This window comes from Oryzias latipes, chromosome 1 (assembly GCF_002234675.1).
Source record: "Oryzias latipes chromosome 1, ASM223467v1".
Taxonomy (NCBI): domain Eukaryota; kingdom Metazoa; phylum Chordata; class Actinopteri; order Beloniformes; family Adrianichthyidae; genus Oryzias; species Oryzias latipes.
In genome coordinates, this window is record NC_019859.2 from 5,311,870 (window position 1) to 5,451,551 (window position 139,682).

Here is a 139,682-nt window from a genome sequence, read left to right on the forward strand (position 1 = left end):
TCGACTCTTCCTTATACAATGGTCCCAGTGAATATTTGATCCTGATTGGCTGCGTGATACGTAATAATGGACACCTAGAAAAGAAATACTTTGGTCATGCAACCTCAGTGTTTTATATCATTGTGCTGGACGCCATCATTTAAAATATCTCTGTCAAATGTCTCTGTGGGGGACATTCCAGGATCTCTATCAAATGTCACCATCCATTTCAAATAAAAATTTCATTTTAAACCGTTTGTTGTCTGTCTCATCTCATTTGTAAATTTGTAAATCTAACAAAACTGAAATTATCTGACCGTCTAGCACACCTTAACTCTTCATAATATTGTCCAATAAGAGACAGTGTGCCTTAAGCATGAATTCTGGTTGTGCTTACTGACTTCAAACTGATTTTCTCTGATACATGGCACTCCAAAATTTGTCAATTTGACGTTTAATGGATTTTTGGCACATTATTGCTGTCGTAGTCAGGAGCCTGGCGGAGTGCTACTAACTTTGTTTCAACTCTATAAATGAGTTGAAAATGGTTTGACTTATCTGACCGTTGTTTCCCTTGATGTCCCGTATAGGCTAAAAAATATATGTTACTTTTTAAAATGAAAAACCTTTTTCTTCAACCAAAGAACCACAAAGGAAGGGTCAAAGAGCTCCGGAGCCCCAGGTTGCAGACCCCCGCCTGAATAACCAGGAGGAACTGGAGTGGGACCAAACCATGAAAACCAGAGACCAACTCCTTATCCCGTTTGCAACTGGTTTTACCTTGAACCAATTCCAGACCCGACTGTGGGAAGTCTGATCATGCCGGCAGACTCCAGTGGCCTCCTCACACTGGAAAACCTATAGATTTGACTCCAAAGTTGGGTTTATTTGACTGGGATTACACTGTTTTGTGCTCAGGCATGATCAAGCGAATTGTGAGTCACAGATGAATTTATGCTGCGAGTGATTTATATCTTGTTGGGAGTGTGCCATATAATCATCACCGCTTGAGGTGTCAACATCAAACAAACCGAAGGGCCCATTAAGACGGAGCCTCCACAACTACAGGCACTAAAACAAATTCTCCTCCCTCTTAGGATCCTGGGAACAGGAAACCTGAAACAGTGGAATTGACAGTTGCACACGGAAAAACAATGGAAGTGTAATGATGCAATCCATCAAGCACGGATGGTAACAAGGGGGCAGCCCCTATGCAAAGTGATACTGCTGGGTGTCAAGGCTCTCAGAATCCACCTGCTTGTTTCCACAAGTCATTTTGTTTTACAAGCTCACCCCGCCGGCTCCCTGCAGCTGCGGTCACCCTTGAGGGAAAAAGACATTTGCCATAAATGTTTTTATGTATTTGTTGGACTTGCCTCTGAGATTACAGGAACTGTAATTTAATCTCTCCTAATGAGACGAAGCCTGTCCCAGAATAACCCAAGAGCAAACAGAAGAAAAAAAAGAAAAAAATTGCTTCAAGTCTGCTGCCAGTTGTCATAACAGGTGACAGACCGCTTCTGAATGCCTGAACAACACGACACGTCCAGAACCCTGAAAGCAACCCACACGTCAGTGGAGGATTAAGTAGCCCCGACATGCACCGAGTCCTTCCAACCACATGAAACGGCCTGCATCAGCAGCAGAAAGGGTACGGCGGCTCTGCCAGTTCTCACCCAGTCCGCTTTTGAGCCACACATGCACAGATTAAAAGCCTAGCAACATTAAAGGGGGTGACCACCTGTCGCAGCCCCGTCCATCAGGCCTGAATGAGACCACAGGGAGATCCTCTTCTTCCAGAACACCACCTGCTACCCCTGGTTCTTTTTAGTGCTGGGCAGCTCTTTTGAGATCCTGCAATGCTACTTTGTAAGAGTGCCCGGTTTGACACAGAGGTGGATGCAAAACCACATCACACTGAGCTGAAGCTACAAAAGAAATGATGCTGAATGAGCTGAAACGTCCAGCAAATTACCAGGAAAAGACCTGCTCAAGTGTTTGTGTCTCTGCAGCACGCCAATAAATTCTCATAGGGACACCCTTCATTAAGAAAACCATTAAAGCTACAGTAACAATATTTACAAGGATACAAAAAAAAAATCTGCCTACTTGTGGTGACTCGACCCACAGAAGTGTGGATGACAGACATGGGCGGGTGCAACTGTTGCACAAGAATTTCCACAAAACCGTTTAAAATAATCCAGCTACTGAGCCTCATCACCATGTCTACAGCAGAACACGGTGAGGGTAGCCTCATTATGTGGGACCTTAATGTTCTGTGGAGAAGACAAAGTAGTACGTTCAAGGAACAGAAATATTTTATATAATGGCACATGTGTGCCATGCTTTGAAACAACACAAACAACCCCAGAAACAATACCAGAGAAATGAAATACAAAGAACATTTGACTGTTATGCGCCTGATTTTATTTTCAATTATAGTAAAAAATCTTTCCGCATTTGCTGAATCAAGTGGAGTCCTGGATTCAATGATTTATTGCAAATTAGACAAATGGTGTGAAGGGGTTACGTTTTTTTTTTTAAATCAGTTAAATCATCAACTTCAAAAAACGAAAATTATTTCTTACAGGTGTTTTTGTTCTCTGTCTTTTTCCCAATTTTGTTTCCAAATGCCTTAAGATTTGGCAAAGTTTGAAGTCTGAACAAACAGCAGTGGAGCTGCCACCAGTGTGTGTTTGTGTGCAGGACTGTGATTGTAAAGCGCTTTCAGCCTTAATGCAAGCAGAAAAACTCTACATTAGTACACGCCATCTATGCCATACAACTCAGACATGAGGAAGCCCTGATTGACCTTCATCAGCCTTTAGTTCTTATTAAATTTACATTTAATTATGAAGATAATGTGGGAAACTTCATCCGTAACAATATGGAGAAATTCTTATTTTTCTTTTTTTTTAAAGTGGCAAGACACTAACATTTTCCACCAAAAAGGGACTAATGTAACTGGAGTAAACCGCAATTTTAATCAAAGTTTTGATTTCCAATCAAAGGATTTAAGTAAATTACCTTTTTTTAATTTCTATTACTAAAGAATAAGAGACACATGAGACCATAAAATGGATATAATGAAACCAGACTTTCTGTAAAAGGAAAACTAAAAGTGGCTGCTTTTTGTTGACAAAGACAATAGGTTAGTGTTTTAAATCCTATGGCTGCTGGAATCCTACAGCTGTCAATAAGGAAGTTTTTCTGCAAGATTTAATCTGCATTTACACTTTAAGGTTTAGACAGAGAACAACAACATAAACTGCAAAATTATGTTAATAACTATTTGCAACTTTCAGATTCAGGACGATCTAAGACTGTGATAATTCACTGTTCTTTAAATGTGTGTTTGCAGCCAACTAAGATGCAGTAAAAAAGAAATACCGTATTGTCTGGGCTATGCAGCTTACACAAAGGTGTGGCTGTTCTGTGGATTTTCTTCCACCACTAGGGGCGCTCTAACCAGAATTAGAATCAAAAATAAGGTAGACGAAAAATCAATGCAAAGAAGAATAGACTATGCTACATTTTCTTTTGTAGATAGAATACGCACGACAAATTACTAACTGGTAATTATTTTGACAAGTGACTTGTGGATTCAAACCACAAGTCACTTGTCAAATGAAGGTAAATAAATACCAATTATTTTCTTCTTCTCCTTGGTTTTGTTTTGTTTTAATAAGCAAAGTTGCAGCAGTGTTAAAAGTCACTGTTTGGGAAGAATGTGTTTAGGTACATGCATGTACATATACAGTACAAAATCATTCTGTACATGTAGGAAATATCTAATTTTTCAACATAGATATCTGCAACTTACAGCCTGGTGATGCTTGTAAACATATGTATAAAAATCTTCTGTAGTCCAGAAAATACAGTAAATAAAAACCAAACTGTTGCCTGTCTTTTATTTTGCATTTAGTTAATGTTATTCTTCCAGTTGTTTTTTTTCCCTTAAACTATTAAACAAAAAACAATTTAATTCCACATTTCACTGAAAATATTGCATATTCTAGTTTTTAACACATTTCATTGGTTATTTACAAACACAGTTGGAGAAATAATACCTCATCTGTTTGTTAACAGGAAAAATAAATCATGTTGGATGGCCTGTTCTGCTTCTCTGCAGCATTTGCCTCTGAGTTTTCAACTTCATCTCAGGTGATATCTGCCCTCTAGTGGTACCTTTGGTCATTACGTCATCATCCTGAACACCAACTACGTTGAGCGTTGTGTTCAACCAGTCATGACCTAAAATTGCATAGGTGAATCAATGGTGATCTGTTATTTTTAAGTCTGTTTTAAACTCTATTAAAGTTGGTCACTATGGAATAAGGACTGGAAAAATGAGAACAGTAGACAGTTTTATGGTTTTTAATTCATTCACTGTGCTTTTATACACAGTTAGATGGACATTTGCTGCATGTGTTGTTCCACATTTTCATTCAAGGCCGTAGAGTCTTCCTCCATGTACACCTGCCTGTTTTGTTTTGATGCCCTGGGACTCCTGGCAGAGAAGGAACCTGGCTTGTTTTCCTGATTAGGTCTTTTCCTCCCAGTCTTTGCTTTGTTCTGCCACAATCCCCATGTTTGCCTTTGGTCCAGGCGGAGAAACATCTGGTGTTACTTTCCTGCTTTTTCCTCTCGCTCATCCCCACCACAAGTATCAAATTTTCCCCCTTTTTTCCCCCCCATTTGAGCCTCCTTCTCAAATAGCTTGCAGTTTTTGTTGTGTCTTAAAATTTCCTTTTGAAATGGAAATGCTCGAGCGGACAGAGCTGTTTTTAGGCTTTAATAGGAAGAAAAAAAAGGGGGGATAGCTGCTTTCATCCAAAGCAAACAACTCTTGCTGCTGCACACAAGTCGATTTAAACTGCTGAAGTTATTATGTAACACATCAGATGCGATCTACAGTGGAAGTTTATCAAATTCACCACAGAGCAAACAAGGCAAAGAGTAAAATGCAACGGTGCAAGTCCGAACGGCTGCTCTGCACGAGAGGCCGCTTTTAACAGGCGTCACTTTTTTTCCTGCTCAAATAAAAGACAAACTCTCGTCATCGACCGTTACGCTTGCCCGCCGAGTGTTTTGGAATCACACAAAAAGGTTTGTTTATCTCTCCTTCCTCCCATTGCCATGTAGGTCAGTGTCAGTGAATCAGTTCTAACATGCGTTGGGAGAAAAAAATGCGGCGCTGCTGCCAAACCCAGACTGACCATCTGGCAAAGTTGGCACCGATCTGAGGAGACAGCCCACTTTTGAACTATCACTTACAGAAATGATTTGTTTTAGTGTGAATCTGTCGTGCGCGGCGAACACAAAGAGAACGCTTTTTTACTCACAGTTTGTTGTGAAACCAAAACGCTGCAGGAAGCTGCAGTCTTGGACCATTTTAAGTAGGAAACAAATAATTGGAATTTACCAGATCCAAAGCTTAAACAAGTCATTTGAAGAATTTAATTTCCTCTTTGGAAACTGTAAAGTTTGTTTGAAGTCAATTTGATTTGAAAAGGAAAGTCTAAATCTAATTTAAAACAGACAAACAAAGAGATGAGGAAACGGATGTGGTTCCAGCTGAAAATGAAACTTTTGACCGAAATCTTCACACCCCTGCAAACCTAATTTGACCCAAAGTTGGACATTTCAGCAGCTCTCTTGAGTTATTGTGAGGTTTGAACTTGGTGTTTGTTCTGAAATGTTGTGAGTTTTTGGCCATGTTCTGTTTTGAATTGTCCTTCAGTCACACCACTTGCAGTTTTGTCATAATTCACAGCTGTCTTCATTTCAGATAACTACCCTCAGCCTATAAAACTGTCTGCTTTTCAGCTCTTCCTTGCTGCTTTTTTGTTTTCTCCATGGGTTTTTGTCAGATTTCAGTTTATTTATTAAATGTCTTGGTTTCTGCCACCAATGGTTTCCTGCATTTTAGGTCCCACACCACCAGTTCCAGACAGTTATCTACTCTAACTGTTCAAAAAGAGCTGAAAATGTGACAGTATGTGTGTTTTAACTGCGCTTAACGAAAAGTCTGGACTCTTTTAGTAAAAACAAAACAGTTTTTGTTTATATTAGGTTTTCATTTAATATTACTTTTGTTAATGAAATTTAAATTCACTGATTCCTGTGGACTTATTTTCTTTTAAATAAAACAACATGGCTGGTTATTACCTTCAAATCAATTCCATCTTTATTTATAAAGCACATTTCATCCCAGAGCAGGAGGCTCCTGAGCCATGCAACTCCGTAATTTCTCTCCAAAATTGATTGGAGAGATTGATTTTAGAGATTGCCTTTATTTTTCATTCAAAGTTTGAACGAGATGATCACCACTCACCACCGCAACGTTTTGGAGCTGCAGCCTTTTTCCCTTTGGTCCATTCAAAATAAGATCAGGTTAAGTGATCAAAGGTCTGAATCTCCATTTCATCAAAGGCTGTTAACCTCCTCTACCTCATGGTGCAGTAATACAAAACTATGCCTGCCCTGTAAATACTGTTTGCGCCTTTTGCAGTGGGAAAGAGGATATAATGGCAACAAATGGCAGCTTCTTTTCTTGCATTCCTGCAGCCGGGACAACAAAGGCACCTGTCCCTTTTATCTGGGAAATAACAATACAAGCACCCTTCAAAAGCACATCCGGCTGACACTTGCTTTTCCTCTGCCCAGAGTGCTTATCAGACTGGCGTATACCAGGCCGCTGCGGGGCATTGTGCTGCCAGTAACCCGCTTCCTCCTGCCCCCTGCTTTATTGTCACGACATGCGTCCTTCTAAGCTGCAACTTGGGAGCCATTAGTGCCACTTTCCTGTGAGGAACTAATCACACGGAACTGCATTTTCCAGCTTTCCGTGACCAACAACAAGTTGACTTGATTAAAAAACATCATGTCAAAAGGGATGAAATCTAGCCACAGGGGTTGCAAGCCAGTTACTTCTGTGCCGGTCCCAAGCCCGGATAAATAGAGAGGGTTGCGTCAGGGAGGGCATCCGGCGTAAAATCATCCACAATACTTTAGACATACCGGATCGGTCGAGGCCCGGGTTAACAACGACCGCCACCGATGCTTTTAACCTACAGGGTGTCGGTGGAAATTTGACTACTGTTGGCTGTTAAAGAGGGGAGGCAGAAGGGTCCGTAGCCAGAGAGAGAAGGGAAAAGGCAGGAACATAGGTTTGAGAATAGGGACTCTTAACGTTGGCACAATGACAGGGAAAGGCAGAGAGCTGGCAGACATGATGGAGAGAAGGAAGGTAGATGTACTGTGTGTGCAGGAGACAAGGTGGAAGGGCAGCAAGGCACGTAGTATTGGAGGAGGATACAAACTGTTCTATCATGGTGTTGATAGGAAGAGAAACGGGGTAGGAGTGATTCTGAAGGGGGAGTTTGTAAACAGTGTTCTAGAGGTGAAAAGAGTCTCAGACAGGATCATGAGCCTAAAGTTAGAAATTGAAGGGGTGATGGTGAATGTAGTCAGTGGGTATGCGCCACAGGTTGGCTGTGAGTTAGAAGTGAAGGAGAGATTCTGGAGTGAGTTGGATGAGGTCATAGAGAGTTTCCCCAGAGGAGAGAGAGTTGTTATTGGAGCAGACTTTAATGGGCATGTTGGTGAGGGCAACACAGGTGATGAGGAGGTGATGGGCAGGTTTGGTGTGAAGGAAAGGAATCTGGAGGGACAGATGGTGGTGGACTTTGCGAAGAGGATGGAAATGGCTGTAGTCAACACTTACTTCCAGAAGAGAGAGGAACATAGAGTGACATACAGAAGTGGAGGTAGGAGTACTCAGGTGGACTACATCCTATGTAGACGAGGTCATTTGAGAGAGGTTAATGACTGCAAAGTGGTGGTAGGAGAGAGTGTAGCCAGACAGCACCTCATAGTGGTGTGTAAGATGACTCTGGAGGTCAGGAAGAAAATGAGAGGGAAAACAGAAAAGAAGACCAAGTGGTGGAAGCTACAGAATGAAGAAACTTGTGAGGAATTTAGGCAGAAGTTGAGACAGGTCCTGGGTGGTCAGGATGAGCTTCCAGATGACTGGGAAACTACAGCAGAGATTATCAGGGAAACAGGTAGGAAGGTGCTAGGTGTGTCATCTGGAAAGAGGAAAGACGGTAAAGACACTTGGTGGTGGAATGAGGAAGTACAGGACTGCGTCCAGAGGAAGAGGTTGGCTAAAAGGAAGTGGGATGTAGAAAGGACTGAGGAAGGTAGACAGGAGTACAAGGAAGCGCAGCGTAGAGTGAAGAGAGAGGTGGCAAAGGCCAAACAGAAAGCTTACGATGAGCTATATGACATGTTAGACACAAAGGAAGGAGAGAAGGACTTGTTCAGGCTAGCCAGACAGAGAGACAGAGATGGGAAGGACGTGCAACAGATAAGGGTGATTAAGGACAGAGATGGAAAGGTGCTAACAACCCAGGAGAGTGTACAGAAAAGATGGAAGGAGTATTTTGAGGAGCTGATGAACGAGGAAAATGACAGGGAAAGAAGGGAGGAAGATGTGGTTGTTGTGGAGCAGGAAGTAGCAGAGATTGGAAAGGAGGAGGTTAGGAAGGCTCTGAAAAGGATGAAGAGCGGAAAGGCCGTTGGTCCTGATGACGTACCTGTGGAGGTATGGAAGTGCTTAGGAGAGACAGCAGTGGAATTTCTAACGAGGTTGTTCAATAGGATTCTAGAGAGTGAGAAAATGCCTGAGGAATGGAGGAGAAGCGTTCTGGTTCCGATCTTTAAGAACAAGGGTGACACGCAGAACTGCAGCAACTATAGAGGAATAAAGCTGATGAGCCACACAATGAAGCTGTGGGAAAGAGTAGTGGAATCCAGGCTTAGGAAGAAGGTGGAGATTTGTGAGCAGCAGTATGGTTTCATGCCCCGTAAGAGCACCACTGATGCCATTTTTGCTTTGAGAATGTTGATGGAAAAGTACAGAGATGGTCAGAAGGAGCTGCATTGTGTGTTCGTAGATTTAGAGAAGGCGTATGACAGGGTGCCGAGGGAGGAGCTGTGGTACTGTATGAGGTCGTCTGGAGTGGCAGAGAAGTATGTCAAAGTAGTTCAGGGCATGTATGAGAGAAGTATGACGGTGGTGAGATGTGCTGTAGGTCAGACAGAGGAGTTCAAGGTGGAGGTGGGACTACACCAAGGATCAGCTTTGAGTCCCTTTTTGTTTGCTATGCTGATGGACAGGCTGACAGACGAGGTAAGACAGGAATCTCCCTGGACAATGATGTTTGCCGATGACATCGTAATTTGCAGTGAGAGTAGAGAGCAGGTGGAGGAACAGCTAGAGAGGTGGAGGTTTGCTCTGGAAAGAAGAGGCATGAAGGTCAGTCGTAGTAAGACAGAATACATGTGTCTGAACGAGAGGGATCAAGGTAGAAGCGTTAGGTTACAGGGGGCTGAGGTGAAGAAGGTGCAGGAGTTTAAGTACTTGGGGTCAACAGTTCAGTGTGATGGGGAGTGTGGAAAAGAGGTGAAGAGGCGAGTGCAGGCAGGTTGGAGCAGTTGGAGGAAAGTGTCAGGAGTGTTGTGTGACAGAAGAGTGTCAGCAAGACTCAAAGGAAAGGTGTACAAGACAGTGGTTAGACCAGCTCTGCTCTATGGGTTAGAGACGGTAGCAGTGAGACAGAGACAAGAGGCTGATATGGAGGTAGCGGAGATGAAGATGTTGAGGTTCTCCTTAGGAGTGACCAGGTTAGACAGGATAAGGAACGAGTACATCAGAGGGACGGCTCATGTTGCCTGTGTTAGCGACAAAGTCAGAGAAGCCAGACTGAGATGGTTTGGACATGTTCAGAGGAGGGACAGTGGATTTATTGGTAGAAGGATGTTGGAGATAGAACTGCCTGGCCCAAGGGCAAGAGGACGGCCAAAGAGGAGATATATGCATGTCTTAACAGAGGACATGAAGTTGGCTGATGTTAGGGTAGAAGATGTCCATGATAGAGTGAAGTGGAAAGCGATGATTCGCTGTGGCGACCCCTGATGGGAAAAGCCGAAAGAGAAAGAAGATGTCAAAAGGGATGAACAGGATTAAATGTAGAAATGTATTGATTACAGATAAACACAAAGGGCAACAACACACGCGCTGAGTTGAGGCTAGAGAATAAAACCATTAAAAGTTGTTTTAAATTTGGGCGGCAGATTGTGGACATTTTGGAGCGTTTAGCCACCAAGCCCCTGTTTTATGGAATAAGCTCCCAGCTCATGAAAAGGGAGGCCGACACAGTTTCTACATTCAAAGTTAGACTGAAAACATTCCTCTTTGGACAGGCTTATTGTCAGACTAGTTAGCTTTCAGAGATTATTGAACTTAATGTTAATGTGATTAAATTAAACTTAACAACAAGAACAATTAGTTGTTAATAGCCTGGTAGAAGTTTGAAGCTGGGGTAACTATGGTGCACTGGGGTTCTGTCCTCTTTTCTCATCTACTTCTACTCTCCTTCTCTTCTCTATTTTTGATCATTATTCATCATTTAGTTCTCCATTCCTCTGTTTGGTGCAGTGCGATTCATGTGCTGTCCCTCTTTCCCTCTCCCCTCCTGGGGGAGTGGGAATGCTTCCAGATTCCAGTTGGCTCATCTGTGCTCCTGTTCCTGAACGTGTACCTTGTTTCTGACTCGCATCTACTGCTCCTACACCGGGCTGTAGATCCTGCCTCTGGCTCATCTCTGACTCGTCTCTGCTCTGTACCTGAACGAGGACCTTGTCTCTGCTCCTGCTCCTACACCTGGCTGTGGTTCCTGTCTCTTATGCTCGACTCGCAGCCCCGACTGTCCCCCCAACCACGGCTGGATGAAGCTCGTCTGCTGGACTTTTATATATGTAGTTGTAGATTTAGATAAGTTAATTCTTCTCTAAGAGTTCTGGTAAATCGCGTGTCCGTCCTGGGGGAGGATCCCTCCTTCATGTGGACACCCCTGATGTTTTTCATTTTTCCGGAATCCGTTTTTTTTTAGAACTTTTTCCTTACTGGGGAGGGAGGTCTAAGGGCAGGGATGTCCAGTTTAGTTTAGTCATTTTGTTAGTTCTATTTAGTATTTTCCTATTGAATTCTATGTATTCATGATCCTTATATTTTTTATGTTTAACTTTTTCAATTACCGATACGAAGCCCATCAAGACGACTGTTGTTGTGAATTTGGGCTATACAAATAAAATTGAATGGAATTGAATTGAATTGAACTGAATTGAATTGAATTGAATTGGACACAGAAGACGTGAGGTCTAACCTGAACTGGAGCTCATCATCAGACCCTTTGCAGGGGTCAGAAACATTTAAGGAGTTCAGTCTAAGGTCTGGTTTTTTACTTAGTAGCAATTTGTACGCGTTGGTCGCAGGGCCATCAGAGCGGAATCGCTGGCAAATATGAAACCTGTTGATGACATCATCCGCAACTGGAATGTTTTTGCAATCGCATGCAAAACGCGTCATTTTAACCTGAATTTATTTTGAGCGATTAGATTACGTAATGACGGAGCCGAACTCTGTCCAGAAAACTGTCTTTCTAACACTTAAGATGATGATACTTAGCTGAAGGAGGTAGGACAAATAAACATACACAAAGAGAGCGAACAGCTAGATGGAAAATAGAACGAGTTACTGGTAAGATATGTCTAATATCTCAAATCTGGCAGCACTACAGAATGCAATGGACCTAATTTCTTTTTCTCCTCTTCCTCATCGTATACCTGTGTGTTCACTGACGCAGCAAATGTATGATGAAAATGTCTTTAGTGTAAAAAATGAACACTGGAGACAATCGTGCCACTTTAAAAGTATAAACGTCACTCCGGAGTTCATCCCAATTAATTGCAGACAGTCCATAGCAAAACTAGCCTGCATTAGTACAAACTAGACCCCACGATTGTGGATACAAATGATTCGAATGGCTGATCGCTGTGAAGTATTAACTCAGCTTAACAAGTCCAGAGCAAACAGGAAACCAGAATGTGGGTTACATGTTCTAGTTTTCTTGTTCCTGTTTAAAGCCAAGCAGCAGGGTTCTGTAGTTCTGCAGCTTGACAGGTTCCAGACAGTGATAGTAGATCAGATGCAGTCAAATAAAGTCAAGTTTTACTTGTTCGAAGATTTTAAAGACCCACTCTGATTATCTTTAGATCTATTTTCAAAGTATTCCCAATGGTTTTTTAATTATGAATATGCAGTTTTAAGCCAAAACCTAAAAACCTTTCATTTGCCTGTGAGTTTGGTGCAGAGTAAGCTCTGCTTCCCATCATGCTAGCTTGCAGCCCCTCACACCCCACGCCCACCATCACCGGTGCGACAAAAATGGCGAGCAATGTTGGAGTTATTCCGTAATGTTTTGAGCCAGATGCCAGCTCAGATGTGGAAAACAAAGACGCACGCGGATTTATTTGTGTACAAGTGGATGCATCAGGATGAAGAACAGCAGGGAGCTTGCGGCCTGCTGTGATAGCTTATGCGTCCCACTTAAAAGTCCTTTCAAGCGGCATTTTTGTTTTTGTCTGCTCCTAATTCACAACTATTTGAATAATAAAATACTCAAAAATGCAATTTTGAGCTTAATTACGTCCCCCATCATGGGAATAGTATCCCAAGAACATGTTAAAAACACCAAAGACACGATTTTCATCCGAGTGAGTCTTTACAGAAACTTCTGCTATGAATCTAAAGCTGGAAAATGTGTGTCAAAAATATCTTTCTTGGACTTTAAGCAGAACTTTCAATACATTTTCTTGAGTTTCCCTCCATGCATTTCTGCTTTATCTGCATTTTGATGCTACCTGGCTTCCATAGTAATGAGTGGATCCCAACAACACAATCTTAACCATCATGACATCACTTAGTATTATTTACATAAAATACAGCAGAGTTTACTCCACTTCGGACTGTTTGATACCTTTTCTCTTTGGTTTGCTTCAACCATTTGCATGCATGCTGGATCTGGAACAGATGGGAAGGAAAAAGGAATTATTTTCAGCCTTTGTCTGCCGTTTTTTTTTAGTTTGAACCAGGCGCACTGAAGACAGCCGTTCTCTGAGACATCAGGCCAGCACATGTTGGCGCAGACCAGGCCAGGCCAGGCTCCAGACCTCTGTGTGTCCCGCTCCAGCCTCTCTGGCCGGCACGGCAGCCACATAATCAGCCTGATAACAAACAGAACGGGCCCTGCTTTGCCACAAGTAAATAACATCGACACCTTCAAAACTCACATCACTTGGCAAAATCATCCACTCCCTGAAGCAAACGGGGATTGCAAAATGTACTTTAACTTTTCCTGTCTGCTCTTCCCAGAGAAAATTGCACCATTACAGCGTTGGAAACTTGTCAGCACTGGAACGTCTTTGGGTCAGAGCCTCAGTCTGTTTGAACCTTGGCCAAAAAAACTCAAGCAGAAACTCATACTTTGGTGTTGTTGCTCAATTGAGGCGTTCATCCGCCGGCCAACTGACTATTAAAACTCACAGGTGGAAAAAACGATGAGTGTACTAAACTTTTCCATTAAATGAAGGTTACTGCAGTTGAAAATTTGTTTTGTGTCTTTAAACATAAATTATTTGCATTTAACCATATCAGGCAATAAATATGACCAAAAAAAAACTATGACAGGTTTCAGCTTTTGAACAAATAAACAGGATTTTTGAATGTGTGCGGCGTGCTTCCTCTGCGCTAATGAGCACGTTATTTCCCTCAGAGAAGTTCTGTGCCTTAACTTAAAACATACTTTGTTTTCAGCTCAATCACAACAGCCTCTTTCGTGTATTATTCAGCCAACTGGCTGCCAACCCTAAAACTTTTTCTCTGTAAATATTCCATACAACAGTTTGGCCCCACTTCATCCAGACTGCATCTTTACAGCGTTAACCAAAAATCCTTTGAAAGAGTTCACTTTATAGCTGATAACAAATAACGTGAACCTTTATGACTTGCAAAGCTAATATTTGCCACCTAATCCTTTGAAATGTGTCTTCATCCATGCTGCGAGTGCGTAGATTCACTCCCTCCCCGTTCCTCACCCCTCTCTACAATCTATTCCCCACAAACAATATTCTCTCTCATTCCAAAAGTGGGATTTTTCAATGGTTTCCGTGACTTATGAAGGAAGGATTAAGGTAAAAAAGGTGGTCCCCAACCCCTGGGCCACAGACCTGTGCCGGGCAGAAGAGAAAAAAAACAGCAATTTTTTCCCTCCATTTTATTTCTAATCAGATTTGAAAATGACTGGATTCTCCTTTTCCACATCTGACTCAATCTTGACGAATGACAAGTTGCTCGGTCAAAAATCCTTTCCTAGAGCAGCTGCACCGACCGCTCATTTGAAGCACCTGAGCTAACAGAGTTAACAAAAAGAAAAAAAAATATATGGAAAATGTATTTTTGCAGAAACGAGCCAATGAGGAAACAGAGGAATAAAAACTTCAAAATAAAAGTAAGCTGCATTTAACATATGAATGGAGTCTTTACTCCAAATATAGATTCATTGTGATAGTTGTTTCCACAGTTCATAGCAATAATGCAGTTTTATTAACAACCAACTGTCTAATGTTACAAGGATGCTGCTAATAAAGTTGCTCAATCGGTGGATGCCTGTTGATTTTTTGATTTAGAAAATACAAGTTTATTTTTTTTTTTTCTGTATTCGTCCATAGCAGCGTAAAGGGCCCAAATCATGCAAAATCAACTTTTATTGAAATTTTGAGAATATTATAATGTTCATTCCTCACGAAAAACAACCCCAAAGCGTTTTTTTTTTTTTTTTTTGCTCAATTCACTTGTCTCTGAGCCTTCCTCTTTCGGCTTCTCCCATCAGGGGGCGCCACAGCGAACAAGTCGCATGGTAAACTTGGCAATGTTTTACGCCGGATGCCCTTCCTGACGCAACCTTCTCAAACCGGGCTTGGAACCGGCACAGGGGTTGAGAAGGGAACAGGGAGCAGCCCGGAGTCGAACCCTGGTTTCACGGACGGAAGGCGCCGCGAACCAGCACGAGCTAAACCGGCTTCACTTGTCTCTGAGCATTACTCCAAAACACTGTTCTGTCCTCTTTTCTTATCTATTCTTGATCATTATTTATCCTTTAGGTCTCCATGCCTCTGTTTGGTGCAGTGCAATTCATGTACTGTCCCTTGTGAATTTGGGCTATACAATTGAATTGAATTGAATTGATCTCTGTTACGTACAATATGCACGTCCATCTTTTGAAAAGTCCGGATGTTGTTTGTTTTCATGGTGGACACGCTGCTGACTCTAAGTTGACGTCATGAAATAAGCAAAAGGCGGTGCCTCCAAGATCGAGTCGTCTTTCTTCTGAGTAGGAAAAATAATTTGCAAAAATGCCTCAAACTAAACAAAAATGTTGTTCTTTTGTGTGCCATAAGTAATATATATTATCATATATATGGATATAGTGTACTCCAAAAAACTTTTGAAAAGCATCATATAGGCCCTTTAAAAGTCGGACGAGGCTGAAGCTGGCGTCTGATTTTTTAGCTTCCAACTTGACGGTTAGGGGTTAAGAGAAAATCTATATCACATTTTAGTGGTTCCTACAGGAAATCTAGAGTACAAATAAAGTTTAAACCAGCTGCTGATATTTTACAGGGGATGAAGATAAACTTTACCCTTAAAAGCTCAGGCTAAGAAAGAGAAAAAAATACAATCTGACGCCCACTTTAGTTTCGCACTGGCTGGTCCGGAATAATGTTGTCTGACATTAAACCGGACTGCGGCCTGAAAAAGGTTGGGAACATTGGTCTAACTAGTGTCTAGAAGGGCTGCATGGTGTGTAGTGGTTAACGCTCCTCCTGCCTCATGGCTCCTTGTTTAGACCTTTGTGTGGAGTTGATTTTCCAAGAAAAGTTCACCTGGGGAGGGGGAGCACAGGTGGTGCGACTGGGTCAAATAAAACTGAAGTTCACTAAGTTTAAATCTGGTGTTTTATTGATATCTTCCATAAACAGTACCATCCACTTCTCATGCAAAAACAGGGAAACAAGAATTCTGTGGTTCAAGTATTCATGTATTACTTAAAAATGTTGAATTAGCAGTGAATCTTCATTTGGCACATGTGTTAGAGAAACTGTGTTCTCATCAAATGCATATGACCTGGACCTTTCACTGATAAAATATGCTAATGTTTGCTGATGGAAAAAAAATGTACACAGTGCATGCTTTGTGAAGGTTAATGCTCCTTTTGAGGGATGCGTTGGCTGCTCTGGCCATCATCTAAACCCCTACATCTCATGAATTCTTTCAACATTTATGTATTTTAGGGGGGGTTCCTTTGTCTTATGGTGGAAAATCTAGATCCAATGGCTCTTCATAAATGACACACACACAAAAAATCTAAGAAAAAACGTATAACTTTCTTTGTATTTATTGTCGGGTTGTTTCTGCCTCTTTTTTTAAACTTTTTTTTATTTTTGCTGTCAGCTGTTCCAAAGTCCTACAGCCAGACGTTGTAAGGAGCTTTAGCAGAAGAGATTAGATGTGTTCAGTTTACCCCCTCTTTATTGGCTGCCATAGCAAAAACGCTTTACATCTCTACATATACAATTTCCGTCTGTCATGACTTGTGGTTTGTGGTTGAACCCAAGTGCAGAAAAGCAGAGGAAGGCATTTTATGATAACAGATATGAAAAAACACATAAAAACTTAAACATTATTATGAGGAAGATGAGGAGGATGAAAACCATTTTTATTTTACAATCTACAGAGATTCATTACTTGAATAAATGCAGGTGTGAGTACCGGTAATTATCTACACAACAGAAGCCAGTTTAAACAAAAGTGACAATAAAAACATGTATCCAAGAAAACAAACCAGGGTTATTAAAGGCCACATTTCTGAAACTTAATCTTTCATTTCGAAAACCAAAAAAATCCTTCTCAGTCTGCAGAGGTTGTTCTTAGCATTTTCAAAACTTTCATTTTTCATTTTCTGAACCCTTTAACCCTTTTCAGCTCCAGTGTTGATGTTCTTTGAACTACTGTGACTCTTTTATGCAGTTGATGCGATTCCAACAGATCCCAAAGCGGAGAAAAGCAGCCGTGCACCAGAACACAACACTAAGGATACTGGATAAAGGTGGAAAGATTTCATGTTATCCATGGACACCAGTGAAGATCACAAATCGTTGAAGAAAAAAGGTTCAGCACTGTCTAGTGGGTCTAGATCAGTGTTTTTCAACCTTTTTTGAACCACGGCACACTTTAACCTTGACAAAAATCCTGCGGCACACCAGCATCCAAGGAAAAAAAAAAAAAACAGAGATTCATGGTCTGTATTGATCGACAGCCCCCCGCCGCAATCTCACGTTGATTTTTGTGATAATTGTGGCAGAAAAAGCAGGAAGTTGCGGCTGTTTTTTCTAAAAGATGAAATAAAAGTTAAATTAGAAAATTTAGAAACTGTTTGTTGTGGTTTCAAGACGTTTCACAAGGTCGACTCATTATGCGCTGTCCCTTTAAGCCAATGCATCATGGGAGATGTAGTGTAAAAACGGCCGAAAAGGGCAGACAGACTAGCGTCTCTGAGCTTCATTGTTTTGTTCACTTGTTCCACGGTCTGACACCGGACTCTGTGGAAAGCTACACCGCTAAAGACGAGCTTTAGCTGGTATTTCTGTCGGAAATGAGAGACTTTATCAGCAGAATTAAGAACAAGGAAGTGAAGACTTTAACCACTTCTGATTGGTCAGACTGATGACATGTGATTAAGCCTTCAAGAATGATTGGCGGAGACAGTTAAAGGGGCGGGACTTTTCCGAAAACTGCTATAGCTGCAGGTAAATCGCGGTACCATCATTCTTATCAAAATGTCTTTAATAGAATTAAATAAACACAAAGAAAAAGTAATTTTAAGATCTTTTATATTCCTAACTACTCAGTGTTTTATCAGGGCCTGTTTGGATGAACAAAGAGCTGAAATCCTGGAGATGGAAAATGTTGTTAGAGCAGTTCATGAGGGGAATTTCCCACGGCACACTTGATCATCTCCCACGGCACACTAGTGTGCCGCGGCACACTGGTTGAAATACACTGGTCTAGATGACCCAACTCCCAATGTTAAAATGCCTAGGATAGCACAAGGGTGACCCTTCCCTTCTACATAGACAATGTACGCCTGCATGTTTTGTTTTTGTTTATCTCTTTTGTTTCCTCAGTCAAGTCAGATCAGGACTTACTGAGTCTGAGCCAGCTTTTCCTTGTCATCTATACGTTTTCTCAACTATACCTTCTTATTTGTCTGTTGGTATCTTGTCTAGACTATGATTTAAAATACATTTGTGTGATACAAGTTTGAATGTGTTCTGTGAACCGATAAACACAACGGTACAGCTTCACAGCATCATGGGGGGCTACAAATTGCAGCCGATTTGATTGCATGTCAATCTGTTCTTTGGGAAGAAGTCTTGTTGTGAGGTAGGTTAGGTAGCTGCTCCTCCATTTATGTTTGTGGGCCTTTTTGGTTTAGTCTTCTTGTTTTGTGCTGATTCATTCATTGCTGATTATGTTTAGGTCATGTTTTCTTTGACATCTTCTTTAGTGTTAAAGTTGACCCGCCTTCACTGGCTGAGCGGCAGCTGCATGCACCTGTATGTCCCCCGCTGCCAGCTTGGTCAAGTTAAAAAAATGGCAGCTCTTCTGTTGGTTTTATTCCATAGCCACCATTATATGTTTTGGTGAACCGGGGGACAAACAGGTCTATGTAGTTTTTAGGAGAATCAGCCATTTTGGAATTCCTTGCCAGCTGAGGTTTTTTGTTAACCACGCCCACGTTCCTAATATAGTCATCGGCTGTGTCGAAATTCCTCCACTACTCACCATATTGTGCGTTTACAATTTTGTAGTGTTTTCCGAATCTACAATTCAAAAATCAAGCACCCAAGAAATTTCCCAGAGGGCTCTGCGAAAAACTAATGTGCATTGATGCTCACTAGATCGGCGAATATAGACCACAATGCATTGCGTCTGAACAAGTTTTGCCAAAAAAATGTTTTTAAATATATTTTTTTTAATGAAATATCAACATTTTTATCTTCAGAACACAGTGGATTCATAAATGAAAAACGCTCATATCAATTAGATTTTAACTTTGTGAAATCGGTGACCTCATTGTTAACGTTTTTAAAAAAAGGGGAAAAAATAGTGAGCATGGAGTCCAAATTGCTTTTTAAAGTCAGGGCACTACATAGTTTTTTAGTAGTTAGGGGTTAGGGTGGGAATTCAGACATAATGTACGTTATATCCTGTCAATTAGCTCGAGCAAACAATTCATGCATCACATTTTCATGATCTTCTGTTCAAAAAATGTGTGAGAAAAAAAAAGTTTGCTAACTTGCTACACTAACACTGTTCAAAATCTGCCAACTTAATATTCAGATTTTTTTCCCCCAATGATGCTGAAAGAGTTAGGAAGTGATAGATCAAAATCCCTATAAGAGGTTTATATTTATAGGTACTAAAGGTGTTTTTTTTTCTGAAAACTTCAAGATGGTCGCCTCTTATAAGGTCAACAAAGCTAAATCACTGATTCATTACTATGATTTAAGCCATTTATATGTTTATGTACATTTATCTCCTTTAGTGATTCCCTAAAGAGTCTGGATGCCCCTGTTCAAAGGAAGAGTGCATTCATCCCCTACGGATGTTAGTGTGATGCACAGTGACCATCGCTGCACTTTCATCCTCAAAACCCATGAGGGCCGTGCTGGTGACGCGTCCCCTCTCGGAGACGCCAGCACGGCACCGCCGTCGCAAACAATACCAGGGCTCGCTGCCACGTCCAGCTGCTTCCTCTCCTCAAAGGCCCTCGCCAGAAATGCTTATTTATTCCTGTTTAATACGGCGGGCATGAAAGCTGTTTATTGTGAGGAAGACTCCCTCGGAGAATCAAAGTGCAGCTTTGCGTTTGATGTTGGAGTCAAGTGGTCAAAAAAGCTGGGATCAGCTGGTTGCCTTGGGTTCCTATATTGTGTTTACACCTCAGCATGACGCAGCAGAAACCTCCGTTGTTTTTCCTTTTTTTTTTTTTCTTCTCTGGACCGACTCAGCTGCGACGCTGAGAACTCTTTACATGAAAGTGACAAAGTGTTGCAGCGCTCTGAGTACTGCCCCCCCCCCCCCCCCCCGCCCCGTGGGGAATGGCAGAGGCTCACGTCTGCAGTCGATTAGGAAGAAAGATTAAGGCCTGCCAGGAGAAACCAGGCCATGGTGGAGGTGTGGGCACTGGGAGAGATGGAATGAATAAAAGGCGAGTTCAAACCAAATCAGGCCTGCTGGCTTATCTACCATCAAGTGCAGAGGGGGCAGAGGATCCTGATAAAAATAAAAGAAACTATAAAGAGGAAAAGAAGACAGGAAAAAAAAAACCTTCTAAGTTTACAGAGCCTTCAACGCCTACCACCACTGGATCATGTGCCAGCCAAAATACATTTACAATTTTTTACTCCCTTTTAACTTTATCTCATCTTTCACCCGGTGAGAGCGCCCCTTTGATTCAGATCATGCTGGTGCTTGGAGTTCTCACCCATCCAGAGGAGAGCCCTGTGTTCTCCTCCTCATTTACAGTAACACACCGCTCTGTTTGTGCCCACCTCCCGATGAGAGAAAGCATGAATTAGACATGCCCCTGACTCCTTCACTGAGAACATTTTCATCCCTATTCAAAACAAAGATGTCAAATGTTCGCTGTGCGCTGAGAAATTCACCGTTTTATGAATCCTTTTTAATTGAAGATATCTGACTCACATTTTTGTCAAGGCTTGCAGATGGAATTAGGTTATGTTTTATTTCTCTGTGGTTTCCAGCAGGGATTGGGGGATTTGTGAAAAATAGTTCATAAAACACCCATTGACTGTATATGAGAACTGGACTGAGTGGCCCCTCCCCCCTTGCATTTCAAACAGGAGGTGCCCCCTGTCAGAAGCCAAAATTCCACTTTTTTTTAGCATGTTCTTGATAATCCGCCTTTTTTCATATTTTTTTCTTTATGGCAGGTTATAAACTGGCCAATCAGATGCCTCAATAAAAGTAGAAGGTCTAATGTACAACATTAAAAAGGTTTATTTGAAAGATTCCCCCGACCACGCTTTCAAGTTTAGGGGTGTGGCCTTTTGACAAGCTCACTCCTGATTGGTGAAAGTGGTTGCCAAAGAAATGTTGACTCAGATCGACTCGGACCAATCACAGCTTACCATTGACTGTATGAGAACTGGACTGAGCGATGCCTCCCTCCTCGAGTTCCAGACAGGAAGTACCCGCTGGCTTTTGTTCAATGAAGTAAACAAAAAGCAATAGACTTTTATTGAGAAACAAACAGCTATTACTAAGTTATTTTATTGTTGAGTGTAACCATTCATTCATTCATTTTCTATGCCGCTTTATCCCTTTCGGGGTCACGGGGCTGCCGGAGCCTATCCCGGCCACTTGTGGGCGAAGGCAGGGGGGACACCCTGAACAAGTCGCCAGTTTGTTGCAGGGTAGAATGTCCTCACTCACACACCCATTCACTCCTGCACTCACACCTATGGTCAATTTTGAGTTGCCAATTAACCTATGAAGCATGTTTTTGGATGGTGGGAGGAAGCCGGAGACCCCGGAGAGAACCCACGCATGCATGGGGAGAACATGCAAACTCCAAACAGAAAGGTCCCCCATTGATGTTGTGTTTTTCATGTCCCCCAGCCGGGACTTGAACCGGGGGCCTTCTTGCTGTGAGGCAAGAGCGCTAACCACTGCGCCACCGTGCAGCCCATGATACCTTTTTCTTAGCATGTTCTTGATCATCGTACTTTTTTTCATGATATCTTTTCTTTATCTCTTTATCGTACGTTATTCAAGTTATACAGTCAGTTGCCTCAATAAAAGCATGTGGTGTCCACCATCCCCCACCTCGAACGTCTGATGGACAGATTCTACCGAACCAGCTTTCAGTCCCGCACAGCCCAAACAAACTTACTCCTGATTGGCAACAGATGTTGGCATGGCAACATTGACTCAGACCAATCACTATCGACTGCCTCCAATGTCAGTAACGCGGAAAAATGGCAACTGAATTGGCTTAATTTTGTTGGAGCCGGAGGTAAGGCCTTTTTCTATGGGTGTCGTCACTCTCACTCAGTCCACTTCTTATATACAGTCAATGCTGCTTACAGACATCGTTTGGCTCCAACATGGAGATGGTAGATTCGTGGGACAATGGCGACTGAATTGGCTTCATTATGTTGGAGCCGGAGGTAAGGCCTTTTTCTATGGGTGTCGTCACTCTCACTCAGTCCACTTCTTATATACAGTCAATGCTGCTTACAAACATCGTCTGGCTCCAACCTGGAGACGGCAGATTCGTGGGCAAATGGCGACTGAATTGGCTTCATTCGATTGGAGTTGGAGGTGACATTTTCTATGGGTGACATCACAGGTATTTTCTTTTTAAAGATTTAGCAAGTTTTCTGTTAGTAATGGCCATACAGAAAGAAAAGTGACAGATTTAACTCACTGTAATGTGTTTCCTCATCCCACATAAATTCTATTAACTCCAGCTCTCCTTTCCTGCTCCGTCCTTCTCATTCTGAACCAGGAGTCGCTCCACCACCTAGCGGCTGCATCTCAAATAGGTCAAACTCATCAACAGCATGAGAAGCCTGGTGAAAACCGCACTCATGCATGGAAACACAAATAACTCGCAGCCAATCATTTGAAGTTCATCCATTCTGCGCTAATGATGCTAATAAGGCTAATGACAAAAAGGATGCTGTGTTCTTCTTTCATGTCAGACATGTAACAAGGACAACATCTCTCTTCCTTAGGACGGCATTGAATGGGTTTTGGCTTCAGAGAGGAACTCAATTCGCTTTGAAAATCTGTTTTTTTGGTTTTGTTTTTTTTGATCATGAGGGAGGAGGCGACTGTAGCAACGGAGAGAAAGCAGGAAAAGGATTGTTTGGAGTCAGAAACACATTTCAAAGGCTTCCCCAAAACCAGCCTGTGAAATCTGAGATGAAACCAGCTAATAAAGCGCCACACAGCAATAAATAATGCAACAAGAGGAAACAACATGAAAGATCTTTTCATCTCCTTATAGAGAGGAAACGGGAAGAGAAGACAAGAATGCCTGCGCGCTCCGTTCTGTTGTTGATCCAATTGTTTGTTGGACTTTCCTTTGAAACTCCGCAGCATTTGGTCAAGAGAACAAACTTATTTCTGGTTTACAAGCTTAAATATGTGTTCAATTAAACTTGTGGCAACAACTAACAAGAAGTGAGGCATGTTTTTAATGACATTCGGTAATAAATTATTGACTTGTGTCTTTTTCCTCCTTTGAATCATCCGAAGTGTTTATGAATCATCTGTTGTGGCTTGAATTTTCCATGCAGCCTTGCAAGAACGGTTTTATTTTATTATTCCTCCTTTTAGCAGCAGCGGCGGCTGACGGCCAAAGACGGGGATCAAACTGACCACAAGGAGAGTGAGCCAAGGCAAGAGCGGCAAAAAGGTTTTGTTCTGCTCGCTTTGTGGAGGTGGGGGTTCCTGCAGAGGATAGAGGGCATGACAGCAGGGAGGAGTACAGCTGTGCAACACTGACATCTTGTGGTCACAAAGTCAAATGACAGCTTCCACATGCACTGCTACAGTGAATGTGGAAAGATTCTGAACATTCAGCTGTGCAAACATTCATTTGTGCATCCCCTTTAATCCTTCACCGTTGTTGTCATTGTAAAAATGTATTAAGAAACCATTTTAAAAACTTTTATTACAGAGCCAGTCATGATGAAAATCATCCTGCTGCTCTGAAGAAATTATACGTCCTAGAAAACAACAGTTTTTTTTTATTTAAGCCAAAAAGGCATAATTATAATTAAAAGACCACTGGGAATGCCTTTAAAGTATACCTTCAGATGCTTCCACACAATGTTTTAAAATGTTTTTGTTTGTTTGTTTTACTGTGTCATAGTTTCTAATAAACAATCTTTACAGAGAAAGAAAATATGGACAATAAGTTCCCCAGCTAACTTCAGCTTCAGAAACATAAAACAGTCTTTCATGAATAATTAAATGCTATTTTGCAGCATTTAACTAATTGAGCTAAAGCTAAATTTGACTAATTGATTTAATGTATATATATTCTGTGTTTTAGTTGAGGATTTGTGGACAAATTGACCTAAGTTAGCCTCTAAAACAGAGCTAAAAATCTGTAAGATACCATTGGTGGATGGTACCTTACAGATTGTGTTTTAACAAAGACAGGGTGGTTATACATAGCAGAGGTCTGTTAAAACACTTGAGTTGTTAAAAAATAAATAAAAAAAGCCCTAAAAAAAAGCCACCATTGTTTACTTCATGTTTTACAGTTATGTCCTTATTAGGTAAAAGTAAATATATTTTCAACAATTTTGTTTACTCTATATACAGCAAAGTTATTTTTTTAATTAAGGTTGCACAATAGAAAATGTTTTACACATATAAACATTTATCCCATCCCATGCATTTTATAAACAGTGTTGGGACTCATTACAAACAAAAAGACATTCTCGTAACTGATTACTGCTAAATATTACATTTAAGTAACATTATCCATAACATGTTCATTATTGTATTACAACAGCGTTTCCACCCAAAATGATTTGTTTACAGCAGTAAGATGTGACATTATGACACAAACAGCCACAAACACACAACTTTTTTTGGTTTTAATGTGGATTTTAAGCTTTTTTTTAGGTTTACTTGGACTTTAATAACTTGGATTCAGTTACTTTTAGCCCTAGGACCAAAAAGCTTTACTTTGCAGACTTGACCTGTTTCAACATGTGTCTATCTGGTTGTTGAAAGTAGGTGCATTCATTTTGCACCTTTTTTTAAATTAGGCAGCATTGTTGGGGGTATTTGGTCTTTTTTCAGGCACACAGGTTTCCTGTTGATCTGTTTCCCCTTTTTTCAAAGCAGATGGCCTGTATTTTTTTATGGTCTAACTTACCAACGTTAAAAGGTCAAAGAACTTCACTTGATTAAAAATAAGCTTATCATTATTACTCATAATTAAAGCATTTTGCAGCTCATATGAATTTGAAATCCATTCTTCACTTGTAAAAATAAGTTTGTGTGGCGTGTTGTTTTCTTTATTGTTTTCTGATAATCAAATAGAAAAGGGAAAAGTGGCGTGCAAAAATAAAATTCTTTTTTTAAATTATAGTAGTGAGTGAGAGAGTAACATTACAACAACGGTTAAAAAACCATAGTCCTCGTATCAAATGGATTTTGCTGGTTTGTAAGAGCGGCAGTAACGCAGTTTCCCCAGCAGGAGGCGATAAACATCTAAATATGTTCTACATTTAATTATTAGTTTTAACTTTTCATTATTCTCTGTCAGCCTTTCTTTTCCTTTTGGTTTCTCTGTGTACTCACGTGCGTGGGCACGCGCGCGCGTGCTGTGAGGATACAGTTGTATAATGCTGAGTGTTTTGCATCACATAAATATCAATAAACAGATTCATAATGCAGGTGTTTCGACAATAGAGCGCTCGCGCCGTGGCTCCATCTCCACGTTTTTATTTTCTGTGGACTGAATCATTGAAAGTTGAAGTGCGCGCGCGCACAGGTCAGTGAGAGGGGGAGGGAGAGCGAAGGAGGGAGGGGTAGGGACCGGATGGATGGATGAGTTAGAAGATTATCGACGTTTAAGCCACGCATCCCGCAGCTCACGCGCTCACCTGCTCGCGGGACGGCGTCCGGTGGCTCGCCTTGGTCTCGAGCCCCGCTCCCCGTGGACTCCAGGTGTTTTGGATTAACGGACTTCCCCTTGCATCCCACGAAGGAGCGGCTGTTTCTTTTTCTGCGGACCTTTTTCCAAGTTCCTCCGGGACCACGGCGCGCGGGTTGACCCGCCCTGAGCTCACGAGGGGATTACACGAGTGACGAGAAAGAAACCCGCGAGCTCACCGGTAAGGTGTTATAGCTTATGGTCAGACTGAAACGGACAAACTGGTTTATTATAAGGAACGATGCTGACGTTCTGTATTTTATCTCCTAACGTGACACAACAGTCCTGCGATTTAATTACATTTTTAGGAGTTTTGGATAAAAAAATATCAACATTTTAGCCCGAAATTGATTTTCTGTAAAAAAAACTCAAACGAGTCAGAAAGTTCGTTTTGAGTACGCGCTCGTGGCTCTACCTGGTCGTTACCTGTGATGATGACGCAAGAAAAGGGGAGGAGTCTCAATTCAGATTGACAAATAACCTGATTCATGGAACCCACTGGAAAGTGTCAGCGCTGAGTCGCTGCTAAAGAATAGATGAACATTCCGTGCATGAAATGTGTGTGCTTTACTAATGCATCAGTACAGGCAGCAGCGCGCACCGCTTCAGCCCTGACGCGCGCGCGCGCGCCCTGCTCCTCCTGCCTTTTTGCTGTTTCATGCTTCCACATTTCCAAACATCTCAGAAGGATCAGACTCTGGTCTGCAGCGCGTGGACTCCTCGGTCGTGGGAGGAGCGTCCTGTGTGCCTCCGTCTGTTCTGTCCTGTCAGGCTGGATTCAAGCAGAAGAATGAGGCTGACTGCATTGTGCAGGCCTCCCAGCCTTTACTCATTTATGAGGCTATTTTTAGAATCAGCCAAGTGTTTTATATTTTTGATTGTTGATTGTTATGTCTAGAACAGATGTCTGTCAAATTCTTAGTGTTAAAGCTTTCGGAGAGAGAAAAAAAATATCTCTTAAACAGTTTATTACAAAATATGAGGTAAATGGGTTTTTAAAAAATACATTTGAATATCATTTTTTTTACTGGAAGTGAATAAAAATCTAACTTGTTTTGTTTTGATTTAATGTTTCATTAAGGCCACCGTCCAAATATAATATTAATCCAGCTAATTCTTTCAACAGACTGTAATTTAATCACGTTTTGTTTCTGTTTAGGTTGTTTAGAGGCCTTTTTTCCCTCAAAAGTTTGAATATTTGACCTTGTTTCTCTGCAGTTTGCTGTACTTAATAACATCCACGTACATAATGACGACACATAACAGCCAAAAGTTAAAACTGGTCATTTCTGAATCAGAAAACAGACTGAAAATAAAAGTGATATCTGCACATCTGTGTATTTATCAATATTATTTTATAAAGCTTCCATAGAGAAATCATGTGTATCTGCATTGTTTCTGGGCATAAAACAGAGAAAGATTTAAATTGCTAAATATTTTGTCAATAAGTTATTGCCCTGCCCTTTTCTTTGGAATTCCACAAGACATTTAAAGGTGCCTAGATTCTGCTAAATCAACCTTTTGAACTCTTAAGTGTAATATAATGTTAATTCCTCACTATAAACAACTGAAAAGCTATAGTTTGATCCATTCACGCATTTCTGAGTATTGCTTTAAAACCTGCGATCTGACCACCAGCCCCTCCCAATCCCCGAAAATCAGAGGTTCCTCACATTGTGACATCATAAATTGAGGAACAGCCCCTTCCAGGAAGAGTCTGCGCTGCAGCACCGCCCCCAGGCTAACACAGAGACACACTTTCTCCACAGAGCTAGCAGTGATGGCTAAAACACTTTCATTTTAAATTCCCATCCATCTTTGCAAAAGTTTGGATGTCGTTTGTTTTCATGAGCAAAACGCAGACACGCTGCTGAGGCCGGCTCTAGGTCCAAGAGTCTTTTCAAGTTGAGTTGGATCACTGAAAGTTCAGCAGTCTCTCCCCTTTCTCAGGTCCTCCCTTAGCTTGGTTTCTCTCGGATGTCTCTGTTAAAGTTTTCTGTTCTTCTCATGCAGAGATTTTATGCTGAATAGAAGTATACGGGTCAGTGAATCAAATACAATATTTCCTTTTGAATCTGTGCCTTTAAATAAAGGTTAAAGCAAAATTCACCTATTTGAAATGAAAAGGAACAAAGACAATTTTTGTGGCTTTCAGAACAAAAGTTAAATATGACGTGAAGTAAGTATTAATTATAGAAATGACAAAAAATGTGATGAATTTCAGTCAAATCCTCTTCAGGGTGAATGAGAGACTCCACAGATGTGTTTCATTCCCTTCAGCTGGTCCGACAATTGGAGAACTTGCAAACAAAACCTCGTCAGAACTGAAAAAGCCTCTTGAATTGGAAGTGAAACATCTTCAGCCTTGAAAAGACTTAATTCCAGATGAGCCAAATAATCTTAAAATCATGATAATAATAATCCTTAATTACTTTTTAGGTAAAATAAATAAAGAAAATAATAACAAAAATTATGTGGCAGAGTAAATTAATAACACAAAAGAAATAATTATTTGTTTGGTAACCCTAAAGGGAGACCAGTTCATCCTTTGTGTTCTTCGAAGGTGGAGATCACAGCGATGAGACAGGGACAGATAGCAGAAAATAAATGTTGAAAAACTGGAAAAAAAGTTTAGGAAAATATGTTGAGGGTCAGCTGAATAAAAAAAGAGAAAGAAAACAACGAGGCCTCCTAAAACAAAGCATTCATATAAGATGAAAAAACATGAAATCATTTTCCCTTTTTTAGCTGTATTCAGACTGGAAAATCCATCGGTCCAGAGCGAGTCCTGAGCCTCTGAGGTCTGCTGTAAAATCTTTTCTTAGAATTTAAGCCTAAACTACATTTCTGAGTATTTTTTTATTCAAATCAACGTGAATCAGAGGCAGGTTAAAAAAGCTCTCAGTTGTGACGCAACCACTGAAATGGACGGGCTAAAGTCTCCCTGCTGTGCTCTAGGCCTGCACAATTAATCCCAAATGTATCGTTATCGCGTTATCAAGCTGTGCAATATCCATATCGCTATAGTCAGCGAAAATCGCAATCAGTGGTAAACCGTAAATGTGCTAAAACAATCTTATGGCAACTTGAACTATTTAATGAATTAAATAAATCCCTTTAGCCATTTGACCAATCAGATGGAGCTTTTACGTTAGATGTTGCCCTCCTATTAGACGACGGTCATTTGGACAATAATTTAAGGAATTTTGACTCTTATTTAAAACTCTTATTTAACTTTTGCAGTGAAATGGAAATGTTTTTGTTGTTTTTGCTAGTTGTTCATTTATCGCAAGTTATATCGCAATATTGATCACTAATATTGCATATCGCAAGTTTTCCTTGTATCGTGTAGCCCTACTGTGCTCCATTCTGATGCATCCACCTGCGTACGAAACGATCCATGACTGTCTTTGTTTTCCTCGTCTGAGCTGGCATCTGGGTGGCTCCAATATTGTTCACCATTTTTGTGGCACCGGTAATGTTAGGTTGTGGTTGTGAGGGGCTGCAAGCTAGTGGGAGAGAGGATGATGGGACATCAGCGCGCCAACATTACCGTGATCAGAGGTGAATTCCTGATAGACTTCTGCTGCTCTGCAGAAAACATGTCTTCCAAACGACATAAGTGTTTTAGTTTTGGCTAAAAACTATTTAATCATTATTAAAAGACTATTGGGAACAATTTTACAATAGTTATAAATATAGCTGGAGGGGGATTTTAAAATGATTTTTATTAGTAGCATCATTTAAAATGTATATATTTTTAAACAATTATTACAAAAATATAGGCAGTGTGCTGCATTTATGAATATTTCACTGGTGGCAGCTCCGTGGGCTACAAAGAGGGAAACAGCTGAGCTTCATAGAAATGACATAGAACTGCAGTAGTTTATCTCCCTGTTATTCTGTGTTGTATTTATGTTAAGCACTGTTTGATTCTAATTAGTGAAAAGTGAATAGATTTCAAATGTACGTACCGTACTTCCATCCTCTGGTTCCTCTGTCAGACCAACGGGGCGCATAGCCTCACATGCATTCACCTTTGCCCGGCAGAAGCCTGTCTGCCTGTCTGTCTGTCTACCCGTCTGTCTGTTTGTCTGTCTCAATTAACTGTCAGGGTCATGAGGTGACCTGGATTATGCGTTTCCATGTGTGAGCTTACGTGTTTGTGTCCATGAGGTGAACTCCTAACTGGATTGTTTTCCCTGCGCTTCCTCTTTAGGAGCAAACAAACAAGACTCAGACAGACTGTCCATAAATTAAAAAATAAAATAAAACACAAGCCCTGGGCAAAACAGCATTTTTTTTTAGTTTAAAGATTGTAAACTAAAATGATAAAAATGACAGAATTTTACCAACGTTGGGCCGGCAGCAGTGTTATCAGTCAAGTGGTTCTAAGCGAAGTGTGGATGTGATTTCAATAACAAATAAAGGACTTAATTATAGTTATGAAAAACATAAACAGGCTAAAACTGGTGTGAGAAAAGCTATATTAAAAAAAAGTATAGAAAAGTTGCAAGTAATAGAAAAAACATTAATCAGAAAAAAATGTTATAGTTAAAAACTAAGGGATCATTGAGACTGGACACATTTGTCTCTCTTGAAGTGAACCAAGTTTTCTGCCTGATTACAGCCAAGCGGACCCTGGTCCAGGACCAGGACTAGATAAAATAGCATTTCTCTGATAAAGAAAGCTAAGCAAAACCAGTTATAGTTCACAAAGTACCTATTAAGACATTTGCATTTTATTTTAAAAAAAGTCAGACTTAAGATGCTTTGATTTAGTAAACTTCTGTTAGTTATGTATCATTTTGAACAACAGTTTTATTTTGGTTTTATTACAGACTGCTGATTAACAGGTATTTGAATAAAGCGGTCCCTCCTTACATTGCAGTTCACTTTTCGCTGTTTCACTGTTTAGTGGATTTTTTCAGGGCAATATTGCATGCTGTATTTTTTTTCACATTGCTCCGTGTCCCGCGTCCTGGTTGGCTGTACAATCTCCTCTGTGCCATGTCTCCTGTACAGAATGCATTTAGTTTGCCAAACTTACAAACATCTTTGATTGCCATGAGATCTTTATTTTCATTCCATAAGTCTGGACTTTTTTTTTCATGAATGTTTGAAGTTTAAACAAGAGAGAAGTCCACATCTGTCTAAGAAAAGTGTTTAGTGAGGGGTCTTACAGCCTTAAGACATCTATAATCCGAGTTTCTAGGTTCCTTTTAGACCTTAACATATGGTCTGTGCAAAATTGTGAGTTTTCCTCATAAGTTTATGAACCCTCACATTTTCATCAACTGTTGGGGTCATAGTTTGAACAAACTCCCTTCTGATGATGAGGAGAATCCCAGTTTCTCTTCTGACATTGACATTTCAGCTTAGTTAGACAAAAATAACTGCTCGTTTACCTGAGATGGAACTTAAATGTCACTCCCTGGATAATTGGAGTTTCATAGTGCCATGATCGCAGGGCTCAAGTTTCCCTTTCTCACCTTTTTTTTTCCAGTTTTGCAAATGCATGCATTCTTGCCCCCTTCCCTCCTTTCCTCTGTCCCTCCTTCTCTGCGACTCGCTGTCTTCCTCGGTGTGCGCTGGTATGCCTGTAAGTTGTTGGTAGAACGAAGCGGCTGCATTATCTGGATGCATTATTGATGCCGGCAGCACTCCCACTAACAGGCGCACAAGTTCTGAGCGCTCGCTCGCTCACTGAATGAAAACATACATCCAGTTGTGGAAACCAAACACGTCGCCCCACAACCGCAACAAGAAAGACGTGTCTCAGTGTCGAAAAAAGAGGGAATGACGGCGATCTTTGGGACAGAACCGCTCTTTCTTTGAACCCTGAAACAAGTGGAGAGCAAAGGTTGTCCACACGCTGCCCAGAGGAGTCCTGAAAAAGAGTTAAACTGATATCAAAACAAAAGGAGGCGGGCAGGAAGAAAGAGCGAAAGTTCTAACAGAAACCAGAAGCAGGAGGAGCAGAAGAGTTCCCAGCATCTCTTTTCCCAAGGCTTTGTAAAGGCCTCATTAAATATGGATGGGTTTGGAGCAGAGCGGGGAGATGTGGGACCTCGCAACAGAACAGGCAGGCAGGCAGGCCCTGTTCTGCTCTTCTATTCTACTTCTTCAGCTAACTGTGGTCTTCAGCTGTCAGTCATCCATCCTTCAGCTGTGCAATCATCTGCCTCACCGGGGAAAAGTGTGTCTTTTTTCACGAGTGCTTTTCTTTTCTTCCTGACTACCTCCTTCCTGTTACAACTCCTGCGCCGTCTCACTTTTAGACGTTTCAGTTTTTCCCTCCTTATTTCTTAACAACAATCTCATGCTTTATTTATGTCATTAGGAGATGAAGAAGCATGGTCCTCCTCAGGAGAAGCATGGGCGGAGCAGAACAGCACTGTAACAGCTGCCTCCATGGAGCCCTGACCCTCAGGGCAGAGAGCAGGTGAGTTTTTCTGTTAAAGAAAAAGGTTTTGCAGTTGATGGAGTCAGTGAACGCTGAGCTGCAGCCTCTCTGTCACCTTAAACACAAGCGTAAGGCTGAAGTGAGGCTCAGTCTAATCTGGCTCAGCAGGAGTGACGCACAAAGTCTCTGCCGCTGTCTGCAGACCAAACTCTGTACCGGTAATCTCATTTGCCTGCTCCATCCATGTCTCTGCATGTGCGCATGCTGTGTGCAACAAATGCTCCAATTGGTTTCTTGTTTCAGCACAACATAAACTTCACCACATCTTAAGAAGAACACTCGTTTTTCCTCTGGTTAATGGGACATTTCCAAGTAGAAGGACATTTCTGAGGGCTGTCTTAATTAGAGGAGACATCTAGTTATTGCTCCTCGGTTGAAATCCACTTGTCTGAAGCAGATGTAAAACACGGCATTCATTTAAAAATATTCATTGTTTTTGCATATTTGAGGTGTTGAAATATCTCATTTGCAAGTATTGCATGTTCCCGTGTTGTCGTCTGCGTGACCTAACTTCTAAAGCCTTTTTGCCGCTCAGGCGCCATGTTGTCACCTATGCAACGTGCACAAAACAAGCTACGCAATGCGCGTGGTGACTTCATTCACAGCGGCTGGAATCGATAAAGGAATCGTTTGAAAAAAATGGTAAATTAACCCAAGGATTTGAAATAGTGGGAACTGGTTTCAAGATTCATTTTTTTATCAGTGAAAACAAGGAAAATGCATTTGGAGCATCAACAACAACAACAGTCACTCAGTTCAGTTCACCAAATAAATACCCAATAAATAAATAACCAAAAGTGCAGCATCAGTACACATAGGAACACAGCAAGGACTAAACAAAAAAATAAATATATAATAAATATATAAGACATTCAGCGTACACAGATGTTGAGTCAGTAGCAGCTTGATGTTGATTGTGCTCCGGTTGAGATGGTTGGAGAGGGGTGGGGGGCAGTCGGTGGGCGGGACTGTTCAACAGCCGCACAGCCTGTACCTGGTTCCCGGTAAATTCATAAAAATATAGTTCTGTCTGTATAGTTCAGTACTATTTTGACTTTTTTTTAAACGATTATCAAGTGTTTTTGGATTTTAAGTTATGATCTGATCTTTGAAATTGCTGTTGTGGTCCTGGGACACAGTTTAGTTTATGAGTTTGGACGTTCACTCTTATTGCTGTCATTCTGTCTGAATTGCTTTGCTGCCATATTGCCATATTCTGGTTTTATTTGTATTTTAATACAATATGTTTACATATGTTTCTAATGTTGCTTCTTTTTATTTAAAATAGCAATAGCACTTTGCAGGAGTTTAAAAGGGAACTAATCCCCACAAGTTTCCAAACTTTTTGGCTGCAAATGTGCTGAAGGTCTTCAAAATAAAAGCTGTAATTTTGTCAAAATCTGATTATCTGCTAACCTGAAAAAACATTTGATCTCATTTTAACATTTGATTTAACATAACATAAAGTCAGACAACTAAATAAAACATGAATTCAAAGTTCTGTAAATGTGAAAGGCGTTACAATGGTTGCAGTTTACGTTTGGTCCATGTTTTCTGATAGCATTTGAACACCTTTCACTGCTATGTAGCTCGCTTCAGTGACATATAGTATAGCCCTGTGACACAAAAACATGAAATGACCCAATGACCTTTTCGAGGGGAACTCATTTTCAAAATTAATCATAAAGGGGGGCCAAGTGAAGCTTTAAAAGTAACCACAGTGTTTTTAGTAATGCCAGTATGGAGTAATCCAACCATCCATCCGTTTTCTTTAGCCGCTGTATCACGGGGCTGCTGGAGCCTTACCTGGAGCCTAACCAGGCCTCTGGTTTCCAAAGGTGGGGTTCTGTCACACTATGACACACCCATACACACTCACAATCACACCTTGGGGCAATTTAAAGTAAGTAATTAGCCTATGAAGCATGTCTTTGTGGGAGGAAGCCCGGAGGAAACTCACACATGCACGGGGGAGAACATGCAAACTCCACAGAGGAAGGACCCAGCTGGGATTTGAACCAGCCTCTTTTTGCTATGAGGCAGAGGTGCTAACCACTGTGCATTCTTGTGAAAAAAGATTTTTTTTAAATCCAAATTTAAATTTGATCTTTTGGAAGCTATTTTAATTTTTAGAACAAGTGGTGAGTAATTAATTACAGTTTGAGGTAACATTGTTCTGAAAGTCAGTCCAAAGTAAAATGGACCAGGATTTACAGCATATATAAACATGATCTAATCAGGATCTTTTATTTAAGTCAAGTTGTAGATTCATTTTAATCCCTGTCTTTTTGCTGACAGGCTGCCAGTACATTTTCTGGGATTTTATATAACGGGAATGTTTGCATCTCACTTTATAGAATTTTTACAGGACTACTTTTTAATATTTGACCTAAGAATGAGCTAAATCCTGCATCAATTCCCTGCTTTCTTATTTTCCTCATGTTCTTTGCTTTGACCCTGCAAACATCATGGGTCAAAGGAGGAGAACAGAGAGCCCTTGTAGAATTCAGCTAAGCCTTCCCCTTTAGCAAAGACGTGACCATAAAGTGTGGTAGAATATTCTAATAATGTTCCGTTTAGATTGTTTGGATGTGGAAAAACAAGAGAGGGCAGAACTTTATGAAACTATTTCTTTTTTACTTGTTTTTTTTTTACTTGTTTGTTTACATATTTAATTTAGACTTGATTATCTTTCGAGAAATACAAGGAATCTGGAAAACTTCACTCGCACTGTTCAGTAGCAGGTATTTATCTCTGAGTCAAACTGGTTGAAGTTTTAGCTAAAGATCCATTATAGGTCAGTGAATCAGATCGTTCGTATAAGTCCGTATTTTAGGAGTTGGTATTGGAGCCTCGTCACGGCATGACTGCTCCTGAACCATCTTGACTCTTCATCGTATCGTCAACCACAAATTATTATATGAAGCGTTGAAATGAACCGTTACACCCCAACTGTTTTCAGATACATGTGATCAACGTGACATCAAAATATCAGTCACAGTCAGAGTTAGAAGTCAGGCAAGCAAAGAGCACAATGACCTCTAGATTTAGCTGCATTCTCAGACTCTCAGGGGCTCAGCGTCTTTAGCTAATAAAAAAGGAAAGCAGCCACCCCAGCAGTGTGGTGACTTTCAGACCTTCAACGTTTCAATGACCTCCCAATGTTTCAAAAATCTCTTAAAACTCATCTTTTTAAAATTGCTTTTAATCTTTCATTTCTATCTTTTTATTTTTATTCTATTTGTTCTTGTTTTGTATTGACTGTTTTTACTCACGTGATGTAAAGCATCTTTGTGTGCAATCAAAAGCGCTATACAAATGTATGTAGTCAAGTTAGAAACTGGCCAATCAGATGTTTCAGTAAAAGTATGTGGTCTCACATCAAACATTCAAAGTGTCTGATTGACAGATTCTCCAGAGCACGCTTTCAAATGGTAGTGCAGATTTCCAACAAGCTCACTCCTGATTGGCGAGAGTGGTTACCATAGAAATGTTGACATACAAATGACCGACTTGGACCAATCACTGCTTACTGACGATGCCTGGTTCCAACATGGTGACGTCCGTTTCATTAAAAAAATGGTGACTGAACTGACTTCATTTGGTTGAAATCGGTAGCAAGTCATTTTCTATGGAAAACGTCACACGCTCCAGTTCTGTTGATTGAGACTGTAAGTCGAGAACTGAGAGCGAAGAAGAAGAGAAACGAAAAGACAAAAGAAAGAAAAAACTAAATAGCAGCTAATAAAAATAAACACTTTTTTGATTTTATTTGGTAACAGTTTTAAGTTTAGAGTTTTATTTTTTAATTCAAGTTTCTAATTTACAGTTATATTTTTGATTAAAATATAAATACAATAAAAGTGGACGGGATAGAAGATGAAAAAAAAAGTTTACAATATTTCCTTCACCTTTACAAATTTCTTTTTTTTTTACTAATTTACAATCTGAAATTTCCTCCACTTTAAACTCCTGATTGGAGCCCATAGACTCTGCCAGCTTTGAAAAAAATCAAGCGGTTGTGTTTCTTCGGCTGGGAGGAAAGATGTAATCGCTTATGTCTCTGACCTGGTTAGTCATGGCTATAACTCCTTGCTTGGAGCCATCCAGACCAGATGTCTATTTAAAGCAACTCCCTTCTTCTTTATGGTGTCCAGCCACAAGCTAAATTTAGCAGGACGATCTTAATCTTGGTCGCAGCTCTTCGCCATAATAAAAAAATCATTGTAAATCAATCAGAAAGGTGTGGTCTCTCCTTTTGTCTGCGTTTTCCCTGCAAAGGACAGCGATTGCGGAACTGCAGAGATAGTAGCAATCTCTGTTATCGCATCAATATTTAGTGTTGGCGGGTTAATGGACAACGACAGATGATGATGCGTTGTTTTATCAATGTCTGCTTCAACCTTTGACCCTAAATAGCTGAGGCATTTGTCTAGAGCTGCCAATCTAACCAATCTACGTCTAGACAAAACCCAATTAAGGGAGCTTATCATCAGGTCCACGCATTTCTCTTTGTTAGAAGCAGCTATGCTGTGGAACATCATTTTTCTGTGCAAGAGGAAGTTGGAGTTTCACAACAGCAACGTCCATGAAGGCCAACCGGAACGGGACAGCCCACAGCGCCACCTTCAAGCGTCACCACACCACTATGAACTCAAAACGGGTTTTGAGATTTGCTGAATTGGGGTCACACATTGCATCTCAAGGGGAAACGCTTGGGTTTCTACTGAGATAAGATAAAAGCTGCTCCATATCAGTTTCACTTTGTCTCAAACGTGTTGCTTGTCTGTAGAAGCAGATTCTTGCATTTATCATTTCTGGATCACAAGGAAACGTTTTCCACAACAAAACATGCATTTTGTTTGTAACTTGATTTGTAGCATAAATAATACAACAGTTAAAGGGGGGGGGGGTTAATTTACATAAACATTTCTGCTGTTTTTGACACAGAGAGATGGATCCTACGGCAGAATCGAAACTTTGTTTGATTGGAAGCCCTTTTGTTCCTAAAATTTTTAGATTTGCTTCCAGAGTTCTTAGCAAACACACTTGTAACAGGCTGTCTAAATTTATTCTATGGTAGAGCACAAAATTAATCACTTATGCATTGCAGTTCCAGACTATTACATCACCACTACCGTGTCTGACTGCTGCTGCCTAGTTCCTCACTTGTGGGAGGATTTTAAAAACTTCCCCAACAAATACAAGTATTTCCCATTTAGGGAAAAAAAATCTCATGGGTTTTCTAGAGTCTCAAATACGGAAATTGCCTTGTAAACCTTTCAGGATGATTGGAGTCGAGACCACAAATCCTTTTAAAGACCCACTCCGATCATCTTTGAGCCATTGGCCTTTTAATTATGATTATGTGGTTTCTAGACAAAAATCCAAAAATCCTGTGTCATTTTCCAAGACAGTTTCTGTAGAGCAGTGTTTTTCAACCAGTGTGCCGCGGCACACTAGTGTGCCGTGGGAGATGGTCAAGTGTGCCGTGGGAAATTGTCCTCATTAACTGATCTAAAAACATTTCCCATCTCCAGGATTTCAGCTCTGTGTTCATCCAAACAGGCCCTGATAAAACACTGAGGAGTTAGGAATATAAAAGATTGTAAAATAATTTTTCTTTGCGTTTTTTTTATTTTATTAAAGACATTTTGATAAGAAGGACGCGATTCAGCTGCACCTTCGGCTGTATTTTGGAAACGTCCCGTCCCTTTACTGTCTCCACCAATCATCTCTGGGGGGCTTAATCACACGTCATCAGTCTGACCAATCAGAAGTGCTTAAAGTCTTCACTTCCTTGTCCCGATTTAGCTCGTAAAGTCGCTCAGTTCTAACAAAAATACCAGCTAAAGCTCGTCTTTAGTGGTGTAGCTATCCACAGAATCCGGTATCAGACCGTGGAACAAGTGAACAAAAGAATGAAGCTCCGAAAAGCGATCTTCGGCCGTTTTATGCACCACATCTCCCATGATGCATTGGGTTGTGAGAGTGACAGTGCACAAGGAGATCTGTTGTTAAACGTCTTGAAACCAACAAACACACATCAAACTGTTTTTAAATCTTCTAACTTAACTTTTATCGCATCTTTTAGAAGAAAAAAAACAGCTGCAGTTTCCAGCTTTTTCTGCAACAATTATCTCAAAAATGCATGTGAGATTGTGGAGGGGCTGTAGATCAATACAGACTATGAGTTTCTCCCTTTTTTTTTAAATTTTTGGATGCTGGTGTGCCGCGGGATTTTTTTTAACGTTAAAGTGTGCCGTGGCTCAGAAAAGGTTGAAAAACACTGCTGTAGAGTGACAGTAATTCATTAAACATGAAATGGTAGCATATTTTTTGTCGCAAAAATTCTCTCTTTAAAATTCCATTTTTTCTTTGTTCCTGTTTCACAATAATTTAAATAAAGAAGTACTCAGAAATGCAACTTTGAGCTTTTTTTTTTCATTCATGTCCTCCATCAGGAGAGGAATGCCCCAAGAACATGTTAAAAATACCAAAAAGACCATTTTCATTGACCTGGGTCTTTAAATAATTGCAGTTTTAAAGAAAAACATGTTATCAGCTGTCCTTAAAGAAGCCTAAATAGTGTTAGTTGTTGTTGTGCTTTTCAAATTTACATAATTCAATCAAATAATAGGGGTGGGTGGATTATATGCATTCGCTTCCTTCCACTCCCTTTCAAGCAATCTTTGATGTAACATCTAATTATCCTAAGTTTGATAGTTCTTTGAATGAATGTATGAATGCTTATTGCATTGTTTTGTGCATTATTCCTTGATTGCTTAAAATAAACTGTTTAAAAAATAACAATAATTTATTTACAGGCCCAAAAAATACTCGAGAAGAATCAACTCCTTCCACACAGAACTTAAGAATGGAGAAGATGAATAGAGAGAGAGCAGATGACAGTATGGATTTCTCACAGTCTCCAGAGGTCTCAATTGTAGGCAGCGGGGAAACACTGAGTGCTGCCGCAGCCCCATTAATCACGTTACGTGTATTTCCCTGCAGCATTGTTTCCTCTGCCTGTCCTGGTCTGAGCAATAAGGAACACAGGCAACAGTTTCATGCTGCAGTTTGATCCAGACCATGTGTTCTGACTAAAAAAAAAGTTAAGTAAAAGAAAAATGTGTCAATTTGTGGAAATTGCTATCACAGGCACAGAAAATATGCATTTTCTTAACCATAGTTATTCCTTCTAATTATGTCCTGTAACCCACCAGAGCTGTGTGGTGCTTCATCATTTATTTTACATGTTAAAGCTTCTTTATTTTATATTTATTTTGTATGATTTCAGTTATATCAGAAAAATTAACAGTATTTGTGTGAATAGTGCAGAAATTAGCAAAACACATCTGCAGATTCTTTTGTGTTCAGAAAGCTCATAAATGTGGCAAACGGATCCTTTTTGCTCCTCTCCTGTTTCCCCGGATGAAACCGGAGAGGATTGTGACATACTCAGTATGCATGGTTTTTTCTTGGCTGCTGCATCTTTTTGGCCACTTTGAAGTGACACGTAATCCAAAAAGGACGGTATTTATACTGGCATAATTTAAATGTGTATGTGAGTATGCAGACATGTATGTAAATACATATGTATGTGTGTATATTTCTTTATTTTCATTTATTTTTTAATTTTATTGTTTAATGAAATTATGACTATCCGAAGTTTGATATACTTGTGCATATAAATACATGTCTTTTCTTTGTTTGCTTTGTCTGATTGCTTGAAATAAATCAAATCCAAAATTTCTGTTTAAAAGTAAATACATAAAATAAAGGACAGGGATTTTTTTTATACATATGTAAAAATACATTTCTGAAATCCTTTTGTTTTCCATTTTAGTCTTTACATCAGACGTTCTTGACAGCAGAAATGAAAACCACAGTCAGGTCAGTAGAGGGAAACTATGGTGGTACTTATTTGATTGTTGACCTTTTGGTGATTTTTATGACAAATTTGTAATATTGCTGCAAGATTCTCAGCTTAAACATCAGGTCAGATTGTTTTTAAGATATTGCAGTTTGCTTGTTATCAAAACAGTGTACTATACCTGAAGTATTTATCTGTGTAAACACTGAAACCTACTTTGCCTTCCAATTGTTTCCTTAACTGAAGTTTGTTCTCAAAGACATGAGAGTGTGCGACTGCGTTTGAGACTCCTCTTCCTGTCCTTCATCAGCACCACATCAACACAACCAGATTAATTGAGTTGGAAAATTCTGGATGGATCCCTTAATCTGAGCTAATGCTGCATCTCAGATTGAAGGGAGTAAACAGCCCTACGGCGCTTCACCCAAACACAAAATCTGATGACCCGTCGGTTTTCTGCCAAGCCTTCTTCTTCTTCTTCTTTATTTGTATTTGAGACGACACAGGCTGGGAAAAACACTCGCTAAATGTTTTATCTCCCTGATTTACCGTCTGTTTTACTGCTGTTCTTCTCAGCTGCAGTACAGGACGGGAGAAGTTGGACTGCTGAGTTAGCAAACATCAAGCACTTAGAGTACTGTTCCTTTTAGCAGGCAACACTGCAGGTGGAGGAAATACATTTAGCAGAAGCTAGAACTCTAAAAATACAGGAACCTACTAATACTGTGAAAAGGTAATGCATTCAATGATTCAAATGCCCATTTGACTCACTGTTTTTGCATTAAAGGAACTGAGAACAAACTTTTTCCTTGAGCTTGTTTTCTGTATTTATGTTCAGCTGCTGAGAGGATGAGAGAAACCAGATTCCCTCCACTTAAGACATAATCTAATGTACGCAGAGGGGACGGACACACGAGTGGGTGATTACATGGTCAATAGTGGGATGGCAGGAAAACATTGCATGAGGCAGGAAGGACCAGAGTATCATGCTAGAGTCAGAAAAAAAAAACAGATAAATGTTCCAAACTAAAGAGAAAAAATACTCGTCTTCTAAACGCTTTGTTTTTTTAAATCCTAGGCATCTGTCATCACTTTGCTAGCATTAATATTTAACTATTAGATGTCTTGAAAGAACAAAAAAGTCAAATTTTAATTTCTCCCACTTTAAAAATGTCAAAAATAGAGTTGCAATTATTTGAGACTTAAAAAAATCTTTTTCTTTTTCTGATGAAAATTGTGTTTTTAACATGGGCTTGTGGTTTTTTTTTTTCTCTCTTTTTTTTTCTTCTTTCTTTTTTCTAAACTTGTTCTGTCCAACAGCTGAGCAAACAGATGAGAGCTGAAGGCTTTTTGTGTTGGACAGGTTTTGGGCTTGTGGCTTTCTTATGATGGAGGACACATGTAAAGAGATTTTGAGATTAAAACTGCGTTTTTGAGAACTGACTCTTGTAGCACTAAGTGCTAGAAAACAACATGCTTTTTTCACTTTGACAATCATAATTAAAAATCCACTGGAAACGCCTCTAAAAGAGCTCGAAAGATGATCAGAGCGGGTTTTTAGGGTTTTCTGTGTGCTCGGCATAAAACAGAATGAGATGAGATTGTGTGTTGCAAGAATGACAGTATGAGGCTCCTGCAGCTTCTATTATTACACCGGTTCTGAGAAAAAAAGCTGCTACGCTGTGGCTGTTTGTCGTGGCAGACTTGATTAGCTCTGCTCCAGTGTCATTCCCACGATCAGTCCGGATTGGGAAGCCCTGGTGGTGAATGAGCTGGAAACCAGACCAAATCTTTCAGAAAGAAGCAACGTTTGTGGAAATCAATGATTTTCAGAGCTTCACTGCCTTGGTGTGTGGATCAGTTTCACCAGTGAGGACACAGCGTGGTGGGATGTCTCTGACCCTCGGAAACCTAAGAAGCCCTCTGCATTGTGTCTGCCACCTGAGAAGAGAATGAGGCCAGATGCAGAGTGAAAATATGGAACAAGGAGGACTGACGGCCCAATGGGACGAAAGAACAGAAGGAGAGGTGCGCATGCAGACAGATGGACGGATAATGTGCCCATGACTCAAGATCCCCCAGGAGACACCGGTGTCTGGCACTCGACACCTTCGTCACTAAGCCCTCACCATCGTTCACTTTTTATCAATCCTGACGTTCTCCTTCCTCTCCCTCAGTTACATCTGTCTTTTTCTGCTCTTGTCATCCGCCACTCTTCTGTTTTCTTGTAACGCTTTAAGCTAATGTCCATCATTAACAGCATCGGCTGCAGCTGCTCTTTGGAGGACGGAACAGGCCCTCTGAGATCATTCTCTCCTTTACCTCATCCAGCTGTCGTCGTGGACTGCCGTACTCCTCACTGCATCAAAATCTGATTTGGATGCATCTGTTTGTCGGTTATTACTTTGTCAGCATCATTCATGCTTCTGGTTACTCCCTTTAATTTGTATGGAATCACCTGCTTCATCCGGCTTTGTTGCACCAAATGAAGGATTCCTTTAAAGAACACCGGCAGCAGTGCAGGATGGCAACACGCAATTCTTCTTTCTGAGTCCACAACTGAGCGAAAAATTTCGCCCCTGCCGCATACTCGAAAACTCACCAAAATTTGCACACACATAGTACCAGGTGAAAACCAGGTGGACATAAACCCCTTAAAAGAAAGATGATGTCACAGCAGGAGAAACCATTCAAAAACTGAAAAATCCTCTAATGACATCAAAACACTCATGTCTAAAGGATATCCAAAGAAAGTAAAAATTGCCATTTTGCTACAAAATGGCAATTTTTACTTTTCTCACATTTCCGCACAAAAATTCATTTTCATTCTTACTGTGTGCCTAAATAATCTTCCACTGCTTATATCTGGCAGAACCCATTAGATCACAAGTTTACCGGAAGGCATTGTGATGATCAATGACGCTTTTTTTTTTTTTTAAACTGAGCATATTTTTGCTGCTGTCCTTCAGAAGCTTTCTGTTCAGGCATATTTAAAGCCCACTTCCATCAGACAATCCATACTGAGTCTGAGTTTGGTGGACTTCAGTGCAGATCCATGCAGATTACCTGGTATATTACGCCTTTTAGATAATCGGACTTGTCTCCGCTCCAACAGTTCTGCAGAATAAACTCCTTTGTGACCCGTCTGAAATCAAAAGCTAGTGTAGAACAAGTCAGTCGCTGCTTTCGCTCGGTGCTGCCTCCACGCCGCACAGTGGTGTCCGCAGTGGTCTCTGCTTTGTCTCAGTGTGTGAAAAAGAGCTTATTTGTGATTATTTCTTTTCTCCAAGCTCACATGGAGAGGAAGGCGGGGCTTAGCACTAACAGACCCGCCAACAACTCAGAGGTGAATTTTCAAGGAATTCCTGCCGCTCTGCAGAAACTATGTCCTGGAAAACAACACAGGTTTTTTGATTTTTGGCTTAAAATGACAAAATCGTAATTAAAAGACCACTTGGAACACTTTGAAAGTTTTGACAGAGTAAAATACTCAGCTGGTGTGTTTTCTTTTATTTCCTTTTTTGCTTCTATTAGTGTTTTTGTTTTACTTAGTCACTTGTTTTGTATTTTACTTTTTAATTGTTTTAACCTTTTAGTCGCTGTTTTTCATGGTTTGAGTTTTTAATGTACAGCACATTGTTTGTCTGCGGTCATGTCAAAGCGCCATTTAATTAAACGGGATTTGATATGATGCAAATTGTGCAAATATTTGCATCTTTATTTCGTTTCATACACATTTAAGTGGAATAAACTGTCTTGAGAATTTTAATACCATGCTTCTAGTTCTACATACATGTTAAGTTCACTTTGAAGTTTATGTTTTCTTTCCGCCGAATCAGGACTGGAAGCACCAAATCTGACTGCTCCGCTCTGTGAGTTACAGCCACTTATGCACATGTAAGCCGATCCGGCATTACCTCAAATATTGCAGAGTCCAGAATGGCCCATTAATGAAGCCCCACTGGCACAGAGGAGACATGAGTCCATTACATGTGTCTCCACAAACACATGGCCTGTCAGCAGCCGTTTGTAACAACCACCTGCTTCTCTGCTGCACAACAGGGACCCATTTCATGCAGTGTGATTGTTTGATATCATGGACCACTGATGAAGATGGTTTTTGGGGCTTGAAGACGATACCACATCTCAGGCTAAGAGCCTGTCTGGCTGCATGTTGCCATCATTTATGGCTTCATCTGAGAACCCACTGGGTCATTTTGAACCCACAGACAACAATTTAGCTTTTTTACAACCAACTTTTTTTTTCTACATAAGTGTACTTACTCTTCTCTATGCAAGTTAGAAATGTTTCAACACATTTATTGACATTTATTTTTGTTACCTAATTAATTCATGTCTAAAATAAAAACTATAGCACAACTGAAATGCTAAGAATAATAAATGCATTTCCATTAGAAAAGCCTCTGGATCACATTAAACATATTTATTGAGATGATTCTGTCTGTACTTGCTCTGTGAGGCATCACCAGTGTTGTTATCAAAGCAGTTTTCTTCTGAGCCACTGCAATATTATTAATGGACATTTCTGAATTTGGATTTCTTTCCTCATCAAGAAAGAAGCTTTCCAGTTTCTGTGACAGTTACAATTATTTTCAGGTTTGGAATTCTAAATAAAAGTTTTTTTTAAATCTTAACAAAAAATCCTAACTTGTTTTGTTTGCAGCTTGTTTAAATTCAGCTAAATTTAAAAATAATGAGAAACAAATAAAGTCTAACATTGAATAACTCTTATGGGAAACTTAAATGAAGCTAAAAAAAAAAAGCATTGGGTTAATTTATCCACCAACCTGGGAATTATTGATCGTGGTTTAATTAAAAGGGAAAAATGGCTGTTTCGTTAGAAAAATGGCTGTGGTTGTTTCTTTTATTATTGTTTTGATTCAGTCCATCCGCTTCAAGTTTGAATGTTTCTACAAAAGTTACAGATGATTTATTCATTACTATAAAGTGCAACTTTATTCTTTTTGTTTTCCTTAAAATGGCTGTTGATCAGTCTGTTTTATTCAGACACATTCTGACTGGGGGGTAAATGGAGCATACAAATACAAATGTTGTTATTAGAGCATGCATTTTGAGAAAAAGTGTTTATATTTTGTGATCAGCCACATTTAATTCCCCTCCCAGACACAGTGCATGTTTACAGGCGTCTGTGATGACTTAGGAGGACTCTGTCTTGGAGCCCACATGAGCACATGCTAAGTGTGTTTATGGGACATCTCTGTTCCTCACTGAGCTGTTTGCTTTCACTTCCTCTCCCTGATGTTTGGAGTCTTACTTTGCTCCTCTGCTTTTATACCATTTTGTTTTTTAAATGACTCTTTCGTGGGTTTGTTCCTGTCAGGTAAATGGAGGTGCAGGATCGGAGCCGCTCCCCCTCCCGCAGGACCAGCCGGGTGGAGCAGGTGGTGGGACGATGGCTGAGACGCTCCCGAGACTTAGGAAGCAGGTCCCACTCTCTGAGCAGGTAAACATCTGATGTGTCTTCTGTGAGACGCATGAAGAGACATAGTACTGTCTTTGTGGCCAATATTGATGGAGGGCAGGGTGCTGAACTCCAGTAGGCTATGTATGCATAGTCACCATCAATGTGACAGAGTATATCATTTATCGAGCAAAAACATACTGTTTGATTAAAATATTTATTTTTATTCTAAGCAAAAAGATGCTTTCAAGTCCTGTTTTAACCAATCCCCGCCTTCTTGCTGGACTTGATGCCTCCATGCGATATGTCACTAAATCACATCGTACCATTAAATCCAGGACACGACTTAGCATCAACTTGAACAGCAAAAACATTCAAGTATATTTTTATGTATAACTGGAAAAAACGTTAGGCATAAAGGGATTCAATCAAACCCTGATGTACCAACGTTTGCTGTTCCTCAAATAACCACCAGAGACTAATTTTTGAGATTTTCCATTGGCTTTTATGTTAAAAGTAATGATTTTACTACATAAATATATACAGATCCATGTTAGTTTAGACTACGGTCACATATCCCAAAATGCTACAGTGCAGCCACCTAAATGCAAGTTTTTCCTCAGCAGGTGACCAGGCGGAAGCATTTGAATCCGTTAGTTCAAAAGGGGCGCAAGTCCACAATTGTTCAAAATAGAGATATTATATGTTCTATGGTCTTCAAGGGAAAACCTATCTGATTATGTGCAAAAAAAGTCCCAAGTCCGTTGTAATGTATTGACTATGCTTGACATTTAAAATGCATTTAATGCAAATTTCCTGGACTTGGGCCTCTCTTGCCTGGGTTTTGCTTTATCCCATGGATGGCAGCACTAGTTATCCAATATGGCAGCGTCCCTGTTTAATTCAAGAAGGGCCCAAGTCCAGAGATTTTAGTTTGCTAGTCCTCTGAAATTATAAAAGTGAGGGGCTTCATATTATAGCATTTGTAAGCTATAATATGAAGCACCTAATGCCATCAATATTTAGTAGATCCTCCTTTTGCAGAAATGACACCTGGCTATTTTTGTTTAAGTAAATATTGCATAGTTTCTTTAAATCCAATAAACTTTATCTCACTTCTCAAATATCACTGTGTTCATCTGCTATATGATATCTTTAGCTGAAACTGATGATCCTAACAACCAATGATTTATGAAGAAAAATCTTGGAAATGATCAGGGGTGTCCAAACTTTCTCATACCACTGTATATTGTCATATATATGGATATACACTACAATCATATATCCATGTATATGATAATGTATCACCTTTGGCACACTAAAGAACAATTTCCTGATGAAATATGAGTTATTTTTGCAGCTTATTTTCTTACCCAGAAGTAAGATGACTTGATCTCTGAGGCACTGGCTTTATATGCCCCATATACCCCCCCGGGCTACCAGGCAGCTGGCGGCTGATGGAACTTGATATGGATCTGAGCTGTCCAGGGACAGCCGTTGCATATGATAGCGTAAAATTAAAAAGCAGTGTGTTTTTATGGTGTTTTTTAATGCAATTTCTGTTCATTAAAACTGAGAAGGGTGAAGTGGGGGGATATTTTTTGGATGAACTTATTTGGATTTTTTTGTTACTTAAATTTGTGCATTAGGGTGTATAGAGACTGGACACGTTTGATTCGCTTAAAGTGACCCAGAGTTAATTTCCCCTGATAATATGGAACAAATTAAATTCAGTAACAAAGGATTTTCCCAGCCTGGAAACAGCCTAAATGTGTTTTTTAAGTTTAATGTTTTTTTCTAGAAACATTTCTGCTAGCCTTAGTCTGTTAACCTGACAATCCAGAGACGAGACCCGGGCGCAGAGCAGCAGTGTAAAACGCTCCTCTGAGCCTCCCTTAGGGTTAGTGCCGGTGCAAAACCCATGCAGGGAAAGTCAAGCAGGTCCTAGCTTTAGCTTATGTGCTGAAAGACAAATGAAAGGAGCGCGTCATAGAAACCTTACAGTGACAGACAGCAGTTCTCACAAGCAGAATTATGATGTATTTAAATGCGGTTTATTAAACATTCGATCCATTTCCTCCAAGTCCCTCTTAGTCAACGAGTTAATTACTGATAACAATCTTAGTCTTTTAGCCTTAACAGAAACTTGGCTCCATCAGGATGACTATGTTAGATTGAATGAAGCAACCCCCCCCACTTATGCTAACTATCAGAAATCCAGGATTTCAGGTAAAGGAGGTGGTTTGGCAGTAATATCACAGTCTAGCTTACTTCTCAGCCCTAAAGTTAAAAATGCTTATAATTCATTTGAAAGCATCATATTGTCTTTAAGTCACCCAAACAGGAAAACTCGAAAACCTGTTTTACTCATAATTATTTATCGCCCCCCCGGCCCATATTCAGAATTTTTAACTGAGTTTTCCGACTTCCTATCGACTATTGTCTTAGATTCTGATCAAACTATAATATTAGGGGATTTTAATATTCATGTTGATGACCCCAGTGACTGCCTAGGTAAGGCTTTTGCAGCTTTATTAGATGATGTTGGTTTCACCCAAAGTGTGAATGAACCCACTCACTGTCATAAGCACACCCTGGACCTTGTTCTAACCCATGGGATAGAGATCAGCCAGCTGAGTGTCCTTCCTCTTAACCCCATCATTTCTGATCACTTTCTGATTACCTTCCAGTTTACACTGGAACATCCTTCTGCCCCAGTGAATAAGAAACAGCTTAGAAGAACCTTAACTGACCGTTCTGTGTCTGAGTTTAAACACACAGTTCAGCCAGTACTTAGTGATATTCTGAGAAAATACTCTGAGACCAGCTCCCATATTATCAGTCCTAGTATAAATGACCACTTTGTTAATGATGCCTTACAAGCCCTCAGGAGTACACTCGATGTTGTTGCCCCCTTGAAACCTAAGTTCGTCAGACAAAACCGAGTAGCACCGTGGTTTAACGCTCAAACTCGTTCTCTTAAACGAGAAACCCGTAAGTTGGAAAGAGAATGGCGCCGCTCCGGTTCAGAGCAGTCTCTGGATATCTGGAAACATAGCCTATTAAATTATAAAAAAGCTCTGCGTAGAGCTAGAAGCCAGTACTATTCAACCTTAATATCAGAGAATGGAAACAATCCAAGATTTCTTTTTAGCACTATAGCTAAATTAACTCGCAGTCAGAGCTCAGTAGAACCACATGTTCCTGTTTCTCTCAGCTCTGATGATTTTCTTACATTTTTCGATAGTAAAATCTCAAATATTAGACATAAGTTAAATCAAGTTATTCCTACTATCAGCCCAGAACAGGCTGAAGCGGTAGAAATGGAGACATCCATAGAAACCTCTGTAACATTAGACTGCTTCACTGCTGTGGATCAAGCGGAAATAACATCAATTATTACGTCCTCCAAATCCTCAACGTGTCTGTTAGACCCAATTCCCACTAGACTTTTTAAAGAAACTTTTCCCCTAATTAATGATCCCATATTAACAATGATAAATGCCTCTCTGGAAACGGGTTACGTGCCGCAGTCTTTTAAATATGCAGTTGTTAAACCTCTTCTGAAAAAGCCCAGTTTGGATCCTAGCATCTTGGCCAACTATAGACCGATATCAAACCTGCCCTTTATTTCTAAAATCCTAGAAAGAGTTGTAGTTAAGCAGCTTTACTGCCACCTACAGGACAACAGCCACTTTGAAGACTTTCAGTCGGGGTTTAGACCTCACCACAGTACGGAAACTGCACTAGTTAGAGTCTCTAATGACTTGTTATTGGCCTCAGAAAAGGGACTACTTTCTATTCTGGTCCTGTTGGACCTCAGTGCTGCCTTTGACACTATCGACCACGGTATTTTACTCCATAGATTAGAGCAGGACATAGGGATCAGAGGATCTGCTCTCCAGTGGTTTAAATCCTATCTGTCTGATAGGTATCAGTTCGTTAATGTAAATGGCCATTCCTCTCAGTGCACTCGAGTCAACTATGGAGTCCCACAGGGCTCAGTCTTGGGACCGATCCTGTTTACGCTTTATATGTTACCCCTAGGAAACATAATCAGGAAACACAGCATTAATTTTCATTGTTATGCCGACGATACGCAGTTGTATTTATCCATGAAGCCTGACCAGAATGACCAGATAGAGAAACTGAACGCCTGCATCAGTGACATCAAGACCTGGATGACAATTAATTACCTCCTCTTGAACCCAGAAAAAACTGAGGTCATTATACTTGGTCCTAAAAACCTCAGAGATGCTCTGTCTGCTCAGATAGTCTCCCTGGATGGTATAAGTATAGCCCCCAATTCCACAGTTAGAAACCTTGGGGTTTTATTTGACCAGGATTTATCATTTAAGGCTCACATATCTCAGGCATGTAGAACTGCCTTTTTTCACCTGCGGAATATTGCTAAGATCAGAAATATACTTTCTAAGAGTGATGCTGAAAAACTCATCCATGCATTTGTTACGTCGAGGCTGGATTACTGTAACTCCTTGTTAGCAGCGTGTCCTAAGAGTTCCTTAAGAAGTCTCCAGCTTGTTCAGAACGCAGCTGCTAGATTGTTAGCTGGAACCAGCAGAAGAGATCACATCACTCCTGTGTTAGTTTCGCTCCATTGGCTCCCAGTTGATTCTAGAATTAAGTTCAAGATCCTCCTGTTAACCTATAAGGCCTTACATGGAATGGCCCCGTCCTATATTAAGGACCTCATAGTCCCTTACCAACCAATCAGAACACTTCGCTCGCAAAATGCAGGACTGCTTGTGGTTCCTAGAATTAGTAAAAGTACGGTTGGAGGTAGAGCGTTTAGCCACCAAGCCCCTGTTTTATGGAATAAACTCCCAGCTCATGTAAGAGAGGCCGACTCAGTTTCTACATTCAAAGCTAGACTGAAAACATTCCTCTTTGGACAGGCTTATTGTCAGACTAGTTAGTATTCAGAGATTATTTAACTTAATGTTAGTTTGTTTAAATTAAACTTAATAATAACTATTTCTTTTAAAAGGCTGCTAGAAGTTGAAGCTGGGGTAACTATGGTACACTGGGGTTCTGTCCTCTTTCCTTTTTTACTTCTACCCTTCCTCTCCTCTATTCTTGATCATAATTTATCATTTAGTTCTCCATGCCTCTGTTTGGTGCAGTGCGATTCATGTATTGTCCCTCTTTTCCTCTCCCCTCCTGGGGAGTGGGAGTGCTTCCAGACTCCAGTTGGCTCATCCGTGCTCCAGTTCCTGACCGTTTACCTCGCCTTTGCTCCTGCTCCTACACCTGGCTGTGGATCCTGCCTCTGGCTCATCTCTGGCTCGTCTCTGCTCCTGCTCCTACACCTGGCTGTGGTTCCTGTCTCCGGCTCGACTCGCGCCTTTGACTGTCCCGATAACCACGGCTGGATGAAGCTCGTCTGCTGGACTTTTATATATGTAGTTGTAGATTTAGATAAGTTAATTCTTCTCTAAGATTTCTGGTAAATCGCCTGTCCGTCCTGGGGGAGGATCCCTCCTTCATGTGGGCACCCCTGAGGTTTCTTCGTTTTTTCCGGAATCCGGTTTTTTTGGGAGTTTTTCCTTACCGCGAAGGGGGGTCTAAGGGCAGGGATGCCAGTATAGCTTAGTCAGTTTGTTAGTTCATTTTAGTATTTTTCTATTGAACTCTTTGTATTCGTGATCCTTTTGATTTCATGTTTTACTTCGAAGCCCATCGAGACGACTGTTGTTGTGATTTTGGGCTATACAAATAAAATTGAATTGAATTGAATTGAATATGGTCCCATCCTAACACATTTCTTACTTTACTTTGTACCTCCCACTAGGCCACTTTTGGACAGATGGGCCAAGTAAACAAAAGCCAATATGTCCGTTCCATTTCAGGGTGGATTTTTGCTTTTCAGAATCCTAACTCATAAAAACCAGAAAAATAAATTATGTGTATTTTACCACAAACCAAGTGGAGCACAGAATCAATTTCTGTTATTTTTCTGTTACACTGATGTCACCATGGGTAATTATGGGTTAAAGATCACCTCAGACATTATCTGTCCAGTGTCCATGGGCCTGTGGTTTTAACCTGTGGCGGAACGATTTGTTCCAGAGATCGAGCTGCAGCTGATGGGAAGCCAGCAGGGTCCAGCGGCTGTGATCACAGGAATTACCCTTTCCGCTTCAACGTTCAGATCCAAAGGGACCCAAACCTAAACTCTCATGGCTTCACACTCTCCTCGCAGACCCCCATCCTGGTGGAGGACGTCACCCCAGGTAGGACACGCCCCCTGTGTGTTACCAGCAGATCTTTTGGGATCTTTGAAACTTTTAATGACCACTTTTGACGATTAAATGGTCAATTTCAAGAAATACTCATCTGCAAAACTTTCAAGAAAGCAATGATAAGATCTCTGTAAGTGCAATGATGTAGAATAATGGAGCATCAGTGGTTTTGATGGGATGGCTGCTTGGTGATTTTGACCACAGTTGGTGCTAAAAACAACACAGCACTCTTAGTTGAGCAGCTCGGGGAGGGATAACAGCACCACTCTTGTTAGGGAGAATTGATGTGGAGCTGATACTGCATGTCTGTTCAGATCAGTTTGGTCTGCACAACTCTCTGCTAACACATCCTGTCATAACTCATTTATCCTGATGTGCAGTGCTTTGAAAAAGTAGTTGAGCCATCATACACATTTTTTCCACATGGCTATTATGCTGATAGAATTCTGACCATCAAACTAAATTCAACATAAAACAATCTCGTCAATTAACAATGAATGCCGTAATCCCAAAAAGGGTCAATTCTGTATAAAATAATATTCTGAACATGTTTTGAAAAAGCAGTTTTAATTCTGCTTTAATGTTCAGGGCAAATAGTATGCACCTTAAACATTAACCCTGGCTGATTCTTTTTCATTGTAATTTTGCATGCTTTAATATTTTATTTTTATTTTTTAATAGTGTCTGTGTTCTGCGTCCTGATTGGCTGGAGACCTTGTCAATTAACCTCCTCTGTACCGTGTCCCCTGTACAGAAAACGTGCAGCTCTCCAAATCTGCATAAATCTTTAGTTCAAATCTTTTTCATTCTCTAATATTGGATTTTTTCTTCTATAAAGGTCTGAACTTTAAATATGAGAGAAAAGTGTGAAATTTTAATGTCTGTCTGAAAAAATGTACTGTGTAGTGAAAGATTTTACAGCATTAAATCTGCCTTTCTACTTCTCACTCCAAAGTGAACTTATTGCTGCTAGGATGATGGAGTGTCTTTTCCAGGATATGGTGGATATGGAAATATGTCTGAATTCAGAAACGTTGGAAGGTTTTTAAGCAAGAACACATTGTTTAAAGTCAAAATATAGCATGTTCATTGATGTACACAGGCTGTATCCCAAACCCGCACTGCTCCCTAACCCCTAACAGACCATAATGCGGTACTATCTGTGCCCTGGATTTAATGCAATTCGGACACATGTTCAATAAACGCTATGAATGATCTCCCGTTTCCCAAAGCAAAACTCTAATAAATATAAAAGTTTATGGAAGACTAGTTATGAATAAAAATTTTGAGATTTTTTTTAAATGCCAAACAGTTTAAACATAATGCATTGTGGTCTATATCCGTCAATCTAGTGACATCGATGCACACTGTTTTTTTTGCAGACACTTTGCAGGCTCTGGATTTTGGAATTTTAGATTTGGACACTGCCGAAGAGAGTTTGAAGGAATCCCTCAACTTTTTATAGCTTTTGATTGGAACTTGCTGGTCTGTTTGCATATATAATAACTTTCACCGTATTCTCCGGAGCTCCAAAACTGACCTTATCTGTAGTTCCTACAGTTATTAAGATATCATTGTGATGTGTTTTTTTTTTTAGATCTTTTGTTACTGTCAGACACACTTCTAGTAAAAAAAAAAATTCATTCAGTGTATCTGACAGTAAAAATAATTATAAAGTAGATATAACTCAACCTTTCACAAAATGTGGAATTTTTTTTGTTTTTTTTAATTAAATGTGAGCATTTTAGATAGAGTTGGGGCAACGTAAACACATTTTTAAAACATTTTGAAATAAAACTTTATTTTAAATCAGTATATTTCAGTTACTGTGAGTACATGACACAGAAACCCTCTGCTTTCTTATACAAACCACATAAATTGGTTGTAATAAGTTGATAATGATTAATAGATGAAAAACCTCAGACAATATTAACGGCTCAATAAGATCAAAGACACTGAGTTCCAGTTTGAGTCTTTTCCACAGAACGCTGTTCTTGTTTTGCATAAAGACTCCTCAGCAAATGAAGGAGTGGAGCCGTGCCAGACCACTGCAGACCTCTGGCCGACTCACAGTACAAACTGACAAAAGTGAAACCTCCAAGGGACGCTGCATGCTGATACTGCAGACCTGCACTCAAAATTGCTTCTGCAAAGGAAATTGCTCTTTGGTTTCAGTCTTTTTGGTGTACGTGTGCATGTTTGTGGGCGCTTAACACATTATCAGTTCACAGAAGAGGCTAAACAATCGTGTATGCTTTAAGGAGGATGGATGGTTTTTTTAATTCATAATAAATACAACTCTTTATCCATGGGCAAATGAATTTCTTTATTATAAAAGTGAAAAGAGGTTGGAGTCAGAAGTTGAGGTGTGACACACAAACCCTAAGCTGTGCCTGTGAAGCACAACGATGTCCTCATAATGAAATGCTTTCATTCGAACAAAACTGTGTCAGCACAATATTGAAGGACTTTAAGAGAGTTTTCCTGTGTCCGTTTTTTTTATGTAAAGTCAACAAAACCTAAATTCATTAATTTTTGAATAAAGGGGAACTTACAGCTTCATTCAAAAAATTCAAACTAAGTGTGTTTTCACTTTGGGCTGCTTGATCTGCACCAGAGTTTGTTTTCCTGTACAGTAGGGACGTCCCGATCCAACTTTTTGGTCCTGATTGTTCTGATTCGTTTGATTCTTATTTTTTTCCGTATCTGCCGATGTTGAATCTTGATCGCACACTTTTCTAACACTTAAAAAAAGGAACAAATTTGATGAACAGATCCAGGTTTTACCCTATTTTTATTTTTCCTTCTTTCCTTCTTTTACCACTCAACACTATTATATTAACTCGTAAAAATAGGTAATAATTACTCATGTGAAAAGTTTGGTGACTGTAGCTTTAAGATCGTCAGAGATAATGATTTTTTTTAATCAGATGTGATTCATGTCTCCATTACATATTCATAAAAGTTAAATACAAGGATTTTGTGAAACTTTTTTTTAGTTTTGGTTGTTTCTGAGAGGTTGTGGATTTATTTTTCTTTATTCACTTTTACCTGTAGTTTGCACTTTGTAGACGGTCCCTTGGCACCCGCCGTCTTTCCATTTAATTCTCATTAAAAAGAAAAAAATATACCTTTTTTTAATGCCTTTGAAAGTTGTTGCTAACGTTAAGACAAACCAATAGAGACTATTGCTGTTACTGAGACTGGAATTCAAATCTGTGAATATCCATGGCCGTAAAATAGGATGCAGACTTCTACTTAAACATTTATTTGAAATAATAAGCTTGAAATATACTGCACCGATCAAAATAAAGAGACTGAAATAGATATCTGATCCCACATCAGGTTGCAACATCTGATTCCGATGGAATAAGAACCTATGTGATTGGACCCGATTTGCGATCACATGAATCATAACAGGATAGCCCTACTGTACAATCCTCTTCATTCAGCAGGCGTAAAAACTCATTTGACCAAACCAAAAATACTAGTTTTTCACCTGAAAAACCGAGATCCTTGTTTTATCTTTGGTTTCTTGCTAAGTTAAAAAAGAACTGTTTTTATTTAATGTATAGGATATCTCCCTAATAGTGACTGAAGGTGTTTAGATGGCATCTGTCTTCTTGTGTGCACTTTGCTGAAACACTCATTTCAAATTCTATCTTGGGGTTCTTTTAACATCTGTTTGCTTCAGAGTTTCCTCCACATGCACACACACAGACGTGCACACATACTAAATTGTCCTGATGGTCCCTCCGTGCTTTGGCCAACATACCCCTCCCCTTCTTGTCTGTGGCAGTGCCAGCATCGTTTGTCAGTGAAATGTGAGGCCCTCATTTAAAAGCATTTTCAGAGCGATCAGTGTCACCTGCATCTGCCTGTGGTCTTCATGAATAAAACATCAAGTCATGTTCGCCATCACAAACTGTAAATTTCAGGGTTAGCTGTCCTCACTGGCTGCAGGATGAAGACGATGCTGATGAAGATCTTGAAATGTTTGATGAGAAATCTCACTGCAAGTCTGGAGACTTTTAAAATAGCCATAATATTAGTTTAGATTATCAAAAATAATACATATGATTGCAGACAAAAATGAGAATCTAACTTTGCAGTTGCTTGTGTTTATGCTAGTTTCAGATTTTGGGGGCTCGTCCGGGAAGACTGCCTGCACAGATTTACAAACCTCTAAATCTACTAACTGGGGATGTTAAGTTTTCCACAAAACTATTGTGATAACTTAATAGCATAATGTTATTTTTTTTCTTAAATTACAGTCTATATTGTGTTTTGCAGCTGGACTTAAGAGTTCATTTCACTGTGGAACTCGAAACATTTTTTTACACATTTTTCTACTTTCACACTTTCACAATCATCTGCATTCATATCTACCTGACAAATGAGACTGATAGTGTCACAAGAACAGGCAGATGATTGGATCCAAATCCAGTAGGTTTATTAAGCTCAGCTAAAAGTACACCAAGCTAAATCAGGGTCAGGCAGGCAGGGGTCTGTAACAGGCATGAGATCATCAAAGGAGAGACAGTGTAGTCAGAATCCAGGCGAGAGTCGGGGGCAGGCAGCAGGTAAACAGAGTCAGAAGAGGGTCACGTCCTAATAAGACCCTCTGTAATGAAAGCAGAGTAGCACAAACGATACTTCGTGCTTACGTATGCTGTGGTTGATTCAATGAATGAGAGCCAGGGGTGTGGCAAGCAGGAAGTGCACACTGGGTGTGCTGGGAGATGAAGTGCCGTCAGTACCCTGGAGACTTCTCCTGTCGGTGACCAGAGGGGGAGAGTTCTGACTTCTGACAGATTGGTTGCATATCTTACCAGGAGTTCATCAGCTGAGGTGTACCGCAGGGTACTGTACTGTCACCCTTCTTTTTCATTGTGTACTGTAGACTTCAGACTTGTAGTTTTAGAAAGTTAGTTTAGTGCAATTGTCAGATGAGATAAGATTTGATATTCTAGAAGCTGGTGGTGGAAAAGAAGCTGAAAAGTTTTTTTCCAGATGAGAATTGCCAAAGGCCAGGTTTTATGAGGTTTTTTTTCTGGAGAAGTGATGTCTTTCTGTAAGTCGCAACAGAGCACAGTGTCCAGTGGAGCGTATCCCATGAGATGTTACGTTACCACAAGCAGAGCCTAGATTCACAAAGATAGTCTTGGTGGTGATCTTTACATTTTTTTCACCCTTCTTACCATCCTCTTGGCCAGTATAGGCATCACTTTTCGACTTACCACTTCATCCTCTGAGCACTTGTAACTTAAAAAGATATAGGAACGCCACCTAAAGCCCTTTGTGACTTGTGAGCCGTAACAAAGTACAGAAGGAAGGCTCTTTTGTCTTACCCATAACTTTCCAACTGCAGAGCTTCTGTTTTTCAGTAGTTAAATTCATTAAAACTCTTGTTCTCAAATAATCCTGGTAATTGGGATGACTTGGGATGTTATCGAACGCATAGATTTTCCTACAGTGTAACCGTTTGCTAAGAGTATAAATAATTCTAGAGATGTCATTTATGTTTAGATGTAAGTAGAAGCTGAGAACTACTTCTATCGATCGTAATGCCTCTTGTACATCTTATAATGTTTAAATGTCATTTCTGGCAGGTGAATGAATAAAAAGGATTGTATCTGTCAACTCATAAATGTGCTTCAGCCATCCAGTTCTGGAAGCAGACTTTTCAAATAATAAATAATAATACATGATGTCAATGGGAGGCTAAGCTTTGCAGATTAGTATCAGTAAGTAAATCTCCGGAAAAGGAGCCTGTCATCGCTGTTTGCTCATTGGGGGTGCAACTCGGCTGAACGCCTTCAGGCATGACAACACAAGGACGTATTGTGTGTCCAGGTGGTCCTGCAGATGGTCGGCTCGTCCCCGGCGACCAGTTGGTGAAGATCAATAATGTTGCAGCCGATGACCTGACCCCAGAGCAAGCGGCTGAAATAATCAGGTATACAGATATTTACACAAACATGATGCGCACTCGCACAAACAACAGAGTTGTATGACATGAACTCTTTCTGTTCTTCAGGGAGCATCAGGAGACCATGAGTGTGACAGTACTCAGAATAATGCTGGTGAGTCTGCTGTATCTATCCGACACTAACACAATTAAAGGCCTCTAAGTCAAAGTTTTTAGATTTATGAGCAACTCGTATGCGGAAAAGATTGATATATTTCTAAACGAGTTTACACCTTGTTGAGAAACAAATAATTCTATACATTATTTAATGTGTTAAATTCTGAAAAATTAAAAATAAGTAGGTATTTAAGTTTTATTTTTGAATTTGGTTTGAGTAAAAGCACCATACCAAGCGCTAATTCCGATTCAAATGTAGAGGGACAGTGTGTTTTTGGTTGTTAGTAGGTATCAGTACATGGTTCACAAATCGACACATAAAGATTCAACAAACTTTGTGGCAAAACGATGCAGCCCCTTTTTTTTTTACCTAAACGGATACAATCTAGATATTTATTATTCATTACATAACATGACATGACATTTAAAACTTTAAATTAAAAAGCTTTTTAACGGACAACCTTTATTTCTTACTGTCTCTTTTTATGTTAAGAATCAAAAACAAAATATCTTTAACACAACAACTTCAAGTAGTAAAACCTGTTATTTTGGGCCTTTTAGACTGTTTTGTTGGCTGTGTGTCATGTTAACTTATTCGGGTTTTTTCTGCAGTGCTCTGGGTTGAGAGCACACAACGCACATCCCTCACCTCACCTTCAGCCAATTATAATTGACCTGACTTGGTAGAAACAAGCTTGTGATTGGACACTTTTATGTTTGCATCACATGTACATAAAAAAGGCAAAGACAGTTGAGACACAACAGCAAGAGAAATTGTTTGACAGCAGTCAATTATTTACTTCCAGATGGATTTCATACATTTTACCAACATAATCTAGTTGGTATCTGGTTTTCTACCCATACTGCTGTTACTCTCAGTACTAGATTGATTTTTTCATAGGTATCTGGAACTTTACAACCCTGTTTGTCATCTAAATAAGGTTTTCCTGGATAGTGATCATCTGTGGGAATTTGTAACTGTCATTATTTCATCTTTTAGTTGAAATCAAACTATGGCTGCAAAGGCTTTTTGTAGCTGCTTGAGGTTTTCTGTGTTATATTCTATTGATCTGACTAATTGATTAGTTTTTGTAAGGAAGTTTTTAAAACTAACATTAAGGAAAGCACTCATTACAGCACTCTATTACCTTCATGCCCAAATTTATTTCCCAGTTATGTTAAAAAAATATATCTTTAGTGTTTTTTCCATTCAAGGTGATGCTAAATTAAGCGGCTTCCAGGATTAAATGATACCGTACCTGATTGAAGAAAAGGGAAAAAGTTAGAGGCTCTGTCCAAATTCACTCACTAACCCGTAAAAAACGATATAATGCGGGACCATCCAGTGCTTATCTGGTAAATATCCAAGGCACTGGACTTTGGAATTGTGGATTCAGAAACCTGATAAAAGGGCACACGCCCTATAGAGTGCTTGAAGAAGTGAGTAATGAGGGAATGCGGACAGACCTGAGCGAAAACTGTCAACTGTCACTTTGACATTGATGACATTCATTATGTCAAATATTAAGGATTTCCATGAAAGAGAACATGGAAGGTCTGTTTCTAAAGAACAGGTTTACCTGTAAGTGGGAGACACCTGCTTCTTCTTCTCCTTCCGGAGCATTACATGGCAAACCAACATCAAAATTGATATTTCTATTTGTCCTATTATTCTGTAAAGACACACTTTGCGTGCAGAGAGTGAGCGCTTCATGCTGTGCACGTACACTCGTTCGATCCACGCGAGCGCCTAAATCACCCTAAGGTCTCTTCGCTGTCACCCATCCATCCACGCTCACTCAGGAGTGGATTCTGTCTCAGTCTGTATCCTTACATTGACCCACGCGTTTGCATGAAGGCGATGTGCGAACGAATGGCTGCTTCTCTGCAGCCGTGCTGATGGAAGCACTTTCAGAGTGATTTGCAGCTCGCAGCCCTTCAAAAATCAATGCAGAGATTTAAGGACAGGGTTGCTAAGAAAACATACATCTCTGTCAGGTTTCCTGATAGAAACACAGATCAGAAAAATAACAGACCAAGAAACTTTTGTGTAAAGATTTTCCATTATTGGACAGTGATCTAAGGGCAGGAAGGTTGTGTGCCGTCTCCTCTTACAGGTTGCTCACCGACTGTGTTTGGTAACAATCACTTGAATCAAAAATTAATCTATGACATTTTAGAGACTGTGCTACAATGGAGTATTAAGGACACCATAAAACCAAAAAAAATAAATGTAGGAAAATAAAGTTGTAAAAGCATGAGAAAAAGATGTACTTTTACCAGAATAAAATCTTAGAAGAAGACATGATAAAGTCATGAAATTGTGAATTTAATAGTTGTAATCTTACAAGAATATAGTTGCAAAATTGTGAGAAAAAAGGTGTAATTATCCGATAATAAAGACATAAGAAAGTTGTAATTTTGCTAATAAAGTAGCAAAAATATGAGAAAAAGTCATAATTCTAAAACAATAAAGTTTAATAAAAATTACATATTCAAATAAACAACTTTATTCTTTAAAATTATTAAAAGTAATAATTTTACAGAATAAAATTGTGTATTTATGAGAAAAAAATCATCATTTCATGAGAATAATCGCAAAATTATGACAAAAGCCAACAATTTAATTGAATAAATAAATAAATATTTTACAAGAATAAAAAGTGTATAATTATGAGAAGAGGGTCGTAATATTACAAGAATAAATTTGCAAAATCATGAGAAAAAGGTCATATTTATGAGGATAAAGTAATAGTGAAAGAATAGTCGCTAAACTATGAGAACAAATGTGTAATTTTGCTAGAAGAAGAGTTGTGAAAAAATGTGTTACTAAGAATAAAGTTGTAAAATTATGAGAAAAGGATCGTAATATTACGAGAATAAAATAGTGAAATACAGCAAAATAGTCATAATTTATTATAAAAGTTTGTAAAATTATAATTTTATAATTATAGGAATAAAGTCATGCAAATATGAGAAAAAATCTTAATTTTATGAGAATAAAGTTCTATAATTATTTTAAATAAATCATAATTTTACAATATAAAGTTTTAGATTAAATGAAAAAAAATCATAATTTTATGAGAATAAAGTTGTACTTTTTTTAGAATAAAGTTGTAATTTCATGAGAATAAAGTTATATAATTATTCAAAATATGTCATTATTTTAAAATAATAAAGTTGTAGATTAGGGGGGAAAAAATTGTTCCTTTATGAGAATAAAGTTGTCATGTTTTTTGAGAGTAGTCGTACATTTTGAATAAAAGGTCTAAATTTCACAAGAAAAATGCCAAATAAATCCATCAATGCAGGCATTTACTGTATGGCGATGCCATATAGCTTTTGTTTATCTAAGGAATCCTTTCACCATGTTTCATTTTTTTTTTTTTAACTTGTCCTGTCCAACAGCTGGACAGACAGATGAGAGCTGAGGGCCTCTTGTGTTGGACATATTTTACTTTAACAAGAGGGGTTATTAATCTTCAGACAAACCAAAGGTATGTCTGAATAAACCCCTTTTGTAATTGAGGCCAAACTTCATTAATTTCAATCATGTTTGTTCATCTTTGGTGTTGGACCGGACGGAAAAGGAAAGAAGGGAAGAAGAGAGAGGGATGTTAGAGAGGGGGGGGGGGGGGTAAGACCATGAAGCAGCATAGAGCAGACAGGTTTACTGGTTGTTTATCATTACGGTACAGTTCAAATGTAGTACAAAAAGGGCGGGGCCTGTCCACACACACACTGAAATGTCATCAACACACCTGCTAGCTGTAAAAATGTCCACATGTCAACATGTACACACCATGTTTCATTTTGACCTCTTCACAACACTGCAGACGGCTGAAACAGCACGGTGACTGGAAAGCCACTCTTTGTGGGTCAAGAATCTTTATCACCAGTCTCAATGTCTCTTGGGAAACCACAATACACGTCAGAATTGCTCGTTGTGGTGACTAGCGATATTACTGCAGCCGACCAACTCCAACCATTTCTTCCCCCACCAAACACACGATTTCTCCCAAAGCTGTGTGACATTTTCTTCTGAAGACGTTCAGTTTCCTGCAAATTCTTTTCCATGTCCTTATACTTAAAATAATATGATGTTGACTTGCTAAACTACTTAGTGTTTCCTTATTTCTAAAACCAACGCTGAAGGAACAGCTTTTAAGGCACTCTTCATACTGAAACAGGATATTTGTCCTTTTTTGTTGTTACTATTTTTCTTAGTAAACAGCCTTTTGCCTCATGAATTTAAGTTTAATTTAGTAAATTTTCAAATTATAACTTATCACTATTATTCCAGTAAATTGTCTTTTTTCTCATATACTGTATGTAATTATTCATTTATTTTTATGGTGGGCCCAATACTCTGTTGTACTGTACTGAAAATAACAAGGTTTTTATTGTTTACTACCCATCTCTCTGTAGCATCTGCAGTTGTGTGACTTCCTTGTGCTCCACAAAGGGTCTTGGTTATGAAAAAGTTCTCCTGTTCATCTCAGGGCCCAAAGTCCTCCTTCATCACACCAGAGAAGAGGGCAAAGCTCAGGTCCAACCCTGTCAAGGTCCACTTTGCTGAGGAGGTGGAAGTCAACGGACACTCTCAGGTGAGCCTAAAGTTAAGCAGTGTGCTATAAAAACGATCAAGATACCAAATCATACGTATGTATTTATGTTTATATTGGAGAATTTTTCCTATTTTAAAATTCTTTCTATTTCCTTTTAGTAATTTCTTTTAAAATTTCTGCTATTTTTTATTTTTACCTTCGATTTTTAAACTTATAAACGTTTGTAAATGTGCAACTGAGCATATGGATTGCAATGTACAATTGCAATTTGGAGTAATTTGATTATAGTTGATTTTAATAGTTGATAACAGTGAATTTTTGTATATTAGATAGTTTGTCAATTGTATCGTTTTGGCGTGTTCTCACACTCAGTATTTAATGGGGGTAAAGTTTTTGAATTGTTTTATTATTTTTAGTTCAAGTTTTCCGAAGGGTTTTAAAAGACTTGAAAGATTTTTTTTTTGTTACAAGATTTATCGTTATATCAAGCTGTGCAATAAGCGACATTTGCAATAAATGGTTACCTTAAATGTGCTTAAACAGTCTTTAGGCATCTTGAAGTATTTAATGAATCAAATAAATCCCTTTTATGCATGTGACCGATTGGATGGAGCTTTTTTATGTTGCTCACCTCATTTGTAGACAGTATATATAAATATGGGCAAAGGCATTTACACCCCTGGACTGTTCGGCAGTCTGTCGCAGGAGCTTGTATATATATACATACACACATATATATATATATATATATATATATATATATATATATATATATATATATATATATATATATATATATATATATATATATATATATATACACACATTAAAAGTTTGTATCTCAAGTAGTTGTTGAGACTTACACTTGCGGCATTTTTATCTAACAGGATTTTTCATTGGATTCTTGAATTTAAGAGTCATTTGAACAGTTTAACAGCCCATTTTTGTTCTTGTTATGTACTTGTTTGTTGGGTTTTTAGGTTTATTGTGAGAAGTACAGATTTTTCTTCTGCTTCTTTTTAATTTGCTTAAGTATGTTAAAGTTCTAACTTTCTGGTTGTCTTTTATGTTTTTGTTTCATTTTTTTTTGCCTCCATCACACCTGGTTTTAGTTAGGAATCGTCACAGCTGCAGCTTGTTTGACTCTTCAGCATAAATACTCCTCCCAAGGTTGTGTTCGTCTTTTCGCAGTCGCTTCATTCCAGCTTAGTTGTGTTCAATTTTGTCATCCTGTGTGTTTCTTTTGTGTGCAAATCAAACCATTGCCATTTCTCCTTTACTCTGCAAATGACCTACAGAGTTAAAAAAAAAACAACAATAAGCAAATGAATTGTTTTATTTCTCCGATGTCTAAGTTGAAAGTGTAGTTCAAAACACAAACACTTTAGTATGACTTATTTTGTACAAGATCAGAAGCCTTGTTGTAAAAGCTAAATAAAAAAAAACATTATCATATTTTACTCATATCTTTAATCAAGTCTAAAGTTTTCTGGACTTTTATGAAGAGCTTTTCTCCGGAATATGACTAATTTCCCCAAAATTATGTTGTTGAGCCAGTTTCAAGTGGGAATAAAATATTGGAGTGGATGTAAACACAGCCAATGTTATTAAAGATAAGAGATAACAGGAGAAAAATGATAAATGACACCATTCCTTGATATATTTATTGTTTTTAAGTGCAACTGGAAGACATGAATTCTACAAATGCAGACTTTTTAGGTGTGTTTTTGTATTTTGCAATAGTACAATTTATTATGGACCAAGTTAACTGCCAAAATTATGCATATGGCATTTAGAAAAATCCAAGCCATCGTTAAATTCTTTAAAGCCATTGTGTTATTTTCTTCTTTCTGTTGCATAAGAATTGGATCACTCACCTGAGAGTCTTGTTTTCTTTATCCTCATTTGCTGTTTTTTTTTTTTTAAATAATTCTGTATTTTTTAGACCATTATTGCTAAATTAGGTTTAAAAATCAACAGACACATCTTAGATTTTATTAAAGAACTTGGATGAGCTGGGGGGATTTTAGAGTTCACTTTTCTGAAGCGTCTGGGGTTTCTGTTATTGCATCACTCGTTCGGAGTTTCCATCCGGCCTGCATGAATGAAAATAGATGAAAGCTGGAATGCCCATTACCAAACAGAGGGATAACACCGATCGTTTTCTGTCCCATTCTCCACTCCTACTGTCTGCGATTGCAGGCTAATATCTGGAGGACTAGGGAGATAAAAGCAGGAGACAGATGGAGTTCAACAGACATACTATCGTTTAAAGGCAGAGATGAGCAAAGAAGTGAGGTTGGAGGGGTTATGTAAAACTTTACTGCTCTGCCTTTGAACCTTAAAACATGCACACATCAATGTTTCATTGCAGCCCAGCGTCAATACAGAGGAACACGCTCTGAAATCTTTGGAGAACAGGGAGGCTGGCAGGGAAAGATGACTCACAAGCAAAGCGACAGACAGACGTGACGCAGAACTCTGTCTTTTTGTGCGATGCTACATCGTGCAAAAAGCTTTTGTATGTATTTTAAATATTTGCCTGATTTGATCTCTTATCTGCTTTTTGGACTGCAGGGAAACTCGCTGCTCTTTTTGCCGAACGTACTGAAGGTGTACCTAGAGAACGGGCAGACCAAGGCCTTCAAATTTGAGCCCAGCACCACCGTAAAGGTATTTTAGCATGGTCTCCTGATCTTTTATTACAACCTTCAAATATTCGGAGGGTTCCAAAGTAAGGCTTAGTTTCTTAAAGTTTCCCGTTTTTGCACATCAGGACATTGTGTTGACGCTGAAGGAAAAGCTTTCCCTGAGCCGTATCGAACATTTCTCCTTGGTGCTGGAACAACAGTTCAGCAGCAACAAACTGCAGCTCCTTCATGAGGATGAGAGGATCCAGCAGGTATCCATGCTGAAACCATCACCTTCATGGAGAAAAAAAGGGTGGATTTAGTCTGGAGACACGTTTGGAAGGATGCCTCTGTGCTTTCAGGTGGTGCAGAGGAAAGAGGTTCACGACTACAGGTGCCTGTTCCGTGTTTGCTTCATGCCCAAAGACCTTCGGAAGCTGCTGCAGGAGGACCCAACCGCTTTTGAGTACCTCTACCAGCAGGTAAACCAACAAAAGCTGCAGATTAAAACTCCAATTGAATGGAAAAAAGTATGAATAAACCACGCAAAGCAAAATTACGTAAGCTTTACGTAATGACTACATATATGTAAACTGTGCATGAACTGCGCAATTCTGAACAGCTACAAAACCCAATTCACAAAAGACCGAAATTTCATTCGTGGAAAGTGTGCATAGTGTTACTAAGACGGCCTTTAGTAACAGTTGTTGACAATTCATGAACTTACTCGTGCGAGCTTGTGGCCTTCCCAGCTTTTTTTCTACAAATAAGACAATTGTTCTGTCTCCTTCTGATTTACAAAACTCAGAAATGCAATTTTAAGCTTATTCCCTTTTATGTATGTGCTCCATCATCAGACAAATGCTACAAAAACATGTTAAAAACATAATTTTCATTGGAGTAGGTCTTTTAAATCCTCATAAAGGGTTATGAAAGGATCACTGACCAACCAATCAATTTTAATTTACTATTAAACTTTTCACGTTTACAAAATCTTTTTCAAAACCATTTCTTTCTTTTTATTTTAAATAAATGAATTTTTAAATGAGAGAACATTTGCACCAACGTGATCTTGATCAAACAGAACTACAATTACCTTTTTAATTTAATTGAACCATTTTTGGTTTTTATTCCGTCTGTGCGTGTCAGGGCGTTAATGATGTGCTACAGGAGCGCTACGCCGTGGAGATGAGGTGTAACACAGCCCTGCGGCTCGCTGCTCTGCACATCCAGGAGAGGCTGGTGAGCTGTGGACAGTCGCCAAAGGTCAACCTGAAGACCATCACGTAAGTTTCACTAGACTGGACCGTTCCACATCCTTCCCTAACAGTGTGCACACCAACATCAGAGCATTATTACACACATTTAGCTCCATATCTCGCTTTTCAGTCCTGACCTGAAGCTGTAGATGGATGGAGGGGGGTATTACGTAACAGCTATTGATTAAATCTTTGCGTGGATCCCTTTGTACAGATGCACCTTTTGTATAAATGTGTGCGTTGTGTCCTGAGTTACTCACATTGGATCAAGTTTGTAAAAAACGTTGTTGCTGCAACAATCGGGTGCACAACTGCTGAGAAAATCTGAAGTTACAGGTGCTGAATCTTGCTGGGTTGACTTTGAGCCAATCCAGTCTGACAGAGATTCAAGGATTAGGGCAAACATCCGCTTTCTATCTGACGGCACAGACGGCCGGGGATACTGGAGTTCTGCTTCCCCAGTTATCTCGGGCAGATCATTGTCGGTGTGGACTCCGTCTCCCAGGTCATTTCCTCTGCTGCCTCCTGGACAGATGGGCTTTGTTTGTGGAGAATGTCAGGAGGAGAAAACATATAAACATATAAAAGCTCATAAAGGCACAGTTGATTGAGATTAAAACACTTATTATTGCTGTAACACTGTAGTTTGATGGTTCCCAGTTCCAGTTCCCAAGGACCGGTACTGGGCCACAGAGAGAAAAAAAACACAACCAACATTTTTTTCCGTTTTCTTTACAATCCAATTCTTAAGGAAGTTTTACTTTGGAAAACTACTAGACTCTCCCCACCACATCCCACTCATTCTTGGCGAAGTCGCTCTGTCATGTGTCCAAAATCGGTCTGCTACTTTCTTACAACAGCTGTGCAAAAATCTCCAAGCTAGCAAAGGTAACATAAAACAAACGCATTTGGAAAGTTTCTTGATGCAGAAAAGAGTCAGTTAGGAAACGGAAAAGAGCCTTGAAAAGAAATATGCATTTAACAGACAAAAACCTGGTGTCTTTACCCCAAATAGGGATTTACTGAGACATTCCACAGACCATAATAATAATAATAATGCAGAATATTCAGCAAACAGCTGTTTAATGTTAACAAAATGCTGCTAATAAAGTTGCTCTAACGGTGGATTCACATTAATTATTATATTTAGAAAATACCAGATTTAGTGACCGATTTTTATCCGCTGCACCTTAAAGACGGACGAGGCTGAAGTTGGCGTTCGATCATTGTAGCTTCCACTTTGACAGTTATGGTTTAGAGGAAAATCTATATTTACATTAAGTCTAGTTTAAGTTTAAAGCAGTTGCAGATATGATGAAGATACAAATTATCCTCAAAAGTTAAACTGGGAAACTGGAGGTTAAAAAAGAAAAGAAATTAGATGCCCACTTTAACCTCATAAGGCCCCTGCCGGTCAGCAAAATTATTGTTTGACCAATGTGTGCAGGGCTATGGCAAAAAAAAAAAAAAAAATCACAAAATAAAACAAACACCTGCAAGGCATGTGGAAAAGGTGGTTTGAACTTGTTTTGCTGCCTCTGGATTTCTCCTAAATTTTTGATCTGAATACAGTCCAACTGATAAAGCTCCAACACCATAACTTCAAGCCAAACAGCGTTTTAACTTAAACATCTTATCTCCATGGTCAAGCATGGAGGGGGAGGTATTATTATCTGTAATATCATCCAGGAATTGTTTAACTAGAAAGACGAATGCTGCAGTCAAACTTAAATATGAAACTCGACTTGAACTGGGTTGAAGAACAGGATGTGGAGTAAATATGTCTGTCTTGAGATGATTGATGACTTCAATGTGTTTAAAATCAAATTATTATGACTCTATCAAAGGGATTAAAGACAACTTCAACTGTAACTTGAGTCTTTAAAGGATGCTTTAAACTGCTTTATATTTAGTGTTCAAACTCTTTTTGTGTTAAGTATTAGTAAAATTTGGGATTTGCTAAAAATGCCTTGTTACGGTCATCTCTTCTGTTTTCTTCTCTGGAACTTGATTCCTCACAAACATTCAAAAGTCTATTTCTGCGCTTTTCTGCAGGAAGACTTGGGGCATTGAGAACTTTGTGTCGTCCACTTTACTGAGAAACATGCGAGAGAAAGACCTCAGGAAGGCCGTTGGATACCACATGAAGCAGAGCCAGTCGCAGTATGATCCCAAACAGAAAGGCCTGACGGTGGATCAAGCCCGGATCAACTACCTGGAGGAGCTGAGCGACCTCAAGTGTTTTGGAGGGAAATCTTTCGGGGCCACCTTGATGGTAGGACTTAGATCTTCATTATGTCCTGAAATGAGTTGAACGAGTCGGAAAGTTCTAGATGAACAAAAGCCTGTAAATGTAGAAAATATAAGAGAGAGAACTATCATCCACACCTGCTACCAATAACATCCCATATCCTCCTCACTACCAGAGAATAAATGTTTCCAATCTATTTATTTTTAATCCACCAAAAACTACAATTCCCAGAGCCCCACCCCTTTATATTTGGTATCATGGAAAAGTCTTAAATGTCATCTGGAGATTCCAAAAGGAGTTAATTCAGCAGTTTGCAGTAGTTGGGTGACATTGAGGTTTAGAAATATCCCCTATAGATAACAATTTTGCTTTGCTGGTAGTCAGGAGGATATTAGAGTGAATTCACACCTTGGCTAATTGCTTCATATTTTTCACATACTTGTTTGGTGGCTGGGAGTGCTCAACTGAGCTCTGTCAGCCAATTACGTGAGCCCAACTCTGTCTGAAAATGTGGGCCTCAGTTTCCTTGAAAGTGAACCCTGGTGTGACTGCCTGGCAGTGTGAACACAGGTGGACCATCCAGTCGCTCAAAGAGAAATAGGAAATACTAACAGATAGAAATAATACGAATGTGGTGAAAAACCTTCTTGAACGTACAAGAGGCATTGAAAAAGTGCAGATGTTTACCGTCACATGATTGGCAGAAAAAAAAAAGTGGCACTAAACACTTGAGGGGGTTTGCTTGATAATGATCTTTTCCTATACCAGGAAACACATACACACACACACACACACACACACACACACACACACACACACACAAAGGAGCCACAGTTGTAACGACTCTGTAAAGTGCAGAGTGAAAGTAAACCTAAAAGTGAATTTTTGACTAATTAGCTGTCAGTCAGATGCCCTACTACACAAAAAGTCTCGAATATAAACTATACATGAAATTCAACTTATTTTATCCATAAAGCATAATTACTATCCAGCTTTGTCTTGAAGTTCCTCACAAAGCGTTTAAGAAAAAGACATAAAATCAAGAAAAAACAAAATTTATTTTAAGATTGTAGAAGAGAGTCTCACAATGACAATTTTATAAGTCAAAGTCAAGTCTCACGTCAAAGCGAACATTTCGACAAATGTTTTGTCCTAAAACTGTTTTTGAGCAACTTGTGGGACACAATAATAGGTTGTTGGAGTTTCCATATTTCTAATGCTAAAGCTTTGTGAAGAGAACTTATGATGTTAGAACTGAAAGCAGAAAAAATAATAATAAACTAATCAACATTGTACACAAGTCGCAGACCTCAAGGCTCAAGTTCTTGAGGTTGTACATTTGATGCGTGTTCAAGAACCGATAATTGCATGTTCAGCCCATGGTGTTCACATTTGAAAGAGGCTCAGTGCGAAAAGTGGTGCAAATCTGGTTAATCTTGCTCCAGGCTTTTGCTTTCACAGCTCTGCTCTGATGTATCAAAGTCTTGGTGTCATAGAAATGATTAATTTCTCCTTCATGATCATTTTTCAAATGGTTGGTACTTTTGTGAGTTGAAAAGAGTGAATTGAAATCTGAGTCCCTGACTGGTCAAAGTCGAACCGGATTTCACTTTCAACACGTGTTCAATGGCCGTGTGTTTTGTATGTAGAGCCCAAAAACGGTCGTAGAAACTTGCATAGCTACACGTGAACACGAGAGTTTTTAACGCAGAACCCTGAAACACCCGTTTACGTAGGCTGTTCATTAGAAGTGGTCGATTGAACGTACGTTGCCAGGGGCGATGTGAACGTAGCTTTCGGACTTAATTGTGACTCACGTAAGCGCCTCAAGTCAAAGTCCCCGTGTGTGGTTTGTAGCGTTTTGATTTGGTCCAGACCCCTCAATTAAGACTAAGTCAACCACCTTCATAGCGGATCAGGGATGGCAGTAGAACTCAAATAAAAAATACTTAACCATCTGCAATTGCTAAAAAAAAAAAAAAAAAGACATGTCAGGCCACTGACGTTTATAAAATACCTTTGAAAATCAATTGGCAAACTAAAGTCTTTTAGTAATTAGCAGCCAAGTTTATTTTCCTTTTTTATTTTCAACATTGCTGAAGAAGAAGTCAAGACAGAACCTGACCGACTCAACTCCAAGTCCTCTCACAGCTTACTTAAAATCATTGGAATCGTCTGCTTCCTCCATCCTTTTTAATCCGTGTCTGTTCTTAGCTCCAGGACAGGGAGTCCATGGTGACCCTGCTGGTGGGAGCTCGCTATGGTGTGAGTCAGGTGGTCAACCACAAGCTGAACATCCTGACCACCCTCACCGAGTTCTCCTGCATCACTCGCATCGAGCTGCTGCCTGAGTCCGAGAAGGTCAGCCTGGTCAAAATGTACCTACAGGACATCAAGGTGAGATTTTTGAAAACCCACAAACACGAGCGCAGACAGTCTCTCCTTGTAGTTCTACAGTATCATCCCAGTTCCTACACCCATCTCCACATCTTGTTTCTCAAAGCCCATCACACTGCTGTTGGAGGCAGCTGCCGCCAAGGACATGTCCTGTTTGATCGCTGGCTACTGCCGCGTGTTTGTCGACCCCAACCTCAACATCTTTCCCTGGACGGAAGACAAGAAGCACAAAATTTCAGCCGAAGAAGGTAAATCGACGCTCATGAATTTAAGGGTGATTTAAGTGTTTTACTGCGAGAAAGCAACAGCAGTTTTAAAGTAAAGGTGCATTTCTTCAAGGAGAGATTTCCTCTGTTTGAACATTTCGGCATCAGAATGAAATTTTAGGCAGAATTACGCAAACATTCCAACCTTTGTTACGCTTTTCTGTCACAAATCACACAGAAGTGTACAAACCTTCAGCTTTGGTTTTGTATAGTTTTAAAGAAGCCATTCTTGGCTATAAATGACTATTCTTTTGTTCTGTGTTGTTCCTATAAACCATAATATTTTTTCTTTAATGTATCTTGTTTTAAGAAAAAGGATTTTTGTGGTCACTTTTTTAATTTAACTGATGTCCTGCCTCACCTCAGTCTGCAGGACTTAAGAGGTTTGTAGGTCTTTAAGGACCCACTCCAATAAAAACTGTGTTTTTGTTGTTTTTAACATGTTCTCATGGAATCTTTTTGATGTTGGACATATGTTAGGAAAAGTAAACTTAAAATTGCATTTCTGGGTATTTCTTTATTCAAATCATTGTCAATCAAAAAATGAAAAAGAGTGGATTTCATTATAAATACAATGGGCAGCATTCTGATGCATCCACTGGTAGACAAATCGATCCATGTTCATCTTCATTCTCCTTCCATTCTGCACTGGCATCTGGCTCTAAACTGTACAGCTGGGAGAGTTTGTTAACAGAGAACTCTCATTTGTAGGTGATGGAAAGTGGGGCTGGGACTGCTCCATGCCGACAGTCCCGCCCACAACTTAGAGGTGAGTTTCTAATGAGCTACTGCTGCTCTAAAAAATGACTAAAAATGTCATAAACATGATTAAAAGACATAGTTAAAAAAAGATGATTGGGGTGGGACTTTAAAGCTTCTGCCGGTCCTCCACTGTTTCTGTTCACTTCCACTTTCTTATTCAGATCTCAAACGGAGTAAACTGATGCCTAGAAAACCCTTTATTATCTTTTCTTGGCCACTTTGGTCAGCATCTGTACCCATCCTGCAAAAAGAGTTTAAATAGCTTACAGATTTTCAAGAAAACAACTTTTTCACAACAATTTCAAACTGCATACTGTTTTATTTGCATAGATCTTTAAAAAAATAAAATAAAAAGCTTAGCTTGTTTTATTTCAAAAGTATGCACGGGGCAGTAAATAATGATGCAAAGACATAAACACAACTCCAACAGTGATGTTTCACTGTGCTGCTTTGTCACAAATGTGTATTTGCAGGTTACGTGTCCCGATGTGCAAGTGACTCCGACGACTCTTCAGACGTGGACACGGAGCCGCTGCTCAGTCTGGGGCTTCGGGACCAGAGGCCCTGCCCTCGTGTCCGGTCTTCATCTGACCCGGATGGAAGGAAAAGAAAAAACAGGGGGAGAATGAAGAACAGGGATGGCAAAGAAAAGGGGAACAAACCTTGGGAGGATAACAAGTTAAAAGAACTGAAGAGTGCAACTGCAGAAGTGGAAAAGTCTCCAGCAGATGAGAAGAATGAGGCTGCAGAGATGGAGCAGGAGGTTGGACCGATCCAGATCATCAAAACCGAGTCAGAGAGACACAGCGGGCTGAAAAGGAGCGGTGGTGGGGAGGAACCGCGAGCGGCTGAGGAGCAGCCGTCAGTGTCAGAAGCGTCGGATTCCTTTACGACAGACTCTCGAGTCCTCACCAGCCCCTCCAGCGACTCTCTGGATGCTCTGGAAGAAGACGACTTAATTTCATGCTCTTCTTCCTCCGTCCATCCGAACAGTCTCATGAGTTCTCACGTGTGTGTCCACGCCCCCCTTCAGCTGCACTCTGACAGCCACGCTCAGCCACACCTCCTCCTACCTCCACCAGCTCACTCCCATCCTCTCCTCCACCTCACCAGAGATGAAGGAGGCGGCTGCAGGAGGTCGGGCGATGGCGCCGATCCCCAGTCCCCCGCCCACAGCTGCTCGGACGACGGCTCGCTGTGCTTCGCTGAACTCTCCCGCCGCACCGACATCCTGCCCAGTCCGCCCGAGGCAAGCGAAGAAGACGAGGACGATGAGCTGAGGAAGAGGGCAAAGGTGCAAAAAGTAGAAATCACTGTGAGAAAGCCGAGTGAAGGAGACTGTTCGCTCAGGGAGGGTGGGACCACAGAGAATCCACTCTCCACGTCTACGTCTCCCCTCTCCTCCCACACAGACTATGTCTTTAACTTTGACCAAGGCGACGCCCGTTGTTACTACAACCTCTGCTCCAACATCACCCCTGACAGCGCCCGCAGCCTTCCACACCCACCCAGCCACACCGGCACAAAACCCAGAGAGGAGGTGGTCAACACCGGAGACCTGGAGCTGATCCCCATCCTCCAGCCACCCCCCGGCTTTGGGGACAGCAGCTCAGACGAAGAGTTCTTTGACGCCAGAGACGGCTTTACCTCACCTGAAGATCCCACCTCAGGCCCTGCACCCAGAGGTGACTGAAACTTGATGGACAGCTGTGTTTCCCAATCGTAGTCCTCGGAAGAACGCAGTCTTGCGTTTGTTTTGCGGTCAAACTCAGCTCAAACACACCTGTCTTTGATGACCGCCGTTATCAGGCTCCTGCAGATCCTGATGATTACATAAGTAATGTGTGTTTAAGCAGAGCAGGCTGGAAAACATGCAGGAACGTGTTCCCTGAAGACCAGGGTTGGGAAACACTGGATTATTTGATGCTTTTATCTTTTTATTTTCAAACACCCGTGATTTGACTGCTGTCTTTGCTGCCATCTGGTGGCTAAAGTGGTTACTACACATAGTATCAGAAAAGCCGTGAAACAGAAAAATTAAAGTATCAAACCAATTCCAAATAAGTTTCTTTTAAAATAACCAATTTATTTAACAAAATGCAGACAAATAATTGAACTTACAGACTTAGTTGGATTAGGTTTTTTTTTTATATATTAAAGGTTATAGTACAAATAGTTTCATAAACTTGTCTGACAGCTTTGTTAGCTTTTAAAATAAAATAAAATTCCCAAATCTGACTTTTAAGATAAAGTATTTTCTGTGTGTGTCTGTGTGTGTGTTAAAATTTTCTATAAATTTTTATTATTACTATTTAAAATAAGTCATTCAAATATTATTATTATTTCAAAAACTTAATGGCGCCTGAACGAATACAGATTTTATTTACTGAAGGTTTTGAGCTTAAAATTGTACATCACTTCACTAAAACATCTTTTTCAACATTTTTTCCTTAGAATTTGTTATATAAGGATAATCATACTATATCAATATTTGATTATTTATAACTGTCATATTACATTTAAAGAATTTTTTATCTTTATGTAACTAGTAAAAAGGTGAAAAAGTTGAGATTTTAGAAAATAAACTTAACTTTGAGTAGCTGCTACTGGAAAACTTTATTATTATTACATGGAAAAATTACAAGACTTTAGTTTGTTTGTTGCTTTTCTTAGGTGTTTTTTTTTTTAGAAAATATATAAATGTTCTGCAGCTTTTTTCATGTTGTTTTTTCTTTCTTTCGCACAGAGACAAAGCCCGACTCCCTCAGCCTCACCGACATTAGGGTTTCTGTGGACGGAGAAACAGAAAAAAAGGGAGAATCTCACGGAGAAGGAGACAGCGAAACAGTTTTCCTCCTCCGGAAGCGATCCCGGAAGCGCCGCTCCTTTATGGAAACGGATTTTACCTCAAGAGTAACGTACCCAGCACTGGATTCTGAATCAAAGCACAACCCGGCCTCCAACAGCCGTCTGACAGACGGCAGTAACAGTCACCTGCTCAGTTCCGACCCTGAGCCCTCAGAACAAACCCAGAATCCAAGTCCCACCGTCTCCTCGCTCACTCACTCTGAAGGAGAACCCAGCGAACTTGAGTTAAAGCCCATCCCGTCCAAACTTGACCCTCACGGCTCTCGGTCTGCCCTTGAGCGGAACAGAAACCTAAACTCTCCATCCAGAACCAGGAAACAGGAGATGGACATGGAACCAGACACAATGGAGTCCAAATCCGTAATGGATCTGGTTCCGGCTTCGAGTATCACAGTCATCCGGTGGAGGGTTGATCCGGACGGTAAGGAGAGCGCCGATCGGAAGTGTGATGGAAAAGAGGAGGGAGTGGAGCAGAGGGAGGCCGGCACCACAGAAAACGGACCGTTCACTCGTCACATGTTTTTGCCTGAAACGATCGAGGAGGAGGAGAAGGAGGTGGAAGAGGAGCAGAAAGGACTCTCCTCTAGCTTAAAGAGACCTTTGATTGGTTCTGAAATGCCAAAACAGGGCATCTCAGTGCCGACGTGTTTGACAAAGATAAATAAAAGGACCATTGAGGGCTTTTTGGACTCTAACTTAATCTTTCTCAATCTGAACACACTTATTGATGAATGTTCTCCTCCCTCGTATTCTCCACCACCTCCTCCACCGTCCTCCCCGCTTCCCCACATCCCTGCAGAGCACAAAATCCAAAATGACTGTTCGGTGAAGGAAAGGAACACGAGGAGCTTATTAAACCAAATCACTCTTTTAAATCACAAGGAGCAAGGTTTGTTTTTTAGCTTAGAAACAAGTCATCGGCCCAAAGAATCCACAAACTCCCCCAGCGAAGAGGTTACAGACAGCACAAACTCAGACGTCTTCGAGGAAGATTTTGACGACAGGAGGACAGAAGCCAGAACGAAAACTCTGAAGCTGAGCAGCAGTGATCCTTCGGATGCTGCCATGGAAGAGGAGACGCAAACCCCGCAAACCCCCACCGAGCTTCATCCAGATTCAGAGGATCAAGCAGGAATGTGTTCAAGTCGTGTGGAATGTATTCTTGCTTTAGGCTCCATTGAGGGAAAGCTTGGAGCTCCAACTGCTGTCCCGCCTTCCACTTTGAGTCCAGGGCTGCGAGGTCAAGTCGTACCTCAGATTGTTTTGTCGCCGCATCAAACCACGGAGATCCCTGCAGGTGATCAGAGCGAGCTGAGCACCGGGGTCAAAGAGGCTCCGCAGAGTCCAAGCCGGATGATGGCTAAAACCAACACAATGCACGATCTCTCCAAAGATCAGCCCCCCTCACCCCACTTCCTGTTCCAGGCGTGCTCCCCCAGCATCATGGGCCGGTTATCTGCTTCAACACTCAGAGGGAAGATTCAGAATCTGCCCCTGTACCTGTCACGCTCCCAGGATGGCTTGAATCGAGCCGGAGATGGGAGCACAGCCCAGAGTCCTGCTGACAACAGCACAGAAGAAATCAAAGTCCCAGAGGTTCACAGTCCTGTTCCAGAAGTTTCAGATATCAGGGAAACCCCTGGGTCAGATTCTGAGGCGGCCGAGTCCGACGATTCGGACGCGACTCTCACCGGGTCTGAGGTGGACGAGGAATTTTCAGCAGAAACTGTAACAACAAAGAGTTTTTCTTCAGAGATGGAAGATGTCAGTTCGCAGGTGCCAGTCCAGACTGAGCCTAAAGTCCAAAGTCACAGTCAGACTGTGTTTACCGGACTCCCCCAGAACACACCCGGCCCAATAACAGAACCACCAAGCTCCATGGGAAGCCCCTTAGAAAGAGATGCCACCAACCTGGAGACGGACACTCCGGGGCCGGTGAAAGATTCCCCCAAACCAAACACTAAAGCCAGTATTCCAGAGGAGGACGGTCAGGCTTTTAAAGACAACCATCCGTCACCTTTGGTTCCACCTCCAATAGTGGTGACTACTCAGAACCTAAACGGACCGTCATTTCGGTCTCAAAGAGTAATGGGGACGAGTAGCGACAGGCCTTTGATGGGTTTTTGTCCACCTTCAGAGCAGAACTCTAAGCCCCTTTCCAATGAGTGTAAACTGTTTACAATCTGTGAGGCTGCGTCCCAGACCAAGACCCAGACGGAGGTGGGGTCCGGTCCAGCCTTCAAGTCCGGCTCGGCCTGTGCCTCTGTTCTTGCGTCTGGTTGTGAGACGGTAGTGGAGGGGATGCAGGTGCCTCTCGACGCCTGTGGCTGTCCCACAGTTTACACGAGCTGCTTCAGCGGAGAGGACGCCTTTGACGAAGAGCTCACGGTCTACGAGTTCTCCTGCCGCACACAGAGCAGCGGACTCAGCCCCACTTCAGGAGTCATCCGTCCCGTCATGACATCTCCTCCGGTTCCCCTGTTTCTCTCTGCTTCCTCCATTCATTCTCCCTCTTTACCCCAATCCATCCTTTTCTCCTCGTCCACCTCTGAGCTGAGCCCCCTGCTGTCTCCGCTGTCGGACACCTCCGACTCGTACCCGTCCCAATTGCACAAAGACACAATCAATCACTTAGGTCGGCAGCGCTACCCGGAACCACCCGCTGGTTTCCAAGTTCTCCGCGTGGAGGTGGACAAGCTGCTGTCTAATTTGGAGGGCAACGCCCCTGATCGGTCTTTTACAGGCCATGGAGGTCGTCACCCAAGGGATACCTGCCCCGTGCACTTTACAGAGAACAAGAGGGTGCTTCAGGTGGAGGCCCGGCGGCTCATGTCTGGCTGTCAGAGGGTGGTAGGGATTGGACAGAGCCCAGAAGAAATGCTTCATGCCTTGGCTGACAGTTTTCGGACCCTGGTAGGGCTGACGACCATCTGCCTCTGGTTCTCCGGCTGCGACAGGTGTGACCGAAGGAACGCAGAGGCGGTTGCGGGCCTGGCGGACGTCGCCCGCTCCTTCAGGGACTTTTGTCTGGCGGCGGAGCGAGCCAGCAGCAAACGCAGCTGCCAAGACCTGAGCACCAAGCTGCTGGCCAAGCAGTGCACAGCGCTCACCGCCTCCGTCTTCTGCCTCACTCAGCTGTTCCGCACCCTGACTGCTCTATGAGCCGACCACAGGGGGTCCGCAGTTTCAACAGGGACCTACCTGCATGTCCGGATTGGGCAGAAAAAGCTGAGGCGGGGTTACAGCGGAGCCGAGTGAACGCCTCAACGCTCACAAGAACCGGTTTTTACAGTCATTTGGTTAGAGACGATAAGCAGAGCTGCATGGGAGGAGTCCACGGTCGCAGAGGATGGAGCGGCACAAACTGCAGGAGCAGACAACGTAGAGTTGAACTGATGTACTTGAATGTATCCCTATTTATTTATTTATTTATAAAATGCATTAGTTGCTGCAGTGAGAAAGTGAAGAATGTGAAGGAAATGTACAAGTGTTTACAGATTTTTAGCATCTTGGCCACGCACACGTGCAAAGTTAATATCCAAACATTTGTACACAGACCTTCTACGTATCTGACTGTGTGACTGTTTCTTTGCGACAGGAGCCCTGCAATGTTTAGCTCCTGTCTGAAAGGACTGTTTTGTTGGTTTTTTTCTTTTTCAAATGTCACTGTTTACAAAACCAAAAAGTAGCAAGAGAAGTGATTTGATCAAAGCCTAAAGCCATTTTCTAAACCCTCTAGAGGAATGCAAACAAATATATGTGCATTATATTTTATGAAGGTTTTATTTAGTTTGGTGCGATTTTGCACAAACCTGTGGTGCGTTTAGGGGAAACATGCTCATTTTCCACTTGTGGATGAAAGACTGAAGCTGGGAATCCTTGTTTTTTACACAATTACATTAACATAACTTCAGAAAAAAACATCTTTAATAAATAATCTCAAGTCTTTTTGTTTTAAGGGTTAAAATTATAAAGAATTGTCTGTTTGAGTTGTGCATATTAGTCCCGTACACAAAGTGCTTTATGACTACTGACCACAATAATCCTACGTCTTTGTGGACATTCGGCCACATATAACTCAGAGCATGATCTCAATATGCAGTCCAGTTTTTGAACTTCCCAATCCGGCCTGAATGCATCCACCACAGAATCCTGTGCAACACTGGTCAGCACTCATTTGCTTGCAGGTGATGTTTGTGGATAAGCTGCTATGCTGTAGCGTTCTCACCTGGAATGTTTGCTAGAACGCCTTGAAGAACACCAGAGCTGCATGTGCACTGGAGACGTATTTACCAGAGATGATTTCACCACTTCAGTGCTGGGAGCACACTAAACTGCAATCGGCGTTTACAGTTTATGTCCGGATGGATTTTGGTTGCAACAGATTATTATTTATGACGTCTTTTACTTAAGAAAATAGGACATTTGCGTTTTAACCATGCTCAATTGTCCCCAAGAGGAGGAAGCGGTATCGTTGAAGTCATCTGCTCCTACCAAGCATGCTGGTATAAGCCATAGAAGAAACTGTTTCATCAGGGATTTTAGCTGTGAATGACTGAATGATGATGTCCGCTCATTCTTTCTTATGCTCAACTCCCACCATTAAAACGATATTATGATCATTTTGTGAGTCTTTCTCCTGTTATTTAGCCGTTTTTTCGTTGTTTTTTTTGGTTTAAAGTCCCACTCCAATCAGCTTTTGATCTTTGTTCAAAGCCAGTCGTCTTCTGATTACGATGATGCCAATTTTAGCCAAAAATTAAAAAACCTGTTGTTTTCTAGAACATAGCTTCTGCAGAAATTCACTTCTGAGTTGTGTGCAGAGCAAAAGATTTATAGCTTATCTCTGTAAGAACAAACATCCCCAGTATTGAAATCCTATTGGTTCATTCCCTATCCAACAGCTCAGGGCCACAAGAATGAAACTATCAGGAGGTCATCCCACAGGACCTGGAATGCTGCTTTGTTGCTAAATTTGCTTGACAAACTTAGTTTTTACTCAGCAGGGTAAGTTTAAACTTTCACACTTTCCTTTTGAGAGAAGACTAATCAGGAAAGAGCGGTTGAAAAAACAATTTAGTTACAGTAGCTGCTTCTTTATTGCCTTCAAATGTGCACTTATCTGAAGGAATTAGAAGAAAAGGTAAATCAAACTAGCATTTATTTACGAGTCAACCCAGACTCTTGTTTTCTGGCACAACAAAGCTTGTTTCTTTAAATATGATCAGATCAAACAGTAAAAACAAAAAAAGAATGAAAAACAAGATCATAATGACCTTGCTTTTCTTTTGCAAAGCAAAAAAAAAAACTTTCTGCACAGGATCTAAACAAATATTACTTTACTTCAAATTATACTCAGAAAAATTAGCCTATTTACAGAAATTAAAGACAAAAATATGAAATATTTGTGTTGTTTGCTCTAAAAATTCGGCATCTTTTTAGTTTGTTGACTCGCGTCAATCAACCTTTCAAAACATGAAATCACAGTAATTTATGTATTATGTATTTATATTTCTACAAAGAAACAAAAAAAAAGACATCTATCTTGGGATGAAAGGCCGTGTCACTCAGCCACTACATACATTTTCCACGTATAAAATGTCGGTATTTTATGATTTTATGTAGTTAATTCGCAGTTATTATGTAATTTTTATGCAACTACGGGTGATTTTTGCAAGATTCACATGTAAATTTGTGGCTTTCCACGACCGTTCCACGGATGACAGACTTTCCATGCGTGTATTGATGTATGACTTTTATATTGCATATACAGCACACATATCACGTTCAAATTACGTAATTGACACCTGAATCACTAATTAATTGCACATAAACAGCACAATAATAACAGTGTTTATGTTCTACATTGATTTACGTGTTCTTGGCGTGTTTATTCGTACTTCTTCCCAGGTTCTAACTTGGTTTATTCGTGATAGATCTGTGTGAAATTTCACATAATGACCACAACTTTTCTCACTTATTCACGTCTGACCAATAAGGTTAGCGCACCGCGGTACGAATGTGCCACAAAAGCGAGCCAATCACAGACGTGGTCAGAAATTCTTTCAATTGTGCACAAACCTGATCCAGTCTACGAGCTCAAAGGGCTTTTTTCTGTTTCAAGTGCAAAATAACTTTTTAAAGAAACACAGGATTTATAAAGTTTTACATTCAAAACAGTGAGTGTTTCACAATAATGCCACAAAAATCGCTCCATGGTCCTCCGCTAGGTTATACCCTCAACCTAACATTACAGGCGCAACAAAAATGGCGAGCAATATCAGGGCTATCCAGTCGTTTTTAGCCAGATATCAGCTCAGATGAGGGAAAACAAAGACGTACATGGATGTACTCGTCTATCAACGGATGCATCAGAATGGAGCGGAGCAGGGAGCTTGTGACCTGCCGATTGTACCACCTGCATCACTGCTACAGGCTTTTTTCTCTAAATGGCATTATTTCATCTGCTCCTGATTCACAACGATCTGAAAGAAGAAATATTCGGAAAGGCAACTTTAAGCTTTTTTTTTTCTTCATCTGTCCTCCATCATAAGAAAAATGCCACAAGATCAAGTTAAAAACTCACTTTTAATTGGATTGGTTTTTAAGTCTCTCTTAAATAAAATTATCAACTTAAATCGAAAATGTTCTTGTTTCGTGTCATTCAACAACGTTTTCTTTTTCTGTGGAAGTTGCAGTTGCATGCAGTTTATATGAGAGGAACCAGAAATGTGATGGAAAGATGCTTTTTCAGCTCCAAAACCAGAAAGTTTCCAGACCAACAAATGTACTGTCGCTTTTTTTGGAAGAACATGAAATTCGCTTGGTTGGAGTCTGTTGCATAAGAGTTTCAGACAGTCATTAATTAACTAAGATGCTGACTCACGAGCTCCAAATGCTGAGGTTCTAATAAGCTTCACACTGAAATCACCCTCAAGTAATCCGCCTGGGGGATGATCTGACCACCATCCTTTTATTTCTCAGATTAGTTAAATTCAAGATGCGTGTCGTAGTTGAGCTTCACACTGAAATCACCCTCAAGTAATCCGCCTGGGGGATGATCTGACCACCATCCTTTTATTTCTCAGATTAGTTAAATTCAAGATGCGTGTCGTAGTTGATCGGCAGAGGCGATGCACATCACATGATTTTTCTATTTCAAGTCTGAAAACCCAGAAGTGTTACGTAAGTTACTTGGAAATGATTTATAAGACATTTACTCACCGAAGAACTGAACATTTGTTGATGTTTCACCTTCAGAATGATTTACAGTTGATGTTCACAAATGATGGGCGGCTATGATCACACACTGTGTAAGCCGCTCTGACAAAAGCTTGATGACACTGACATTGAAGCTCACAACACTACAAAAAAGCTATTAAAAAAATTTGCAAACATTTTGGGTAAAGTAAGAAAAGAAAAAAACGTCCCTGCTACTTTATTATGTTCCAAGAAATCCAATAGACTTGACATGACTGGACTGGACTTTCCAGGACCGGACAGCCCGTTTTCATTATCACATTTTTGTGCACACTTGACTGGATAAGGCTTCACAGGAGATCAAAAACATTTGAAAACCCAATACCTGCAGTTTTTTTTTCACTAATTCAGAGGGGGCACTGATGGAAGCAGATGATTGGGTTGGCGATGTTGTGCACCAAACCCTTCAACAAAAAATCAATATTGAGACCTGCGTCACGATGTTAAACATTGCTGACAAATCCTGGTCCCACTCTGTATCTCAAACCTGCAGAAAGCTGGATGGTCTCCAGCAGCGCCGAGGAGGAAGACATCATCCGCATGTCCATTAGCACTAAGACGGAGGGAGAGGCTTTGTAAGAAGAATAGCTGGTCCTGTGACCTGACACGACACTTTTAATCTTGACCATTCATAGCTGGAGTCATCGCCAGAAATGTACTGATCTGTCTGTTAAAATGAGATTTTAAAAGATAATCCTCATGAGAACTTGCATGCAACCCCTGGCATCATGGACGAGCACATGTTTGATACTCATGTTGAGGTTTTTTTTGCATTTTGGCAAAGTCCAAATCTCCAAGTAGTGGCACCTAGGGGGCTTATCTGACTGGGATCAGAAAAAATAACCTTTTTTTGTACTCTAATTAACATTTTGCACTACTATTTTTTTTCTTGGGAGATTATTCCAAGAGACTTGGGTACATCTGGCTGTGTCCGAATTCCTTCCCTTCTCCCTAACAACTAAAAAAACTATATCGTGCGGGACAATCCAGAGCCATGGACTGTAAAAGCCCTACAAAATGGTGAATGCATTACATAGTGCGTTCACCATTCAAACACAACCATAGTCATGGTCAGGAATGAAAAAAAAAAAAATCTGAATAGAAAAAGGCGGGTCAACCTGTCTCCTACAGCAGAGTTCTGTCAAGATCAGCTCATCTTCAGCTTAGAAAACCTTAGGTCAAAAAGACACTGAAGAACTCTCTTCCAAGCTGTCGCTTTGAACATAGAGCTGTTGAATCAATCAATAATTTCACCTTATAGTGTTGCCGTCTAGAGAAACTTCAGAAGTGACAAGGATCAAAGTCATTGACATTTTTTCTTTTTCATTTCTTTAGACTGAACTGCGGAGAAAACTTTAAACATAGAACATTCAGGCCAAAAATGGCGAAGCAAAAACGCCTCCAATCGGACTTAAAGATCCATTCCCATGAAAATTGTGTTTTTAAAATAGTTATGGTGGCATTTTTTCTAATTGTGGGAGACTTAGAAAAACAAAATCAAGCTAAAATTGCATTTCAGAGTATTGCTTTAATCAAATTGTTGTCAATCAGGAGCAGACCTAAAAATACCATTTGAAAAAGCAGCATACCGGATTTGTGACGTAGAAAATACACAGGCCAGGCCACAAGCTCCGTGCTCCACTCCATTCTCATGCATCCACCTGCAGACAAAGATTCAAGATTCATTACATAGTGTTTTAAATATTATTTTCCAAAATGCATTTCTGTGTATTTCTGTTTTAAAAATTATGACTAATCTAAGAATGAAATTACTTTTTGAAGAGCTTTTCTCCTTTAATTAAAAAAAGAAAAAGATTGAATATAATCTATTGTCCTCACGTTAATTACTTTTGTGTGTTATTATACTCACTCCAATATCTAAGGCATGTAATTACATGTATGCAAAAAAAAGGCGACAAAAAACCGTTCAGATCATATTAATCGTTCAGATTAACATGACTGATTAAGATGCAGCCAATTATATTCCAGATATCCCCCCCCCCCATTTTCTGGTCTTATATTTGGTTTGTTAGTTTATCCTAGAATCCCTTATGTTGATACTCACACATCTATGCAATGCAGGGAGTTTTATTTAGGCAATTTCTGAACTAAACACTCATAATTTAATGCTAAAAACACATTTGGTCAGTGGCCTAAATCCTTTTATTCTTTTAAATGTTTACTATAAAAAATATTTTTTGTAGACATGCCGTAATTTAAAAGTTATTTCTATTCTAAACTATGCATGTTTATTTATACCAAAATATTTAAGCTTAGTTACGTCATTGCATTATTCATTTACTGTACAGAAGTTCTTGAGTTGACCTTTGCACACTGGAGTCCTCATGTTGCATTATGCAACATTCTGCCTATATTTAATTTTCTTGTCTTTTTTTGTCTAAAACACACTCAGGCTGATGTCCTTATTCTGTAACTTCAAATCAAATATTTTAAGATTTCTCCCTATTTATAGCAAAAACTCAACACTGCACGCAGGGTTTCCCTTTAGCATTGCATTCGCCTCTCAAACATTGGAAAGTATGTAAACTCAACATGAACTTTGGAGAAAAAGTGATTAAATAAAAAGTTTCTTCAGTCAAGATTTAAGTTTAGTCTGATATGCACAAACAAAACCTGTATTGCAGAGGATATTCTTCTTAAACCACTCATCACACTCTACCTGTACAGTAAAGTAGTTTCCAGGCATGTTCATGTCTTTATATTTAGGGTGAATGTTGATTCTGCATCAATTAAGATGTTTTTCCTGTTTATGTTTTATTTCCTTATTTGGAACAAATTATTTAATTTGACCTAAACCGGAAGTCTGTATGAAAGTATACGTTTTATTAAGCTAAGTGGTTGTACTATCCGTCTTTTTAAACCAAAACAGCGATGTACTCAAGCTAAAACGCAGGAACAGGTGTCATAACACATCCAAATGAGCAGAAAGCGTGAACTTGAACGCAGCATGAGCTTCACCCAATAGTAGCGACACCCCGAAAAAACAGCGGAAGCTGATTGGCTCCCAGGATTCTGTCTCCGCCCCCACCATGTGCCCACTGTCCGGCTCCTAAAACTTAAACATCTAACATTTCCCCGGCTCTCTCTCTCTCTCTCTGGTCCTGTCCGCAACAGAAGAGGGCCGCTTCAGTCATGGAAGGTTCTGGTAAAACCCATCCCGAAGGGCCGGTAGTGGACCTGAAGTCCACCGAAGCGGGTTCTGGCGGCCAGGACTCCGGGAAAAGTGGGGGCTCCTGCCTGGACAGAATGCGGGGCTTCATTCCAGAGGAGTACCGCAATGAGCTGAAACATTTGTTCCGACTAGCGGGACCTGTGGTGAGAGAGCTCCTCATTTATAACTGTCTGTTTTTCTGTTATTGAGTTTTTTTTATTTAAAAGTCACTTTTGTATGCATTTAAAAAAAAATAATGAAACATTTTGTGTCAGATGAGGGAAATCCGACATTTTTTGTGACCATAACTTGCAGCAAAAACATGCAAAATGACAAAACTATAGACATCTTTAGAAAATCTGTCTGTGTGTTAAAGAACAGACCATAAATTAGTTTGACTTGACTGAGATTTTGAATACAGAAATGCAAAAATAGAATTTTGTAAAGAAGAAAATACCCGCAGTGGATAAGGAAAGCGTTTTTGATTTATTTATGGATGGGTGAAAAACAAAAATTATAAAACTTTTTCATTTCCAGTCAATAAAGCTGCTATAACAGAAACGATCAAACGTGATATCAGACTAATGTCAATTAAAACTTGTATTTATTGGTGAAAATGTTCATTTTATTGCACTGTAAAAGACCCTATAGCTACAGACACGTGACGCACATGTGACATGTTAGCCCACGGTGTTCACACTGGACAAGCAGGGAGGGGCTCCTCCTGTTTTATTTTTATTTGCTGTTCATCTATAGCTGGAACAAGCTTGCTGTGAAAAGTTGAAGCGGTGCAAATCTTGCTCCAGGCTTTTTCTTTCGCAGTTCTATTACGACGGAGTTATAGGGCAAAGAAAAGAAAGTCATAACTGTTAAATTACGAAAAAAATATCGTAAATTTTTTTACGTTTTTTTCTCATAAATTTACGAGATAAAAAGTCAAAGATTAACGAGGGAAAAACACCGAAGCTTTCTGTTTATCGGACCCTAGCTTGAAGATGAAATATGTGGAGCCTTTTGTGAAGCTTTATATCTGGATAGGTTTAAAAAACAAAGAGATTCTGAACCTTTGGGCGACTCTAAATCAGATTATTTTCAGTGGAGCCAGCTTTCCGAAGTTCGGTGTCAGCAAAGCGGAGTTTCATATGTGAAATAAGGAGCTCAGAGACACGTTTGGGTGTAGAGGACCGCTGCAGCCTTTATTTTCCTTTTCATTCACATAACATGAAACAATCAAGAGGAATGAAATATTCTAGTAAATTTACAAGTTTTTTGTCTCGTAAATCTACGACTTAAAATCTCATAATTTTACCTTTTTTTTCTTCTGGTGGCCCTAAAATTGTGTCGTACCGATGTAAAGACTTGGTGACGTAGAATTCAGTCAGCAGCACAGACCACAATTAGACATTTCTCTTTCATGACATGTTTTTTTAAACAGTTGGCACTACCAGGAATTAAAAATGAGTCCCTGATTGGTCAAAGTTTGACCAGTAGGATAAAGTTGTTTCCACCCGTTTGTCCTTCCCCTATAAACCTTTCTGCTGTGTTTTGCAGCAAAGCCCTTCCCTCCAGATTTCTTAATTGGAGTTCATGTCGGCCAAAGTGAAGGTTGTGGTTGTACCTGCGGCTCCAAATGTGAATGAATGATAGAGTGAATGTCAACAAAGTGTCTGTATAGAAGATCTCTGGTCCTCTGTAGTCTGTAGAAGTGATACTTAACCCGTTACCTCTGTACAACGGAGTATTGGGGCTACACAAAAATAAAAGCAATTCAAATCAGGGAATAAAGATGTAAATTGTGAGTCAAAATCATGTTATTTCAAAAATTGTCATATAAGCCTCCATCTACATTACGTGCGGACTAAATCCACCAATGCAGCTATTTTTGATGATGCTATAAGGCTTTAGTTTATTTTTAGTTTAGTTTATTAATGCAATGATTCGTTTGGACGTCTGCTACTAGACTGCTGACGGCGTGAAAGGCTGGAAATCCACTCCTTGGGGGTCAGCAAGTGTCCTGCAAATTCTTTTGAATGTCCTTAAACTTATAATAAAACACTGTTGACTCACTAAAAGACTCATTATTTCCTTTATTTTTGCAAAACCAAAGCTGAAGTCACTGCCTACAATGGGCTCCATGTCTCTCATACTCAAAACATGATATCGTTGTTTTCTTTTGTTGTTTATCTTTTTCTTAGTGAACAGTTTGCCTTATAAATGTATGACTTGTTTCTCGTAAATTCTCAACCTATAACTTGTAAAATTATAACTTTTTAATCGTAAAATATTGTCTCTTTTACTCATAAATCTACAAGTTTATTCAACTTTTTCCTCTTAATTTTACTACTTTATTCTCATAAAATGTAAGTTTTTTTTAAAACCTTTATTGTGGTCCTAACGCTCCGACGTACCTCTGATCTGCTCTGGATCTTTTTCTTTTTTCGCCAGGTCATTTCCCAGCTCATGGTCTTCATGATCAGTTTTGTCAGCATGGTGTTTTGCGGTCACCTGGGAAAAACGGAACTCGCTGGCGTGTCTCTGTCCATTGCGGTGAGGAGATCTGTCTGTACTTTGAACGCAGCGCCGCTGCTTCCCAGTTCTTGATGCACGTCTTTGTTTCATCTGCAGATCATCAACGTCACAGGTATTTCCATTGGCACCGGCCTGTCGTTAACCTGCGATACCCTCATATCACAGGTATTCCTCTGAGGCGAGCTGCTGCTGCGTTCCCAGCTCATCCTGGGCTCTCCTTCCAAAACAAGCTTCTTTAGCTTTTGGATCAGGTTCGTTTTCCTTGGTCAGCTGTGATCCTGCTCTCTTTGTTTCATGGAGACGTTTGGGAGCGGAAACCTGAAGCGGGTCGGCGTGATTCTTCAGAGAGGGGTTCTGATTCTGCTGCTCGCCTGTTTCCCCTGCTGGGCGGTCCTCATCAACACCGAGCCTCTGCTACTCGCCTTCAAGCAAAACCCAGAGGTGTCCAGGTCAGAAGTCTGCTCTAATCACATAAGATCAAGCAAAAATGGTGCCATTTGGGTTCAACAGAGGATATTCAGAACCACAGAACAGAGAGAATAATGTGCAAAAATCACAATAAATGTAAATGAAAAAGTGGGAGGAAAAAGAGAAATTCACACATTTACAGCAAATTTCCCAACTATAAGACAATATAAAGTGAATAATATGTCAAACTGTAATAAATAACTATTGATAAAGGACATCGAATTATATATATATTAGTACAATCTATGCTAAAAAAAAAGTAGCAAGCTAACAACCAAATTGGCTTCATTATTAAACACACCAACTTAATCCAGGAATCATACATCCCCTCGATGTCGTAGAGTCGCAACATGTCAGCTGTTTTTGCACCTGTTTATAGTAAAAACTACATTTGATGACCATGGTAATGTTTCCATTCATTTAGAAAGCAGCAGAAGGCTTTGATTTAAATATTTTTTGAATATTTAGACTGAAACTCGTGAAGTTGTTTCAAACAAGTGAAATCAAACTGTGCTGTGAGGTTTTTTTTGTTGCTAAAACCTAACTAATAACTCAATGTAGTGTCAGCCTTCTATAGATAAGTTAGCTATATTGTGAGTATCTAACAATACAATTAGTGTATTGCTACGCTTTCTTATTTAAAATCTTTTAAGACCCACTCCGATGAAAATCGCGTATTTGTGGTTTTTAACATGTGACATTTTTCTGGAAGAAAGTTAGGTTTAAAATTGCATTTCTGAGTGTTTCTTTATTAAAACTGTGAATCAGGAGCAGACAAAAAAAGATCATATTTGTGATGTAACAAATACGCTGGGCGGGGCCACGAGCTCCCTGCTCTGCTCCATTCCAATGCATCCACTTGTAGACAAATAGATCCGTGTACGTCTTTGTTTTCCTCGTCTGAGATGGCATCTGGCTGAATACTGTACAGCTGGATGGCTCCGATGTTGCTCGACGTTTTTGTTGCACAGCTAATGTTACGTTGGGGGTGCGAGGGGCTGTAAGCTAGCGGGAGAACACGTAAACAGAGAACTCTCAGTTCCCCCCTGCATCTCAGAGGTGAATTTCTAACAGACTACTGCCGCTTTCACAGTCGCTCAAAAGATGATTGGAGCGGGTCTTTAAAGTAGACTGTCATCGTTTTTCTGTTTTTTCAGGAAAAATCTGCATTTTTAGACATTTTTTATTTATTTAGAAAAGACAAAATACTGAAAAGAACAGACTGTTTATCTCACTGTGCTGTTGCTTTTGCCTGACTCTTTCTTGTGTTTGTTTTCTCGGATGAAGACTCTCCCAGCTGTATGTGAACATCTTCATGCCGTCCCTTCCTGTGAGTTCAAATACTCAACTTGTTAACCCTTGTGCTATCCTAGGCACTTTAAAGTTGGGAGTTGGGTCATCTAGACCCACTAGACAGTGCTCTGAACCTTTTTTCTTCAATGATTTGTGATCTTCACTGGTGTCCATTGATTACATGAAATCTTTCCACCTTTATCCACCTTTGTCATGGTAGGGAGAACACGTCAATGTAAGGGGGGGGGGGGGGGGGTCATCTAAGATAGCACAAGGGTTAAACTGCATCAAGTTGCAATTATTACAGACAAAAATCATACAATTAAAGGATGCCTGGCAAGATTTTTGCAGTTTCAGTGTCAATGTTTGCTGTTAGAAATCTACAACAAAGCTGCTCCTACAGGCTAAAATCAGAACCATGGTTGTTTTTCTCCACATTTAAAACCCCCTGATGTCAGGGGTCACAGCAGCACACGGCAGGGTTGCTTTTATCAGCTTTCATTGTGGGAAATGTGTAACTGCACCACTTCCAATCAAAATAAATCCACCTTTATTTATGCTGAACTTTAAAAACAACACAGTTGTCCAAAGATCTGTACCTACATGTAGATTAGGAGTTAGAATAGGAAAGACAACTAACAATGAATTGAAACAAAACCTCAAACACAAACATCTCAGTTAAAAGCCAAAAAGAACCGGCTTGCCTCTTGTTTGGGTAAAAGGCACATTAACCTTGAGATTTCCTTCTGGTTATTGAGCATCTCCGGAAGTTACAGACCGGCAGGCCTCAAAGAAAGGTATAAGGACAAGGAGGTCAGACAGATACCATGGAGCAAGACTTTGGAGTTATTTTAAATAAACAAAGAAATCTTACAAATAAATTGGAGAAAGAGGAATGAGGATGGAACTGGTGTAGTTAACACAGCAGCTGCATTTTGGACTAACTGCACTCAAACAAGTGACTTCTGTGACTGCAGAAGTCAACAAAAGACCTAAACTATTTATGTATTGATCTCTTTAGAGCTAATGCTGGATATACTTACAGTAAATCTTATTGGTCTGCAAATTCTGCCCACTTAACCAATATACTTGTGTTAAAATGTTCTCTTCTGACGCCCCCCTGACCCTTTTGCATAATTTTGTTTCAGGCGTCTTTCATGTACCAGCTGCAGAGCAGATACCTCCAGAACCAGGTGACATAGATTTACGGACATCACTGAAGTTAAAGGGTTCCATAAAGAACGTTTTCACTAACCTCAGCTTTCTAAATTGTTTCCAGGGGATCATATGGCCTCAAGTCATAACTGGAGCCATTGGAAACATCTTCAATGCAATAATTAACTATGTCCTACTCTACCCTCTTGATCTGGGAGTTGCGTGAGTTGAAATTGTTGCTTCAGTACCTGTTTTTGGTTCTTGCTCATGTAGTGCCAAATTTGATTTCTGAAATCTTTTCCCCTTCAAGTGGTTCTGCAGCAGCCAACGCCATCTCTCAATTCCTGCTGGCCGTGCTTTTGTTTGTTTACATCTGCCTGAAGGGTCTGCATAAAGCCACGTGGGATGGTCAGTCAGAGTCCAGCAATCAATCTCACCTTTCATTATGTGTTAATCGGCTCTGTGGCGTGGAATGGATCCATAGATGAAACATAAACCTGTCCTTTCCACTAATGAGATGGCAAACCTACACTCTGGGCTCCTCTGACCTGCAGGGTGGTCTCTAGACTGTCTGCAGGAGTGGGGGCCATTCGTCAAGCTGGCCATCCCCAGCATGCTCATGCTCTGTCTGGAATGGTGGATATTCGAAGTGGGGGGTTTCTTGGCTGGTATGATTGGTGAGGCCGAGCTGGGAGCCCATTCTGTTGCATACCAGCTGGCTGTGATTGCGTACATGGTAAAGCTCCTACAACGTAGCTACACTAAAAATGAGTAAAGAAGTTGCATTTTTACTTTGACTTCCTTTGCCCAGATAGAAAAATGACCTGTCTTACACATCACAAGACCTTCTTAACCCTTTAGCATCACTGATGTTCACACTGGAGATGTTGCTGCACCTAAATAACACACTCTCTATTAGGGTTGGGCGATGTCCCTTAAATTGGCAGTTGACCATGTTTGCAGTAAACCATCGGGATGGTCGATGATATTATCGGGCGGGGTATTTCCCAACTAATGACTCATCTGCGATGATCCAGTATAAACGGAGGGAAGTGACTTTAACAAAAAAATAAAATAACAAACAAACTGGAAAAGAAGAAGTCCTGCAGAAGTCCTCCTGCACTTGATTAGTCAAGTGGACCGGTGGACAGAGAGACCGTGTCTCTGAGCAGAGCAGACGGACTTTGTGTTTGAGAGGAAGGAGGATGCTTTGTTTGTGTGTGGGAGACTTCGGACTGCGATCCGTCCCGCAGCTCTAGGTGAACGTGCTAACGAACTCAGGAGAACCGGGTCTTTCGGTAATAGTGTGTGTGCAAGCAGAGCTCGGACCGTCAGCTCATACAGCGGCTTTGGGGCAGTGCGTGAGCTTAAAGCAGAAATGACGCTCAGTCCTTAGAAACCGTTCAAACAATCACATGGATTTCTGTTTCCAGTCGTGTCCCAACAAAATAAAGGCCGATGTTATTCCAACATATTTACATGCAGCCAAGATGCAGATTGCAGCTTTTCCCGCATGTATTTATTTATGTTCATCCAAAGCTAGTGTTGTTTGCGCGTGTTAGCATACTGCTAACTTTGGCTTCATCCGGCTGCGTTCTTCAACAGAAAAAGCACTGACCACACGGATTAAAATTAAAATGATGAGCGAACAGGCGCTTCATAATAACCGTAACATTAATAAAAGTACGTTTAGAAGATCGTCTCGTATATTACGGAGCTGCCAGATATCTATCTATGTATGTAGCCTCTCAGTGGAACTCATTTCCTCTTCCGGTATTTCAAACACTACTGTGCATGTGCGAATGATTTATTCCGACGGAAAGTGTGACCCATGTGAATGTTTATTATATTCTGAAACTATTTTTCTGGGCCCATGTACACGGTTGAATTCTAATCAGACCATTGATCCGAATCAAGATATTACGCACATGTAACCGCGGCTTATGGTGTCGACTCGCATGGCAAGGGCGTGGCATCACGATGCTGTCTCTCCATCGTGATGTCGGTCAGCCATCGTCCATCAGCACAAACCTACTCTCTTGAACACACAATCTTAAGACACGATCAGCGTGAATCAGCTGCTCTTGACGCAGAGAAAATCAGCTTTGTACTAATATGCAACACACTACTAATGTAAATTGTTACTTAACAGCCCAAAAGCTGTTTTTCTTGCACCTAATGCACATTCTTGGATGTGAGTATAGTTCAGTGTATTCAGGTGGGGAGGGGCTTCTTCTTCTGTTTGCCTTGCTAGCTTTACTAGTGCATGCCCCCCCCACAACAGTCAGAAGACTCTTGGCGCATAATGTCAAAGTGGTGTAAGTGTCGCTCCAGGCTTTTTCCTTCACAGCTCTATTCTGATAGACGAAACTCTTGGTGTCACAGAATTCCAGCCGGGCACAAACAGCAGTTATTCATTTCACCTCCGGAATATCATCACTACCAAAATCCGAGTACTCGAGTTGTCACAGTTTAACTTGTTTTTATTTTAATTTTTTTATTTTAAAACACAAAATGAAAATAAACACAAACGTAAAAGAAAAAACTCAGATAAAAAAAAACAATGAAAATGTTGTATTATAACTTTCAACCAGCGTTCAATGGCCGTTCTTGTTGGACGTAGAGCCCAAAAAATGGTCATAGAAACTTGAACGCGAGAGTTTTGAAAGCGTAATGAGCTTTTACATAGACTTTTCATTGGAAGTGGTTGGTTGAACGCGTGTTGCAGAGGACAGTGTAGACATAGCTTCTCAGACACAAAGAGTTTGGGAAGCTTGAGTCTGATTTAAAAAGAAAAGTCACTGCAGCCGGATCAGATGACCAGAAAACCAATAGGGGGATGGCTAATCCAGGCCATGAATTGAATTTTTATTTTATACAGAATATGACATTTTGTACAATTCTCTGGCTTATTCTTTAAATGGCGGATAACTAAGCACTGTACCAGCCTTACCGTCAGGCTGATTTGCTTATTTCTGAAAGCTGCTTTTACTTTTGCAGCTTAAACCTGGATTGAAAAATGTCTTAGACTAATTTTGTCCATTTGTATGCAACTATCACTGCATTCGCAGTTTTACTTTGGCTCTATTTCTTGGTAGTCAGTTGATCGTCTGGCTGTATTTTCCCTTATATGCCGGTACATGCTTGAGTCCAGGTTTCAGTTTAAAAATGTGTGCTCAATCACCATCTAAGGATAGATTACCAACTCGGAGAGCTGAGAGAGACACCATGTTCTTTTTTAAGTATTAACCGCTAAATAAACAAAAGCTGATCAGTAAACTATAAAGAAAGTTTAAAAGTTATTGTTTTTCAGCTGAAATGCTGCTACCAGCGATTAGCAATACTGCTAACTATCAGTACTATAAAAATGATATTTCATTGGGTGTTTCTATCTTTTGACGCTAGTGTCAATAGTGACAGCTCAACTTTGTAGTCAGAGATCAAACCTTCAGAGTCATTCCTACTTAAAATTATATCCTGGATTTAAAAGAAAATTACACTTTTAGAAGAAACGTGAGAAGAAAATATTATCTAAATAAAGCAGAGTTAGTTGAAAAAAAATTAACAATGGAGCTTTTTTTTGTAGCAAATCTTGACTAGTGACCTAAAGTACCGTATTTTCTTTTAGCTTCCTTTAGGAATCTCAGCAGCCGCCAGTGTTCGGGTTGGAAATGCTCTTGGTGCAGGAAAAGTAGAGCAGGCCAAGCTGTCATGCAAAGTTCCCATCATCTGTGGATGTAAGAACAAATGCATACTTTACGTGTAAACAAGTTCTCCATTATTCTGTATTTATTTTAAATGTCTCGGCCTTTGTTTGCCTTTGTTAATGCCTCACACGAGCATTTATCCTCTTATTGTGTTTTTCTTCTGTGCTTTGACCTGTATGGTTCTGTAGTAACACCTCTAAACACAAGGTGGCAGTATAGTTTACGTTGCTTTCGATGGAGCTGACAAAAACACTTTTTTAGATCGATTTAGATCAGTTTCACTCACACAGGTCAAGACCACCCTTAAAACTGAAAAATCGAGCAACATAAAAGCTGCTCAAAGTTAGTTTTTGTAGCCTTTTCAGTGTCACATTTATGAAAAAAAATCTCTTTTTTGCTGTTTATTCAGCTGTCACTCTTAGTTTGCTTTGACTTTGTTTGTTTTTCATTCCTATGTTTTGTTCTATTTTCTTGCAGTCATAGTTGCATTTATGATGGGAACAATCCTGGGATCCACGAAAGATGTTATTGGATACATTTTCACCTCGGACCAGTACGTTAAAACTCAATAGGGACTTTCGTCATTCTCACTTTGAAACAATCATGGTGTACAACTGTAAAAAAGCTAAACAGTTTACAAAATACAATTGGTAGGTTAATCTAACATTTTATTCTATATTCTTATAAATTTACATAACAATAACAGCATTAAAGCCAAAGTCTGTTAGCTTGATGCTAACGTATAATGGAATTTCCCATAGGACGGCTAATGCTAACGTTTGGTCAACCTAAACATACATTGCTGACTAAATGAAACAGCTTTATATACTAATTTAATTCAATTCAACGATCTACTCTGAGGAAAACCATGTAACACTGTATTGTTTTAACAATCTTATTGGTTTATTACTTCACTAATACATTTTAGAGAATGTGAACTGTATCAGATTAATACAAAAATCTTCATATTAATGATATAGATTATTAATGTATTTCTATCCAAACATGTCTACATGTGTAAACCACATAAATTCAAAATTGAATCAAACCGATTGGATTGAAATAATCCAGGCTCTGGTGAATCGATTCTAGAAATTTGTGGTGATACCCAGCCCTAGTCCGGACCAGATGATTTTTCTAGTCTGAATGCTGCCTTAGTCATAACTAGTGTGTGTTATTAGTAAACTGAAAAATAATGGGGAATGAAGCAGAGTTTCTCAAGATGTGTTTATTTGTAAAAACACATTTTATATCCGTTCTATAAGAACAGAATTTTGTTTTTTTTTAATACGGGGAATTTCACCTTTTTTTGTGTTTTTTTTATTTGCAGATTTGTCAGATAAACTAACAATTAGATGTCTTTCTTTACTTTTTTTTTGTTTTAAGAGAGATTTTGGACAAGGCCCCTGGCGTTGTTTTTGTCCTTGGCTTCACCCATTTTTTTGACTGCATCGCGGTAAGAACCCACATTTGAAACCAATAAAAACCTGTCAAACTTTGTGATCTGATCACATACTGTAACTTCCCCATGAAGGGAATCACTGGGGGGATTCTCAGAGGAGCCGGCAAACAGATGGTCGGCGCTCTGTGCAACCTGGTGGGCTACTATGTCTTTGGCGTTCCTATTGGCGTGTCCCTGATGTTTGCGGCCCACATGAATGTCGTAGGTAGGAAGGTTTCGGTGGAGGTGCCGTTCCGTCTGTCAGGACTTTCTTAAGACTCTTCATTCCTCTACAGGACTCTGGACGGGACTCACCATCTGTGTGTTTATGCAGTCCTCTTTCTTCTTGATATATCTGTGGAAGCTGAATTGGAAGAAAGCCGCAGAGGAGGTGTGTACCTACGTCCAGTCTTCAGTCCAAATATGTTGGTGTGTTTTTAATGTAGGTTGTTTGTGATCAGGCTCAGGTGAGAGCTGGAGTCCAAATAAAAGATGAGAAGGAAATGGAAATCACAGGTGAGTTCTGGAGTTCTATGTTTACTTTACAATTACCGGTAAGAAGCCCATTGAGACGACTGCTGTTGTGATTTTGGGCTATATAAATAAAACTGAATTGAATAGAAATTGAATTGGAACTATGGTTGAGTTTACAGGCGGGTCACGAGGTTAACCATTTTTTTCTCTCAAAACGATAGACTGTAATCGGATCCACAGTCAGGTTAGCGTGACAGCGCCCTCGTGTGACGGGGAGGACCACACATACGAGAAGGTGAACATCCCAGAGGAGAGTAAAGCCGCCAACACTACATTGGGCGATATTCTGTCAGTGAAGCAGCTGCTTCTGCGGCGGGGCTTGGTGCTGCTGCTGATGCTTGTCCTCCTCGCCGCCGGGATTATAGCCTCAAGGCTCCTCACTAGTCTGCTGCAGTGATCCGTTATTGCTTGAGTGAACAGAAGTCCATTTTTTGCTTACTCCTTTAAGGAGTCGAGGAGTCCTCAGATCAGCTGCTCTTTTCCCCAAAAGCTGAAGGAGGAGCAGACGAGAGAATGCACGCCAAATCCAGATATTTTTATGTGGGCTTTTATAGAACACTCTGTTAGACATAATGTGTTGATTTGATTTGGCCCAGCTCAAAGTTTCATCGGTAAAGTGGTAGATGCTGGTTATTTACCGTCCATATTCTCCATCATCCAGACCTGCTCTGACCCCGAATCTCACTGCGTCCTTACAAATGATGATGCAAAACAGTGACTCTAATGAAGCCGTGCTGCTTCAGAAAATCTGTGCAGGTTGATAGGGGGAAAAAACAACAACTGTATTTCAAACAAATTCTCTTTGAAGACCCACTTTTGACGAAAATCGTATTTTTGGTGTTTTTAACATTTTCTTGTGTCATTTCTTTTGATGATAAAGGTCATATAAAAAGACATTTAAGATTAAAATTGAGTTTTTCTTCATTTGCATTCTTGTGAATCAGGAGCAGACAAAAAAACAATTAAAAAAGATTGTATTTGTGACATAGATACCCTCTGGGCGGGGTACACGCTTCCTGCTGCAAGATCTCAGCAATGGGGAGGGGCATGCTCTGCACCAACAGTCCTACAACTCTAAAGGCAAATTTCTAACGAACTCCTGGCGCCCTGGAGAAACTATGTTCTTGATAACAACAAAGGTTTCTTTAATTTTAAGCTAAAAACGTCCTAATCATAATTAAAAAATCACTGGGTACGCTTTGAAAATAGTTTTAAAGATGATCAAAGTGGGACTGTAAACCTGTTTAAAACTCCGTTAATACTTGAATATTGTATCCTATGGTGCTGCAGCCACAGACAATATAATAGAATTGCAGAATCACTGCAGCACTTTTAACCCTTGTGCTACCCTATGGGGTCAAGATGACCATTGACATGTTATCCCTACCATGACAAAGGTGGATAAAGGTGGAAAGATTTCATGTAATCCATGGACATCAGTGAAGATCACAAATCATTGAAGAAAAAAGGTTCAGCGCACTGTCTAGTGGGTCTAGATGACCCAACTCCCAATGTTAAAGTGCCTAGGATAGCACAAGGGTTAACTGCACAGAAGAATGTGTTCAGCTCCATATCACTTAATCAGAAGTAGATCTTTACGCTCCATCTGTGAAATACCACACGTTTTCGGAGGTTTCTGCTGCAATAACCCTTGTGTTTTCGTATGACCCCACCCTTACATTGATGTGATGTGACTTAACATTTTGGTGCTTCATATTATAATTTCAAAAAAGATTTAGCTATTTAATGGAATTAACATATTCACACAGTAAACACTACAACAATAGAATTTATTTATGTTTATATTGATGGTGTAATAATGCTGTAAAGCAGAAACAGAATACGACATTTATGCAAAATGTGAAATAAAATGACTAAGAAGGGATTGCATACACTCCTTTATAAGCAATAAATCAAACTGTACTTGAATTTAGTCAATAATCGCTGTATTTAATGAATCCTATGTAATCTATTGTATACAAAACTGTAAACATCTCTGATTTTGAGACACAATTATTTATTCTTACATTTAAGTTTCAAACAAATTTTAAAAAGTTTACTTCCTACGTAGCCTACAAAATAGGCTACGTAGCAGAAAATAGAATCTCCAGAAATATTCTTGTGACGTTGTTTTGCACATTGCGACCATATAAACAACCAAATCGGACCTGAATGAACAGCCTCATTACAGTTTAAGTCCTGTGTTTTTTCGCAATGAGGCAGTGTGGGGTTCCATGGTGTAATGGTTAGCACTCTGGACTCTGAATCCAGCGATCCGAGTTCAAATCTCGGTGGGACCTGACGTTTTGAAGACTTAAGAAACTCTTACTGACACAATATATATACAATAAAGAAATCAAAACCAACTCCCTAAATATGAATTATATTTTAATAGTTTCTCACCGTTGGCACAAAAAACTATTTGGGCAGTGTAAATAGAAATGTTTTTATTATTGGTCACAGTACATTTTCCAAAGAACAAAAATTTCTTACAAATGTTTTCTGCAAAGTTTTTATTTTTCAATATTATTTTTCTTCTTAGAGAAGCTGCAGTCAAAACATAATTTATTCAAGGTTTCTGCTTTGTTTTTTTCTTTGATGATGGCGCCCCCTTCTGATGAAAGCTGGACTTTACATTCCTGAGGGGGGAAAAAAACCAAAATCTTATAAATTAAACAAAACCTTTGGAGAAAAGGCAACAGAAGTGAAGTTACTCTGCTTTTTGAGGTTTCTCTGGATGGAGAATGACCACCTCCTCTTCCTCACTGTCCGATATCTCAACCACATCGCCTGAAAGATAAATAAATGTTAGGAGCTTCTTTACCTCTAAGCAAGTCTTTTAGTTTTTTTACATAGACAGGTCACCTTTAGTGTTTTTCCGCTCGTCCTCTTCCATCTTTGTCACTTCTTCTACATCATCTCCGCTGCTGAACTCCTCAAGCTCCTCCTCCTCCTCCACCCCCCAGGTGTTTTGCAGACCCAGCCCCACCTGTCCAACCCCTGGGACGGGCACCACTGGCGATGGGGCTCTGACGTGAGCAACTAAGGACATTAATCCACTTTTTTTTTTTTTTTTTACCCAATTTCATTTAATCTCAGGATACGTTGGAGGCGGGGCCTCCGCTTCCTTAATAATGCTGCTGGCTTTTTCCGTCACGTCAGCCGTTTCCACCGGCGTCTCGTCTACTTTTAAAGCCGTGATTCGCTCCTGAGGCATGGACTCTGCAAACCCACACCGTCCACCCGCTTTCCTGCAAGTTTTCAATCAGAACACGTTCACCGAGGCTCTGAAGTGAGCCGTGGGAACGTGCCGGTCCAGAACCGCTTACCGGGCTGTCTTGTCGTTCATCAGGGCTTTGCTGATGAGCTCTGTGATTTCAGACACCTTGACACTGGCTATTTTACTGCACCTCATGACCTGAGACGACCAACAAGCACATGAACCTCATGGAACCCAACGCTTAAAGGCCGCACTTCTCTCTGCACACCTGCTCCTTCAGCAGCATGATGCCCCCGCTGGACTGGATGGAACAGATCTCTCTGTGTTTGTTCATGGCGATCATCAGCAGCCCATCCATCACGCGCTCTTCCCGCTCACACGGGTCCACCAGCAGATACGTCCTGCAGACAGGTCACCAGTTTCTCTTAGCAGGAACGTGCAAGTTTATAGCAGTGGCGTTCTAGGTAATACTTTCAAAATAAAAGCCAACGAACACTGCCTTCCCCATTTCTAGGATTGGTCTGGTGTATCCTTCTACGCTGTCCATATCCCAAGATGCATTGCTGCCGAACCCAGAGATTTTTCTAAAAACGATGGCGGACTGTGAGATAATTACACCTTCTTATAGTTACACCTCCCAGATTAAAAGTTAGATCGAATTAGCCAGGAAAATTTGAGCTCCATGCCTGGTTCACTTCTCCTCTCTGTTCTGGACTCGCGGTTGCTAGGCGACGGGACATTCGCAGATGCAACGGCTGGAATAATTCAAACGGTTAGGCTCATCCAAATTCACAGCTGTTCACATCCGGCCTATTGTAGTTAATTAAAGGTAGTTTATTGAAGGAAGCAGCCCTCGAATTTGGACACACCATGAATCTCACTAAAGACCCACTTTGATGAAAGTGGTGTTTATAACGTGTTCTTGTAGTGTTTTCTCATGATTGAAGACATAGAAAAAGAAGATTTAGCTAAAAATTGCATTTCTGAGAATTTTTTTTGTAATTAGGAGCTGACAAAATATGCAGTTGGAAAAACCCTTTTAACACGTTACTACGGCAAGCCAGAAGCTCCCAGCTCTGTACAGATCCACGTACGTCTCTATGTCTCACCGGCAATGCTACCTTGGGTTTGAGAGGGGGCTGTAAGCTAGCCAGAGAGCCTGTAAAAAGATTTATGATGGGGAAGGGGGGCGGGGTTACTCCACACCAAAACTCCCGCCCCACAAGACAACTGCAGCCGCTCTGCAGAAACTATGTCCTAGAAAACGATACAGGTTTTGTGATTTTGCCTAAAAAAACATAATTAAAAAGACCACTGCGATCAAAAGATGATCAGAGTTCACGATGCCGTCGAAAGTAGTTGTGTGAGTTAAGACAAACCAATAGAAACACTTGTTTGTCAGCTTAAAATGTTTCTTTAAAGAGCCTGGAAGCCTAAATGTGGGAATATCTTGCCTCCTGCTCAAAATGACGCCCTATTCCGCTGCGTAAAATGTCGTGATGCGTTCATGGTCGGCAGATTTTGAGTAGGACGTTTATTTGGAGAAAAAAAACAAGCTTGAATTAAAATAATAAAAAATAAATTCCGATCAAGTCTGAAACTGTGATTTCCGATCATGTGATCTCCAATTGATAGTTTGAATAGTGAGTTTATGGTCAGGAGTTGGGGATGAATCAGGAGAAGTGGATTATTACCCTTGTTGGAAGAAGGAGAAGCTGACACTAATGGGCATGTGGTAGATGCTAAGAGGAATGGGATCCCTCTCCTCTGGGCTGTACTGAAACGGGAAAAGCAACAATGTAAACCGACAGATGAGAAAACGCCGCCTCCTGCTGGGGCTGCTCCCTCACCACCGTGACCTCCTCTCCCTGGACGGCTACGTCGGGCCGCCTGAAATGGCACAGAGCGGCGATGGCGGCGATGCTGGAGGCGTCCATCAGGTTCCCGTCGTTGTTCAGCATGTGGACATCCACCCTGATCTGCCACACCTGGGCGAACACACGCGTTTCAGAGGAAAGCAGACGTCGCTTTGCGAGTCGCACAGGTTTGTGGGAATGACCTTTTCTCCGGACACCACGCACAGGGACTCCGTGTCGATGCACTTGGAGTTCCTCAGGCATCTTTCCAACTGTCTGTTCAGCTTCACGGACAGCTCCGACTGTCTGGATGTGGCGAAACAACAAAAAATGAGCCACACAGAGACAATCGAGGCACAAAACTATAAGGTCATGTGATCCAAAACCAACCTTCCCTGCTCGAAAGCTGGCGAGGCCAGAGGTGACAGCTCGATGTTAAAAAACATGATTCCCTCATTCGGGCGGCTCTCCTTTGGTGCAACCAGCTCACAAGATACCTGGGCCATGACCCTGAAAACACAAAGCTCCGATGACTGAGCGACATCAAACGCACCACGTCCGGTTTTCCCCACAAAGAGAACCTGGGGCTCACCTGGTTTGTCCCAAATCCACAAAGCAGCAGCCGTAGTCCGTCCCAAAGCTGATCTTGATCTTTCTGTAGTCGTAGGTCTGCCGTCCGTCCAGACGCTGCACGGAAAAAAAGACAACGTGATAGTTTTCCCTTAAACTCTTCCCATCTCACTTTTTCTATTCAGTCACCAGCAGAGAGTGAAGCAGTTAGGCTGGATATGAATATATTAAAAAAAACACAGAAATATATTTTTCTCACATTATAATATCCAGATTGTCACTAAGACGAGCAGCATACGGAACCTTGCAGTGATCAAGGCCACAGAAGTACAAAAATTAATCAATTAAATGCACAGTTTTTGTATTAAAATCAGTAAATCAATCATTGATGCTGCAAAAGTCGCATTTTTCCCTCTTCTCTTGAAGATTTCTAAATTAAACCACCTTCCCGGAGTTTTACCGAACTGTTAAACAACTACGCTTTTAATAAAATGTTGTTGTACACAGTAGTCATCAGGGAACTGTTACCGAGGAACGAAAACAAACCTTTTTCTCCTCGATGGCTTTCAGTATAAAGTCCCGCTCGCAGGCGGACAGCGGTGTTTCTTTCATCGTGTGGATTTCAGGCTGTTTGGAGTTATTTTGAAATGATTAGATTCTTTGAAAACCACGCGGGCACGTTTATGTTTATCCGGTTCTAGGCGCGCATGCGCAGCTGTGTACGTTTTACGACAGTAAAGGCTCGAATATGGTTTGAGTCCAATGCTGGATTAAACATGGTTTTAATGTTAAAAATTATCTTAATTTTGAATTGTAGCATTTTATTTATGGTTTCGTACAAATTCATATTATTTCAAACTAAATAGATGGAAACAGAAGACGCCAGCATCAAATACACAGCAGGTTGAATCAACCAATTATTTGTTTTCACATTAAAGGCAACAATTATTTCAGTACAAGAAATAATTTTGTATTATTTTACAAACCCAAAAATATATCCTTATAATTTATATAAAATATCTGCATTTCCTGCGGTCAGACGAGTGTAAAAAGTGTTTACGACAGTTGCGATCGGTGCTGCGTTGGGGTCAACTTGGAAATTACATTGTTCAAGTTTTTGTCTTCTGCAATATAATTGGTTTTGTATTTTAACTTGACAATTTTTTAAGAATACATTTAATACACGTGCTTAATTAACTGCATAAAAATACTAAAAGAAATGATAAATGTGTATACAAAGAATTTCAATCCCTTGATCTTTGCAAATTCTATTTGGCTGTCAAATTTATTTAATATTAAACATTGAATAAATGTTTGCTGTTTGTTTAGTTTGTCTTAACATAAACATAAGAAATGTAAAGGGGAACTTCTTTTAAGCTCAAGCCATTTTCCCCCAATTAAAGTCCTGTAGACTTGAATTCTAAATACATGTTTTTCTTTTTCTTCCTCTATGAATATAACCTTTGACTAACAATGCATTCAATTTTCTGTATTTACAAATATATACAACCAAAGCTGTGTTCTGTTTATTAAAGAATAAATTATTTTTTATGTATTGTTAAATCAAATATTAACCAATCACACCACATTTTCCTTATATGGCAATTAAAAATAGCCAGTAGTACATCTTAAAAGCTTTTTATGTTCATCGGTCTGAAAAAAAAGGAAACAGATGTGAACAAATCCTTGATGATGTTATTTAAAAAAATTATAACAAGCATGCATAAAAACAAATGAGCGAATGACAGCTTGGGTTCGGATTTTTGGCTTGAGCATTTGAACGCATCAGTCGTGCTTCCCCTTCTGTGTCTACTGCGCACGTCCAGTACCGTTATACGGGCTAACTGTCACTCACGGTCCATCCATCCAGCCGTGTTTCCCCTCCGTTTCTCAAGGGAGACTCCGCTCTTCAACCTCAGATCACTCTTGTGCCCTTCTCCGTAGGGCAGAACACAACAACAACCATTTTCAAATATAATAACGAGCTGCAAGAGAGGACGTAAGGACGGTTTGTGTGCGCACGCTCATTCACTCCACTCCATTCATCATGGGCGCGCGCGCGCGCGCAACGTTGTGGCTAGCAAGCTAGCGTTTGTTTTTCATTCATTCGTGGTCTTCAGATAAAACGTTTTATCTTTTCTGTTGTATCACGTTAAATGTCTGCTGCCTCTTGTTTTGCGTCAGCGCGTGCTTACATCCGTCTTCCGCGCGTGTTCGGGTGTCAGCGAAGCTCGTGTTGCGCTAACTTGTGGCGGTCCTGCTGTGTTAGCTGTAGCCCGCGGAGCAGGTGCTGCGGCCGGGGCAGTTCAGGGACAGTCTGGGCTCTGCGCTGCTCCCCGGCAGCCATGTTTTAGCTCCTCCACCGAGCCCTAACCGTTATTTTTGTTTATATAAAACACCAGCAAAGCTGTCACTGCCTAGGAAATTCAAAACAGAGGAAGCTGTGCACACTCAAGGCCTAATCAGTTTATCAAGTGATCATGTAAATAGTATATTCTGATATTCTTTATTGAAATTTAAACGTCTGATGATCTCATGGAGATTTCTCCTGAATCTGAAATTTGCCTGCATCTACAGTCTTTTATTGAAATATTCTTTTATTTTAAATCCCCAAACATGCATACAGAAGAAGGACAGATGACAGAAAAGAGCACAATGCCAGAAAGTGGTCGATTGTTAAAATTTTCTAAGACCATCTTCTTCTTTTTTCCCTCTCTCTCTCTGCAAGGATGATAAACTACGTTCTGGAAAAGAACCTTTTTCTGTTGATCCAGATGCTACTTCCAATGAGATGAGATCAACCAAATCAAATAAACCTCTGTTCATGCACATAAACAAAACAAAAACATCGGACATTCTGACCCAAACCAGTTTTTGGATTCACAGATTTCGGACGTTCAAGTTAATGGATCTGATCTGGTTGCTTTTAGTTTTTAGATTTCTGTTCTGTAAACAGATTTCCTCTGGGGTCTCTCCACCCCTCCAGAGTTACTACAAAAGAACTAGAGAGCAAACCTGTTTATCTAAAGGTGATGGCAGCAATTTACTTTTGTGAATCTTGGGGATTTTATTGATTTAGAGATAAACTGCTTAATGAGAACACATTTTATCAGCTGCGACACAAGTCTTGTCTGAATCAATGAATTTATTTTTCTGAAAATAAGTATTTCCTGTCCATCTAAATACCTCATTATAAATGTCTGTAATATCTGATCTAAACGTATGATAACTAAACTGGAATAATTGAAACCAGTCGATGGTTATTTTTATTTTTTAGGTGCCCATCTATGCTGGTTTCCCTGTTGAAATGAGGGATTTTTCAGCCTTCTAATACCCGGGACAGCCAGGTTCTGTGCTAACAGATCTGTTTGTTTTTCCTCCACCCACAGAAAAGCCTGTATTGCCTCCGTTTGCATTAAGAAAGCCCAGCTTTGTTTAGAAATGTCCTCATGCTGTGGTGCTGCTTGATATATTTGCTCAGTGACCCATCTTCAAATAAAAAGTCTGTCCTAAAGGGTTTATGCTTGTAGTGGATTATAGAAATGTCATCAGGTCATTCAGAAATAAGAAATATGAGGAGAAAATACTGACTTTGTTGGGTTTCAGTACAGCTTCATGATGGAGGTGCTTTAAAAAGTTTCTACAGGAAAAAAATCATTTGAATTTCCTCCTGTCTGCATTTATTGTTAGGTTAAACTTTTATTTGGAGGTTAAACTTAGAAAAGGAAACTTGTTTTTCGTATTTCAGGAGTTGTGTCACGACCCACTCCAATGAAAATGGTGTTTTTTCTGATGATGGAGGACATATGTAAAGAAAATGAAGCTTAAAGTGACATTTTTGTGTTTTTTAATTCAAATTGTGAATCAGGAGCAGAAAGAAAAAAGGTCGTTTATAAAAAAAAGATTGTATCTGTGGTGTAGAAAATACGCCGGGCGGGTCAAAGGCTCCCTGCTCCGCTCCATTCTGATGCATCCATCTGTAGAAGCAGATCAAATGTTTTTTAGAATTATTATTATTTCTTTTAGGTCTCTATTAGAATAAATACCAGAATCTGATTCATAACGAGCAGCTAAACCTTCCTGCTAGTTTAATAACTCCTGTCTGAACAGATGTTTAAGTTGACACTTGTGCATTTTTAGTTGAAATCATGTTTTTGTGTCTGGAAGGAAAACGTTAGGATGCGTTTAAGGACCTCATTTTTTCGCTCCTTTTATGTGACCTGATCTTTATCTGTAGCACACTTATTTCTCCTTCACTCGACTCTCTTTAATCCTCTAACTATACCCCGTTCTCTAACCTTTCTTCCCGCCCCGCCCCTCCTCTTCCTCAGATGAAGCTGGGGGCTGGCTGCATGTGGCGTCTGCTGCTCCTGTCCCTGCTGGCTGTGGCGGTCGCGGCGGCCCACGGGGAACAGCCGGAAGACCTCTCAGACGACGGGGATGACATGGACCTAAACGAGGAGGAGTTAAGAGCTCTGACGGGAGAGGATGAGGATGAGGCAACGGTGATCGATGACGAAGAGTATGGCGAAAAGAGTGAAAAGGGACCAGGGGAGACCGAAACCGACTCCAGCGTCTCCTTCCAGGTGGGCATCGGGTCTGGGGTGGAGTGGACGTGTGGCGTTAGTGACCTTAACAGAATGTCCTTCAATGGTTTCAAGGTGACCTACAAGACTCCTGTTCCCACCGGAGAGGTGTACTTCGCCGAGACGTTTGATGACGGCTCCCTGGACAGGTGCGGCCTGGCAGTTTCTCAGCGGTGCTGGAAGACTCTGGAAGTGTGAGTGCTGAAGCGTTCTGTGATCTCTGCAGATGGCAGCTGTCTAAAACCATGAAGGAAGACGCCGATGAGGAGATCGCCAAATACGACGGTTTGTTTTCAGATGATCCACACATGCTTTGAAACGCACGCACACACACACACACACACACACACACACACACACACACACAGCTTCCATGTGAGATTCAGATGACAGTAAACAGCAGCTCAGGTCTTTGGAGTCTGGGTTACCTGTCCGGTTTGTCCGGTCTCTACATCGACGCCTGATTTTACGCTGCATGTCCTTTGCGCTGTCTCACCACGTTGGTTAGTTTACGTCGTCTCCGTCGCGTCTCCGGTCCGTTCCTCCTTCCCCCTGGCTTGCAGAGGAGTGGTCCGGTCAGGCCCCATGGCCTCCCCTTCCTCACTGATTTTTGTAAAGTACACGTTTTGTGGCATTAACAAGGTTTTTTACTTCTAAGAGTGAACTTTTGTTGTCCACGGCGAAAATGGATGAGTGTCAGCGTGAGTTTTTGCGTGGCCCTAAAATTCATTTTTTTTTTTTCAAAGAACAACGAGAGGTTTTATTTTGAAACCTGCACTCGTTTCCTGTTTCTTCTGCTTTTTGCCGCAAAATCGACGCTTTGGTGGACCGGACATAAAACTCCTGCTTGAAGGGCGGACGCCAGACGCCGACATGGTGGAGGAGACGTCAACTTTCCGCCTGATTAAAAAACGTTTTTTTTGGGTCAGTGGAGACGCAGCGCAGACGGATCAGTGGAAATCAGGCTCGAGCGTGCGTCCTCTCTTCTTCTCGCTGCAGGGAAGTGGGCTGTGGAGCAGCTGAAGGAAAACAAGGTTCCAGGAGATCTGGGCCTGGTGCTCAAGTCCCGAGCCAAACATCACGCCATCGCCGCCCCGCTGGTCAAACCCTTTGTTTTCCAGGACGAGCCTCTGGTTGTCCAGTGAGTCTGCAGCGGCGTGTTTCCAAACGGCTCTCTGCTTTAGGAGCCAGTGAGCAACAACACCTGTGTTGTGGTTGTAGGTACGAGGTGAACTTCCAGGACGGCATCGACTGTGGTGGAGCGTACATCAAGCTGCTCTCAGACACCGGCAGTCTCAATCTGGTTGGTAACCCTCCTAAAAACAATTCAACTACAATTAGGCTTTTCCTGCATACAAAGGCGGGAAGAGAGGCTTTTCAGAATAAAAGCCTCTTAACGTGTTGTCTCCCGTTCTGCTATACAGGAGCAGTTTCACGACCGTACGCCCTACACCATCATGTTCGGGCCGGATAAATGTGGCGAGGATTACAAGCTGCACTTCATCTTCCGCCACAAGAATCCTCTGAACAAGGACATGGAGGAGAAGCACGCCAAGAGGGCCGACGTCGACCTGAAGAAGTTCTACACCGATAAGAAAACTCATCTTTACACTCTGGGTGTGCAGCTTGTAGAGAGAAAAATAAAAGGTCGCTGGTGTTTAGGTGTTTTTTTATTTAAAGTTTGCTTACTTTGTCTGTCGTCAGTTCTGAACCCGGACAACAGCTACGAGATGTTCATCGATCAGTCGAGCGTGAGCCGCGGCAGCCTCCTGCAGGACGTGGTGCCTCCCGTCAACCCACCCAAGGAGATCGACGACCCGCACGACTCCAAGCCGGACGACTGGGACGAGAGAGCCAAGATCCCCGACCCAGAGGCGGAAAAACCCGACGACTGGTGAATCATTTTACAGTGGAAGATAGATATGAAAAAAGATCAAAAGATGATGGGAGTGGGAGTCGAATACCATCGATTCTGTAATAAGTAGACTGGATCTTCAGCACCGAGTTTACAGCACCACAAACGGCGTAGCTGTTAATGGACCGTTGTTCTTTTTTCAATCTCTCTCACGTTTGAAATTGACCCAGTCTTTTGTTTCAGCGCCGCATTTTCAGGAGTAAAAACGTTAACTTCAATAGCGTTTGTGTTTCAGGGATGAAGACGCGCCCGCGAAGGTCGAGGACCCCGACGCCGTGAAGCCAGAAGGCTGGCTGGACGATGAACTGGAGTTTGTGGCCGACCCGAACGCCGAGAAACCAGAGGACTGGTAAAGGTCGTCCAACCAGAACCTATTCAGACCCGACACTGTGTCACAGGGTCCTGTGTGCACAGGGACGAGGAGATGGACGGAGAATGGGAGGCGCCGCAGATTCCCAACCCGGCCTGCGAGACGGCTCCGGGCTGCGGGGAGTGGAAACGCCCCATGATCAACAACCCGCAGTACAAGGGCAAGTGGAAGGCTCCTCTGGTGGACAACTCCAACTACCAGGTGACATTTTAAACTGATTCTAATTCAGTCACGATTGTAAAGAAAGATGCAGACTAAATGTAGCATTAATGTTCCATTTTTTTAAATAAAAAATGATTCTTTTTACAAAATCTCTCCTTGTTACAAATGTATTTGATGTCATTTTTTGTGAAAGTTTCTCTAAACATCAAACTTGTGAAATTTCAGCAACTTTAAAGGGTCTATTTCATGCAAAATCAACTTTTTTGAGCTTTTAAGTTTATTACAATGTTCATTCCTCAGTATAAACAACCCCAAAGCAGTATTTTGATCCGTTCATTCCTCTAAAAACCGGCTCCCTGAGCACCAGTCCACCAAAACAGGCGGGTTGTCACCCTGTGAGGTCATAAAGTGGGGAACAGCCCATTCCAGGAAGCACCGCCCCCAGGCTAACACACTCACGCACATCTTATCTGTGGAGCTAGCGGTGGTTCGGCAAAATGCTTTCCTTTTCTGTGCACAATATGCACATGTTTGTTTTCGTGGACGAATCGCAGACACGCTGCCGAGGTTGGCTCTAGGCTGACGTCATGAAATGGTTGTTCCCTTTGTTTGTTCCCAGGGGGTTTGGAAGCCTCGTAAGATCCAGAATCCAGACTACTTTGAGGACCTGCAGCCCTTCAGGATGACGCCGTTTAAAGCTCTGGGCCTGGAGTTGTGGTCCATGACCTCTGACATCTACTTTGATAACTTCATCATCACCTCCCAGAAGGAAGTGGCCGATCGCTGGGCTTCCGACAGCTGGGGGCTGAAGAAACTGGTGGCCAGCGCCAACGAGGTGGGTGGAAAGGTGGCGGCGGGAAGTCTGAGCGTTCCCGGCTGAACTCTTGTGTCTCCGTCCGAGCAGCCGGGGATCTTGGCCCAGCTGACGATGGCGGCGGAGGAGCGGCCGTGGCTGTGGGTGATCTACATCCTGACTGTGGGGCTGCCCGTCGGACTGGCTGTGCTCTTCTGCTGGCCGAAGGTACTAGCGGGTCACATTCACCCGGACGGGCCGCACCGCACTTCTTTAACCGGACTCAACCCTGTGCTGCAGAAAGTCGAGGAGGACTACGTGTACAAAAAGACAGATCTCCCTGGTGCTGACTTGGAAGAGGAGGAAGAGGATGAAGAGGAGGCAGCAGATGAAGACAAAGCGGCGGAGGCTGCAGATGAAGCAGCAGCAGCTGCTGCAGGTTTGACTTCCATCTGCGAGGACTGTATCTGAGCTCTGCAAGCTTCTGGAAGTCATTCATCACAATCAATGTTCTGTTAAAGCCACAGAAGGAGAGATGGAGGACAACGAAGAAGGAGGAGAAGACAATCTGGAGGGGGGTGATGAAGGAGAAGAGGAGGAGGAGGAGGAGGAGGAGGAAAACAAATCTTCAGAGAGAACATTAGAGGAAGAAGATGGGGTGAGAGCCGCCTGTTCTTCTGCATGAGCTTTCCTTCTGTTCCTGTGATCTGAAACAGTGAGGGAACATGCGGGACAAAGGAGTTGGTACCGGTACCGATGTATGGGTACTGCCGGTACCGATGTGGGCGGTACTGCCAGTACCGATGTGTACCGTATACAACCACGGTTGTGGGCGGGCTCATGAAGACAGGCGAGACTGGGAGGGTGGGCGGAGCTTCGGTCAAAATGCCAAAGGCCGTGGTGCAGCAGTAGGGCGGTCGACCCATAATCGTAAGATTGCAGGTTCGATTCCTGCCTTGAACGCCCATGACTCGAAGTGTCCTTGGGCAAGACACTGAACCCCACTTTGCCTCTGGTGGTAGGGGGGCGCCTGTGTTCGGCAGCGGAGCCACCACCAGTGTGTGAATGTGTGTGCGACTGGGTGAATGGGTCCGTGACTGTAAAGCGCTTTGTCCTTGTAGGAAGAAAGGCGCTATATAAGTATACGCCATTTAATTCACAGCAAAGGTTTCTCATTCGGTGACCCGACGGAAAAGAGTGACCAAAAGCTCAGAAAAAAGCCGTCGGCATGGCGATCAGCGGCAAAACGACGTGTGTATAAACAGATGCAGCATCTGTTGCAGGGCAGACCATCAGAAAGAATGAAATAAAACATCTCATCATGCTGCTTGTTCCAACCAATATGCTTTTGGAAACAATTGTCTTTTTCTTTTTTGAAGCACCGTTAAGATACTGGAATCGTTTCAAAAGTATTTGTTCACCGCGGCGTGAGATAAAATCCAAACTCTACCATAACATTAACAAGAAATCTGATAATAAAATGTTAAAATCTAGAAACACACAACCATTCAAGAAGGAAAAAAATAAGCTTAAACAGCTGAAGTTAAACAGAAAAGAAGTTATACAGTCTAATAATGATTATTTCTTGCTAGTTCTAAGCAAATTAATTTGTATGTAACTCATTGTAGGTCATTTAGATTACAGTGGGAAAAAGCTAGTGTAAGAAATGGAACAAAATGAGAAAACAAGGTTAGTACAAGTTGGCCAATCTTGTTAAATCCTCCTAAAATCTAAAAGTAGGACTTATTCTGAATGTTTGTTGCCAAAATAATGACAATGACTTTTAAATAACATCCTTAAAATTGAACCAAAAATGACTTACTTTCAGAAAATGTAAAGAAAATGACACATAGATTTTCAACTTTTTTCTCTCAAAGAAAAATATTTGTTCTAAAAATGAAATAAAAGTGGGGTGTAGAACCGGTCCATTTAACTTCTATTTTATGAAGGATGTCTGCATAAAAAATGCCTTTAGATGTCTTATGGACATCTCCTAAATAAAACAATTTGAATTTTCTTCTGTCTTAAAGCAAGTTTTTCTTTTGTCTAGAGTTTAAAGCAAAAGGAGTTGGACTCATTATTATAATAATTATCTCCTTATTTCTTAATGAGACAAAACTTTAGAACAATAAAGAAGTAAAAAAAAAACGGTAAAATATCCTGAAAGTTTCAAATCTTTACAGGGATGTTTTTAGGTGGGTTACTCGGTTCTGTTGACACTTTTATTTTTGTAAAAATATGGTTTTTAGTTTTTTTTCTTTAATCTGACCCGCAGCTGAAGGAGGAGGCTGAAGTTCCGGAAGAAAGCCAAAAACAAGTGAGGAAGAGGAGGGTACGGAAAGACTGAGGAGGTGCAGTCTGTGTCTGCCGTCTCCTTCCACCCCTCCCCGATGGATGGGGAGGAGGTGGAAGGGCCTCCTCCGTAGCCGTTCCCCCTCCTCCCGAGTGGGACGGCGTGCATCCCCTTCAACCCATCCTGCAGTGACCCGGGTGCCCCGCCCGTCCGTCCGCGCCTCCTTCCTCCTCCCAGGTTTGCAGAATCCCGCCTCACACCTCACGGGTCGCGACAGGATTAGCAGAGGAACAAAAGGGTTCCGTCTCCTCCAGATTACACTGGATCCGTGAATGTTTTCCTATCATGGCTGTCATCATGTAGACGCTCCTTTTCCCAGAAGTCCATTCACCTGCCCCCCTCCCACGCTGCTGTTTGTCTTCACTGGTTCGAGTCGTGCCGTCAGACTTTAACTTCTTGGATGTTCTTTCACCACAGACACAAATCTTCTGAAAGCCAGATTCCTTCATGGCTGTCAATCATGTTTCTAGGTAGAAGTGTTGTCTTTGGGTTTGTGCGGGACTTGAACAGTGAGGAGGGTCTCCCACTCTTCCTCCTCTGTCGTAAATCTTTCCATCCTTCCCGTCTTCCATCCTCTCCGTGTTGTCGCTCTGAACAGAAGCCCCCGTCGCCCGTGTCCTAACGGCGGCGGCGGTCTGTCCGCTCACCCCTGCACCCCCTCCCCCCAGCAGATCACAGCTAATCAGACTTCATCCTGACGTCCTTGAGCTGAAACACATCTCCAAGGACGCAGTTTGATTAAAGTTCTGCTTTGGATTATTTGGGTTTTAGCTGCCTGAGAGGCGACGGCGGCATCAGAAATGAAGGTTGTGTTTTCCTCATTAATTTATTGCTTTTTTTATTCTCGTCTCACGTCAGACTGACTTTTGCATGTTAGACTAAAACTGACATCGTTGCTTTTGCTCGCTGCAGAAGTCGGTACGTTTCTTGCCTTGACCGTCAGTTTTACTGCATCTTTGTGACTTAAACTTGGGGAGACGTCCCGCTGAGAACACAGAAGCTGGAGTTCAGGTCCTCCTTTTGATGTGAGTGGGGGGGGGGGGGTACCGATGCTGAATCCGTTTGTCGTCTCGAGCTTTTGTAGCCGCCGTCAGACGAGGACAGATCTCCCCGTTTGCGTTTGTTTGCTACTTGTACATTTGCTCTTGGAAATAAACTTATTTAATACAAAACAGACGCTCAGGATTCTTGGGTTTTAATTCAAACAACAAAAACAACAACACAGTGTCTACACACAACACGGGTCGGTACCAGCGTGTGTGGAGGACAAATTGAACACGCCAAACCAATAATACAGAGTAACTGTTAGAAACACCCGCCCGGAACCGCAGTTTAGTGTTTTAGAACGTAACATGTGAGTGAAGCTCTGGTTTGGATGGAAACACAATCTGATCAAATGACGCCGGTTTCCCGCCATCGCTGAGCCTTTTATCTGAAGCAGCAGACACGCCAAAACTCCGAGCCCATCAGCAGATATTACAGTTAAAGCCGGCAGACGCAGTCCAGCCCACTCCCACCGGATCGATACCACTCAAGGCCTTTCTCTTCCCCGTTTCTGTTCTTCCATTTAGAGAAGAGCTGCTGCTTCGTCAGCTGCAGGAACTGGAGAAACGGCGGCGGCTGCTGCTGCCTCCAAGTCTGATCGGGACAAACGGACGCCAATCAGAACATTTGTCCTCAAACGCCACAGATAAACGTTCGCTTTTGCTCGTCGGCTAATTAAAAACATTTTAAGTCCGGCCCGATTTCTCCCCGCTAATCACTGAGCGGCAGAGACGTTTCACCAATCTGCCGTAGCAACAGATGAAATATGAATACAAGCCATCAAAATACACGTTTACATTTTCTTAACACTGTTTGTTTTCCTGCTTTGGGTAGAATTCTGCAGCCATGCACGACAAACACAGACTCCCGTCCAGCTTTTGTGCAAAATACTTTGCATACCTAACAGAAACCAGCGGCGAGTGAACCTTTCCAGAGAAACTTTAGTGCAATCGTGTTCCAGGCTGAAAAAAACACGAGAGTTCGGTCCAAACATATCATGGACTAAATGGAGGTTTACGTCTACTGACTCTTGGGGTCAGTACCTTTTAATATTTACATTAGTTTTGACTCAAGCAGGTAAATAAAACGGACGCCTCTCTTCTCCTCTGAGGGGGAGTTTTCCACGCCGGACCCGACGCCCCGCTTCTCCTGAGCGACGCTCACTTCCGCTTGCTCTTTGTGTCCGTCGTCTGGAAGACGCTCGAGGCCGACATGAGGTTCTCGATGTACTGACCGAGCACCTGGTTCTCAGACTTTAGCTTCAGGTTCTCCTCTTTGACGGCGTCGACTCGCGCCGATAGGTCTGGAACGGCAGGGAGGAGGAGGAGGAGGAGGAGGTGTCAGTGCATCTGAAGTAAAGCGGCCAACGAGGATGAATTGACTGTAGCGTCATCCAAACCTTCCAGTGTGTGCTGAAGCTCCAGAACTTGGTTGATCAACCTGGTCTTCTCCTCCATCTCCACCTGGTTCTCCATGTCTCCTGCGATACAAAAGTGTTAGGATTAACACAAGAGGTGAGGAGCAACACTCTAGAGTTACTAAGTTACTGTTACCTTAGTGAAAAAAGCTATTATTTTGACTTTTACTGACGCAGATTTTGGATGGAAACCAAGAGTTCTTCCTAAACTACAAGGGTCTGTTTTGGTAGAAACATTTAAAGTATTTTTCTACGGTAGGTATAGAGTTACATTGGTTAAGTTAAATAACAACATTGGTCAGAAAAATTACCATAACTGCTCGGCAAACAAACATTTTGGGATGTTGATGGATTTAGCAAAATCAACATACAGCAGTTATTGGGTTAAAGACCCAGTTAGAAGGAAATTTTGGGTGTTTTTCACTTGTTCTTGTGGCATTTTTATGATCATGGAGGACATATTTATAAAAGAATTAAACTCAAAATTGCATTTCTGAGTATTTCTTCAAATCGTTATGAATCAGGAGCAGCTGAAAAATAATGTTGTGATGTAGAATCTACAATTGGCGGGTCACAAACTCTCTGCTCTATTCTGATGCATCCACTTGCAGACAAACATCCATGAACGTCTTTGTTTTCCTCGTCCGAGCTGGAATCTGGATCAAATCTGTACGCCTGGACAGCTCTGATATTGTTCACCATTTCTGTTGCGCTACTAATGTGAACAGAGAGCTCTCAGTAAGGGTTAGGGGAAAAGGGGCCGGGATTGCTGACAACTCGATAAACTACTGCTGTTCTGCAGAAACCGACTTTTTGATTTAGGCTAAAAAAAACAACGTACAAAATCGTAATAAAAAGACCGCTGCTTTGAAAATAGATATAAGGATGATCAGAGTGGGCCTCTAACACAAAAATGTAGAATTTATGAGAAATTAGGGGATATTTGGTGTCAAGTCCCCAGTAAACCTCTATTATTGAAGTTATATTTCTGGTGACGACAACTAAACCCTGTCCTGAGTGGGATTTCAGATGCTTTTCTTGCCTCTGACAAACACATAAAACCAAGCAGGTGTCGTAAAAAGCTGCAAACAAACCGTCAATGTCGCAGTTCATGATGAAAGGCTCGTTTTCCTGTTTGGAATGCAGGGCTGCAGATCCGCCGTCCCCTGGAAAACACACAGGCTCGCCGTTAACCACGCAGGTCACGCGCTTCTTCACACCCGTTCAGTCAAGTGCGGGATAACACGTTTAGTTCGTTTCAAGGCAGAAAACGCAGTTGAAAACTCAAGAGAAAAAAACAACAACTTCTAATACATTTAAAACGCAAGACGCTAAACTGACAGGAGATTACCGTCAATCTTCTGGTTGCCGACATATTTTTGTTCGGCTAACAAGACATTTGAACGCCGCTTGGAGTCCAAACTGTTCAGGTGAATCCTGACATCATCACATCAGGAAAAGTGGAAACACCGCACCCAGCCCGAGATACTTAGAGAGGTGGTGCGAAAAGCTTTCCGCTGCTAGCCGACCCTTCACCGCTCCTCTAAACGCAAACAAAACCGAATGTCACGAGGTACAACTGCGGACGAACGGTTCTTTCCGCACCAGAGAGCCACACTCCGCGGAGGCAGATCTGTCCGATAATGGGCGTGTAGCTGTTAGCCGTCATAGCTAACTAGCTTAGCGGCGAGCCACATCAACGGGAAGACATATGATTTTTTTCAGTCTTCAAACACCTTTTTAAATAGTCTATAGGATTTTTGTTTTGACCTTTCTAAGATAATAATTAAAAAAAAATCATTTATTTTAACCCGATCCAGACATAAGCTAATTCCTGTCGGACTAGCTTTAGCTTAAAATTCAGCTTCAGGACCAAAACAAGCGGTTGTTCTTTTTACTTGACGCTCAAAATATTAAAAGAAAAAAATGGTAATACTGAAGATTCACCCACCGAAAGTCGGAAGAATATCCTTAAATTCAGTAGATTAACAATAAACTGTCTGGATTTGGGAATGAAGATGGTGATGTTCAGGACTCGAAGATCAACAGAGAAATTACTGAGTACCTCTACTGACCGAAAGAGGGCGACATAAGCAAACCCCACTCAGCGTCACTCACTGGAAAAGTGACGTCACGCAGCCTATGGTCTTTATTTGTGTTGTCAAAGTATGAAATCCTCACTACACATAGACATTGATAGAAACTGCTCCTTTTGTTAATTAGACACTGAAACAATCATACATCTATTCTGGAAATGCCCCCAAACGTCAATTTTTGGAAAGACTTTTCCTCTTTTGTTCAATGTAAAATATATAAAAAATTTGATCCGATATACAAAGATATATTATTTTGTTTTTATAATGTTAAAAATTCATTAATAAGGGAATACTACTTAATTAACCTTTTAATAATGCTAGCCAAATTTAAAAATCATAAATGCAAATTTTCTGGAAAAAAGCCTTTATTCAAACTTTTTATTATTGAATTAAACCAATACACCCTGGGATTTTTTAAATGTACAGAATAGCACTGCTGCTTTTACTGTTTCTTTTTATAACATTTTTTTTCCTTTGTTCTTTATGTTCCCCTGTATGAAGTTTTTCTGGAGCATAATTAAAAATAAAAGTCAAAAACAGAAATGCTTTTTCATTTACTCATTTTTTATCTGTACTTTAAAGTTGACTTGATTTTGTACTATGATCCTGTATATCTTCAATAAAGATTTTTTGATTATTTTTTTTTGTCAAAGTATGATCTTACTTGGTTTCATTAATAATAATAAAAAACCTTTGTCTCAATTCTATTTAATACATTTCCTGATTTTGTTAAGCAAGTTTTTTCACAAAACTAAAATTTAGCAATAAAATTCCCAGAGCTTCCCAAAATGTGGAGAAACTGTTAGAAAATCTTAGGCATTTATACCCATAGGCCCTATAGCTGCAATCCTCCAGATTTATTGCTTTTGCAATAACTTTTCATAGTTTTTTATTTGAAAACAGTTTTTACTTATTGTTGTTTTTTGTTTTTACAAATTCATAATTTTCGTTTGTTTTCCAGGGTTAAAATCTTCTTTTTATTTTTAAGGATGTTCACACTTAAGATTCACTTGATTAGGCTAAAAGTAAAGCAAAATATCTTTGATTTTCTAGTTTGTGTCCATATAATAGTTGTTTCTGTGATGCTTTGGTTTGAATTTTAAGTTTTTGAATTTAAAAAGAGAAAACACTTCATTTAATAATAGTTTTTTGTGTGTGGTGTCTTTTATGATATTAGTTGCTATTTTGTCTTATTTCTATAAAGCCATGAAGTTGGATCTAAACGGCGTTCAGCATCAAAGTTTCTTTGGTTTTAAATGTACAGTCAAATATTGAATGCAGGCTCTGAATTTTGGAGAAGAATCAAGAACCAGTTTTCCTCCCTTCATTTGACGAGTTGCAGATTATTAACCAGCCTGTGGAGGCCGGTGACTCACTAACTGTCTGCTAGTTTCACAGGAGAAGGAGTTAAAAGTCGACATGGATTTAGAAATATGAAAACTGAATCTTAGTGAGCACCTGAGTCCTGTCAGCCAAACAGGCTCTCTGCCTCTGCAGGCCTCTGTTTCTGCCTGGGCTGCCCTTTTCCGGTGCCACACTTTGAGCATCACAGCCTGTCAGGCTGGTGACAGCAGGACAGGAGCCGTGTGAAAAGGTCGGCCCAACTCCGTTTGCAGAGTCGTGTCACACCTGAGGAGCCTCAGGACCTCCCGTGATCCCCAAGGAAGAAGAAAATACCTGCTGCTGTACCTGCGTCGTCCACCAGAGAGATGGTGATAAAAGTCTCATCCTCCCCGTCCGCTGCGGGGCCCGGGGCCCGAGCCGCCCTGTTGTCCTCCAGCGTGACCTTTTCCAGGTTTTTTCCCTCACATAGTCGTGCATTAGTGTCTGCTGCTGGAAGTCATTTTGCTTCCATTCCCTCTTCCTGCTTGTCCTTGCCTCCTCCGGCCCTGCCCGCACATAACCTGCTTTCAGATTGTTTGCTTGGTTACGAGTACCTGCCCTACCTGACTGGCAGCTCAGGTTACACCTGCTGTCATTGGAATAGGTCTCCATGGCAACACCTGAAGGGGGGGGGGGGGGGGGGGGCATGGAAAGACAGCCCAACCCGCAGGAAAGCTAACAGGGGTCAAAGATGAAAGCTGGGCCATAAAGGCGAAAGACAAACACAGTACTCTTGCTGGGGGGGGGCTCACATAGAAACTCAGCTCTGAGGCAGAGGATGGTCGACAATCGGACAGACTTTATTTCTCCAAATAAAAGAGTAAAAGCTGCAGTGCAGGGCTGAAGAACGGCAGTTTGACCTGGAGGAGCGCTCTGCCCTCTGGTGGTGGATGTTGAGCACTGCAGCTGCTCACAGGCCCTTTCAGTGGTCTCTGCAAGTCACGTGACACCATCATCTCAAGCTACAGAATAAAAACATCCATTTTTGGTCTAAAGACTGATAACATCTTAAAGTGCTCAGATTCTCTGTAGGTTCAGGTATTTTTATTGATTTCTAAAAAAAATTTTATTTTTTATTTTACCAAAAAGGCAAGGTTGTTTGTAGGGCAAGCAACGTTGAAAAAAAACAACATTTTCTTTTATGATCAGATAAACAGAAATCTTTGCAAAGGAATTAATAAAACGAAAGGAAAGCATGGTTTTTAACAATTTCTGAGTTTTACTTAATAAAGATTAGGTGGGTGTGGCCTAACCAGTTGTTCTAGAAACAGGCAGACTTGTTACATGGCCTGTGTATAAAATAAAAACAAAATTAGAAACTTCTCTTTAAATCTTTTCAATTTTAGAATATTTATCCTCCTGACTAGAGAAAAAAAGTATACTCTTTAATCCAAATTTATTTCTAAATCCATCTAAAACTACAATTCCCAGAGCCCCGCCCCTTCATGTCTGTTGTCATTGAAGAGCCTCAAATGTCCCCAGTGGAAACCAAAATGAGTTAATTCAGTATTATTTAGCGTTTGAGAGATATTTAGGTTTAGAAATGTTGAATACTGAGGACAGTCAGGGTGATACACGTCAGAATATTAGCTGATTGGTCAAAGGTCAACCTGGTTAGACTGTCAACCAGTGTTCAATGGCACTACGTTTTGTACATAGAGCCCAAATACTGACTTAAACTTTGCATAGTGACGTGTAAATGCCAGAGTTTGAAACGCAGAAGCCCAAAACGTGCATTTTTGCGCATTTACACAGACCTGTCATTGGAAGCGGTTGCTTAAATGCGCGTCGCTGAGCCTGGTGTGTGTGTAGCATAATGCTACGTTCACAGAGGGCATGCGTTCAAGAACACACTGAACACCGTTCTTAAACAAGCATACGGTGTTCACACAGCACTGTCACTGCCTGATACTCGCACATGTACCTACAGCTGGAAGAGGCTTGGTGTAAAATGTCAAAGCGGTGCAAACTTTGTGAATCTCGCTCAAGACTTTTTTCTCTCACAGCTCTATTCTGATATATGAAAGACATGGTGTCACATGAAACCTGCAGTTATCCATCATCTCCTTCATGATCAAATTTGATTTTAAAAAGAAGCTACCCATATATCACGACCAAATCCCAGTGCCTGACTGGTCAAAGTTCAACTGGTTCAACTCTCAACCTGCGTTCAATGGCCGCGCGTTTTTTTGATCCAAACATACAACACGTCAGAGTCCAATTTAAATGTTTACACCTGGTCATCAGAAAAGAATTACCCCTTCGGACAAGAGGAATTAGACAAATGCTGTTTTTGTGTGTGTGTGTGTGTGTGTGTTGGCATCTTCTCCTGCATTGTTAGTCTCTGTCATCATAAATCCAACTGACATTTATGAGAAGATCTTCACTCGGACAGCAGAGCCATTAGCACACAACAGCTTGGTGAAAATCTAAACCTGTCCTTCAAAAAGGCTGCCGGAGGAGCTCCTTCTGCTTATCTGGGATCAGTTGAGTGTTTGGACCTGAAGGGCAGCTCTCTGTGGTTGACGCCTCACAGGTGGGGTCTTCTTCTCAAACTGGACACCCCCCTCCCCTTTTTTTTTTTTACATAAAGAACTGTTTGTTTGGTCAGAAAGTGCGACCGTTGCGTCTCTATCAAAGTGAAGACGAGATGCTCTTCTTTCCCCCTTTCTCCTGTGAGAGTCCAGATGCCCACTTTGGCACCAACCCTTTTGCCAGTGTTATGTTAGGCACGGGCCGTGCACACACACACACGCACGCACGTGCACGTGCAGAACTCCAACACACACACAGAGTCGAGCAGAGGCTGCAAAAGAGCACCGGTCCATCTGTCCGTCTTCCAGCTCCTCCTGTGCGGAGCACATCAGCACGTGTGTGCGGCCTGCAAGCGCCTCACTGTTGTGTGTTTGTGTGTTTGTGCTCCTCTGAACATGTCCCTGACATGTAGGAGCCAAACTCCTCAGCGCCGTGGAAAAATACAAATAAAAATCCTTCCTTCGGTGGTTCGCCAGTTGTTTTCCACTCGTCCATAGGGACCCTCACAGGATGCAGTATTTTCAACTGAAAGGCAAACTTTCACATCTCGGTCAGCGTATTTTAAGAAAATGTTGTGTATCGTTTAGTCTTTTTTTATATTACTTCTAACAAAGGAAAACTTTAAGCATAAAGTTTGGACTAATCTGTTTTGAGTTTTTTTTTCCTGTATCCAGAGATTTTGTACTTTAAGCTGGATTTGTGATTTCTCTGCAGACTGATGTTGGCCCTCAAACCGAGTCTCTCTCTACACCACAGAACCAACACGTCTGTCCACTTAAATTAAACATTAAGCAGCGTTTTAGAGAGTCGTGAAGAGAAAAGCGCACCAAAAAAATGCAGTTTTAACACTAAATTAACATTTCCTAGAGAGATTCAAAGGTGAATCTGTCTTTCTTTCTTTTTTTTTTTCGACCCACTCTGATGAAAATTGTGTTTTTAACGTGTTCTTGTGGCATTTTTCTGATGATGGAGGATATATGTTAAGCAAATTAAGCTTAAAATTGAATTTCTAAGTATTTCTTTACTCAAATTGCTGTGAATCAGTAGAAGCTGAAAAAAAGCCCTTATTTGTGACGTAGAAATTACGCTGCACGGCCCCGAGCTCCCTGCCCCGCTCCATTCTGATGCCTCCACTTGCAGACACATGGGTAATTTCCTCGTCTGAGCTGGAATCTGGATCTGAACTGTACGGCTGGATAGCCTCAAAATTGTTCGCCATTTTTAGCAGGAGACTGGTGGGAGAGAGTGTAAACAGAGAGCTCTCAGCAATGGTAGGGGGAAGCAGGGGTGGGGTTGCTTTGGGCCAACAACTCAGAAGCAAATTTCTATTAAACTATTGCCGCTCTGCAGAAACTATGTCCTAGAAAAAAGAAAAGAAAAAACAGATTTTTATTTTTTTTGGCTTATAATAAAAAAAATCTAGAAACACTTTTACAATAGTTAAAAAGATGATAGGATGGGGGCTGTAAAAGGGAAACTAGAAGAAAATGCAGGGTTAAATGCTATGTTGCTAAATGAAAATGAAAATTAAAGGGTAAAAATTAGCAAAAAATAAATAAAAAAAATGAAGAAACGATCAAAGTTGACCATAAATAAAGTGAAAACAGCACAATAACAAAAAATATATTTTTGTGAAAAATGCCAGCGCTGGGTATCAAACCAGCGAGCTTCTGCACAAAGGATGCTCCATGTTTTTCAATGGGGGGAAAAATCCTGGAAATCCTGGAGTATCTTGAAAAGTTCAAGGATTTGAAGGACCAAAAGTCATAGCTGGAATGAGCATTTTAATAGTTGAATGGTTAAAATGGCTGAAAAATTGTGGAAGGAGTTGAGCAGCAAAAAATGGCGGAAGATGCTATAAGAAAAGAAAGAGAAACAGGAAAGCAAACCAATGAACTAAACTAAATGAATCCATAGATGCTGTGCTCCTCATTCTGCATCACGTCCAGTGTGGCTTCAGGGCTGCAGACTGCGGCTTCTGTTGTGCAGATGTGAGCGTGATTGCAGAAGCCACTGTGTTGTGGATGCTCTCCGTTTGTGCTGCTAAATGTGTGCACGTGTTTGACTCTGCATTGACTAAAAGAATTGCTGGAAAAATATTCACAGCTTGAGGGCATAACAAGGCGTCTGGATGGGAATCAATGTTTTGTCTCATCCTCCGTCGCTCCGTCTGTTTTCAGGGAAAGTCCGTTCCAGGCTTTGCCAGCGGCCGTGGAAGTCTTCAGCTTTAGTTTACCATACAACCCCCCCCCCCCCCTCTCCTTTCCACTAAGTTAGTCTCATCTCACACGTTTTCTGTGGAAAGACCCCCTTCACTCACATACAGAGTGGGATCCTTTTCTTTCAATCCTTGTCCGGGAGAAATGCTTGAGCAGAGCTGGAGTTTGTTCACGTCGCCTGCTCACCTGTCCTTTAAGAAGGATTTTCGTAAGGCATCATGGAGAAGTTATAAGCAGTCTTCTTTTCCCTTTCAACTGAAATGACTTGCTGGAATTCCCATTAGAGTGAAACGTGTGAATTAACTCTTGCTTCTGACACTGTTTTCTGGTCATTTTTGTATTTATTTTAGCTTCAAAAGTTCCCAGATCGTCAAATCAGGTGATGGCAAAAACAAATAAAAGAGGCAGAAGGCAAAGAAAAGATATCTCCGTGCCAGAATTTGAATTTTGGACCATGGTTCTGGACTTCCAGAGCTTTCACTCTGGTGCGGCTGGAAAGCTCAGTTGGTTAAGTGCAGATCTGGCAAAAGGTTCGATTTCCAGAGGTCCAGACCTTTTGCGCTTCTGTCTGACCATGAAGCCACAGGGGGGCTGTTTAAAAGTGAGATGGTTTCTCACTTTTAAACAGCTGTGGGATGGTTTCTCTATAGAAGTCTATGGGATTTTGGCTTTCCAAGAAGCCAAAATCCCATAGACTTCTATAGAGAAATCATAATTGGCAGAATGCCTGTTTATGTTTCTGCTACCTTTATTTTTTGACGTGTTCCTGCAAATCTTTTTTTTTTTCATTCTGTAGACAAAAGTTATTCAAGTTATAAGCGGGCCAATCAGATGCCTCAATTAAATTATGTTGAAACAAAAAGTATATTGATCGTAAACGTCTAACATATTTTGTGTAGCCTGTATTCAAGTGGAGTGTGAACTTCCAAAAACCTCACTCTTGATTGGCAAAATGGTTGCCATAGAAACCTTGACTGAGACCGACTCGATCACTGCTTATACCGACGATGTCTGGCTCCAATATGGCGGCCTCCATATTGTTGAAAAAATAGGCAACTTCCTCTGTACAGAGTCCGATCTGCTTGCCAGAGTTACATAAAATCTTCAATCGCCACCAAACCTATCAAACCTATAATCCTGGACTTATTGTTTTTACAAAGGTTTAAGAGTTTAAGAAAAGAAAAAAGTAGGAAAACGTCTGTCCAAGAAAAGTGCATAAAGTTTGTATTGAGGGGTTTTACGGCTTTTAGAACATCATAGCAGATTACACTTAATACAGGTTATTTTTAGAAAGCAACCCATAAACCGGGGAAGTCATCCAACAGAATTAAACACATGATGCAGACGGTCACCCTGCAAAAGGTAGACGCTGTACAAAAATCAAAAGGGTAAAATCAACACAAAAAAAGTTTTCGGTGACGTGGAACCCTCTATTGAATATGTGAAAACGTTTCCCTTTGATGTTTGATGACTTGTTTGTGAGAACTTGTTATCAATCATTCTTTCTTTTTAGTGTTCCTTCATCTGTTTTCAGAGCCTCTGGTGTGTTGGGGGGGTACTTTTTTCTCTTTTCTGTTTTACTTCTTAGTTGTATTTTACTTTGTATTTGTTTATGTAAAATTACATATTTTCGGTCCATATGTACAGAAATCCGTCCGACGATAATGTAACCGAATACTGTGGATGAAAAAGCTGACAAAGAAAGTTGGAATAAAAACAAAAAAAACATCAGTGCACCTTGGAACTGATAATCTTTTAGTCCGACTTTGGTAAACCTACAAAATGTCCCCACTTGATAGATTGGTAAAGCATTATGGGTAGCGTAGTCAGAGGCCTCGTAGACTGATGTGCGCTGTGCTTCAACTGTTTGTCAATGAGTCAAATAGCGTTTGACTTGTCTGACTGTTTTGAGTGACATTTAGTCCAAGAAATATGTTTAGAACGTTTTATTGTCTTGAATCAAAGAGCCACGTGGGGCTCAGATTCCAAATGTTACTTCAAAGTTACGTCACTGTACAGCCTGCCAGGAACCGAAACACTTGGCTTGTTAGATCGTCACTAAATAAGGCCACCTTCCTCTGCCGTAAAACCCAAAGAATCCTTACTAAACCTGCCAAAAAACACCCAAAGCTAGGCCCGGTGCATTTTCAAAGCTAGGATTGTACCTCCACGGTGGTGTAGCATTCTGCCAAAGATCACTTTAGCTTCCTACATTGAGGATGTAATGGCAACAATAAGCTTTGTGTGGCCTCACAAAGCTGGTGGTGGCAGGAACGGAGGAAAAATAGGCGGCAGTGGCTGGTAAAAGAGCGTCGATGCTGCTGCAGCTTCTGTACAATTTTCCCATATTTTATAAAAAAAAATCCTATTTCCTCAAGACGAATTTTCCAGATTAAAAAAACTACGCTTTCTGACTTGTAATCTTCATGTTTGATGGTGGGAGCCCCCACCTCCTTTGATTTAAACTTAAAACAACAACTGCGGGGTTCACTGAACTCCCCCACAGGCGAGGGTTGGGTCTAATGAGACACGTTAGATGAGCTTTTAAAGGCCCGTTTATCTCATTGCTTTTAAAAGTTGGCATTTTGAAAGAACAAAGGGTTTTACCCGCCGCACAGAGACGACAGATGCGGCGGGGACCCCTCTGCGTCAGCGGCCCGAGGCCTAATCCGCCCACCAGCCCGAGCCGTGTGATGTAGGCAGACTTCAACCCAGAGAAAGTTTATCTCGCACAGCGCTGCCAAAACATCACCAATGTGCCCCGACTTATCAGAAGTACACAAAAGCAGCCACTGTCTCGTTGTTGTGCGTTCAGAGGGAGGAAAAGGAGAATGTCTGAAAGCACAAACGGCTGCTGTGCATCACACACTCAGAGAAAATCTTGCATTTCTGAAAAGAAAAAACCACATTAGCTGGGCAGCTTTTATTCAAAGAGACCAAATAGAACTTGTTATCATGTTGTATTTGGATTTTTTTCTCACTTTTTACCTCTAATTTGCTTTATTTGGAGAAGATTTTCATCTTTCTTACCTGTTTTTGATCTTTTTGATTCCTCATATTTACCACTGTTCATGCTGTTCTTTCCTCCATGTTGCTTATTGAGCTACTTCTCAGTTCAGATTCCGTCTTTCATCCGACATTTGTCGAAGAACTAAACACTTGTTTCTAATTTTACAAAAAACAACAGTGACACACAGTTGTTTTCCTTATCGAACGTCACCGTGACACAGCAGGAGATTGTCAAATAACAGTGATTAAAGGATTTTCTGAATGAGGTGTGAGTCAGTGTGTGTGTGTGTGTGTGTGCACTAGGAGTGTTTGTGGTTCTTCAACTGACCAGCATGAACTCGTCTCGATGCTCTCATAAAGTCAAAAACACACATTACAGTCTAAATTTAGGACTCACACTATCACATTGTTGTTTGTGTGTCTAAAGTAGCAGCTGTTCCACAGAGGACACAGACTGTCTTTGATTAAACAGCTGTGTTATCAGTGCAGTTTTATCTTTAACCTCATGCGTGAAATGCTCTATAAGGAGTTTGGTGTGTTAGTCGCTCATTCAGTGTGTGACCGTGGATGTGCTGCTGCCTCTTCCTCTCCTACAACAGCTCCAATCCACTGAGACCTGCTCTTCATCTCCTCTGCTTCACTTCAGTTCCATTCCGCTTTCAGTTTCTAATGCCACTCAAATTCACACGGAGTCACTTATTTGAATCTGTTTTGTTACGTTTTTGATATCTGATGTGTTTATTTATTTATTTATTTATTTGAATTGGACCGTGCATATTAAACAATGTTTCAGCAGCTGCTCCAACATAAATATGGCTGAATTTCATCCGCCGTCCTAAGGCAGGATAAAAGGCTTTTATCAATTACATAGACGACACAATACAATAGCACAATATTAGTGGTAAAAATATTTACGAAGGTTATTTACAATAAAAACGGAAAGGCTTTTTGTCCAAAACTTTCAGGCCCCTCCCCCCTTATTAGATTTTTATAAGTAAATAAAACAAATGCCGGAATAGGCACCAGGGCTTTAACTCTAGTGGACTGTAATGTTGAAAGGCGCAGGATTATATTCAGCCAAACAGTGGTGTCAATCAAAGGTACAAAGTTGTGGAAAACGCTGCCACAGCACATTAGAAACTGTAAAAATGACCCTACCTTCCAAACAATGGCTGAAAACAAACCAGTCCTGCAGACATTGATGTTATTGTTGTTTTTCTTGGGTTTTTTAGACTCGCTTTTTATTGTAAATAACCATTGTACATATGTTTTCCACTAATATTGTGCTATTGTATTGTGTGTATGGTCTTGTTCAATGTCTGAAAAAATCTGTGTTTTGTTTTTCTTATAGAGTCTTGGTGTGCTTATCTATGGTGGCCCTGATGTGCAAATCACATTTTAAAAAAAAATCACTCCAAGCAAAAACGTAATAAACATTGCGACGACAATTTAAAAAGCATTTAATGATAATTTAATAAAACAACAAATAAAAAAATAATAATAATAATAACGTTACAATTTAGAAAACAAAACAAAACTCCAGAAACCTAAATTTAATTTTAAAAAAATGAAACTTTAAAAAGTAGGAACTATGATAAATTACTGACCTTTTATTTTTCCATGACAAAAGCTTTTTCTGATCTTCTATTGTAATTATGTTTTTAACCAAAGTCCAAAAACCTGTGTCGTTTTCTAGGACATAGTTCCTGCAGAGCGGCAGGAGTTCATCAGAAATTCACCTCTGCCATGGAGCAAGTCCACCCCATCCGCCCTTCCCTCCTGCTGAGAGCTCTCTGTCCACACATACACGGGGAGAACCAGCGCCCTGTGAGACGAGAGCGCTAACCACTCCACCAAATAAGATGCACGAGGTAACTGATTCCAAACTGTCCCTGTTGTGAGTGCGTGTGTGTCCCTTCAAGGAAATTGAGACCTATCGTGCTGCGTTCACACCGAACGCTGTCAGTTTCAATGATAAGTCAATGTACAGACGCGATATCAAGTCCAGAGGCATAATTTGAGCATTTCGTCGGGATTTGTGCTCAACAGTAGCTCCAACAACCCAATAATCCTCAGGGATTCAGTGTGTTCAGAACTTAGATGGATGGACAGTCAGTTGCACAAAGCTTTCTCCCTGTGGCAGGGCTGCCCTTCCTGGTCCTCGAGATCTGCCACCCTGACCGTTTTCCAGATCTCCAAGCCCTGCCAGCTGCTGATCAGCTCAATCTGATGTCTCCACATCCTGACAGGATGAACACACCTGGTCCAGGTAATCAGCAACAAGCAGTCAGAGCTGGAAAACGGGCTGGTAGATCTCGAGGACCAGGGGTGAGCAGCCCTGTTCTGTAGTGTCAAAGGCAGCAGCAAACTGAAGGAAGCCCTCCCACACCCCAAAAAACCAGCTGCAGACGTTGTGAAGGATACATCTAAAACGCGTGTCTCTGCCATTTGTTTAGACTTCCATCTAAGCTTTTGTTTAACCTCTTTTATTAGTGTTGTCTTGTTCAAAAGTACAAAACCAGCTGAATAGTGAGCAAACACATCAGCACTTAACCAAGGCTAATTCTCTTTAGTCTCTTCGTCCATTAATTCTCCACCTCTCGTTTTTCTTCCATGCCTCCCTCCCTCCTCTCTGTGGCCGATCAATACATCAGCCACCCTGACTGTCTTTTTATCTCCCTCTCCGAGGCCATTAAATATTTAAAGGCAGGCCGACTTAGAGCAACAAGCCATCAAGCTCTCCGCTAGGTGAGGCAGAGGCCTGCAAGAGCTTCCATCGTCGCCCCCCCCCCCATTTGACTGATGGCTGGAGAGGAATTAAAATGTTCAGACAACCTCCTTCTGCTTGAATGTCGCCTTCACTGCAGGTGAATCAGTCCCGAACTTAAAATTACCCCCAAAGAGTCCGTAGACTGAAGGGACAAACACGTAGGGGGGGTTTCAGATGACTTTATTTATTTTTTTGCTGGGTTGTGTTTGCTACTTCAACTGCTTTATGATGCAACCCAGCCGATTCAGGGACTTTAAACTTCCTTGCGGCTCTCGTTCTGTCAGCCAGGAGTGTGTGCGCCTTTTGTGTAAACTCATTCTTTACCACCCACACTTGGTGTTAGAAAAACCGGCATGACGACAAGAGGAAGGGAAAAAAAAAGGAATACTTCTTTCTTTTGTTCAGGAGTGAACAACAAATGATCTTTTGTGCTTTTGTGTGCGAGCACAGAGGCAGATCCGGAGAAACAGCTGAGAACAAACCTGATAACTTAGTTAGTTGATGCAGGTTGGCTTCTTTTAGACAGAGCGGGACTGAGAGATTACTGAAAAATCTAACACATCAAGATTTTTTTGTGTTTTTTTTTTCTTGTCCTATATCAATGAGAAACTCACATTTAAAGTCAACAATGGCTGTTTCACAACACAGCTGGTCACTCCCCAGCTCCAAAACCTGCAAACATCCACCGCCCACTGACGGTTCGGGCGAACGGAAAGTAAAACCATCTCACTTTGAAACAAATGCGGAGAGCTTGTCTGTGTGTGCGTACAACAACATTCCATTCATTCCTGAAGCCCTAAGCCGTCCAGAAGGGCCAGCAGCACCGGTGCACACATTACACACACACTGGCAGACATGCACACACAGCAGGCTCTGTAACAAGCTTGCTAGTTGATGTGGCGCTAAGTAGTAATCATGGTTTGCAGCGCATAGGGGAGTGCAGAGGAAGTTACAGTAATAAGTCAGGCTAGGGTCACACTTTTCTGAAGCAAGTCTTAAAGGGTCTGGAAAACCGACCCAGAGGGACCGTGACCCGCATGTGTTGCTGGTTCCGCGCCTACACTCGTCAGCGTTTTTTGGTGTCACATCTAGCTGATCGAGCAGACTCTTGAAAACCTGTTCGCTGCACCCATGCTGCCTAATGTCTCCTGTTAAAGTGCTTTTCGCTCTTCATGCCGTAAAACGCAAGAAAAACTAAATGAAAGCTGCAGGGTTCTCTGTCAGTCATGAAAATAATTAGGTTTTGGAATTTTCTCTAAATTCCTGCAAAGATTTGACATTAAATGTGGAAAAGACGTTCATGAAACCACTGGTATCCAATGAGACATAGATAGATAGATAGATAGATAGATAGATAGATAGATAGATAGATAGATAGATAGATAGATAGATAGATAGATAGATAGATAGATAGATAGATAGATAGATAGATAGATAGATAGATAGATAGATAGATAGATAGATAGATAGATAGATAGATAGATAGATAGATAGATAGATAGATAGATAGATAGATAGATAGATAGATAGATAGATAGATAGATAGATAGATAGATATTTGGTTGGTGGGTAGGTAGGTTGACCTACGGACAGACAGACAGACGACTTAGGGTACGTAGGTGGGATAGGCTCCAGCAACCCTATGACCCTGAAAGGAATTTAGCAGGTTTAGAAGATGGTTTTTAACTGTTATGATATTTTTGTTGCTCAGATGAAGCAAAGAGACACAATGCCGTCAACTTTCACACACAAAAAAACGTGGCTTCCTCTTAGTCCGCTTTTAGTCAACTGTAGCGCTCCCAGTTAAAAATAATTTGGAAAAAAACAAAACATCATAATATAATTAACTTATAAGACAGATTAACTCAACAATAGGAAAACTGAACCAGTGATTTGGAAACTCTGAAAAGTGTGAGACTGTGAGAAGAACCTGCTGTAGGAAAAGCTCCAGGAAAGACAAACATTCACATAGAGAGAAATAATTATTTGAGATCTCCTCACATGCTTTGAGTTTTCATGGCATCCTTTTCAAGCATTTACTGCATAAAAGGGAGCCTGAATTTTTTTTTTAATTATCACCTCATCATCTTCATGAATAACTTGCTGCCAGCTTGTTAACACTTGTATCTAAATGCAAAACAGCTGGTGTGTTCTGAAGAGCCTCTGAGCGTTCCAGGTAAACCCTTCGATCAGTGAAAAAGCTTTAAGGTTGGTTAAATTCACTGGGAGCATTTACATTCATGTTACTAACTGGGTTAGCATGAGGGTCCTGGTTTCACATCATCTTATGTTGACCTGAAACCTGTAACCAGGATGGGGTGTTTGGAAAATTATGTCAATTCTTGAGAGAAAGCCTGGTTATTCTGGCAGGTAAACACCAAAAATCATATTTTCCATCTGCATTTATAAACAACAAATTCAGGTAAAAAGGTTTCAGCAAATGGGCAATAGTTGGAACAGTAGAAAATGGAAGCAGCTGCAGCCAGGTCAGTTCTCCTAAGTACCACTACTTGGCTTGTTACATCTAAGATAATTTCCTGTTTGTATGAAACATCCCAACTTCACAAAATACCTAAGGTCTTGCTCCAAAAAGAAATTTTTCCTCTTTGTAGTTTTATCTAATGCTCACAGCAAGTGTATTGCAGGTAGACTTGTATGTATTGCATCATTTTATTTTACATTTGACACCAACAAACATGCTTGATATTTCTGTGCATCACAGCAAACCCCCTGTGTCTGCAAATGCACCTCAGTAATTGGAGAACGGAAAAATTCCTTATGTTGAGAGTGTCTTTTTAACAACACAGTAAGACCTCTATCAACACCTCCAGAAAAATAACAATGATTAAAACCAAAAAACAAGATGACAATCCATCTTTATTTTGCTTTTGGGTTGGATGAACGTAAAGCAAGACTGCCCGCAAGCCTGTGAACGTAATTGTCATGGTTTTTCGAGACTTCGAGACAGACCCAGGTGCTGGAACCCGGAAGGAACACAGGAGAGTTCTTAAGCAAGTAATTATATTTATTTGCTCTCGTAGGTGAACTTCTGGAGGCGATGTCTTCAGCTTGAGACTGTACGCAGGTGGCGAGAAGACGTGACGTGGGTGGAGGGCTTCGGTGGAGGCTGAGAGGGCATGAACAGCAGGCGGGGAGAGCGTGGAGAGAACACGCGATTCCGGAGGCAATCCCAGGTAACACTCGTCAAGATTGAATCCTGGAAGCGAGGCGTGAGGCAAGGTTACTAAACAGGAATATCTTACTTGGCATAAACATAAGCGACCAGACAAGCACCATGGAGGAGCAACGAACTGGCATCGAATGCTGGCTGTGGATCTCCTTAAGAAGGCAGCAGGCTGATGAGGTGAGTGGCAACAGCCAGGGCAGAGAGGGGCGGGGCTGACAGAGGCACCATGACAGTAATCCCAATGTTAGGGCACGGAAGTGACACTATAATGGATCAAGCTGCAGGAAACATCAGTCTAAAGTTGAAGCTTGAGCACTACCTTTCCAACAGGCTTTCACAAGTTACATAATTAAAAAGAAATCACCAAATCACTATCACATTTAGAAGATTGTGGCACCAAACAGGTGTGAAGAAAACAGAAATGTCTTTTTAAAAGGACATTTTCTGAAGAAAATGACTTCCAGTTAAACAGGAAAAAGTAGTTGTGTGTTGCATTTTAAACAGTGAGTCTACACCTTATTTTGGTTGCTTTGGCTGATAAATTCAGGAACGTTCAGTCGATGCATGATTGTCTGCAGGGTTTTGAGGATATTGTGATTATCCAAAGTAACAGTCAGATTTGGCTGCAGCAATAGTTTTAGTGTAGCTGTAGATCCATTTGACCTGCAGCCACCTTTTAAAATTTGAAGAAGCTTGAAGACCCTGTTGAAGAAAACTGCTAAAAAATCACTTTTGCAGACTAAAAGACAGATAAACCTTCAGCAGAGCTGCATGAGCATCCATTTGGTCTGGTCAAATGCTCCTCGTGCAGGAGAGTTGAAACCAGTTGAAACCCATATGAACTAAGAAAAGTTGGCTGTTGACTTAAAGATATTTTTTTATAAAAATGTCACCAGTCATATTTTAAAATATGATTATGGTGTTTAAAACCAAAATCCCACAACCTAAATATCTTAAAAAGCCATATTTGCCATATTTCATGTCTATCTGAAGCCTCTGTTTCCAAAATCAATATGGGCGAGGCCATTTGTTCTGAGCTGAGTAGCCCCGCCCTTGAGCTTCCCTTTCTGCAAAGTGTGTCTTGCATGAGTGAGACAAACGACACCGACTGACAGTCTCTATTTTCAAATGTTTGTCCTTAGTGATGAAGAAACTGTGAAAAGTGACATATTTTTGGTTCCAAATCAACACTTTTTGAACACTGCGTGGAATGACAAAATGAATGTGTGTACCAGATGCTGCTGTTTGGTAAAATTACACACAAAAAAGAACTTTAAGTCCATGAAAAATGCTTTTAATTACATCATAATTTAAGCTACATTGCAGCAGCAAGCAGCACTGGCTGTGGCTCAGAACGAAATTGGGGCAAGCACATGCAGATTGTTGAATTCACTTGCACAGCAAATAAAATGAAATGCAGGAAAGAACTTGACTATTTGTACGTAATTTTCCAAATATGTGCGGCCAGTGCTGAACTTTTGTTTTGGCCGCACGGACCTAGAGGAAGGTTTAAGTTTAGGATTACAGGTTATGAACCGAACGCAGAGGCGACCAGATTCAATGTTAATGTGATGGCATAGACGCGATCTGAAGTCCTGTGGCGCAACTTGGTGCCCGTCTGAACCAAATTGCCCAACAGCAACCGGAGACACCCTGGACAGTCTGTCGCAGGGCCAATGGCACTGGAGCGATCCTGATCACTATGCCTGAACTTTTTTATTTTTCATCGAACTATTAAAAAAAAGGTCCCCTGATTTTATTCTTGTTTTTATTTTTACCTTTTCTGGTTAATGCGGGACAGCAACCCTTCAAACTCGGTCAGAGCAAGAAAACAAGTGCAGAAAACACATTTGGGACTTTAACTTTAAGTTAAATTTTTAGATAGAGTGGCCAACAACAAAATCCAGGCTTGGATGCATTTAAAATATGTGCAGCAATGTGCCATCTTCTCTTCTCCCACACCTGAGCTCATGAGTGAGCACACTGGAAGAAGCAGATCAGGGAGCTTGTGCCATGCGCATGCGCTCCTGGGTCATTGTACAACGTCAAAACGGATCATTAATTCAAACCAAGCGTCTCTGCAACACTTTGATTGACAGCAATTTTAAAGGAGAAATACTCAGAAATGCAAAAATAAAATTATTTTTTATTACATTTGTTCTTTTTCATAAGAAAAATGCCACACATACTTGATAAAAATCAAAACAAACATGATTTATTTTCAGAAGAGGACTTTAAATGTTAGCTTTAAAAGCTACTAGATCTGTTTTTAATCAGACTTTATTCATGATTTATCTAAAACAGGTAAACATTTTCGGGGCTGCACGGTGGCGCAGTGGTTAGCGCTCTTGCCTCACAGCAAGAAGGCACCTGGTTCAAGTCCCGGCTGGGGGAAATGAAAAATACATCAATTGGGGACCTTTCTGTGTGGAGTTTGCATGTTCTCCCCATGTATGCGTGGGTTTTCTCCGGGATCTCCGGCTTCCTCCCACTGTCCAAAAACATGCTTCATAGGTTAATTGGCAACTCTAAATTGTCCATAGGTGTGAGTGTGAGAGTGCATGGATGTGTGATTGTGGACATTCTACCCTGCGACAGACTGGCGACCTGTCCAGGGCATCCCCTGCCTACGCCCAAGTAGCCGGGATAGGCTCCGGCAACCCCGTGACCCCGAAAGGGACAAAGCGGTACAGAAAATGAATGAATGAAGGTAAACGTTTTCTGTGATTTTTTTTATATTATTATTTTGCAGGATATGTTGGCACAAAGCATTTTTATTTAAATGATAAAAACAGAACTTGTTGCTTTTTTAATGACATTTTAATGCATTTTGGCCACTGTTCCACTTCAGTTCAGGTTAATCAAATAAATCTTGTGCTACGCACCATTGTTGCTGACTTATTGCATGTGTTTGAGAATAAATTCACTAGTGGGCCACTGACGAAGCCAGAGAATCCACAGCTGACACGTCAGTCGCTGAATAAGAGGCCTCCTGGTAAGACAAAGCTGCTGAAATGCTTTCTGTTTACACTGAAAATTGACATAAAGGAGAGGCCATTCACTCTCAACCATTTTACAATGTGCAGCTACTTTAACTGAGAGAATCTGTTTGTTTTTTTAAACTGGATTTGTGTGTTATTCTTCTATTGAAGGTAAATGAAAGTAACAGAAAAGAACGAACAGGAAAAATTGAGAAAATAGGAAAAAATGATTGCTGCTTTTATTTTTGGTTTTATATAATTCTATGCCAAACCCAAACTTTCTTGCATCCAAATAAATATGTTGAAGTTTTGTTTTAGAAGCAGTTAATGGGAGAGTTTTTGCTTGTGCAGATTACACTGCACTGGAAAACAAAGTCCTGCAGCAAAGCAAAAGCAGCCAATTTGGCAGTTTGGTGCTCAGGAGCACTGAAGTGTGCATCAACAAAATGCCAAAAAGGAAATTCATCAGATTACAATCAGCCGGAGGAAGGGTATCAGGCCATTTCCAAACAACCTGCATGCCATCGTACCGTAAGAAAATTGATGACAAGTGCAAATGTATGAAGCCTATTGTTAATCCCTCCTGGTACCAATTTATCCAAAAGTAAAAGGTCCCTCTAAAAGTCTCACCGGTCCTTTCAACTTCTATTTCTTTTTTGCTTCCACATAAAAGTCCTCTTTGGATGTCTTTGCCTCTTCTTTCCATGAACAATCTTGTATTCTAAAGAAGAGATTTGGACAGAAAAGACTAAGAACATTTACTTCTGTTTTTTTGTTTGCTGTTTGATTAACATTTACAGTCCCCATTTGAAAGCAGTTGCATTAAAAAAAACACCTCAAAGTTACAAAAAGTGCTTGAAATAAGCTTTGATCATGGAGGTAAAAGCACCAGATAGTCGAAAACACAGCTGGAAAACGGTGCTGGTTCTGTTACTATGAATCAACCAACATCTGTACCTCTCAGAACTTTGCCCTAAAGTCAGTTTAGCACTTATTTAATCCATCTCCCTCATGTTTGCACTGTTGTGTTTCCAGCGCAGTCTCTTATTTACCTCCTTTCATTGGATCTTCTGCTTGCATCCACACTGTAGAAAACTGCATCAGATTTCACCTGCAAGTGAACCACATTTAATGATGGAGTTCAAATTTGGCCCACTTGAACAGATAGAACTGATGTTTTCAGGAAAGTAAACTATAGTTCAGACTAAAAAGATCTGGTAGGACTGGATTTGGGTGCAGCTCTCTGATCTCTGCACCCAAGAGACCAGTGAATCCGTCAGGGGCTAGAAACCCGACTAGACACTCATTGTCTCTTTAGTCAAGACACTATTTCACTGCCTTCAGTTGTAAAGATTTTTCAAAGTTGCTTTGAATTCATTTACCAACTGAATGTCACGCAATGTACCGTGCTCTTTTTTAGAAATGGGCCAATATCATTTTTTCAGACCAAAACCGATAACCGACATTTCCCCTGCATCTGTGGCCGATACCGATATCTAGATATAAGTGTCTACAGTAACACAAAGTTTAGATTTCCTTTTTGTTTCTTTATTAGAAACATACAACTTTTCTTTTGCTGTACAAGCACCATGTACTCGACATTTTTAACATACAGAATGGCATCTCATCGGAACAGGTATCACTTTAAAATTGAGAATAGATTTGAAAACAGTCAGACTGTAGTTATGAAAACTGGACATAACTGTAAACCACAACCTTCCCATTGTCAGGGGATCTATTAGGAACAACATGTATCCCTATCAAAAATAAAATATACCAGGAAACAGTCAATTACTGGCTATGTCTGTAAAAAAAAAACTGCAGTGCCAGGGATCTATTAGGATCACATATAGATGTAAAGAATAAAGTGTCTCTTAAAACAATCAGAACCACATCGGTAGATTTTTTAATATCGGACCGATACCAATAACCTCAAATTATGCAAATATTGGTTGATACCGATACTGGCACCAATACATCACTCATTTTAACTCTTAAAAAAGCGGAAGAAACAACAGCAATGTTGTTTAGGGTGGAAAACATGAAAGTGTGGATCCGCAGCTATTAACCCTTGTGCTATCCTATGACCCCACCCTTACATTGACGTGTTCTCCCCACCATGACAAAGGTGGATAAAGATGAAGAGGATTTCATGTAATCCATGGAAACTGGTGAGGATCACAAATCATTGAAGAAAAAAGGTTCAGAGCACTGTCTAGTGGGTCTACGTGACCCAACTCCCAACGTTAAAGTGCCTAGGATAGCACAAGATTTACAAACAACGGCAAAAGGGAAATAATGGTACTTTGGGCTTGTTTTGCAACCATCAACTGCAAAACAATAGATAGTGTCAATTTTTCGTGTCATATGCCAAACAATTTTTTAAAAATGATCAAATTAAAGCTTGGCAGATCTGAAACTCGACCTCACTTTGTAAATTGTTACACAAGAAACCACAGTTCCAGTCATTTTTCATTCATCAAATAATGGACTCGCTCTAAATGTCTCATGTGGATCTTCATCTGATCCTTTATTGACCACGTGATTTTATTTTTAAGCTTTAAGTGTCCTCAGTCATAAATCATAGAGTGTGTATCTTCGTTTTCACATTACTTTAGGGCTCATGTGACAGAGTGTTCGGCATGGATCAGACATTAAAGTGTTGAAAAAACTGACAATATGATGCATTTCCTACAGACACGAACAGAGGCCTGAAAGGAGCTCCTTTACAGCAGACAGGAGTGTTTTATAAGGTGTGAAAAAAGACAAAACATCCTGTATTTTCGGAGCCCATATTTTGCTCAGGGCCAGTGGAGGCATCTCCTCGTACACATGAACAAATGAAGCAGAGCTTTTCCTCCGAAACCTGAACTCAGAAACTGGAGAAATTCAGTCGAAGCACAAAAAAAATGATGAAATAGCCAGAAATAGAGTGCTTAGAATTGCTTTTTCATTCATTGTTTTTTTATGTGATTATTGTAACTGAATCGATAGGGATGTCCTTGTTTTTTTTTGTTTTTTTTTGGTCATGGTTGGTTGTGTTGCAGGACCACAGATCTGTCCAAGTCCTGAAATGTTCAGAGCTTTAACCCTTGTGCTATCCTGGGCACTTTAACATTGGGAGTTGGGTCATCTAGACCCACTAGACAGTGCTCTGAAACTTTCTTCTTCAATGATCTGTGATCTTCACTGGTGTCCATGGATTACATGAAATCTTCCCACCTTTATCCACCTTTGTCATGGTAGGGAGAACACGTCAATGTAAGGGTGGGGTCATCTAAGATAGAACAAGGGTTAAATGAGATTTTCTGTCTCTGTCCATTTGGATGCCATTGTTGTGGACACGTCACCTCAGTTCCTGTGCTTAGACGTTAGCTGCTGCATGGAGGTAAACGTTTACTGTGTTTTTCATGAAACCTAGCAAAAATATGAATGATTTGTTCTTTAATTCCTGATCCCTTTATAGATGGCCCCATCTTTTAGGATTAATTTACTCTGTGTTACAATAGTAGTATTACATTATGATCATAAACACAAGAGCATAGATTATTTGTTCATAAAGAAATCATTTGGGCCCCTGTTGGCTGCAAAAATGTCCACATGTCAACATGTACACAACACAAACACTGTTCCCACACGTCTCATTTCGCGTCCTTCGGCTTGAGCTAACAATTCATGTATTGAACTTTCACAATATTCTAGTGAAAAATATGTAAACAACAGGGAAACGCCACTTTTGTGAGAGCTTGTCACGCTAACGCTGTTCAAAATCTGTAAGTAGCTTCCCAATGATGCTCAATGGGTTGGAAGGCCACAGGTCAAAATCCCTGAGAGAAATCTAAATTTGTAGATGGTACTGAAAGTTTTTTTTAAATTCAAGATGGCGATCCCCTCTTCCCAAGGTCAAAGGTGAACAAAACCTCAGTTTTATTTGTAGACTTAACCTTGTAACGTGTGTGAAGATTTCTCGCGCTAAAGTTTTCTTTTCTAATATACCGTAGTTGGAAAATATAAGAAATCGACTAATTTCACAATTTGCCACAAAATGGTAACCGAGCAGTAAGTCAGGGGTGTCAAACTCAAATTCACCTCGGGCCAAAATGAAGCAGTGAAGTAAAGCGACAGTGGCTCAGGTGGTTGAGCGGGTCGTCCAATGATCGAAGGGTTGGCGGTTCGATCCCTGCTCCCACCAGCCAAAAATGTCGTTGTGTCCTTGGGCAAGACACTTCACCCTCCTTGCCTCCAGTGTGGCTCCACTGGTGTGTGAATGCGCGTGAATGATCCCGGTGATGGTCAGAGGGGCCGTAGGCGCGAACTGGCAGCCACGCCTCTGTCAGTCTGCCCCAGGGCAGCTGTGGATACAACGTAGCTTACTATCACCAAGTATGAATGAGGAGTGAATGAATAATGGACACAATGTAAGCGCTTTGGGTGTCTTGAAAAGCGCAGATAAATCCAATCCCTTATTATTAAAGTCGAACTCAAATTTATGAACTGCAACTGATATGTAATCTTTAACCATTTCATATAATGTCTTCTTATGATATATTCTTTCGTTACAGCCACATCTGTTCCCCACACAAGACAAGGAGGTCTGACCTTTCTATTCGTTAACAGATAATCTTTCCCTCCCGCCTGTCTTGAAAGCTCCTGTTGTTCATCTTTCATTTGGCCGTGTTTGTTTGTGAAATGAAGTTGTCCGATGTGACTGGAGCATGGCTGTCAATGACTATCAACAGAAAAAAGGAGCACTTGCCGGTTTTGACTGCGCGCCAACACACTAGCAAAGCATTGTG

General features: G+C 40.8%; 5 protein-coding genes and 1 non-coding gene across 10 annotated transcripts; 4 read left to right on the top strand and 2 right to left on the bottom strand.

Annotated features, from left to right (window-relative positions):
• Positions 1 to 25,438: 25,438 nt before the first annotated feature.
• On the top strand, positions 25,439 to 79,483 carry LOC101159414 (FERM and PDZ domain-containing protein 1). Its single transcript, XM_011486140.3, has 16 exons — positions 25,439 to 25,905; positions 32,068 to 32,169; positions 45,429 to 45,551; positions 51,600 to 51,763; positions 57,629 to 57,731; positions 57,813 to 57,858; positions 62,363 to 62,467; positions 65,006 to 65,101; positions 65,205 to 65,330; positions 65,421 to 65,540; positions 66,208 to 66,344; positions 68,373 to 68,592; positions 70,783 to 70,965; positions 71,072 to 71,213; positions 72,467 to 73,678; positions 74,740 to 79,483. The coding sequence occupies exons 3-16, from the start codon at positions 45,433 to 45,435 to the stop codon at positions 78,021 to 78,023; spliced, it is 6,057 nt and encodes a 2,018-aa protein (XP_011484442.1). The 5' UTR covers positions 25,439 to 25,905; positions 32,068 to 32,169; positions 45,429 to 45,432; the 3' UTR covers positions 78,024 to 79,483.
• A 5,699-nt stretch (positions 79,484 to 85,182) lies between these two features.
• On the top strand, positions 85,183 to 97,379 carry LOC101156384 (multidrug and toxin extrusion protein 1). The gene is made up of 16 exons (XM_011486019.3): positions 85,183 to 85,457; positions 87,739 to 87,840; positions 87,919 to 87,987; positions 88,123 to 88,271; positions 89,578 to 89,620; positions 90,732 to 90,776; positions 90,863 to 90,960; positions 91,049 to 91,146; positions 91,293 to 91,474; positions 94,367 to 94,475; positions 94,923 to 94,998; positions 95,832 to 95,901; positions 95,980 to 96,112; positions 96,183 to 96,277; positions 96,348 to 96,402; positions 96,582 to 97,379. Exons 1-16 carry the CDS (start codon positions 85,275 to 85,277, stop codon positions 96,815 to 96,817), a joined length of 1,743 nt encoding a protein of 580 aa, XP_011484321.1. The 5' UTR covers positions 85,183 to 85,274; the 3' UTR covers positions 96,818 to 97,379.
• A 1,269-nt stretch (positions 97,380 to 98,648) lies between these two features.
• On the top strand, positions 98,649 to 98,720 carry trnaq-cug. Its single transcript has one exon. It is a non-coding gene; the product is annotated as a tRNA-Gln (tRNA).
• A 127-nt stretch (positions 98,721 to 98,847) lies between these two features.
• Positions 98,848 to 104,457, bottom strand: exosc9 (exosome component 9). Of its 2 annotated transcripts, none has more exons than XM_020710110.2 (12): positions 104,262 to 104,457; positions 102,089 to 102,183; positions 101,887 to 102,006; positions 101,700 to 101,802; positions 101,491 to 101,628; positions 101,335 to 101,417; positions 99,909 to 100,041; positions 99,750 to 99,838; positions 99,525 to 99,671; positions 99,286 to 99,449; positions 99,135 to 99,210; positions 98,848 to 99,059 (listed from the first exon to the last, which is right to left on the bottom strand). In XM_020710110.2, exons 3-12 carry the CDS (start codon positions 102,000 to 102,002, stop codon positions 98,990 to 98,992), a joined length of 1,119 nt encoding a protein of 372 aa, XP_020565769.1. In that variant the 5' UTR covers positions 102,003 to 102,006; positions 102,089 to 102,183; positions 104,262 to 104,457; the 3' UTR covers positions 98,848 to 98,989. The 2 variants fall into 2 exon arrangements, with proteins under 2 accessions (XP_020565769.1, XP_004065602.1); XM_004065554.4 differs by lacking the exon at positions 104,262 to 104,457 and adding an exon at positions 102,613 to 103,120.
• Positions 103,871 to 113,419, top strand: LOC101159642 (calnexin). Of its 3 annotated transcripts, none has more exons than XM_011486321.3 (15): positions 103,871 to 104,074; positions 106,398 to 106,652; positions 106,728 to 106,801; positions 106,879 to 106,937; positions 107,652 to 107,793; positions 107,874 to 107,955; positions 108,077 to 108,269; positions 108,357 to 108,546; positions 108,803 to 108,916; positions 108,982 to 109,138; positions 109,719 to 109,934; positions 110,004 to 110,120; positions 110,193 to 110,331; positions 110,414 to 110,550; positions 112,168 to 113,419. In XM_011486321.3, exons 2-15 carry the CDS (start codon positions 106,398 to 106,400, stop codon positions 112,237 to 112,239), a joined length of 1,947 nt encoding a protein of 648 aa, XP_011484623.1. In that variant the 5' UTR covers positions 103,871 to 104,074; the 3' UTR covers positions 112,240 to 113,419. The 3 variants fall into 3 exon arrangements, with proteins under 3 accessions (XP_011484623.1, XP_011484574.1, XP_020565697.1); XM_011486272.3 differs by having other exon boundaries at positions 103,871 to 104,070; XM_020710038.2 differs by having other exon boundaries at positions 103,871 to 104,065.
• A 5-nt stretch (positions 113,420 to 113,424) lies between these two features.
• On the bottom strand, positions 113,425 to 116,828 carry scoc (short coiled-coil protein). 2 transcript variants are annotated; one of them, XM_011486392.2, is made up of 4 exons: positions 116,658 to 116,828; positions 115,801 to 115,872; positions 114,689 to 114,769; positions 113,425 to 114,592 (listed from the first exon to the last, which is right to left on the bottom strand). In XM_011486392.2, the coding sequence occupies exons 2-4, from the start codon at positions 115,817 to 115,819 to the stop codon at positions 114,450 to 114,452; spliced, it is 243 nt and encodes an 80-aa protein (XP_011484694.1). In that variant the 5' UTR covers positions 115,820 to 115,872; positions 116,658 to 116,828; the 3' UTR covers positions 113,425 to 114,449. The 2 variants fall into 2 exon arrangements, with proteins under 2 accessions (XP_011484694.1, XP_011484747.1); XM_011486445.2 differs by lacking the exon at positions 116,658 to 116,828 and adding an exon at positions 116,058 to 116,317.
• Between the last annotated feature and the right edge of the window lie 22,854 nt (positions 116,829 to 139,682).

Excerpts from the sequence above, each read along its gene's own strand:
- LOC101159414 (XM_011486140.3), top strand. The coding sequence starts at position 45,433 with ATGGAGGTGCAGGATCGGAGCCGCTCCCCCTCCCGCAGGACCAGCCGG. Across the intron at positions 65,541-66,207 it reads TTGAGTACCTCTACCAGCAG|GGCGTTAATGATGTGCTACA; the intron begins GTAAACCAACAA and ends TGTGCGTGTCAG. Across the intron at positions 71,214-72,466 it reads CAAAATTTCAGCCGAAGAAG|GTTACGTGTCCCGATGTGCA; the intron begins GTAAATCGACGC and ends GTGTATTTGCAG.
- LOC101156384 (XM_011486019.3), top strand. The coding sequence starts at position 85,275 with ATGGAAGGTTCTGGTAAAACCCATCCCGAAGGGCCGGTAGTGGACCTG. Across the intron at positions 87,841-87,918 it reads GCGTGTCTCTGTCCATTGCG|ATCATCAACGTCACAGGTAT; the intron begins GTGAGGAGATCT and ends TTTCATCTGCAG. Across the intron at positions 90,777-90,862 it reads GCAGATACCTCCAGAACCAG|GGGATCATATGGCCTCAAGT; the intron begins GTGACATAGATT and ends AATTGTTTCCAG.
- exosc9 (XM_004065554.4), bottom strand. The coding sequence starts at position 102,678 with ATGAAAGAAACACCGCTGTCCGCCTGCGAGCGGGACTTTATACTGAAA. Across the intron at positions 99,672-99,749 it reads ATGAACGACAAGACAGCCCG|GAAAGCGGGTGGACGGTGTG; the intron begins GTAAGCGGTTCT and ends GAAAACTTGCAG. Across the intron at positions 99,211-99,285 it reads CGAGCGGAAAAACACTAAAG|GCGATGTGGTTGAGATATCG; the intron begins GTGACCTGTCTA and ends TTTATCTTTCAG.
- LOC101159642 (XM_011486321.3), top strand. The coding sequence starts at position 106,398 with ATGAAGCTGGGGGCTGGCTGCATGTGGCGTCTGCTGCTCCTGTCCCTG. Across the intron at positions 109,935-110,003 it reads TGGTGGCCAGCGCCAACGAG|CCGGGGATCTTGGCCCAGCT; the intron begins GTGGGTGGAAAG and ends CCGTCCGAGCAG. Across the intron at positions 110,121-110,192 it reads TGCTCTTCTGCTGGCCGAAG|AAAGTCGAGGAGGACTACGT; the intron begins GTACTAGCGGGT and ends CCTGTGCTGCAG.
- scoc (XM_011486392.2), bottom strand. Across the intron at positions 114,593-114,688 it reads GCTTCAGCACACACTGGAAG|ACCTATCGGCGCGAGTCGAC; the intron begins GTTTGGATGACG and ends CTGCCGTTCCAG.